The sequence below is a fragment of the Astyanax mexicanus genome, chromosome 7 (genome assembly GCF_023375975.1).
Source record: "Astyanax mexicanus isolate ESR-SI-001 chromosome 7, AstMex3_surface, whole genome shotgun sequence".
NCBI lineage: Eukaryota > Metazoa > Chordata > Actinopteri > Characiformes > Acestrorhamphidae > Astyanax > Astyanax mexicanus.
In genome coordinates this window covers 10,128,670-10,250,565 of record NC_064414.1, presented here as the reverse complement: position 1 = coordinate 10,250,565, position 121,896 = coordinate 10,128,670, and the positions used below count along the sequence as shown (strand labels likewise).

At 37.1% G+C, this 121,896-nt stretch overlaps 3 protein-coding genes and 1 long non-coding RNA gene across 8 annotated transcripts; 3 read left to right on the top strand and 1 right to left on the bottom strand.

Annotated features, from left to right (window-relative positions):
- The first annotated feature begins 371 nt into the window (after window positions 1–371).
- lgmn (legumain) lies at window positions 372–22,779 on the top strand. Of its 2 annotated transcripts, none has more exons than XM_022685031.2 (14): window positions 372–454; window positions 3,801–3,965; window positions 6,457–6,554; window positions 9,262–9,343; window positions 9,453–9,535; window positions 10,770–10,845; window positions 13,639–13,701; window positions 14,748–14,814; window positions 18,257–18,375; window positions 18,806–18,895; window positions 20,115–20,324; window positions 20,453–20,623; window positions 20,718–20,785; window positions 21,460–22,779. In XM_022685031.2, exons 2-14 carry the CDS (start codon window positions 3,828–3,830, stop codon window positions 21,500–21,502), a joined length of 1,308 nt encoding a protein of 435 aa, XP_022540752.2. In that variant the 5' UTR covers window positions 372–454; window positions 3,801–3,827; the 3' UTR covers window positions 21,503–22,779. The 2 variants fall into 2 exon arrangements, with proteins under 2 accessions (XP_022540752.2, XP_049337036.1); XM_049481079.1 differs by having other exon boundaries at window positions 397–468.
- Window positions 21,685–27,339, bottom strand: LOC103046148 (syncoilin). Its single transcript, XM_049481082.1, has 4 exons — window positions 27,100–27,339; window positions 25,212–25,419; window positions 23,509–23,633; window positions 21,685–23,305 (listed from the first exon to the last, which is right to left on the bottom strand). The coding sequence occupies exons 1-4, from the start codon at window positions 27,330–27,332 to the stop codon at window positions 23,251–23,253; spliced, it is 621 nt and encodes a 206-aa protein (XP_049337039.1). The 5' UTR covers window positions 27,333–27,339; the 3' UTR covers window positions 21,685–23,250.
- A 2,662-nt stretch (window positions 27,340–30,001) lies between these two features.
- si:dkey-157l19.2 (uncharacterized protein KIAA1522 homolog) lies at window positions 30,002–89,820 on the top strand. Of its 4 annotated transcripts, XM_049481070.1 has the most exons (9): window positions 30,002–30,220; window positions 54,254–54,502; window positions 80,011–80,142; window positions 80,261–80,304; window positions 81,426–81,567; window positions 81,671–81,781; window positions 81,889–84,416; window positions 84,450–85,801; window positions 87,252–89,820. In XM_049481070.1, exons 2-8 carry the CDS (start codon window positions 54,265–54,267, stop codon window positions 85,797–85,799), a joined length of 4,545 nt encoding a protein of 1,514 aa, XP_049337027.1. In that variant the 5' UTR covers window positions 30,002–30,220; window positions 54,254–54,264; the 3' UTR covers window positions 85,800–85,801; window positions 87,252–89,820. The 4 variants fall into 4 exon arrangements, with proteins under 4 accessions (XP_049337027.1, XP_049337026.1, XP_049337025.1 ...); XM_049481069.1 differs by having other exon boundaries at window positions 54,257–54,502; window positions 81,889–85,801; XM_049481068.1 differs by having other exon boundaries at window positions 81,889–85,801.
- A 27,240-nt stretch (window positions 89,821–117,060) lies between these two features.
- LOC125802899 (uncharacterized) lies at window positions 117,061–120,752 on the top strand. The gene is made up of 2 exons (XR_007439931.1): window positions 117,061–117,184; window positions 119,476–120,752. It is a non-coding gene; the product is annotated as an uncharacterized LOC125802899 (long non-coding RNA).
- Window positions 120,753–121,896: the final 1,144 nt, after the last annotated feature.

The window sequence follows — 121,896 nt, the reverse complement described above, 5'->3', positions numbered from 1 at the left end:
TCATGTCCTTTGTTTTAGAATGTGATGTTCAATGTTCAACATGCCCATACAGGTGTAGTCTGGTGTCCATATACTTCTGGCCATGTGGTGTATTTAACAGTTCTGTAACTTTCCTTTTTCCAGTTTCCTGAGTATGAAAACTCGATATATTGTATTTATACTGTGGGATGAAGCTGCTGGTCTGTGTTGAATGCGGTAATAATAATAAAACACTACAGTTTATTTCGCTGCTTTAGCGAAAACACAGGCACATGATCAGCCGGTCATGTGATTCTTTCCCCTGCTCCCTCACAAGAGATGTGCTGATTGGTTGTGGGGCTGCCCTGGTCCGCCCATAAGCTGGAGTCGGGCGCTGATTGGACACGGTGCGTGTTGCACCGCCCCTTTAGGTCTGTATTAAAACACAACGGTGTGTTTTCGCCTGGTGCAATTCCACGAGACGACCAGCGTACAGGTAGGAAAATAACGGTAAAGAGTTATTATTAACTGTATGTATATTTAAATACAGCAGATTACCCGCGTGCTATAATTATTATAGGTTCTATATACATATATTTCTGTGTTTATGTTTTGTGCTTATGCTTATGTGTTATGTTACCGGTGTGTTCCATTGAACACACAGCAGCTCCAGTTTCCAGCAGCCCTGCCCTCATTTTAGCAACCATTAAACGTCTTGATTATTTTACGTTTAATTGACTCTAAATGTAACTAGCTAAAGTAACGTTATACGTTTGTAACGTATAATAGCTAGTTATTTTTCATGTCAACTGAGTTAACCTACGTTTACTTAGCTAGGTTAGCTAAGTTTGTCAGCTAGCTACCCTAGCTGGATGCAGGCTAAACGTTCGCCAGACAATAACAGCAGTGTTGTTTAGCTAACGTTAGCTAGGTTACGAATTGAACTGAAAAAGGCCATAAATTGCAACTGTTTTATTTAGCTGATACATAAAATACTTTAAACAATGATTAACATTCATTACAGTATAAAAACACATTATTTACAGTCGTCCTGGCGTCGTGACTGGGCTTGGTCTCCTTTATCTGGAGGTGGTCTCTCCTCTGTTTTACTGAGATACCTAACTAACTTAGCTAACTAACTAAAGCTCTGGTTCAGTATGTGTTGGCTGATTTTTTTTTTTTAAATAGTGTAACATAAACAAGAGAATCAGTATTAAAGCAAAACACTAAACCAACAAATAAACAATAAGCAACACAACTATTCAATCAATTCTATTCAAGTCAGACTTTTTAAGGTGTAGGAAACATTATAATAGTTCTATTATGGTGTGCTGTGTGTTGTGTAAATGCTGCAGTTTACTACAGACAATGGCTTTAGAAATTGTCATTTTTGTATCCATTTTTAAAGCTCAGTTTATTTCCATTGCTACAGATCAGCTTTAAATTGTTAACCAATGACTCGTTTCCTAAACAGCATAATATAGTTAAGGACTTGAGAAACACATAAGAAAAGATAAGGGTAGAGAAAGAAAGAAAAAAACAAACAAACATAAAAACCCCCTTAACCCCCTTGCTATACTCCATCGATCTTGAACTTCTGCCTCTTTATTTAATAAACATATTATATAAGCACATTCCTTTGTTCAAAGAAAAGAGAAAATGTAAAAGGTGCATAAAAAAATGTAAATGACAAATGTAAATCATGGCATAATATTAGACATTAAAATAGTTTCCAAACTGGGTAGTTATTAGCTAACTATTCCACAGAATCTATATTGCCTATTTAATTCAAGCAGGTAGCCACATACTATAACATCTCCCACTACAGCCAGCGAAATTTTATTGATGATAATCTTTTTCTAAAATCAAAAACTGCATAATGTTATTTACACAATTTTTAAAAGTAGGAGGATTTTTCTCTTTCCACTTAAGTGATATAAGCTGTATTGCCACTAATGTGGCAGAAGCCACCAACTTTGAGCCAGATTTCCCCAGATAAACGTTTTAAGGATCAATGCAAATATTGCTGCTATATGCTAGATTGCTGAAGGCTAGATTGGCTGCTCAGACACTCCTGAATAAAGTCAAAGACAGAATTTTAAATATACATTTATAATGCATTTAAACCATTCTGTTTAAAGTTAAGTTCAGTGGATTTTGTACAATTTCAGGTTATTTAATTGTGTAACTACAAAATTAGCTAGAGAATCAGTAATAAAGCAAAACACTAAACTAACAAACAAAAAGCAACTGAACTATCTATCCTAGCTAACACGAAACAAGCCCTGACTAAGGGTTCATAATAGTCTCTAGTTTCATGAAGTCACAGATGGGCCTTCAATACCCCAAATTATTGTTTAAAGCTATAGTTAATACATCAACGATGAGCTTCACACTGCTTTACAGCCCTTTTCTTTTACTAATCAAACATATCACCTATATTATAGTTTTACAACTCATTAATTACAGTAATCTTCATATATTAATGTCCATTTCCTGCATTGCTAGATCCTAAACCAGATTTTCCAGTCTGTTGTTGTATTTCTGAACCCGAGCTTGCCAACTTGTTTATAATGATCACACCCTTCATTCATGTGGTTTAATGTAGTTTTAACACAGTCAAAGTGTCACTGCATAAGTGGCAAAAATAGTCTGTTTTGAATGTATTACTTTTGTTTAATCAGGAGAATAGCTCCACCCACTGAGGTTACACTGTATTACCGAAAGTATTTGTTTGTCTCTCAAAATCAATGATCTCAGGTCCCAAACACTTCCAAGGCCACATGTGTATAAAACCAAACAGCTAGGTTTGCAGACTTGCTTCTACAAACATTAGTGAAACAATGGGCCGTGATTTCCAGCGTGGTGCCGTGATAGGATGCAGTATCTGTGCAATATGTCCAGTCGTGAAATTTCGTCACTACTAATATTCCATAGCCAACTGTCGGTGATATTATAGCAAAGTGGAAGCAAATAGTGCGCAGAAGTCACCAATTCTTTTTTTAGAGTCAATCACTACAGAGAAACTTCATGTGGCTTCAGATTAGTTCAAGAGCAGTAGAGCATAGAGAGCTTTATGGAATGGAGAGTTCTCATGGTCGAGCAGCTCCACCCAAGCCTCGCATCAGCAAACAAAATGCAGGCAAGTGTGTACTTTTGGCAATACAGTGTATGAGTGTTTCAGTGTTTAAACTGAGAGTCTGGCTCCAGTCATAGAGAACATATCTGTATATAGAGAACATAAATATACATATATCAATATTAAAACACAAAGGGAGAAGAAGTTTGTTGAGGTTGTGACATAATAAATTATGTTTATTTTTGTTTTTGTGCTTTTGACCACACAAATAATAAATAAAATAGGAATAAAATGGGTACATATGGAATGTGGCCCTTTAATATTCAGCTTGTATTTTTTATGAATAATATAGCTGCACCATAGCAAGTATATGCCATCTAGTGATATCTAGTCTAGTTTAGGTTTGGCTGCAGGTTGTGGATGAATGTAGCCAATACAGCCAGTAACAGTTGGTTTAATCCTAAAATATATAAGCTTTATTTATTATGGTAACAACCCTCTTCGCTGTCAGTGTCGTAATCATCACTGACCCACTACTGCATCCACTCTGCTCTGTGTTTTTCCAGCACCATATAAACTGTGGGTTATTGACCAGCCCTTGCTATCAACTAGCAGGAGCATCTGTTGAACTCCAGTTGAAAGCACAATACATAAAACAGGCAGTAAACAGGCAGTAAATGGCTATAAATAAATATGTATAAATATTGTATATGTTTGCATATGCTTATTGAATTGTTTGTGTTTTGCACTCTGTCTGCTTCAGTTCTCAGGGAAGGTGTAGTCTGTAGAGATGGAGTGGCGCTCAGTAGCAGTGTTGGCGCTGTGTGTGGTGTGTGTGATTGGATTCCCTGCAGAACTGACAGAGGAAGGGAAGAACTGGGCCGTGATCGTGGCCGGATCCAATGGATGGTACAACTACCGGCACCAGGTCAGGACCAGATACCTCACCAATATTAGTAGTAACATAGCATCACATAATATCAATATAATTAATTATACATTATCAGTCAAACGTTTTAAAATGACTTTATTACTGCACTTCATTTTTTCTCTTCACTGCTGAAACTGAGACTTAGAGTCTAATGTTAAGCGGAGCTTAAAGGTGTTGTTGCCATGTGGGTCAGCCAGACCACATCCTATAGCAGTTTTCTCCAGTTTCTAAGAGTCTTTAGAAGGTGTAGGAAACAGTATTCACTGCTCTCTGGCTTCATCTGTATTTTTTTCTAAGAAAAATGTGTATACTTTTAGTAGTTACAGAGTTCTGTGTATCTGTAATTTTCTAGTTATTATGATGAAAGTGTGAATGTGCTGTGTGTAAGTGTGTAAATTCTGCAGTAAACTGTGCAGTAACACAATCTGTTCCAGCACTACTTTACTACAGACAAAGACTTTGTACATTGACATTTTTTAATCAATTTTAAAAGCCCAGTTTATTCCCTTTGCTATATACCAGCTGTAAATTGATACCCAATGATTTGTTTCCTTAAAAGCACCCCCCTCTTTACAGTATATATTTTTAATATCCTTTTTTATGCTTATTTTAGTGTATTATTTAAGTTCAGTGGATTTCGTACCATGTCAGGTTATTTACTGGACCTAAAGAGCTTAAATGGCAAAAACAACTGGAAAAATTAATGTGTTCTAAAACCTTTCACTGACAGTGGATAACATCAACATATTAGTATAATCAATATTTTACTACAGTTTTTTCCGATCCTGCGACGTGATTAGAGGTATTCTATAAGTGCCGTTATCAGCCGGTAATGCACTGTAATCTAAGCTCTCCATGTGTTACTTCGCCACATACAGGTAACCTAGCAACCATGCAGCGTTTACAAGCCAAACAGCGCAGCTACAAGCAGAGGAGCAATGGAACTATTAACTATTAACCCACGTAGTGTTTATAACCAAACAGACTGTATTTTCTCAACCTCTTTGACGCAAAAATCTTTTTAAAAACGTTGATAATGGAACTGTGGTATAATCGCAATAATACACTTGAGGTTCATGCTATAACGTGTAATATTGGCACTAATTAGCATTTTTTATTTTTTATTCACATTTTATTGCACTCCCTCTCGTGTATTATTGCTTAAATATGTCAAGATAATCCATAAACATCATTAACTGAAATATGCCATTAATATCTTAATTTGCAAACTGTCACTCATCAATTATATCCCACCAATAATGGTTTCTGTCATTTAACAACACATAACTAAAATACATCAGGCTTAAGGTAACTAATATATAACTAATAGCTAGAGTTAACAGTGTTTATTTTTAAGTGTGTCTGAACTGAAACAGAAAATATGTGGAAAGTTCAAACTCCACTGCCTTAGATTCAGTCTTTTGCTGTGATCTTAATCTGATTCTTTACATTTTTGCTGTTTTGATCATTGTTTTTTTTCTGCTACAGAAAATGCAATATATTATCAAAAGTATCTACTCACCCACCCAAATCATTGAGCTCAGGTTCCAGTCACTTCCATGACCACAGGTGCATAAAACCAAGCAGTAATATAAAGTAATGCAGACTGCTTCTACTAACACTAGTGAAAAAATGGGGCACTCTCAGGAGCTCAGTGAATTCCAGCGTGATACTGTGATATGATGCAGCACCTGTACAATAAGTCCAGTTTTGAAAATTTATCACTACCAAATATTCCGCAGCCAACTGTCAGTGATATTATAACACCGTGAAAGCGAATAGGAACGACAGTAATTTACTCTGTCAGTGTAAAATTGTGGTCATTGAATGCTAAGGAGCATAGTGCACAGAGGAACTAACTTTCTGCAGAGTCACTACATCACTACACACCTCCAAACTTCATGTGGCTTCAGATCAGCTCAAGAACAGTAGAGTGTAGAGAGATTCATGTAAAGGGTTTCCATGGCTGAGTAGCTCCATCAAAGCCTCACATCTCCAAACACATTGCAGGCAACTGGATATTTTTTGCAATACAGTGAACATCAAATGGAAATGTAATTACCTGTCCTTTTACATAAATCTTGTTTAGATTGGGTAAGAGCCTTTAAGAGCCAAGTGTTTAAATAGGAAAAAGCAGTTTGGAGCAGTCAAGGCATTCTGCGCATTACTGACGCCACAGCTCTTATCAAAGCGGAATGTTTAAACACTGGGAGTGACCTCTGTGAACAGAGTACAGTTAGAACAGTGACTTTAACTGAGTCTGACCTCACAAACAATATTAATGTATTATTACTGTACGTTTTAGTTCATGTGCACTCTGTTAGTTACATGTAATATATTGATTTAGTGTTTATCATACTGTATATACAGTCCCTTAAGAGACTTATTTTATTCTTTAGTCAACATTAGTGCTTTTTTGTACATCCACTGAGTGGTATGACCTGTATTAAACTCATGTTTTGTTTTTTGTTTTTTTGGTTGTTTTTAGGCTGATGCTTGTCACGCATATCAAATTCTTCATAAGAATGGAATCCCTGATGAGCAGATTGTGGTGATGATGTATGATGACCTCGCTCAAAATGAGGAGTGAGTACAGTAACTTAAGCTACACCCCCCCCCCCCCAAATACACAGACACACTATGCTCACATTTAATTAACAGTACTAACAACAGAATTTTTTAATTCATTATTAATTGAAACCATCTAAGACATTATTAAGCATTACTAAATGAAAGGATCTCAGTGAATTATTATTTCAGAGTATTTACTTTAGTTTGTAAAGCATTAGAAAGTTGTAATGCTGAAAAATATTTTTGTAGTATCAGTTATTTATTAGTTGAGACATTACTTAACAATTTAGTAATGTTTTGTACTGTGATAAGTACCCAAAATGGCTCAAAAGTGTTACCCATAATCATAATGGGCAGTGCTAGCCACAATGGGAATATTATCTAAAACAATTAGCAATTATTGTTCCCTCCAAGCGTGTTGAGCTTTAGTTTTATTGTGTTTTTAACAGAATGAAAAGATATCTTGCAGCTGCATGTGTATCTAAGGAAGATTGTTCAGATGGCATTTTATGAACATGCAGTTTCAGATAGTGAAGAGATGTAGGGTAACTATGTTGGGAAATAAGGGAAAATCATCCAGAAAATCTTCAGGAATTTTTACTTATTTGTTATTTATGTTTCTCACTGACAGACAAACAAATGTGTACACGCACACACACACATAAAACCACACACACACATACTCTCTCTGCAGCTGAGCAGCAGAAGTCACAAGGGTTTAATTTAAGCTCCTCAGACCTGCTGTAGTGCCAGGCTGAGTGGACCTCAGTGCTTTTACAAACAAATTAAGCACCCAGAGAAACTGGTATAACATCATTCATAAAGCTGTGCCCTTACTTTATCATGAGTTTTATTTGCTTAGCCACATCTCTGTAGTAACAGAAAGATCTCTGTAATGGTTGAGGAAGCATAAAATAATAACATTCAGTTACACACAAAACCCCGTATTCATGTATTATTCATAACGTAGTAACTTCTGAATGATTTAGTAACAGTTTAGCACATTTTGTGCAGTTCCGCAGGGTTCAGTTTAAGGGTTTGTGAAACTAATGCTAGTTTTGGTGTTAGTGTTATAAGTTATGAGTTGTGAGGGTTCCCACTGGTCCTTAAAAAGTCTTAAAATGTCTTGATAATTAAGGTCTTAAATTTACTGTAAATTTGCCGTAGGTATTCATTTTTTAGATGGTGTGTTTAACACCAGTGGGAAGGCACATACTAACATAACTAGCAGCAAGTTACTGGGGAGAGAACTTAGGTTAGCGTAGCGCTAGCTAACATTAGCGGAGAGCTAGCTAACGTTAATGGGAGAGAACTAAGGTTAGCAGAGTTAACATTAGCGGCGAGCTAGCTAACATACTAACATTAGCGGCGAGTTAGCCTACATTACTGGAAAGAGAACTAAAGTTAGCTGAGTTAACATTAGCGGTGAGCTAGCTAACATTCTAACGTTAATGGCGAGTTAGCCTACATTACTGGGGAGAGAACTAAGGTTAGCAGAGTTAACATCAGAGACGAGCTAGCTAAAGTTGCCGGGGAGATAACTAAGGTTAGCTTAGAGCTAGCTAGCATTAGCAGAAAGCTAGCTAACATTAACGGGGAAAACTAAGGTTAGCGGAGTTAACATTAGTGATGAGCTAGCTAACATACTAGCGTTACCGGTGAGTTAGATACGTTACCGAGGACCATACTGGGGTTAGTGGAGCTAGCTAACATGAGTGGTGAGCTAGCAAACCTGCTAACATTCTGCATCACAATGGAACAAAATTGATAAAGAAAATTAATAATAAATGGTAAATGTTAATAATAAATTATTATTTACTTAAGAAGTTATGACTACACTTTTGGGCCCTAAATTATATTTATTGAGGTCTTAAAAAGGTCTTAAAATGCATTAAATTTGCCTTTTAAAATGAGGCAAAAACTCTGAAAACAGTAAAGTTCTGGCCTACCCACTGGATATAAGCTTTAAGGTTTAGAGGGATAAATTACACAGAATGAGGTCTTGAGGTTCTTTCCATAAGAAGTGTTGTTTGTAACTGTTTATGCTGTGTTATCATGCTCCTCTTCGACCTGTCTGTGTGTGTGATGTCAGACTGTGTTTTCCTTGCTCTGATTTTCTGTAAAGACCTGGTTAAAGAGGTCAGTCTGGAGGCGTAACGTTAGATCTGCATGCTCTTTTATTGTTTTACAAGAAGCAGCCTGAGTTTATATGATCTATGTCTGCTCATCTGAGCGTTGTGTGTGAGTCATGTTGTTAATAATTAAGCTGAGATTCAGAGCTGCATTTTTTTCTAATTGCTCTTATTGCTGCTGTTCCTACACGTCTAAATATGTTACACCAGAGGTTCTTTGCATTTTATACTGGGTGACCTCCTTTCTAGGATTCAAAATACTTTGCACAAAGCACGTCAGTGAGGAATAATTGACAGACAGTGTGGATCTGAGGTGATTTTATTGTAATGTTTGTTGTCTATCACTACAGACATTAATCACTGCAGCTGAAGTTTCACTTTCAAATGATGGAAAACATCACACTAAAACGTCAACTCGTTCTGAGGCTGAAAACTTATAGCCATTTCACATACTCGCTCACATTTAATACTGATTGATCCTGTAAGGTTGGGGTTGAATGTAGTTGTAATATGATTTTAGTTACAGTTATTATTTTTATGTGAATGAATGGTCCTCATAAGAAACTAAAACCAACATGTGTGTGTTTCAGGAACCCTACTCCAGGAATTGTCATCAACAGGCCGAACGGGACAGATGTTTATAAGGGGGTGGTAAAGGACTACACTGGTGATGTAAGTCTTACTGCAGTAATAATTATAAGAATCACTCCAGCATATTTACAATGTATGGGATCACTTTATCTAAAGTAACACAGTGTTTCCTGGTGTTTTGCTGATGTAGGGCGTGACCCCCCAGAACTTCCTGGCTGTGCTGAAGGGCGATGCGGCCAGTGTGAAAGGAGGATCTGGAAAAGTGCTGAAAAGGCAAGTAAAAGTACTGCATCTTTCGAAGAATCAGTTCTTACAGGTTGTTAGCTTATATACTGGTCACATCTACCAGAACATAAATACACACATTATGGGCTATTACTTAGGGCTGAACAATAAATATATATATTTTTTATTTATTGAAATCGTAATTTGAATTAGCCAATAGCTTGCAAGTGTGTATGTAAAGAATTAGCTTGCTCTTCCGGAGACGCGGTGCAGCGTTGCAGCACGTGTGCCATGACGGCACTGTGTTTGTAGTCTGTAGAGTGCTGGGGATTGTAGTCTTTGGGCTCATAGTCACTCCCATGCTCAGCAGGAATGACGGGAGGCACAGAATGGAAATGTTTTCTGTAAAAAAAAAAAAAAAAAAAAGTTTTTAATTTTATTTGATAGATATGTTAACCACTAATGCAGGTTTTGGGTTTACTTGATTAAAAATAATCATATTTACTGTATTTACTTTTAATAATTTGTTTGCGGTTTATCTGCATGCACAAAAATGCTGCACTTTAGATTTTTTGGTGTTTTTTTGTTGTTACATTACTTTATATGCTTATATTGTTACATTACTCATGTTGTTTATGTTGATCAATTGTAGATGTTGATGGATGATTTTCTTTTGTTTCTGGTGTGTGAAACAGCTATATTTATACTTTATAAAGCTTTAATATATAATTTACTACAGTAGTATATTCTTATTTTTTTTTTTCATGTTGTCACATTGCCAAGAATATCGCTCACATAAGAATACCCAGAAACCTAGTCCATTTAAGACCATATTGCCCATACTTATAATTTTGTTCCCCCAGTTTAGTCAGCATATCTACACACTGTACTCTAGTTCACTGTATGCAAATCACACATTAACTGAAGCTCCTTGTACTGAACATTTAAACTGGTACTGTTTTCTCTTCATGCTTTGCTGATGATGCTCGTTTTATTATTACACACAAACAGTCATACTATGATCTTGGAAAGACTTACTTACATATTTACTATAGTTTTAGTTGTTTGGTAGTACTGTATAAGTCTGTTTTGGTATAATAAATTAAATTTGAATGGAATTGAATTGTAAAATTAAACAGGAAATCTTATATGTTGCTTTGCAGCTCTAGAGTTTCCAGTAAACCCTTTCTGTCTGTCTGTTTTCTTTGTTGTGTTTTTCTTTGATGTGACTGAACTTGTTTCTTCATCTTGTTTTCCTCTCCTTTCTCTTCCTGTTTGGCAGCGGCCCGAACGATCATGTGTTCGTGTACTTCACTGATCACGGCGCTCCTGGACTCCTGGCCTTCCCTGATGATGATGTAAGCACTTTTCTCTTCCTGAGGGTCCATTCATTTGTGTACTGTTTGTAAAATATTCTATTTATTTATTTTCAGAATTTTATTAAACAGGTCACATACACAGTCATGCACAGGATAGCTGCTGGCTCATATTGTATATAAACTGTATATAATATAGACCAGGAATTAAAAATATATAAATTAATATAAATAAACTCTATACACACAATAAGAAAAATTAAATGCACTATATGATGAAATATTTCTGGAAATTAGCTAATTGTGGTGTATTAATTGTTTGTTTAAACTCTCCAAAAATTATTTTAATTAATTAAAGGAGCATTCCCTGAGATTTTTAGTTTTTTATTGAATTTAGAAGTATTTCTGATTTGGAAGGCAACAAAGTTCTCTAATTAGTGGTATCGGTGTCCTTGCACAACAATCCCTGTATCGTGAAATATATTCATTTTAAAAACCGAGTGGTCTGGTAGGTTTATTGGATTTGAATGCTTTCTACATTTTGACAGTATTTTATACAACAACAAAACAATATACTCAAAAAAAGAATTTCACACAAAAATTGTTTGCATTAACCTGCATTAAAAATACTCTTCCTAATGCTTTCTGCAATTACACATTCTCACCAGAGAGGTCTCTAAATCCCCAAATCCTCTTAACTGACGGACTGATGCTTTAAGTTAAAAATAATACAATAATGGGCTGCTAGTCAGTCAGCTGCTTGCTTTTGTGCAGTGTGTGCACCTGCTGTACAAATACTGGTCGTTATTAGTTTGTCTAAATCAGTTTTTATGATGCAGACTTTCTGACCCACAGGAGACTATTATAATTATATAATATAAGTATCACCGAACCCTTGTGTGAAGCGTTTTTGAAATAAAGCACTCTGTAGTTGTTCAGAGCTCATTTGTGGTGCAGAAAAGCTGGAAGTGGAAACAGTTCTACAGTGAGTCAGACTGAAGTTTCCTCCACAGGTTCTGCACCTCTGTGGCTGAAACAATTTGCATTCTGTTAAAAATATGAAGCATAGTGACATCAGCTAATATGAATGAGGAAATGGGATTTTTCCACATAGTAAGAAGCTTTTTTTTTAAAGCCAAGAAATAGTTTGAATTGTAAATGCATTATTTGCACTGTAAAAAAATAGAATGTAAAATCACAATAAATAACTAGTATAAATAACACAGCATCACCAACCACAGGATTACTATCATGTAGCTGTGATCAGAGGTATTGCAATACAGCAAGCTCCTGTAACATGAAAATTAAAATACTCCCATTATGCAAATGAATTCAGCAGGAAATATGTACTTTTTAAGGGGAATTACACAAAACACCAAGAACACAAGACATCTAGAAAACTCAAAACATTAATCAACTGTTTTGGTATGATTTACAGTGAAATGGTGTTCAGGAGGGTCTGTGATCCGAGTTTTAAAGTTCAGTAAATGTTTTTACCCAATCAGCAGGATGAAATTCACAGTAAAATGCTGAATACAGTATTTTACTTAATTATTAATGAAAATTGTAAAATCCTGATTTTTTTTACAGTCTGAATATCAGTTATCAGTTAATTAGTGTTATTTTAGCTTTTTATGAACTTTATATTAGTGTCTTTATTACAGTCACTGTTGTGCAAAAGTCTTTTAATCAACAAAATAACAAATTTAACAGAGATAAGCCTTCTTAACTTTCAGTGGACATCAGGGCATGCACAAACACACTGCACAACCACATTCCCACGCAGCTACACTAGCCCTCATTTCCTCAGTTAAAGCTTCCTCGTGTTTGATGACTAAGCTCCTTTTATTTGAATCACCACATTAATGCATTCACATTTTAAAAACATCAAGACTTCCCTTAGATCATATTATAATATATAAAAGGCTGTATTCTGCCAGACACAGCACATACTACACCAACAAAAATACAGAGACACACCAGCTTTTACATTTACATTTTTATTTTAATCATAACTAATCACAGAATATCATTGTGATTATTAATTTTTTTTTTAACGAGAGTGATTCCACTAATATAAATACAATGTAATAAATGTTTTCAGTCTAACATGTATTCTTTTATTTACATTTAAATGCTCATTATTGAAAGCTTAGTCGTATAAAGAGGAAAAGGTGCAATTAATAGCAATTTAATTACAGAATTCTGTCATGTCCTTGCCCTGTTCCCTGTCTGTAATGTTTTACTGATTTTAATCTATGCACACTAATATTATATAATAGAAATATATGTGTATCATGTCTACTGTATTTTTTATGTGCACTATATGGTGTGTGTGTGTGTGTGTGTGTGTGTGTGTGTGTGTGTACACAGCGTATATAAATCATAACTTAAAGATCATATATTTATATTTATTTATTCCAGTGTGATTAAATAAAGCATACATTAATATATGAAGATTATTTATTATGTGTGAGTTAGTGTATGTTTTAAGGTATTAAAGGTTTTAAGGAAATTATTTGTATTCATCTTTAGCAAAAACCAAGACAGATATTAATATAATGTTAAAAGTTTAAACCCCGTCATATACAGTAAGTATAAAACAAAAAATCCCAGCTGGTGATATTATGGCTGTACCAGCTTTAGGGACCTTTATGAGTCAGGTGACTGAAACTCACAGGATCTGAGTCAGCGAGTGATTGTCAGTGTCGTGTGATTTAGTAAATGATGAACTTACTCACTCCTGACTAAATGGGGATGTGTTGATCTTTCACTTCTTCATTTGCTGTTTTTTAAATAGGTCTCAGCACAAATTCTACTTTCTTCTCTCCTCAGCTTATGGTCAACGACCTGATGGACGCCATTCAGTACATGCACAAGAACCAGAAGTACAAGAAGGTGCAGTTTTTTTTTGTTTCTTTCTTTTTATATACACTATTACTACCACAAACCTTCTCACACAGCAACTGTTCTGTGGTTGGACATTTAGAGTCTTATTAATATACATTCACTCTAATGAGAGACTGTAGCCCCACCTATATGTTTATTACAATACCTACCTTTAGACTGTAATTATTGTACACTGCCTGGCCAGAAAAAAAAGTCGCCACTTGGATTTTACAAGGTAAATGATCTGGAGTTGCTGCAGTTGGTCTGCAGGTTTAGGTTCAGCAACAGTATGTGCTAAAAGAATGAGGTCAGCTGACTACCTGAACATACTGAATATAGACCAGGTTATTCCATCAATGGATTTTATTTTTCCCTGATGACACGGCCATATTCCAAGAGGACAATACCAGGATTCATGGGGCTGGAATTGTGAAAGAGTTTAGGGTTCAGGGAGCATGAGATCATCATTTTCACACATGCATTGGCCACCAGACCTTAACCTCATTGAGAATATTTGCAATGTTCTGGAGAAGGCTTTGAGCAGTGGTCAGACTCTTCCATCATCAATGCTGCTGCAAGATCTTGGTGAAAAATTAATGCAACACAGGATTTAAATAAATCTTGTGACATTGCTGAAGCTTATTGAAACAATGCCACAGTGAGTGCATGGTCAATCAAAGCTAAAGGTGGTCCAACCAAATATTAGTGTGTGACCTTTTTTATTCACTCTAATAAGAGACTGTAGCTCCTCCTCATCAGTGTATATCACAATACCTACATTTAGAGTGTTATTAGTATGTATTCACCCTAATGGGAGACTGTAGCTCCCCCTACTCAGTGTATATTACAATACCTACATTTGGGGGCACATTTGGTAGACACTGGTGGGCAGAGCCTGGATGAATTAGTAATACATTACATCATTTTAGTCAGTGGGGACAAAATTTCTACAGTATGTAATTTCCTGTTCATCTCCAGAATTGTGTTAGTACAAAAATAACATTACAGCTATTACAGCAGCAGACGTTTTGCATTACTGTAATCTGCTGTTACAGATGGTGTTCTACATTGAGGCGTGTGAGTCTGGCTCTATGATGAAGCCCCTGCCTGTGGACATTGATGGTGAGTTTTCCCCTCTGTTTATGAAAATGTCACAAAACACACAAACATGTTTACTTTTGTAAGAAGTACTGGTAACACTTTACAGTAAGGGTGCATTAATTAACATTCCTTAGGATATTATTAATCATTAAAGTGTTTTAACTAATTTCTCATCTGATTATTATTTCCAGCATTCTTAAGCATTCAATTTGTAGTGCTTAATAATGTCACAACTAGTGTCAATTAGGGGTGTGCCATATCATATTGTACACGATAATATCGCCAGAAGTTTTTAATATCGTGAACGATATTTTACCCTGAAATATCGTGCCATATCACCCACCCCTAATTATCACATCAGGGTGCTACTTTTTTGCTGTTTTTAGCAAAAGAAAAATTCCCACTGTTCTTATTTCCCATAATATATCTACTAGAAAAAGATTCTGTCCAGTATCATTAAGTTTTTTTATTTAATACTGGATATATGGAGATATGTAGAGCGCATTATTAGTGCCATGACATTCTGGATCATTGACTTCTGTTACAAATCTGATACATTTCTTGTATTTTTTAATATCTCAGTTATGGGTGTGCCATATCAAATCGTATGCAGTAAGAAAATGTAATATTCATTTTGGTGCAGTAGTGTATTCTTGAAATAATTTTTTAAATACAGTATTTCGTCATATTGTCAATAGTATCGTTATCGCGATAATACCATGAAATATCGTGATATTATTTTAGGGCCATATCGCCCACCCCTAGTGTCAATTAATATTTAGTTTCAATATTACTTAACCGTTTAACAATAGAGGTGGGGTTTACAGGGCATCTTACGTTATGATAGTAACACAATACATTGCCGACGATAACAGAATCAGAATATGATATTCTCTGATATCACGGCATCTGCGTTACTGAAGAGGATAAAATACTTAAAAATAACCCAATACCAGGAAATTAAATAAAGAATTGAATTGAATAAACAGTATTCATCACCACAGGTTTACCCCATTTATTTGATTAGCGCCACCATGTGGAGTAATGAAGGAGTAACTTTTTAGTAAGTCATATTGGGGCGAGTCTTAGTTTAGAGTTTAGAGTGCAGATAATTCAATAAAAATATTAATATTTAATTCCACATATCAATAATGTATTGCAAATAAAAACAATATCAACATTTCTTCCATCCAATATTTAACTATGTTTATTACGGTCATAAATACTGTTATTTGTGACCCTTATTGTGAAGTGTTACTGAAAGACTGATAGCTGCTGAAAGAGCGTACAGCCATAAAGGAGCATAATGATTTTTTTTTAGGCCCTGATCTTTCGCTGTGGCGTGTCTTGTTTTTGTGTGTTTAATGCTGATGGTTCACTTTTCCTGCTTATTGCGGTAAGGTCAGCATCTCTGGGCACAATACCAAAAAGAGAGAGAGTCAAATTCATGTCCTGCTGACACACACGTGCACACACACTTACAAGCACACACACACACAGACTATGTGAACAAATGAGTTAGGATTTTTATTTTATTTTACATTATGTAGTGTGTCCCCTTTGCAGTTCTAACAGCAGGTGTGGAGCTCTGCAGTTATTGATCAGTTATTGGTATCAGTGTTGGTTGGACACTTTTCTGCACTATGCTCCTCAGCACTCAGTGACCCCGCTTTCACTGTTTAAAGTTCACAGTTGTGTTTATCACAGTGTCCATGGTACATTAGGAACATAGTATGCAATACTTGTAGGTCATTTCTATTCTGTTGTATCTCCCAGCACAAATCTGGTCTCATTTGGTACAAACCAGACAAGCCTATTCTGATTAAACACAGCCTGTGAGAGAACAGTGGAACAGTACGTACAGAACAATAGGAACTGAAAGGCGCTGATCATTGAGCAACAGCTTCATAAATGTCAGAATTATTTGGGAATGTTGAAATCTTCATACATTACACCAGATCTAACTCATGCGTAAGAATGTGTTCTATTATAGTATAGCCAGTTATGAAACTGTAGGCCTTATAACTCTTAAAAAAAAAACTCTGGAAGTCATTGTTTTTTTTTAATAAAATGGATAGCATAATCATTAAATCATAATTGTATTTATATAAATTTTACATCCTGTAATTTTAATTTTCTTATGTTGCATTTCAGGAATGAATACATCATAATTCATAGTTCAGTACTGAGCCATATGTAAAATAATGCAATATTTATTGAGTGTTTAACTCAATAAATAGCCAGGATTTTTGTCAGTTTTATGCATGACATTACACCCCTAAATCTTGAGGATTCCTATTCAAGCATTACGTAAAAAAAAGCTTTCGTGTTTGATAAGGAACATTACTGAGAAGTGTAGTTGTAATAGAAAATATATTAAAAAAAATATTTAAGTAAATCTGCTAATGTCAAAATATAGTGAATAAAATAAAAAATTTGGCTCTTTTCTGAACTTAATTTAAAATCAGTATTTTCCTGAATACAAATCAAACAGTTCATGTCCTCTAAACCTTTAGTTTGTTATGTTTGTCTATTTTTTAGATCTATTTTCAAACCTGCAGAATTTGGATTTGATTCCTGTTACTGATCTGGAATCATTAAGTGAAGTAAAGAGTGAACAGGCATAGTCTCCAAGTGTCCTGTAGGAGATTTCAAAGCCCTCCAATATTCAGGATGTAAATAAGTTATTTTACTGCAGAAAAACAGGGTTTTGTATCACCTACACCTGTAGCCTGTATACAGGACAAGACATTTTAAGGGTCTTTTTGTATATTCAAATTGCAATATATCTTCTAAAACCAAAGGCTTTAACATTATGTCTGTCCACCCTTTACAGTTTCAACTTTTTGTAAATGGTTTTAAGGTTTAGGAGTGTGTTTATGGGACGTTTTTCACTGTTCTTGCAGAAGCGCATTTGTGAGGTCAGGCATGGATGTTGGACAAGAAGGCCTGACTGACAGTCTCTTCACTAATTCAAAGATGTTCTATCAGGTTGAGATCAGGACTTGCTCATCCGTGTCTATATGGACCTTGCTTTATGCTCTGGTCATGTTGGAACAGGAAAGGGCCGTCCCCAAATTGTTCCCACAAAGTTGGAAGCATGAAATTGTCCTGAATCTCTTTGGTATACTAAAGCATTAAGAAACTTGGGGGCAGGGCCCAATACCATAATCCCCCCTCCACCAAACTTTACATTTGGCACAATACAATCAGACAAGTTATCCTGGCAACCGCCAAACTCAAAGATTATTTGATGTTTGATGATTATTTGGTGGCATCTCTAATGAGAACAGTTTTTAAAAATACAAGAAAAAAATTCCTTTTGTACTAGGCAGCAAAAAAGTATGATCCTTAAAATTGTTTGACATTGTGTATGATATTATACACCCAGCGATGTGACAATAAAATAATATATTGTGCAGACCTAATGTGTATGTAACATTATCTCCTCTGTAATTCTCAGTTTATGCCACGACTGCTGCAAACCCTCACGAGTCCTCTTACGCCTGTTACTATGATGAGAAGAGAGACACCTATCTGGGAGACTGGTACAGTGTTAACTGGATGGAGGATTCTGATGTGGTGAGAATTTACCCCAGAAAAGACATTTTAGAGTCTGATTGGTGTATATTTATTTGTTTAGACAATCCAGAGATACAAGCTAATGTATATTATATGTTACAGTAGTTCAGCAGGCCTGCAAAGGTAGTTTAGTGCATGTTAATAGATAAGTGTGTTGTACACTGTCTATTAGTACAGCTTATTATCAGTTCATCATAGTGAAACATTCATAGTGCCATTAGCTACATTAGCTTGTAGCTCCAGTGTTAAGTAAAATAAGCTCAGCTAATTGGCTGCATTTAGAGAACATAAGGAGACAAATTATTATTATTATTATTTTTTTTACAAGCCATTGCTATATTTGTTTTCGTACATTCTGTTATGTATTTGATCAACAGTGTTCTCTGACCTCTTGACTCTCTGTGTTTGTGTTTTTGTTTGTGTCCTATAGGAGGATCTGACTAAAGAGACGCTGGCTAAGCAGTTCAAAATCGTTAAAAATCACACCAGCACCAGCCACGTCATGCAGTATGGAAACAAGGTAAAACATACTTATCTGTTAGAGTTTTTTGCTGATGTGGATCATTGTTCGCAATGTTTATTTTTTAATGGAGTTTCATTCTTAAATAATAGGCTTATGATTCGTCCATGAGTCTTCCAGATTTTGTTTATTCAAACAACTATGAATTAGAGGGCTCTGAGTGGTCCAGTAGACTAAGGTGCTTCCACTATGATCAGTAGATTGTTGGCTTTAATCCTGGTCATGCAGCTTGCCATTAGCTGCCAGAGCCCTGAAAGAGCACAGTTGGCCTTGCTTTCTCTGGGTGGGTAGATGGCGCTCTCTCCCTACATCACTCCAAAAGGTGATGTCGATCAGCACAAGGCGGCATATGTGAACTGATGTATCAGAACCGAGTCGCTGTTCTTTCCCCCGAGTGCGCTGTAATGCTACTCCGCAATGCTGCATCAGCCGCAGTTCAAAAAAGAGGCATCACTAGTGATAGGGGAGTGCAGCTGAGTGAGCGGAATAATCGGCATAGCTAATTTGGGGAGAAAAACAGGATAAAAAAACACAACAACAGAATTGTAAAAAAAATGTAATAAAAGTAAATAAAAATTGAATGCTCTACTTACTAAAAACATGTGAGCTTAAAGTCAGCCTTGGGCTCTTGACAGTTTATGGGGCGGGCCGGGGCGGGCTCGAACAGGGGTAGGGTCGGACGTATTTTTTTGGGCCCGGTCTAATCTCTATTATAAACACAATGAATAGAACAAAGGCTGCAATGGTGTGCAAATTTAATTACAGTATAATAATACATAATATAATACAGTATAATAATAGCATTTATGCATATTTATTTACAGCATTCTGTCAAAACGTTTAAACTGGTGCAGTATGTAATATTCCCTGAGGTTATGAGCTCCAGGACAGGCAATACCAGGGACATCAGACGAGAAAAGGATGCTTGTGTGTATTTTAGGACACAACCGAAAAAAGAATATACCTTCACACACAGCTCGGATCTCTGTTGCCATTATTAATAAACTTGTTCTAAATATTGTATTAGAATTAAAATACACCACACTAATACGTTTATAAAAAAACGGAAGATAAATGTTTATACAAAAATGTGAATGCAAATATAATAACTGTACTGTGCACATACTTTTTAGGTTTCATTTATTGTTTACTTTATGTTTGAATTTTAATTCAGCTTGATATTTGTTTGTGTGTGTGTGTGTTTGTGTGTGTGTGTTAGACTCTGGCTCATATGAAGGTGATCGAGTTCCAGGGTAACGCTCTGGGCGGAGCTCCAGTTGCTGCACCCATGTCATTGCCCCCGATTAAGGAGCACAGTCTTACACCCAGCCCAGATGTCTATCTGTCCGTCCTGAAGAGGAAGCTCATGAAAACCAACGACATCAACCTCGCCAGGGGATATGCAATGGAGATCAACGCCCACCTGAAGGTCCGGGAGATTTCCACTAAAGCTTTTTAGCTTTAGGGTGAATAAAGATGATTTAGACATGCAGTTTAAAATAAATGAGCACCAAACATGATTTGATTGTGCTTGTGTGTGTGTGTGCGCGTTTGCAGGTGCGTAAGCTGCTGGCAGACACCATGCGTCAGCTGGTTGGGAGAGTGGTGGAGGATGAGCAGGAGCTCCAGAACATTTTGGACGAGCGCCAGGAGGTCACCCAACATGAGTGTTACAGAGACGCCCTCACACACTTCAAAACACACTGCTTTAACTGGCACAACCAGCAGGTACACACACAAACCTACACACACATTCTCAACATCCTGGTTTAAGACCATTTTGTGAAATTGTACTGAATCTGAACGTGTGTGTGTGTTAAAGTATGAGTACGCTCTGAGGCATCTCTACGTGTTGGTCAATCTGTGTGAGAGAGGATACCCAGCGCAGAGGTAATAACACTCACAATCACAATATCACTCCATCCCCCATCACTCTATAAACTTATTATCCTATCACTCCATCCCCCTATCACTACATTAACTCATCACACTATCACTCTATCCCCTATCACTCTATAAACGTATTACCCTATCACTCAATCACCCTATCACTCCTAAATCCATTACACTATCACTCTATTACCCCATCACTGCTAAACCCACAACTCCATTGCTCCATAAAATGATTACACTATCACTCTATTATTCTATCACTCCTAAACCCATGACCCTATCACTCCTAAACCCATGACCCTATCACTCCATAAACTTATCACACTATCACTCCAGTACCCTATCACTGTTAAACCCATTACCCCATCACTCCATTACCCCATCACTGTTAAACCCATTACCCCATCACTCCATTACCCCATCACTCCATTACCCCATCACTGCTAAACCCATTACACTATCACGCCATGAGTTTATCAGTCCATAAGCCTATAACACATCACCCTTAAACCCCTTACACTATCACCCCTTTATTCTCACTCAATCATTATATTTGTGGAATATCCATAAGGTAGAAAAACACTGTATTCCTTTATAACTCCTGCCACTCAATCGCTGCTTCACTCTTCTTTTTTTTGGTTTAATAAATATCTTTCTTTCTCCTTTTTTAGGATTTTGGCAGCTGTGGATAATGTGTGCTACTTCCGACAGTAAAGGCTTCCACACACACACACACACACACACACACACACACACACACACACATTCTCTGAGTGGAGCTGGCCACTGTGACCTCGTCTGGTGGACTCTTACTGGATGATTTTGCTTTTTGCACAAAGGAATCTGATCTGAGAATTTATGTCTACTCACAATCACACTCTTCACACTATTTTCACTTTTTGATTTTTTTTTTATTGAGCCGTTTGTTTTAAGGAGAATTGGAGAATTGCACTATTTTAAAATGATGTTTTTGTTCTTTTACTTTGAAATGTGACTGTTTTGCTGCTTTGCAATTTTTAAATTGACAAATTAGTGGGTTAAACATTCAGTGACCTTAAAAACTGACCAGATACTGACAAAAAAATGACATTAGACGCTAAAGTAGCTGTTGGAGAATTAGGCCTGCTGGGTTAGTCATACTGACCCACTGCACACTTTTAACCAATTTCATTTAATCTGCTGCCTGATGCTGATTTTAGTCACTTTACTGCTCACAAAAAAAAAGAGTTTAGTAGTGACACCTAGTGGCTCCTAGCAACTCTGCCGCTCTGCATACAGTACAGTCTGTATGTGTCCGATTCAGATGTGTAGAGCTGTTCTACATTAATACACTGTTTTACATGATGAACTGTGCTGAACATGTAACTGAGGTGAAACACCACACATGTGAATCAGTTGAATTCAGAATGCAGAATTTTTATTTCAGGCTTATTTTAGTGCATAAGGACGAGATGTTTTATCTTCCTAGCTTTTCTAAATTAAGTGACCTTACGAGGCTCCAGGCTGAGGAGGAAATGTAGCGGCTGTGGGGTTTTATTGTTTTACTTGTTTTAAATCTCTTATTGGATCGCGGCTTTGTTTCTGTGGATGTGTGGAGCTCCGTTTTGGTCACTTTTGGGTCAAACTTTGTTCATGACAAATGTAAACTGACACTGCAGAAGCCAGAAATTTGCCTTTATTAATAGTAAGTGTTCTACTGAATCAGCAGGGTAATGTGATGGAAACAGTCTAAACCTTCAGCTGATGTATGCATGTTAGAGCTGTAGTTTATAACTGCAGTGTATTACACTTAAACTGCTGTGTGTTAAAAAGAACTTCATAAGTGATATTAGTCATTATTCAGTATATGCTACACACTATGTCTCGGGCCTGTTCAGAGTGAGTGCAGTGAGTGAGTAACAGGAACAACAGGCCCTAAACCAAAGCAGACTGGTGATGTTCTACTGTCTGTTTAGCTGTGAGACTGATTAAAGAGTTATGTCTGAAAATAACTGTCTGAATTTATGTGAGTTTTTTTTTTTTATTGTGTGATCAGTATAATTCAAAGGCATTAAAAGTATTTACATTCATTACTCTGTTAGTAGAAGTATAGATAGGTTTAAAAAAACTTCTTTAGAAGTTGAAGTATTAACTCAAGCTTTTTACCTTTTAAGTAAAAGTGTAAAGGTACTAGTTTCAAAACTACTTAAAGTATAAAAGTAAAAGTTATGTAGGAGAAAAAAGCCTGTAGTGCACTACCCCCTCCCCAAAACACATTTTACTAAAAGCCTTAAAGACTATAATGTTATATTAAAATGTTAATGTCGAAAAAATTTGGGATGCACATTGCTCTATAGCGCCACCATCACTATATAGCCAACTGTGGTCATTGAATTGTTGAATTATTGACAAATAAATTAATTACCATTCATTAAAATGCTGCGACTCTAGAAGTGTTGTGTGTGCACTGATACTGAAGCAACTCAGTCATTTTCTTCATCTGGTGTGTCTGATCCATCACTGTATCCTAAACACCTCCTGTAAAACACATACATACATTTATTACATAGTGTGTAACAGCACATACAGTTTTCACAGTCTTACACACACACACACACACACACATTTATAAACACTGGAGTTTGTGTGATCCCTCAATGCAACCCCACAAACTGTGTAAAGTTCATGAACCTAAGCCTGAGGGTGTGTGTGTGTGTGTGTGTGTGTTTGTGTACACGCACCTGTACACACTGCTCTGTGCAGTAAGGCAGTGGTTGAGTTCGCCCAGTTGTCTGTTGGTGTTAATCTGAATCTGCAGCTCCGTCTGCAGCTCTCTTACACACTCTTCTAACAAAGACACCGTCTCCTGAGGAAGAGTGCATTTATCACCATCACTTAAAATCACTATCATAACAATGTACCAATCATCTTCAACACAGTAAATAACAAAACACATTACATCATTACTACTGCCATCATCACAGTAAATAACACAAATACATCATTATCATTAAATCATTACTACTGCCACCATCACACTTCAGTTACCATCCCTCATCAGCACAATTTCAATTATTATCACAGTACATAATTACTACCTCTATTATAACAAATACCATCAATATCACTATATGCATAAGTATCACTACTACAACCATCACAGTATATAACACAATTACATCACTATCATTAAATCATTGCTGCTGACACCACCGAATTTGTATTTGCAAGTCTTATCAGAACAGTTACGATTAGTATCATGCATTACTACTCCCACTAAATGATCCACACTTACAATCAATTAATTACAATCAATCATTTTTAACAATTACATCATAACCACCACCACCATTAAATTTTTTACAATACTCATTATCACAATTTCCACAGCTAGCATCGGTATTACATCAATACCACTTCCACATCACAATTATTATCATCAGCCTTACATCACATATTATCATCAGCATTACATTCGTAAATTTCCTTCGGGATAAATAAAGTATCTATCTATCTATCTATCTATCTATCTATCTATCTATCCATCCATCCATCCATCCATCCATCCATCCATCCATCCATCCATCCATCCATCCATCCATCCATCCATCCATCCATCCATCCATCCATCCATCCATCCATCCATCCATCCATCCATCCATCCATCCATCCATCCATCCATCCACTGTCAACATCAGATACCATTACAATCACTATTACTTCATCACCATTTTTTTATCCCGTTTTTAATCCATTTTTTTCCCCCATTAGCTATGCCAATTATCCCACCCACCCAGCTACTCAGCTGTATATCCCCTTATAACAAGTGATGCCCCAACACCAGTCAGCCAATGCTTCTTTTCGAACTGAGTTACCGAGTAGCATTACAGTGCGCTTGGAGGCTCACAGACGCCTTATTCTGATGGACGTCACCCTTGGAGTGATGTGGGGAGAGAGCGATATCTACCCACCCAGAGAGAACAAGGCCAGTTGGGCTCTCCCAGGGCTCCAGCAGCTGATGGCAAGCTGCATAACTGGGATTCAAATCAGCCTAATCCTAGTGGCAGCACCTTAGTCCATGGACCACTCAGATCACCATTTTTAAACAAATATTACATCTGACTACAATCACAATTAGCATCTCAATCACCACCATTATTATTATTACAGCACTATCACTGCTTTTAAATTAACCAAAACTAGCATAATTATTATGAATATTACCACCATTACCACATAACAACTATCACATTATAATTATCAGCGCCATCATAATAACAATCCATATCATTAGTTACTTTTACCACCAATATATTTATTATATCGTCACCATTACCTCATATTATTATTCTGCTATTATTTTGACAATCGCCAGGAATATTACCATCATATCATCAGAATAATCATTACTATCATCACCATCTCTCTCTCTCTCTCTGCTGACCTGGTGCTGTGCTGCTCTCCCTCTCCTCTCCTGCTCCATGAGGTCGATCCTCTGTTGAAGTTGTTCACTCTCCAGCTTCATTCTCCTGCTCTCCTCTCTCAGAGGCTCCACATGTTTCTTCAGGTCCTGCCCCAGCTCCCGGCTCTTCCTCAGAGTGTCCTCACTCGCCTGCTTCCTCCTCAGCAGGGCCAGCAGCCGCGGCTCGTACCTGCAGCACAGCACCAACCACCCTGACCTCGTTCAGACTGAACTTTACTGACTTACAGGAACATTTATCTGTTCACATGGACAATTCAACACAGACACGAACAGTCACCATCATTACCACCCAATGTGCTCTCCACTGAGGGTGGAAATGCCTTTTGTGACATGAAAATAACATTAGGGCTGGACAACAATTTGACACTGACATTTATTGCCCCAGAAAATATTTTAATATCAATAATATAATTTAAAACCACATTTCCATGGATTTTAATATCACGGAAATCACGAGCGCATTACTGAGTAACGTACAGACAATATACACATATCATATCAAACAACAATTAATTCAGCTCGGAAACGGTTAGCATCTAAGCCTCCTGTTATGTTAGCGGATGTTAGCTAGCATTGAGCGGAAACCTGCATGCCGGTATTCTGAGCCCAGTAACAAAGAACTTGAGTAAACTATAAACATAATGAACATAACATATCTAACAGGAGAACCCAAAGGCGTAGGAGCGGGTTTGATATTGGTGGGGACACATCTCCTAGTATGAATTAAGGCCCATCCTATAGTGTCTTAGAACAACATTTGTGGAATTACTTTTAATCACAAATGAACCATTTTTTTCTGTACTTCTGTTTATTATTATTTAAATCCAACTAAAGGTGACTTTACAACCTAAACATGTTCCTCCACATGTATATATTTCATCAGTAAATCCATTCCTCAATAAAGTATGCAAAACATGAATTATTGAAAAAAAAAAGAAGTCATATATGTTTCCTAAGGGGCCTACACTGTTAATACTCTTTCTGTGGTATCATTTTTTGCGGGGGGACAAAAGTACGGTGGCCGAGAAAGCCCAGCGCAGTGCAAATTGAAAAGCGCTGCAAAAGCACAAAACACATCCATCAAAATTACAACACAGGCGCAGCAAATAGAAAAACGCGCTGCAAAAAGAAAAACGCGCTGCAAATACAACCACAACACAACGGAAGTGAGTCACAACACAACAGAATTTTCCCGGGGGACCTTAAAAGACAGGAGGAAAAGGTGAACAAAACACAATGAAAACTGAGCACAGGGGAAACACAGGGAAACTGGGCAAGGATGTGACAAGATCATATTACTTTCACAAACTATTACAAACTTTTTTTAATTAGGACTTTGCTTAGTATACTTTTGATTAAAACGTGGTAATATGTTTAAAAATCTAAAATCTAAAGCATTTTAATCAGGGCTGGTATATTTTATAATTACAGAGGAACGTATTTCAGCTATTCATATATAAAATACGGTTTTACAGTGTAGTTACTCTTTAAGACACATCTGAGCAGACTAGAATCTCCTGAAAATAACCTCTGCCATGTGTGGCTATATCCTATAAACGTTCTGCAATTTTAGACTTAATAAAGCTACATCAAACTACATAACAAATTGGTCTAGGGTTTTAAGAGTTACACAGTATACAGCACAAAGGGCAGAACACCACAGCATTTTGTAGGCTGGCAGTGCCAGTGTGTGATGGTGTACACCGCACCTTTTATATCGCTTATATCGATTTCAGAATTATATTGCATGGGCCGAATTAAATAATATATTGAGATATACATTTTGGTCATATCGTCCAGCACTAATTAGCGTCTACGTCCTTTTTCTGCATGTAATCCTAATTCTCACCACTTGTCTAGACTCTTCATGCTGGCCCGGGTGTAGTGCGAGAGGTCAGCTGAGGCCCGGCGGCAGTGGGAGAGGTCACTGGCGGCTCGTGGGCGGTGCTGACCCTGCAGACGCTGCCTGAGGGCGGTCAGCCTGCTCTGCTGCTCCTCACGCATCTGCGCTAACTCCTGCAGCCGCTGCAGCACCTCACACTGCAGCTCCTCCTGCACACACACACACATACACACACACATACATACACACACATACACACATTGAGTAAAAGTTCAAATAAGAAGAGGTGTTTCCATGTTAGAATTAAAAACATCATATCTACCCTGTGCTCTAATCACTGGCCACTTTATTAGAAACACCCATCCCTACCCTGTGCTTCCAATTATTGGGGCCACTTTATTAGAAACATCTTCCCTACCCTCTGCTTGCACTAACTGCTCCATATTCTGCTCCACAAGTCATAATATGGGTGTCAGTCTGTAAACTAGAGAAGCTCTTACTCTCTCTTAGCTCTTAGGAGACTCTGGGCAGCAGGAATGTTCACACCAGATGTAGCAATGGTTGAATTTTTAATTCTAAATGAATCAGAGTGAATACAATTATTCTCTACCCACCTCAACTCTTTAAATCCACAGATTCTTCCAGAACCTCCACCTTCAGCTGAAACCTTCCAAACAGAGTAAGAGTCTTCTGATCTCAGTCGGTCCAGTGGAACACAATCTCGCTGTGCCTGGATTTTCTGTTTCTGTTTATAAATAATCACACTGACTGGGGGATGGGGGGGTCAAGATGAGCACACACACATACACACACATGCACACACACACACACACACACATACACACAGTTAGTTTGCTTTCTCATATTCTGTTTAAACTTGGTGTGTGTGTGTGTGTCTGTGTAAAGGGGGGGGTGCTTGGTTATATTAAGGATCTCCATTATATTTAGCTTGATGATGGCCAGTGTCTGTGGAAATCCTGATCCTGATTCCATTAACTGGCCACTTTATTACAAACACCTATCTATCACACTGTAAGCCTGGTTTTGAGGAAACCGGATGCATTAAAACATGTTTACTAAGAAATTTGAGCTAATTAAACATACAATTTATTGTACATTAATTAATTATTATTATTTTTTTGTTTTTGTTTTTTTCAACTAACTAAAGTATAGAAATTAGTTGGAATAAAATGCTGCAGAGTAAACAGTAAAGCACTGAGTTTGCAGTTCAGAAAATGATGCTCGCTCTACAACATAAAGGCAAGGCAGCAAATAATAATATGTGACCTGCATACTGCTACCACTGCTACCACACTGCTATCTACACTGTGCCTCTGCTTAATGGGCACTTTATTGAAATCCTATACCATCCTCTTTTACTCAGTGGCCACTTCATTAGAAACAGGTTCATTATTAGAATAATGTGTTTTTTGGCCCTCTAAATGTTTAACAATTATTTTATTTATTATTTTTCTTTGACAATATATCATATTTACAGGATTTCAGAGTACAAAAAAAATTATTAGCTAAATCACTTTAGTTTTAATAAAAACTTGTTTGAGCTAGAGTTGCAGATATGGTAAATTGATCATGATTACCTGCTTTGTTTCATACTTATAATTGCTGAAAATGTAGCATATAGGTGGGGGTTTCCAAGATGCAAAGGTGGAAAGGGTGCTTTATATTTTTTAATGAAAACAGATAAATTAATCATTAAAGTGCATGGGGAAAAAAAATGTTATTTAACCACTTCACAGAATCATACAATTTAACAAACAGAACAGCAGACATGACTAAACAGTATTAAAATGTAGAAAAAGTAGGATTCCTCAATATTATAATAATAATATGTTTGTCTGGTACTGTATATATTTACAGTACCAGTCAAACGTTATTAATTATTTTAAATGTTCTACATTGTAAATTAATACTTAAATCATTCAAACTATGAACAAATTTAATTGAAACTATGAAATTATTTTGTAAATAAAAACGTTTATTAAAAGATTTTCTCAGTCAGCTTTATGAGGGAGAGTCAGTTGAAATAGCTTTCAGTTAACAGCTGTGCTGAGTTATCAAGAGTTAATTACTTGAATTTCTTTCCTCTTAATGTGTTTTAGAGCATCAGTTGTAAAGCTGTGAAGAGGTAGAGTTGGTATACAATGAATAGCTCCATTTGAGTAATGTTCTAATCCATATTATGGCAAGAACTACTTAACTAAGTAGAGAAAAAATTACAAAGAAATGAGGGTCAGTTAATCCTCAACTGCAGTTGCAAAAACCATCAAACATGTCATGATGAAACTGGCTCTCATCAGGGCTGCCCCAGGGAAAGAAGAGCAAGATACTAGCTTCAGAAACCGCAGGTTAAAAGCACCCAGATAAGAGCACCTAAATGCTTCAAAGAGTATTTTGGTTTTACTACATTACATTACATAACAATGTAGAAAAAAATGAGAAGGGTTGACTGTTTAGACTGGTACTGTGCAAAAAAAAAAAAAAAAAAAAAAAAAAATATATATATATATATATATATATATATATATATATACACACACACACAAAAGTACCTTACTCTCTCTGTAATCTCTGTAGTCTATAATGTACCTTTGGGTGCAAAGTGGAAGTTTACACGTTCTGCTTGTACCCCCTATTGATCCTCTTTAGCTATTGATCAAGTAATTAAAGAGCTGATCACACTCGTTCTCTCTTAGTAGTTTTTGATCAGTGATCAGTGTGTGCTTTTAAAGGTGATCAATGAGATTAATTGATTAGCTTCTGAGTAGATTAACACGGAGATGATGTTTGAAAGCATTTGTGACACTAGGTGGAGCCAGAGAGCATCGGCTTTTAATTGACTGGACCCTCCCATCTGTTCCCACCTGGTGGAGCATCAGGTAACAGAGTGGAGTTGAGGAGCTTAGTGTGAGTGAGCGCTCAGTGCATATGTGTGTGTGATAGAGGGTGTGTGTGAGTGTGTGTGTGTCAGGATGTGAGAGAGCTCACTGTGGGCGCTGAACTCAGAACTCAGAACGTGTGGAAGTGTGGAAATGGCTCACCTGCAGTTTCCCAGAGGAGAGTAGGACTGGGACTGGACAGAGCAGAACTTCCACAGAGATACGGAACGGTAAGAACGCCACTTTAACTGGGATTATTCCAGATACAGACTTAAGACTTCTGCTTATGAACTTTGGTGGAGTTGTGTGTGTGTGTTTGTGTTGTGTTCTCCCTGAGGCTGTAAACTCTTCTTTTAGTTTCAGTCATTCCAAACTAGTTTTAGTTTCAGTCCATCAAAACCAGCTATTCCTGCAGTTTGGAAAACAATCCAAACCAGCTTTCCTGTCCACCCACAGGAACTCCAGGTGCTCTGTTCTTTCTCAGATCTCTGCTGGCTCTGTTTTTACACATTTAAAGAGGGTCTACTGTGTGTTGGGTTTGTTGGTGGTCTGCTCTTGATGAAGCTATTTTGTTGGAATCTGTGTTTTCCACTGATGATGATGATGATGGATAAACTTGGTAGAAAGTGTGTAGTTCAGAAAAGTAGAACTTTTCTTGCTTAAATTAGATTGTGTTTAGATTGTGTTTGTGTTTAATCTGGATTGTTTTCACAAAAGTATCTCAGTACAAGTCTGATTTATAAAGAGTGGAACAAGCAGCAGAACACTGTCTACAGTACAGAAGATCATAAGACTAGAATAGCTCAGTAATTTGATTTAATTCAGTTCTGTTTAGAACTGTTCATTTAGCTTCTGTTAGATAGTAAAACTCAGAATTCAGTTCACTCCAGTTTACTTCACTCTAGGTAATTGCTTTAATGCATTGCTTCATTTCATTGCTTCAGTTCTGCTAAGCTAATTTACTTCCAAAATGATGTTCCATTTGATTCGGCTTTGCTTTATTTGATTGGGTTCAATTAAGTTAAGTGCAACTCAAATAAAAAAATTTAGTGTCAGATCAGATCAGTTTTAATAGATTCAGCTTAGTTTAATTCGATACTGCTTAATCTTGTTAGATTCAATTCAAGTGCGTTTGTTCTTCATTATTTAGTTTAGTCTATTTGTATTCTCTTTAATTCAGTTCATGTCCGGTCCAGTTATGTTCCATTCAGTTTTGTTTGTTTTTTTTGTTTTGGTCAAATTCAGTTCAGATAAGTTTAGTTTTCTTTGATTCAGTTCAGTTCAGTTCAGTTGACATCATTCATGCAAATTTAGTTTAGTTGTACTTGATTTCGTTTAGTTCCATTCAGTTTACTGTGCTTCAGTTCAGTTTAGTTCAAAAGTGTTCAATTCCTTAATTTTTAGTTTGGATCAGTTCCGGTCAGCTTGTGTGAATCAAATAAATTTAGTTCAGTTCATGTAAAATATTTCCTTTAATTTAGATCAATATCACTAGATTCAGTTTGATACTGCTTAATTTTGTCAGTTAATTTCAGTTTTATTTGTTTCATTTTAGCTTAATTCTACTTTTTAGTTAAATTCTGTTCACTTACATTTTTTATGCCGGTCAGTTTCAGTTATGTTCCATTTAGTCCCCTTGACATCTGTTTGATTCGAATCAGTTTATTTGAGTTCATATCAGTCTGTGCACTGGTGGAATGCATCTATATTGCCGAACCTCTGTGTTACAAAGTTCTGAAATATAAAAGAACGACTGAAATCTGAATTTTAATCGATTTTAATAGATGCTGTGTAAATATGACATGTCTGCAGTGTTTCAGGTGTTGAACAGTGAGGTGAGATTTCAGGTTGAGTTCTGGGAGAACTCCAGACTGGTATGTTTGCGGAGTGTGTCAGGCTGGTCTGGCCTGAGGGGGATTGTACATTAACCTGAGTGAATAGTTCAAGAATGGGACCCCCCTCCTCCTCCCCCTCTTGTTTAGGAGACTGTCAATCAGTTCTGGACTTTAACCTGCTATTGGAAACCTGTGGAGAACTTCCAGATATCCTAAAGAGGAAAACCAAATGTACAGGGTGTCCCGGTGCTGAGGGAACACAGCCCTCACTGCAGGGAGATAATTTGGTACAATTTTTATTTTTTGCTTGTGCCTGTTTGTGTGTTGAGGCTTTTCAACCATGTGGATCATGGAAGAGAAGACATTAACTCACAGTAAATAAAGAGAGATTGCACAACTGTTTCAGTAAGAAGGTTGAAACTGTTTGTAATTGGTTGTGTGTGTGTGAGAGAGAGAGAAAGAGTGTGGGTGTATATCCGGGCAGCAGAGGAAGAACGAGAGGGATTGTGAGTGTATTGTTGTGTAAGGGTGTGTCTGTACCCGTCTGTCTGCCGTGCTTGGGCTTGTTTCCGTGGAGATTCCAGGTGAGTTGCGCAATGTACAGGTGTGTGTGTGTGTGGAGTCACCCCCGGAGCTGGGTAGGGGTGTGTGTGCCACTGCTTGCCTGCAGCTCTTAGTGCAAGCCTTATCCTTCACTTAGTTTTAAGCTATTCACTAATCTAATCCCCCCTTAGTTTTCACATTCTGAAAAACTTTTTTGATATTACACTAGAGCTATAAGGCTAATGTAGCTTATAAGTTATGGAAGCTCATACCCCACTGATTAGCACTGGAGCCATAAATTTAATGTCGGAAACGTGATGGAAGTATAAATATTACCAATTGCCATCTAATGTGGCTAACATGCAAATGAAAAATTATTTCTAACAGGTGACAAAATCTCATACCCACCAATCAGCACTGGAGTTATGAGGCTAACTTAGCTTATGTAGCAACAGGACATACTTTACTGATTAGGACTGATCCACAAATCTAATGTTGATAATATGTAATGGAAGCTTATTGCTAACTGTCAGTGGCTGCTTATGCCCTATCAATTAGCATGGGAGCTACCAGGCTAATGGAAGCATATAACCCAACAATTATCACTGGAGCTACCAGGCTAATGTAGCTAGCATGTAATAGAAGCATATATTTAACCAATTAGCACTGGTGCTATCATGCTATTGTAGCTAACATAATAGAAGCATATACTTAACCAATTATAACTGGAGCTACCAGGCTATTGTAGCTAACATGTAATAGAAGCATATACCAAACCAATTTTCACTGGAGCTACCAGGCTATTGTAGATAACATGTAATAGAAGCATATACCTAAACAATTATCACTGTAGCTACCAGGCTATTGTAGCTAACATGTAATAGAAGCATATACTTAACCAATTATCACTGGAGCTACCAGGCTATTGTAGCTAACATGTAATAGAAGCATATACTTAACCAATTATCACTGGAGCTACCAGGCTATTGTAGCTAACATGTAATAGAAGCATATACTTAACCAATTATCACTGGAGCTACCAGGCTAATGTTGCTATTGTAACAGAAGCATATAACCCACCAGTTAGCACTAGAGATATAAATGTAATGTAAATAATGTGCAATAGGAAAAAAATAGTACTGGAGCTAAACATCAATGTAGCTAACAAGTAGTAGATGCATACCAGTTAGCACCGGAGCTATATAAGTATATAAGCTCATACCCCACCAAGTAGCAATTAAGCCAAAAATCTAATGTAGGAAACGTGATGCAGACATAAATAGTACCGATTATCACTGATCTATACCTTATGTTAGCACTGGAGCTAATATACTTAATATAAACTTAATATAGTGAACATGTAATGGAAGCACATATCCCACCAATATTCACTGGAGTCCAGTGAGTCCAATGAGTCCAATGTAGCTAACAATTAAGGAAAGATTTTATCTCAATTAACCCTGAATCAGTCAGGCAATTACATCTGACATGTAAAAGAGGCGTGTAACCAGCAAATTAGCATTGGAGCAATCAGGCTAATGTAGCTAACATGTAATAGAAGCAAATAACAAATAAATTAGCACTGAATCAGTCAGACTAATGCAGCTAACATGTAATTGAAGCATGTAACAAACAAATTAGCATTGGAGCTATCAGGCTAATGTAGCTAACATGTAATAAAAGCTTTTACCTCACGTAGCACTGAATCAGTCAGGCTAATGTAGCTAACATGTAATACAATCATATAACCAGCAAATTAGCATTGGAGCAATCAGGCTAACATGCAATAAAATCACATCTAATGCAAGTATATGTAGCTAACATGTTATGAAAGCATATTTAGCTAACATATACTGAAAGCATATATAGCTAACATGTAATAAAAGCATATGTAGCTAACATGTAATAAAAGCATATGTAGCAAACATGTAATTAAAGTATATTTAGCTAACATAATAGAAGCATATGGCCAACAAATTAGCACTGGGGCAATCAGGCTAATCAAGCCAACTAACATGTAATGTGAACATATACCCTATCAAATAGTGTAGTGCAAACTGCAGTTTTAAATCATACATCAATGATTGCATTCCATTTGAACTGGGAAGGCAGAATTTACTGGTTTGGTGTAGGTCATAATTCCTATATGGAAAGTCGGGAGAGACTTACCAACCCCTAGTTCATAATCCAGGATGCCTGCACCCATATCAATAGTGGTAGCATAACATAACGTAGCAGTAGTGTTATAGATTACTGTTTAATATCTATTTGAGTGTCATTAAAACAATCATACACACAGTAGTGTCCAACCTCTATCTGTGGACATGATTCTATGGTGTTTAGATGCACAGAATACTGTGTAATGCGTTGTTATCAACTTATATTGCTAGCAAGGCTAATCTGGGGCAGTGCTAATAACGATAGCTGGATAGTTATTTAACTGGAACACAGCAAAGTCATGTGTGACCTCATTCCCAGCTCCAACGTCCAACATCCAAGGTAAATAGAATGCAGCATATTACCTATTTATATAACTAATTCACACACTAACCAAAAGCTGACATGCTAGTCAAAAACAGAGGCGTACAATATACTGCATTAAAATATGTTGTTGTATGTATTGTTACAACCCTGAAAAGAAGTTTTTTTTTCCAAACATAAGGATGTTAGCACATCTACAAACATGTAAGCAGCCATTCCAAAGCCTACCTTCCCCCACTTACACACCTACTCCCCACACCCATATTTGTCAACAATCAATCGTTTTATCCTAGTTAATCAACTAAATGTAATAGTATTTTGACAGACCACTGCCATAATTAAACTTTCAGAGACACAAGCAGATAGTATAATTCTAGTTCCAGTTCAAACCTGCCAGAAAACAGCAGCTGTGTTTGAATCCGGAGGGACTGAGTTGCTTTTTCTGCTAAAGGAATGTTTTCCCCTCCAGGTCCATGCAGACCGCCACAGACTGCCCATCAGCTCCAAAAACTTATATTTCAGAATTTCAATGTTTGTGTAAGTAAAGATGTGGCATTAAATAATATTTATAAAAACATCCCAATTAGACTGAGAGTGTATTTAATAACTTAATAATAGGCCTACTGAATTGGCATGACCTTTAGAGTAGAGATTCATCAAAATGAGAATTTTAGGCCAAAACTGAATATCAAACACATTTTTTGGAGGTTTTACTCATTTTGTCACTTTTTCACCACTGAGTTAATAAAATAGCATAAATGTCTAACAAAGGGGCGCCGAGTGGTCCAGCGGTCTAAAGCGCTGCCACTATGAGCAGGAGGTCGCCGGTTCGAACCCCAGCTCATGCAGCTTTGCCATCAAGCTGCCGGCGTCAGAGGGAGCAAAATTGGCCCTGCTCCCTCTGGGTGGGTAGATGGCGCTCTCTCCCCACATCACTCCTACGGGGATGTCTGCAGCACGGGGCGTCTGTGAGCTGATGTACTGGAGCCGAGCCGCTGCGCTTTCCTCCAAGCGCGCTGGCTGCTCGGTAATGCTGCATCAGCAGCAGCTCGAAAAGAAGCGGTGGCTGACTTCACATGTATCGGAGGAAGCATGTGCTAGTCTTCACCCTCCTGGTGTGTTGAGGTATCACTAGTGATAGGGGGAGTCCTAATGAATGGGTTGGGTAATTGGCCGTGTAAATTGGGGAGAAAATGGGAAAAAATTAGAAATAAAATTATAAAATAAATGTCTAACAAAAGACTTAAACCTTTTAATATCCTTACAGACACTTTTTTTTTACCTCAGAAGTGCACTTTTAATCATGAATTCACTTTAGCGGTGCTACTCCAGTCAAAAATATACCTTGTCATTGTTTTTCAATATGGTAAATGTTTGTGAAATTTACACACAGAAAGACAGTTGTACTTTAACAGTAACAGTAAACAGACAGATGCTAAGGCTAGCTTAGCTTACGTTACTATCCTAGTCCTGTACGGCTTTTATGCTCAGGTGAAAAATGCTAGTGTGAAATGCATAAGTGATGTTGAACATTTTTTATTACATTTTGTCAGCAGAGAGTAAATGAACTTGAACCTGCCGTTTGTCGGCTCCCTGTTGGCTTTGCCCCTCACTCTCTGCTCCTAGCATTGCTAATATATTTTGGCAAAGCTACTTTAGAATAATAGATTTATGAAATCACTCCAGTGAAGAATACATTTATAACACCTCGATTGCACGTTTGTTGAGACACTGTGGGTCAAATCTATTCAAGGATGGGATGGGAAGGGGGCTTATTACTTTGTCAACCTGAGATTTAATTCCTAATAAGCGTGTGGTGTAAGTTCTTTCCCCTGACAGCCATCTCCTGCTTAGGAAAGTTAAAAGATCACAAGCCCTCGGGGTGATTGATTAGTGCCACCGAGTGACAAGCTGTGTTTATCAGCTGCTCCAGACAAGCAGGATGAGCTAATCGTCTGACTCTGCAGCCCCTTCACAGCCTTTCAGCTTCTGACTGAAACCAGGACTGGTGGTGCAGCAGCACAGCTAATGGCTCATTAATCAAAAATGTGATTGACCTGTGCAGCTACTCTTATTCTACTCTAACTTTAGTTTGTTTAGCAACATTAATCATGAGAAATACAACCCTGTTGTCGACATTGATTTTTTTTGCAGTCAATATGAACCCAAGATATTTAATGTTCTATATTCTAACTGTTATTTACTTGAATATAAATTCATTCCTGCACTTTAGGTCTGCAACAGGTTCTAAAAATATTGGAACAAGGGCCATTAAGGGCTATTATTGAGGTGATTATAATGAGATTCCAATGTCAGGACCCAGCCTCAATTCCAGAGAATAGGATATAGATTCTGATTCTGATTTATTTCAACCTCAGACTTTCTCAATCCCAAAGACTGATCCCAATCACAAGAGTAATCCTAAACCCAAACAGTGATCCCAATACCAGTGGGTGATTCTAATCCCAGAGTATGAAACCATATCCTAAGCCCAATCTCAACTCCATAGTTTGATTCTGATACCAGAACCCTATATATAAGTCCTAATTCTAGAGACTTGTCTCAGTTCCTTTTCCCTGCAGGCATGTAATCAGTATTAGGTGTTATCCTACTATCCTATTAGTTATCCTGATGTAAAATGTTTTGTCATCTGATCATGACCAACATCATGACCAACATTCAACCTGAAATTTACATCTATGGATGTTGGTGGCCAGATGGGTTCATATTAAAGACTGACACAGATTTCAGAACCCATTATATAAATTCCTAGACACTGGTCTTAATTTCAAATGTCAATCCTAAAACCTAGTCCCAGCAATTATAGGGACTTCAGAAACCAATCCAAATTCCCAATCCACAGAAATCACAGAAACCAAAGTAATGTCTCAAGATAGAGATTAGTCTCAATCATCAATCCCAGATTTTTAATCCACCTCCAGTGACTATAGGGCAGTTTCCCGGAAAGGGAGTCTTAGACTTAGATTACTATTTCTTTTCAATTAGAAATCTCAATTCAAAATGCTGTGTAGCCCGAGACTAGTCTTAATCTCTGTCAGGGAAACTGACCCTATGAGTTTTAGTAACAGTTTCCAGAATCCAGATTCCAGAAATTGCAGATAAGGCGGTTACAACATTGCAGTGAAAAAGAAAACAACTGCAGCTAGCTATCTATGCTTGCATTTGTCCACTTGTTTTGGCTTGTTTTTCAAGAGGCTATATTGACAGCATGCCATTAAACAATTTTTGCAATAATGGTCTTTTTGAGGGAACCATTGGAAATCCACTCTAATATTCACATGTAGTGATTTTGGGTTAGCTTGGTCTATTTTACAGTGTGAGGGTTTTCTGCAGTCTCTGAATTCTTGTAGGGATAATTTGTGGAAGAGCATTCCCTTGGGGTCCTATATCATAGTTTGGGACATACAGTCATAGGACTTCTGGAGAGAGGGAAGAGGAGGTGGAGAGGAGGAGGAGGAGGGATAAATGAGGGGAATTGCTGAATTATAATGTGTCTCTCTGGAATGCAGCTTCTGTCCTCAGAGGGCAAGCTGCTGCATGGCCACAGAGCACACACTCTATACTGGATGTGGATGGCAGGTAAACGGTAACCTATGCAGAGATTTAAATTGCGTTTCCAGCTCACCTTTGGCCCACATTTGATTTGAGAGCTTTTGTCAATAAAACATCTGTTTATTAAGACCTGTTGTCCTCACTGACTTTTGTAACAAATTGATTATTGTGTTTATCTCACCATTGGATCATTGGAATGCTGTAAACAAGCCAAACTGTTCTGTTGTTGTGTGTATAATGAGTATGTTTAACGTTTAGTGGAAAATAGGGATCATATTTCATAATCCTTAGAGTTTGCAGCAGGGTAACACCTTTACTCCCCAGGGTTTTTTTTTTTTGCTTAGATTACTAACACTTAACAACTGGGGGGTTCCTCTCACACTCAAGAGAAACATCAGTGTATTTCCAGCCTGAAATGTTTCAAACAAGCTTTTGTTTTCATCAAAAACGTCTGGTATGTACAATTTCATAGTAATGTCCTTGCCTTTGTAGAGTGTCAATGTTGTGCCAAAAATCTCTATTTTTGTTGTTTTTGCCTTATTGGCATCGAATCTGGTAGTTGTTTTTACATTGTGTCAGAATTGTGTGTGAAACACTCCAAAATTGCTTATCAATATCTTTTTACACATACTTTTTTATCACAATCAAATATTTTCCCCTTTAGATATATTTCAGAGAGGGTTTGTGTATGAAAGTACTCATCTCTTTTCCATTTTTCTTTGAAAGCATTCAGAAAAAAATAGAAACGCCTCTTAAAAAGCAGTTTAGCCATCAATGCTTTCCCTCTTTAGCCAGTATGTTGTGTGGAATGAGAGCTTTTATGCATTTTGGTCACTAAACATTTCCACACACAGAGCTGTTCTTTGTCCCATTCTGTGTGAATTGCTTAATTACCAAAATTATAGATGGTGCCGATCCATAAAAATTCCACAGAAGTCAGTCAAGCTGAGAGGCTTAAAGACAAACAAACTCCAGATCACTTGGGTTTTGCCAGGTTCAAACAGAAGTCTATCCCTGAGGTGTTTCTCAGGGCCTAGTCCCGGGCCCATTACTGTTTTGTTTTGTAATGAAGTGTAATGCGTGTGGTGTTACAGGACAAGGGGTTTCTTCCAGTGCTCAGTTTTGTAACTTTATCTGCAGCATGTTCTCTGACATAAAGAGGAGGCTGAAGATTGTGAGACTTCATTAGACGAGTGAATATGACTCTCTTTGTGTTGGAGAAGTTGGATCGGCTACAGTATAAAAAGGAAAAATGCAAACACGCTATGACTCATAGCTGTTATACAAGAGTTTACATTCACATGCCTCTCTGGAAGCTCGGATTTCCAGCGTGCTGGAACGTCAGGGCGGATTGGGAGCGTGTTTACTTTCTCAATTTACATTTCACTGTGAAACAAGGTGAGAAGGCATTGCAAAACAATTAAGTCATGTAATTTTAAATGCAAAATAGACATATTTAACTGTAAAACAGAATTAGAGCTTATAGCAAGTGTCTGTTTCATGTCCTTTAAAATGTAAAGTGTGTGTGTGCTTATCAGTAAAATGACTTCACTTGTATTTCCTTCAAAACCAGAGTCTGAATAGATCTGTTGTGGAGATAACCTGAGAGATGGAAAACACTGCCTCTCACGCTCACTTTAAAAACTATATTAACAAACAATTTTATTACATTTACATATTACAGTATTTAGCAGGCACCCTTATCCAGAGTGACTTACAAAAGCTCATATTTGTTTACTAGAGCCTAGAATAAAAAAATAAAAATTGTGCAAAAAAAAGTTAGTTTAGAAACTCTTCAGTTTTTGTTTGAAGACAGTAAGTGACTCTGCTCTTCTGGCACCCAGTGGTACCTGATGCTTCCAGAAGCTGAGCCGTACTGATCTGGTTTTGACCATTAGCATTAAGTATAAAGGAGCTGATCTGTTTTTGGCTTTATAGCCCAGTGGAGGGAACTCCACAAGGCCCTGTAGTGATAAGTAACACATTTTATGGTACTGCTGCTCTGATTATGCCTCAAAATATTAGCTTTTATGTGTGAATGCTTGTGATAAACATTAAAAGAACATTTAACAAAAATCATATAAAATCCCTATAACTGGACTTAAATGCTTTCATGAATTTCTTCCTGAACATAGTGTAGACCGTAGTGCCACCGTTGCACAGACAACTATTTTAGTTATCAGGTAATCTACTGATTATATCTTCACTTAAACAGTAATCAGAATAATCAGTGTTTTTCTTTTCAAGGCAAACCCTTACAATGACAAACCCTGCCAGCTTGATTTCATAGCTTCAAGAGATCTTTAATTCAGCATTTAAAGGGCCATATTAGCACATTTTACTGATTGGCACAATTTAACATACAGTGGGTCTGGCAATTGTTCTTTATATCATAATTTTATGATAAACGGACCAATGGAAATGAATAAAAATGACAAAATAAAATCCTTTTACAATTGACCTCCATTAAATTGGGTTCATGGGGTTATTTCCCAGATGTGGATTAAGCCAAGAATTTTGAATGGAGATTTTTACATTGAACAGAAAATAATATAGTCTGCAATCAATGTATCTCCAAAACTTCCATTAACTTTCAATAAAAGTAAATTTACAATTATTTCAAGTAATTTAAGAGCATTTCTATGTGTCAGTTCATCATAAACTGATGGGATTTTTACAAAGGGAACAACTGCCATTCACATTAGGTCAAAAAGTGAAAAACAGCAGATATGGAGATAAAAGTTTTAGCTTGACACCAGTGATTTACTATGTATGTAACATTTAATAAATCCCAGGGTAAAACCAATATGAACATTTACTGAAAGAGCCTTTGACCTCTTAGTTTTCTGAGAAGGCTAGACAAGGTTAAGCAACACTGTTTACCTGCACAGTTCAAAAAACGAGATCTACTGTAAATTTACATAATGTTCCTCAGGGTTTGATCCTAGAACCACTGCAGTTACTGTTTTAGAAACTTGTTAACCTGCTCTAGTGATTTTACCTCTTTCTAATGAGTGACACACCAGGAATGTTAGTGAGAGAAAGTTAAAAACAGCTTTATAATGACCTGTGGACATCCTGAATTATCAGCCAAATTGTAAACTGACCCTTGCTGTCTCACTGACTGCAGATATTGATTTAAACCCGTGTTATCACTGTTAACTGGCCTTGATGGTCTGTCGTAATTTACTGTTTACAGAGCCTGTAAATGTATTAGTGGTTTTAGCTATATTCTGAGCAATACTGATTTTTTTTTTATATGTTGAATATAGATAAAATATGGATAATCTCTCTCTGTACCTTACATTTGTTTTATATTTTGCATTTTATCATCATTATTATTAAACGTTTCAGTGATAAAAGGGAAAAATTTTATCAATTGACAGCCCTAATTTAAACACTTAAACACAACAGTTCTTAACCAGTATTGAAACACTGTCTCTGTGTCTTTTAGCTTTCTGTGTAGTCATACTAAGTGAATGGTGTTTAAAATAGTTAAGAAAATAATGCAGTGTTTTGCTCATATCAGATACTAAATATTTATAAATAAATGTGCACACAGTGCAAAGCACCAGTTTTTTCCCGTTGATTGGAAAAAAGCACACATTCGAATACTAAATAAAAAATGGCTTGACCAGTTCAGATCTAGTTCCATTTATTCAAATCACACCACTCCAGGGCTGTTTCAGACACTTTGTTCAACAAATTAGCTTCTTGAAAGAAGCTTGAAAGTGTTTCTGAATGATCCTATAGAGGAGGCTCTTTTGATTATGTAACGCAGGGTTTCCTGTCCATCAGCCACTATCATTATGGCTGTACTGCAGGGATTTTTCAAAATATATAATGTATTTTAAGTAATTCTTTATGTGACTTCAAAGAAAAGTACAAAATGACAGTTTTAGTCTTTCAACACAAGAATAACATAAATAGTTCTGATGGAATCTGTCAGTAGGTGGATATATTAGGCTTTGAGTGAACAGTCAGTTCTAAAAGTTAATGTTTTGAAGCTAGAAAACAGACAAGCATTAGAAGCTGAGACATTTTGATGAGAGCCAGAGTGTGATGATGAAATGACCAGGTCAGAACATCTCCAAAACGTCCCGCAGGTCTTTTGCTGTGTTTTCAGTATGCAGTGGTATGAATCTACAGGAAATGCTCCAAGAATAGGGCCAACAATGAACCCCCGCTGGCTGAGTTATGGGTGTCCAAGGCTCATAAATGGCCAGAGGGCCTACCCCACAACTTACAAGATGTTTGGCTGTCAATGTCTTGGTGCCACATACCACAGGACATCAAAGGTCTTGTGAAGTTCATGCCGTAATGGGTGAGAGCTGTTATGGTCGCATGAGGGTGATCTTTGTATGGGCCTCATTGGTGATATTGTTAGCAGTGTTAGCCTAGCATGTCTCATTGTAAACCCTCCTCTGGATTAAATGAGGTCCAGGACAGTTTCTGGGCTCATTTGTGAGAGGGGCTCACTTTTGCTGGTTTGTTTTCACTCACAAGAACTATTTCTGAACTCTGGATCGCCTGCACAGTTTGTGTAATTTTCAGCCTGCAGTTTCGCAAAAGCTTTTGCCTTTTACCTTTTTTTTTTTTTATTGGATACAAACACTCAAGCAGTGAGGAACAGATCTTACTTTTGGGATGCTTAGCAATTCACTGTGCAGGAGCTCCTTCAAACCAGCAGCTGTTCTGTTTCGAGAAGATATTTCTCCATGCAGGCCAGTGCGAGACTAGTGTTTTATCACCGTGCTGTCATTAGCCGCACTCACTCCACGAAGCTGAGCTTATTACAGTCCCCTCGCTCCAGTCCCATCACCCCAGCTAACATCTTTTGGTTAGTTGAATGTTTTCTGAATGCTGTTATTAAATTGTCACTTTTAACATTTCCATACCTCTGATAAAAAAACAATATTATGTCACATATTTTCAGAACCCTTGTTTCTGGAACAATATTTCTGTAACGTTACAGGTTAATCTTCCTGGAACTTAACATTATTTAATGTTCTCTTTTAAATATATGGGACAATGTGGGTTTATTAGGAGATACTGATCGTAAGGGAGGGAACGTATTAATTGAACTAGTCACAAGACCCCACACGCAGCACTGGGAGCAGATAGATTCCTTACCTACAGTAGTCCACACCAGGTTTTTATGTGGTTTCTGTTTCTCCAGGCTATCAAAAATGAAACAAAATACAATCTAGACAAACAGATTTGGGGTGGCAGTCTGTGCCCAGCAGTCTAATTCTGTTTTAGGCTGTAAAAGAGTAGAAGTATGATTATAACAGCTGGAGATGATAACAACAATACTGTCTTGTGTTTTGTGATCACATTTTGTGATCTGCAGTCAAGTTCACTAACTGTCTTCACCCTGAAAAGTGTGTGTGCATGTGAGTGTGTTGCGTGGTTACCCTCACTCGGTCAGATTAGTTGATAAGCTGTTAGACTAGCTGGAGACTGTATAATGGGCTTTGTGTGTGGAGTGTAAGTGTGTGTTTGACTTAATGTGGGTGGGCGTTCTGGTGTGTTATTTGTGCAACAACAGCAGTCATTTGAAAAAGTGCCGTTTAAGGTGCTTCAATTACCAGGCAGGCAGGACTGTAATTTACATACACACCGCTGACCTGAAGTGTGTGTGTGTGTGTGTGTGTGTGTTTAGTTTCTTGAAGTCTTTGAGGGAACTTTCATGCCCTCCTCAAAAAAATAAACAGTTATATTACACTATACTACAATGTCCAAATGTTTGAGGACGCCTTTTCAACCCAGCTCCTGAAAACACATTTTTATATATTGATTTTTTTGTATTATACTAAAATTGGATGTTATGTAAAGCATTCAGCTAAGTTTAAATATGAAATTGAAAGCAGAAATTTGATAAAACACTCCTCAAACATTACCAGCACTCTTCACTCCCCTCTCTGAGAACTGTGTGGGCGTGGTCGTAATATTCAAATTAATGTGTGTGACTGACATTTGTTTACATTAACATGGCAATGAAGAAGCATAACTTGGTCAATAATTGGATAGCTTGTTAGTTAGCTCACTAAGATGGTTTGCTAAGCCAGTTTCGGTTGTTCAGACTCGAAGAGAGGGTGGAGCCATGACTCACTTTTAGCTCCGCCCATTCTGCATCCATAGAAGAGTAATAGTAGTGAAATACAGCAGAGATGTGTTAGACTTTGGAAAGATATTCATAAGAAACACTTTGTACATGTACACACCAGAGGACCAGAGGAGCCAAATTAACAAATTAGAAAAAAAACCTCTTTGAGTTGCATCCATTGCTGACACATATGTGCAAATGCACACACACACAGACTGTCTAGATCCTGTACAGAAGTATTCAGTGTCCACATACTTTTGAACATGTATTGTCCTGTAGAAGGCAAAGGTCAGATGCCTTCTATTGTTTTACATCCTGTTTCTCTGCAGTATCTGTCAAGTATAGTTGATTATCAGAGACGATCACTTCAACATGTTTTTCTGACCCTATAAAAAAAACTGTCAAACTAAAAGCACACTCACCAACAGAAGTCAATGGACAGTGGATTTAAATGGATGAACCAGTATGATTCATCCCAGTCTTTATCTGCTGCATCTGTAGTGTAATTACCGCAGCCTGTAATTTCAGTAGGTTCCCTGAACTGACAAAAGAACAGAAAACCCAAAAACTGTAAACGCAGTACTGGATGAATTACATGGATTAATGGATAGAAATGGAAAGTTTTTAGATACAGTATGTGTTGATGTTTATTATACAGTAAATATACAGTCAAATGACTACGTTATTTGTGGTCTGGGGCCCTGAAGCTTGGGTGGGCCATGTGATGGGCTGCATGTTGGATCATGATCCACTCCGTCAGCAGTGCATTAAAGTATAGATAGGGCTGGACAGTTTGGCCAAGATTTGTTTAACTATATATTTTATAATTTTTGGTCGACATGATATGATTCAGATATTGATATAAACAATGTTAAAGCAACCACTTTTGGTGTACATAATCGCGCATTTATGTATACAGTAGTGGTTGGGACAATATATTGTTATCATGGTTTATATTGTATCGATATGTGGTTAAAGTTATTGCACATGGTGGCACTAATCAAATGAATAAGATAAACATGTGGTGAAGAATATTGGTTGTTAAATTTTGTGAAACTGACACCAATAAATACATAATTCCTGGTATTAACTTATTTAGGAGAATTTTATCTTCTTCAGGAATCAAAGAAATGTGATATCATCATTCTCATGGACAGCATATTGTGATATCATATCGTGAGATGCCCTGTGTATCACACCCTAGTAGCCAGGGTATGGAAACATATTGTGTTCTGCTCATTCTGTCTGATAAATGCTAGTCAGTGACAGATGCTGTAAATGATATATATTGAAATATCCTAAATAGGTTTAAAATCACAATAATATCACAATTATTGAAACGTCCAGGCTTAAGTACAGAGACATGTATGTTTTATAAACATACTTTGTGCTTCATTCTGTTAGAGTGACTTCCAACATTAACACTTCTTCTTACAAACAAACCCATACAGTAACACACTGTGTTTAAATTGAACTGTAATAAACAGAGTTGCAGGACAGAGATGCAGAAGGTCAACATACAATGGACAGACGCGTCACGATGTTAAACACGAGGTAGAGCAGGACTGCATCAGACTGGGTCTCGATATGTGTTATCATGATGAATTGCATCACGGTGCTTTTGTGTGAATGTGTGATAGGGTACAGTCAATACTGCAACACTGAACACAGAGCAATTATAGAGAACTTGTAACCAACAACAAGTTTAAAATATGAAAGATTAGCTGCCAACGCACCCCCTATTATTCAGATTAGTCACGGTTCAGCTTTGACTTAAAAAAAAAACTTTGTTAAAAAAAAGATTTGTTACGCACACACTAATAAAAGTAAGTAAGGCTGTACCTTATATTGAGGTACAAAAAATTACCTTTCAGTGAAAGTACTTTTTTGTACTCGTGGTTTTTGTGCCATATGGTTAAAAAACTTGATAATCCAAAATTGTCTGGCTTTCAAATAAAAAATGTGCAATTTAAATATATATTGTTTATTAGTACAGGGATGCAGAATACTAAATGTACCCCTTGGCTGATTAAATGGTACAAATCTGACTCTGTAAAGACCAATATTGTACCTTTGAGGGTACAATTATAAAGAGTGTACCTTTGAGTACAAAAAAGTACTCATATCGTACCTCTGTTTTTTAGAGTGCAGATTCGTCGGTTCCAGTGGATTCACAAAGTTAGCGTAGTTGTCCAAGTCTACGCTCTGTCACCATCAAAAGGGTCACAAGGTCTATCGCTAGTGAAGCCATAGTCATCTGTCAGTTTCTGACCTCTCAGGATGGCCCTCTGTCTCACCCATCACTTAGCATGAACGATGCTAGCCAGTGCAGGCATCTTTTGGCTGATTTAACAGAATTGGCAGTTTGTGTTCTCCAGCTTCACATCTTAGAGAAAAACTATGCTACACTTCTCCTTCCTAGCACTGGTATCATCATGTATTCATGAAGGACCATCCTACCCAGAAATAAAGTCGGGGCTTAAGGTGATAAACATCAGATGAGTTACTGAAACAGAAATATGTTAATCAAGGAAATCAATAAATCTATTGATAATGTTGATAATGAAACATCTTCCCCTCCTCATGCATTCCCCTGTGCTCTGTGGTCACATTCAGTAAGCCACCCATCAAAACACACTCATGCCCTCTTTAGAAGGTGAAAAGTTTTAAGGTTTAAAAGTCAGAGGAGTGATATGAGAAGTGTGAGCGTGTTCTCAGGAGGCCGCAGGCTCCAGGCTGTGTGCTGTAAAGAGTGCAGTAGGACTGGAGGGTGAAATCTAATCTGAACCCTGGCGTGGCGGCTGCTTCTGGCGCCCCTCTGTTTGTTTGGTGCGTATCTGTGGCGACAGAGTGAGTCAGCCACGGGCTGTGATTGGTCAGAGTGACTCTAAATCGTCCGACTGCAACCAAACAGCTTCCCTTCAGATGAGCGACGGTGGGAAAAAGCCTTGTGGATAATTTTTAGTGAATGAACAAACAGCTGATTCTAAAACAGCAACACGCACTCGGTCAGAAATGAAGAAAGCATTTGCACTAATAAACACACTCCAGTCCACCACCACTATGGGTGCAGAGAGACAGGCTACAGTGCTTGCCTGTTGACATCATGCTATTACTGCCATTTAGCACTGACGCTATGAAGCTAATGTAGCCAACAACATTAGTTGTTACATTAGTTGTTACATTAGAGTTACATATAATATATATATAAAATTAAAGTACAATAAATGTTTCTGCATCAAATCTATGCTGCAGACTTAGGGTACTCTACGCATAGCCATGTAGCCTAACCCTGTGTTCACACTGACTTGTGTTGCCCACATTTGTCTCTTGTGGCATGTTAGAGGCTGTTCACGCTTGTCTTGTATTTGTGCAAAAAGGCATTTATATAAAACGGAAAAATCTAAATCAGCAGTAAGCCTCTGTGCCATCTATAGAACCACACTGTTGGGGATATAAATAAAGTACGGTACTGAACCTTGGACCCCTGTGTCTTTGATTGGTTCGAAGAATTTGTTCGACCAGTTGGTGTAGAACTTCTCTTCACTGTGTCATATTTAATTTGCATAAATTTCATTTGTCGCTTGCCGCCTGTTGCCAAATTTCTGCTATAAATTGCACCCTCCCATAGGAAATGAATGCTAGCCTGTTGCTCTGTTGCATGCTATTGTGAATACAAGGTTAATCACAGCCCAGGGTCATCACTAGAGATTCATAAATAGGGGGGCTATGCTTTGGCTAAAGGGTTCCTCCTACAATTATAAAAAGTCCACATTATGAATATTAAAACCACACTGTTATTTAGATAAATTGTCCCATAGTAACACATTTCTATTTGATATAGATATTATATGACTTATTCTTCCACTAAGAAGACATTCAAGCAAAACTTAGAAGAAATATTTATCTATTTATTTTTTTATTAATGTTCTCAATTTAAAATGTTTTTATTTTTGCACAAAGAAATAATGACAAAGTCCACTACATCAAGGTTAGTCTTGACTTTGACTTGACTTTTTGTCTTTCCTCCCTTTTTCTGCCTTTAGTACCCCAATAACCCTAACCTTAGTAACATGAATATTAGTAGTAGAGAAACACATTGCATCGATATTTTCATTAAGAGCTGAAATGAATGCCACAAAAAAAAATCTGGTTTTAGTATAAAAATGCCAAAAACATAGCCTAAAAGCAGAGGTGTCAAATAACAAAGTACAAATACTTCATTACCTTACTTGAGTAGAAACGTTGGTAGTCATAGTCACGTTACTCCTATTTCATTTCATCCTGTTTTCATTCCAGCTTCTCATCATTCCAATAAAACCCCTATCCAGATTAATATTTCCATCCAGATAGAGTTATTTTTAATTTGGTTGGATGAGACGTGTAAACATATATATGGTTTATACTGTGATCATCACACCTGCACACGTCACGCCCACACTCCAGCAAAAACATAGCATGTATGTGTATGTATGTACGTAGTATGAAGATGATACGTGCAGAGACTCAAGAGAACTCGAGACAAACGTACAACTAAGCTTCTTTAATATATTTGTATTTTACTAAAATACATTCATTTTCAGTGGTCATATATGCAGCTAAAACAGGGAGCCTATTACTTCCCAATTGTTTAACACTAACCATTTAATAGAACATTAACATTATGGCTTTTAGAAAAATGTGTATTGGGGAGGGGGGGGTAGATCACTATAGGATCCTGTGGAGTGGCCTAAGCTTTTGTTCTTAATGGCATTTTTCCTCCTACATTACTTTTACTTTTATATTTTAAGTAGTTTTTACTTAAAGAGTAAAAAGCTTAAGATACTTCAACTTCTACAGAAGTATTTTAAACCCTAGTATCTACACTTCTGCCTAAGTAATGAATGTAAATACTTTTCACACCTTTGCATGAAACACATGCTTATTCAGTTTCTACTGAATTAACAAAATTTGCTGTTTTTATTAACAAAATGTTGTCATTTTGTTCTAGAGTAGTTAAGTCCTACAGACATGTAGCTTAGTTACTCCAGACACCAGACATGACTTGGCTGAGTGACTGGTAAACTGTAAATAATGTTTTCTGACTAATGGAAAATGGTGCTTTGGAGGAGGAACCGTATAAATATGCATGAAGCACTGGGGTCACTGGGACCTGGACTGGGAATCATCAGGTCATTATTATTGTGTTCTGAGCAGCTGCACATCCTTTAGGAAAGCTGTTGTTGACTGTTTTCTGGTGGGAAAGTGGACAGTTCTTCAAAACGATCAGCCTCTGTATGACTGGTGTGGGAGCTGGAGCGGAGGTTGAAAACTTCCTCTGTGGAAAAGCACATCCAGATGTTTGAGCGCAACCATTTTTTAGCTTCAGCAGGCTGTGTCGGCTTTGTGTGCTGCTGTAGTGTAATGAGTATTGTGCTTAAAACTTAAAATAAAAATTTAAAAATATTATTATCAAGACCTCAAATGGTCTGGGAGGTCCAAATAACTTTCACATCATTCTGTACTTCCAGAGGAAATCAAGAAGGGTATTACACTCATCGTGCAATTTATAATGAACAATACACTGTAATCATAGAGAGGTAGAGTCTTCCCTTTGTTGTCAAAACAGCCTCAATTTATTGGGTCAGAGATTCCACAAGATGTTGGAAACATTCCTTTGAGATTGCGTTCTGTGTTGATGTGATTGCATCACATTATCCCGCATTTAATGTAGATGTTTCTTTCTAAATCTCCTGTTCCATCACATCCCAAATGTTTTCTACTTGATTCAGATCCATTGGCTGGGAAACACCAGCACTGAACTTATTGTCATGTTCAATAAACCAGTTTAAGGTTTGAGGCAGGCTGGTTTTAATTCACTGCTGGTGCCAAAGTTTCCCATGTGTGAATCATATGAATAATGCAGAGCACTGTAGAGGAATCCTATGCTTACTGTAGTGTGTTACAGTCAGAATCAGTGTGTAGATCATTAGAGAGAATTAGAGATCGCCCCCTGTGCTTCCTGTAGTGTATTACAGTCTGTGAACATGAGTGTGCATGTAGTTATTTCATAATGTGAAAAAATACATAATGTGAAGTTCAGACACTTCATAGCCTGTTTGCAGTCAAGGAAACCCAGAACTTTGCACTAAAGTGTGTGTGTGTGAGAGAGGGAGAGAGAGAGAGTTTAACAGTTACTGTGATGTAGCACTGCAATCTCAAATTTGGGTTATTTAGGAAAGTGACATCTTTGACAGCTTTAAATACTGTGTGTGTGTGTGTGTGTGTGTGTGTGTGTGTGTGTGTGTGTGTGTGTGTGTGTGTGTGTGTGTGTGTGTGTGTGTGTGTGTGTGTGTTGTGTTGTGTAACAGTGTGTTAGAGCCTTTAATCTTGTTCTAGCTCTGTACCTTTCCACACCCTTTCCCCAAACAATACTCTCACACTCGAGAGTCGTTCACACACTTCTCTTTTTTCTCTTTTCTTTGCTTCTCCTCTCTTCTCTCCACTTTTATGTTCTCCTCATTTCTTCTCTTCTAACTTCTCTTCTCATATTTTGCTTCTCATCTCTTGTTGCCTTTTCTCTTTTCTTTTTTATTTTATTTTATTTATTTATTTCATCAATTATTTTCTCCCCAATTTACACGGCCAATTACCCAACCCACTCATTAGGACCCCTATCACTAGTGATTGTCCAACACCAGGAGGGTGAAGACTAGCACATGCCTCCTCTGATACATGTGAAGTCAGCCACCGCCTCTTTCCAACTGCTGCTGATGCAGCATTGTCGAGTAGCATTACAGTGCATCTACCCACCCAAAGAGAACAAGGTCAATTGTGCTCTCTTAGGGCTTCGGCAGCTGATGGCAAGCTACATGAACAGGATTCAAACCGGCGATCTCCTGATCATAGTGGCAGCGCTTAGCCCGCCTTTTCTCTTTTCTCTCTTAATCCTATTTCTCCCTTCTCTATTCTTTTTTTTCCATTTAATTTTTTCCATCTTATCTCATCAGTTCTCTTCTCTTCCTTTTTTCTCCCCTCTTCTCATATTTCTCTTCTTATCTCACATGTTTGCTTCTCATCTCTTCCTATCTATTTTTGTCTCCGAATTTTCCTTGTCTCTCCCCTTGTCTCTTATTTTTCTCTTCTCTTCTTGTATTTTTCTTTTCCTCACTTCACCTTTTGTCTCTGCACTCTTCTATTCTCATCTTATCTCTTCTCCATTCTTTCCTTTTCTTGTTTACCTCTCCTCCTTGTCATCTAATTTCCCTTCTAAACTTTTCTTTCTCCACACGTCTTATTTCCTGTTTTATTTTCTTCTTCTCTCCATTCCTTCGCTCTTTTCTCTTCTTTCACTTTTTCTCACATTGACTCTGCCCTCACAGTGTTTTCTGTTTCACTCCATGTTATCTCAACCCCCCCCCCCCCCCCCCCCGTGCTCTGCTGTACTGCAGTAGGAGGTGAAATGGGGGAGGAAAGCAGAGATAGTGGTGTAGAGAGTATAAATGTGCTCCGACTGGTTTGTTTTAATTTGATTAATCGTATGCATAAGTCAATTTACCAAGGTGTTCTGATGCCTGTTGATTCTGTGTGTGTGTGTGTGTGTGTGTGTGTGTGTGAGGGTGGAGTTGTGTGATTTATGACTGTGTGCTCAGGAATGAAGGGAGAGGCTGCCTGCTGCACACTGAGCAAGTTTAGTCGGCATGCAGCGTTCGGCTTTTCTCTGAAAAATCAAACATGATGAATAAAGTCCAGGAAGAGCCAATCAAAGGCAGTTAAACTTTACTACAGTGTAACTTGGTTTTAAACACACTAAACAGCACAACTTCCCTTTCAAACGCTGGGTACTATGAGGCTAATAGTTTGAGGCTAATGTAATGCTAGCTAACCTGAAACAGAATGCTAGCCCAATTAGCAGGTTGCTGATGTATTTGTGTTTAGTAATCTTTAGTAGACTTGCTTATGTGGTGGGCAAAGCCACACATGCTGGACAACACCTGGGCCAAACAAGTAGATTTTGGTCTCATTAGACCATATGACATGGTTTCAGTAATCCAATGTTTTTGGATAATCAATATTCAACTGTTTGCAGGCGCAGAGTTGATGCGGTTTGTGGTGCATGGTCTGAGGTGGTGTATGACCTCACACTTTTTCTCCCACAATGCTGGCAGCACTTATGTCTATTTTGTTTAAAGCCATCCTCTGGATATTACGCTGAACATGTGGACTTCTTTGGCCTGTTCTGAGGGAACCTGTCCTGGAAAAGTGCTGTATGACCTTGGCCGTTGTGCTGTATCTCAGTTTCAGGGTGTTAGCAATCTTCTTGTAGCCTAGGCCATCTTTGTGGATAGCAGCAATTCTGTTTATCACATCCCCAGAGAGTTTTCTTGTCATAAGGTGCTATGTTGAATGTCGAATGGCAAGTATGAGTGAATTGTACCCAAAACACCAAATTTAACACATTCACACCTGAGACCTTGTAAAACTGTAAAACTAATAAGTTACATGAAACTAGGCACATAATTTTGCTATTTTCACTTAGAGGTGTACATACTTTTGTTGCCCGCAGTTTTGACATTAATCATTGTGTGTTTAGTAATTTTAAGGGCACAGCAAATTTACACTGTTATACAATATATACACTGACCACTTTACATTGTGTCAAAGTGTCATATCTTCAGTGTTGTCCCATGAAAAGATATAACATACAGCTCTGGAAAAAAATAAGAGACCACTTAAAAATTATGAGTTTCTTGATTTTACCCAATTAGAAACCTCTGGAATATAATGAAGAGAAAGATGGATAATCACAAGCCATTAAACCAAGCTGAACTGCTTTAATTTTTGCACCAGGAGTGGCATAAAGTTATCCAAAAGCAGTGTGTAAGACTGGTGGAGAAGAACATGCCAAGACGCATGAAACCAGCGTTAAAAACAAGGGTTACTTCACCATATTGATTTTTATGAATATAAACTTGTTTTATTTGCATTATTTGAGGTCTGAAAGTTTGTTTTTTTCAGCTATTTTTCATTTTCTGCAAATGCATGCTCTGAATGACAAACTTTTTGTTTGGAATTTGAGAGAAATGTTGTCTGTAGTTTATAGAATAAAACAACAATGTTCATTATACTCAAACATAAACCTATAAATAGCAAAATCAAAGAAACTGATTCAGGAACTGAAGTGGTCTCCTATTTTTTTCCAGAGCTGTATTTACAAAAAATATGAGGGTTGTACTCATTTTTGTGACATACCGTAAGTTAGTCTATCCACATTGTTGGTGACCTCATCCAAATTTGTTTATCAGATTATTTGCAAATGCAGCCGCAAGCTAGTTAGCACGTTGGTTTCATGCACATGTTGTACCTTACTTACTTGTGGCACAGTGATTAGCTTGCTAGCTAAGTCAGTTTATGACAGCTAGCTGCAGTATTTAGCTCTGTCAGCACACTTTAGTCCATGTTTCTGGATAACAGTGAGTCATACATAGTGAGAAACCCTATAGTCAAGTCTATTGGAGATTCCTATTAGAGGTGGGTGTTTAAGTTAAACCTGTAATTAGCACCATGCCTGGATGCTACACTTCCATAATGAGTTAGCTGCATTAGCTTCATAGATTCAGTGCTAAAGTGGAGACGCAAACTTTAGTTACTGAACACATCTTGGCTGATGGGAATAAAGCAGAAATTGTGTCATTTTTGGGGGGTCAAGGCCTTGTTAATTACGTACATTTTCTCTTCACCAGCAGGGGGCGTGATGTCCAGCAGTCGTGAGTCTGTGGGGGATTTGATCCCCCAGGATCTGCTGGAGGTGTTCTCCAAGGAGCACCAGGGCAGGAAGGGTAAAAGGAACCGGAGGCGGGGCTCCATCAGCCGAGCCTTTAGCTGGTTAAAAGGCCGCCGCAAGAAAACCCTTCGAGCCAACAAGGAGATGCACATAGACCTGCTTGCACCTGGAACACCTGTGCCCATCCCACTGCTTACACATAACACAGGTAATATCACCTATCCTTGTATCTATATCATTTCCTTTACCTAACACAGGTAACAACAGCTATATCTGTATCCATACCATTTACTACCCCTAACACAGTTACCAACTCGATACCTGCACCTATACTATTGCCTTAACCTAACACAGGTAACAACTAGGGGTGTTACGAGACACTAATACCACGAGACGAGACGAGACACGATATTGGGTTCACGATAACGAGACGAGACGAGATTTAAAAATAAAATTTTAAAGAAATTTGGATAAAATCATATATCTCAAACTTAACAGACTGGTTTCTCTCACACATTTATTCTATAAGGAATAGAAATAAGAATAAAAAATAAAAATACAACTTTTCTAGGTCTTATATAGTGCAAACAATAAGTGCAAACCACAACCAGTCATATTAAGACTATGGTTTGTGTTTTTTTTCTCCTAAATCTCTTGTAATTTAACTCTGCATAACCATAACCAGTCATATTAAGACTATGCTTGAAGTGCAAACAGAGACATTTTTTTAATACAGTACAGAGCTAAGGGATTAGTACAACTGCCTATGAAACATCTAACACAGATAGCAACACTGGTTCTTATAGCAACTTCAACAATGAACAGAGGTAGCAGTGTATATACCTGCATCTACTGTACACCATTGGGTACACGTAACACGGGTAACAACACCTGTCCTTATACCAACTCCTACATCTAACACAGGTAGCAATACCTGTACCTGAATCTGCTGTATACCACTAGGTACACATAACACAAGTAACAACAGCGGGCCTTATACCACCTCCAACACCTTATATACTCCTACATCTAACACAGGTAGCAATACCTATACCTGCATCTACTGTGCAACATTGGGTACACCTAACACAGGTAACAACAGCGGTCCTTATACCAACTCCTACATCTAAAATGGGGAAACAACACCTGTCCTTACGCCACTTCCTAAACCAAACACAGGTTACAACACCTATACCTGTATCTACATCACTGCCAACCCCGAACACAGGTTAACAACACTTACAGCTGCACCTCTACCATTGTGTACTGCTAACACTTTTAGCAGTACTTGTTCCTGCACATATACCGGTGGATACACTTAACATGGGTAACAACATCTATACCTGAACCTGTACCACTGCCTACCCCTAACACAGGTACAACACCTATACCTATATCTTTACAACTGGGTCCACCTAACACAGGTAACAACACCACTACCACTTCCTTTATCTTACTATGCCTATATCACTTCTTACCCCTAACACAGTGACAATCACCAATACCTGCACCTATAACAGTCTACACTTTGACACAGGTAACAGCTATACTGTTGTTGTCTGTTTATCATATCCAACACCTAACACATCCTACACCTAAGACCTAAGACTGTACCTACAGACTGTGCCTACACCAGTCACAGGTAACGCTTGTCCTCATTCCACTGCCTCATACCACTACACCTGTAGCTCTGATCAGCCACCAAACAGAGTTAACACTTTCATTTTTAAGGTGGAATGCAGGTTTCATTCCGAGAGTTTGGAGGAGCTCCAGAATGTTTGAGGCCCGAAGGGAACGCTGGTTTCTGTTTGTTTTAACGCCCAGACAACAGACTGTTCTGTTCCATGATTTCCCACAATGTCCTGCGGTTTGTGTTTACTCTCTGTGAGTGTGCCATCTGAGGAACATGAGGGGGAGGAGGGGGTCCTATTGAAGTTTTATTATCATGACCATATCAGGTGTAACTCTGCTACATCATGAAGAGGAAACTGCACCAAATCTTCAGAATTCTCTGCATAACTCTGCATAATTCAGAGTGAAGTTTGGTGTGAATTGGTGCTTCAGTATAGAGGAACGACAGTGATGGTGAATTAAATCGTGTGTTGGTTGCCATTAATACAATGCAGATATACAGTACCAGTCAAAAGTTTGGACACACCCCACATTCAGTGTTTTTTCATAATTTAAAAAATATTGCATTGTAGATTAATGCTACAAAAGTCATCCAAACTATGAAGAGAAAGATCTTCTATTTTAGATTCTTCAAAGTAGCACCTCTTGCTTAGATGACAGCTTTGCACATCTTGGATGCATTTTCTCAGTCAGCTTTATGAGGTAGCGTCACTTGGAATGATTTTCAGTTAACAGCTGTGCTGAACTTATCAAGAGTTAATTACTTGAATTTCTTGCCTCTTAATGTGTTTGAGAGCATCAGTTGTAAAGTTGTGAAGAGGTAGAGTTACAGGTATACAGTGAATAACCCTATTTGAGTAATGTTTTTTAATCCATATTATGGTAAGAATTAGAACTTTAAGAAATGAAGGAAAGTCAATCTGAATTATTTCAAGAACTTTATAAATATATCCATCAAAAACGTTATGATGAAACTGGCTCTCATCAGGACTGCCTCAGGAAAGAAATAGCAAGAGTCACCTCAAGTTAAGAAGAAAGCACAAGTAACAGCTCCCCAGTGAAGATCACCTAAATTTGACTTTATTCCTTATGTATTCCTTCATAGCTCAGTATTAATTGACAATGTAGGGAAAAAATGTCCAAACTTTTGACTTTACTACTGTAGCAATTCTAGGCATATAGTCTTCTGAGTTTTAAATGGTGTGTGTGTGTGAGAGAGAAATTTTAAAAATGATAATAGCAATGGACTAAACTTACATGTGTGCAACATTTTATTTACTATACAAACCCAACATTGAACATACATTAAACACCCAGCATGCATCCCTGCACCATTTTCATTATTTGCAAATAAAAAAGACATTTTAGTCCCAAGCTCATCTTTAAACTATGGTAGAATAGTTCCAATTACCACCAGTTCTGAGTAGGTAAGTTTCTCTAGGATGGTGCATTTCACACCAAACTCCTTGATATACACACACAATAGAATAGAATAATGTAACTAACTGTATTTATGTGGAAATGATGTGTGAAGCTTTAATCAGGATCAGTGTGTTTTTATCAGATGACGGAACTCTTAAAGGCTCTTGTAAAGGAGCCACACCTTAAAGTTTCTCATGTGTTGCTTCATGCAGGAGCTGCACACAACCCTTACACACTCCCACGCCCAGGCTTACACACACATACACACTTACAAGCATACACACACACACGAGTGGCACCGGTGTCTTTAATCAGTATGTTGTAATCCTAGCAATGAAACAAACACCTCTTAGCTCAGCTTACCTTTTGTGTGTGCGTGTGTGAGTGTGTGTGTGTGTGTGTGTTGCTGACTTTGATGTTGTGCAGGAGAACACTAACACTCAAGTGTGGGTAAACATGGCATGGCCCTCCTCAGGCTCCGCCCACATACACATAAGCTGCGTTCCAAAGTCTAGGTACGGCAGGTCCTTGTAGAACTGTCCTATGAAAAGTGAGTTACATTTTATTTGCTCTAACAGACTAAAATTTGTATTATATTTTTTTATTTTGTTTTAGTTGTGTATTTTTCTACTGCCATAATGTTATCAGTGTATCTATTTTTTGCCTGCTAGCATGTTTTAAAAGTGTTTTTTCTTTAACAGAATTTTTTCCTAATTTCCCTTGGCACTTTTGAAGCTCCATAGTTGACTAACATGGCACTGACTGTTAACTGACAGGTGCTTTCCCTGTTAGCACCACATTAAGCTTCCTCCACTCACAGAGATATAAGCAAGCTGATATTTTAACCAGCATAAACTGCCTATAACCAGTTTCAATGCATGCAAATCCTCTGTCCCAAAAATGAATGCAAAAGAGCATTAATCTTGTCCTGTGTGCTATTTTTATTGCCCCCCCCTAGGGTGGGACTATGTTAGTCTGGAGCCCTGATAGAGGCTTTATAATACATTCATAATTAATTATATAAGTATATAAGTATATAAGTACATTAATTTAGTTTATCTACTAAGTTTTAAGTATATATAATATTCAACACTCATGCATGTTACATTAGTGTTACAAGTATCTACATCATGGTTTATAAACACATTATTTAGTGCTTATGAATGTGTTATAAAGCACCTGTGTATGTACCTTTTAAATAGTGTTAGTGTTACCAAAAACTTGTAGTTTCCTTAGTTGTCTGCTGGTCACACATATGGAACGGTCTAACGAGGCCTCTTGATGACATTGCAGCATTAAACTCAAGTACTTTAAATTTTTTCTCAGAAATAATAAAAAATATATACCGTATATAATTTAAAACCTTAAAACAAACTCTGCCACAGAGGCTTTGTTTTCCAACATTTTTGCCCAATTTTCGAGGTGCTGTTTTTCGTACTTGTAAAGTTTATGCTAGGTAACCGAGGACCACAAAAGATACATCAGCTGCGTCCTTCTAAATCGCTAAATTTATTGGCTGTTTAATGCTGCACTTTGGCATAGCCTAGCAGGCGAGAAATGCAGCGCACCTCGGCTACAGTTTGCGCTGTGGTGCATGGATATAGCGTGTTAAAGGGGGAATCTGGCAACAAATTAATAGAATATGATTAATCTTTGATACAGGATTCAGTTGATTAGCTGATCCATATAGATCTGGAAAAAATTAAAAGACCACTTCAGATTCTGAATGAGTTCCTGTGATTTTGCTATTTATAGGTATATGTTTAAGTAACATAAACATTGAGGTTTTATTCTATAAATTACAGACAATATTTCTTCCAAATTCCAAATAAAAATATTGTCATGTAGAGCCTTAATTTGCAAAAATGAGAATACCATAAATAACATAAAAGACGCAGATCGATATTTGGTGGAATATGCCTGGTTTTTAATCACAGTTTTTATGCATGTTGTCCTCCACCAGTCTTACACACTGCTTTTGGATAACTTTATGTCACTCCTGGTGACAAAATTCAAGCAGTTCAGTTTGGTTTGATGGCTTGTGATCATCCATCCTTCTCTTGATTATATTCCAGGGGTTTTTAATTTGGTAAAATCAAGAAAAAACATCATTATTAGGTTGTCTCTTTTTTTCCAGAGCTATCTGATGTGTTGCAGGCTTACACTGCTAACTAATGCTGGACTGGACTCATCTCCATAAATACACTTACAAATTATGTGGTTTAGAGCACAGTGTGACTTACTCTAATCTACTGAAACAAACACACAACTCCACAGAGCTGAACAGCAGTGTAACCAGACACACTTTCACCTCAGCAAAGTGTGTAAAAGTAGAAAAGCACTGTTAATTGTGGTGATTTGAGGATGATAATGGTGCTCTAGCTTTAGATTAAATGTGTAAGTAAGGTAACACAGTACATTAGTGTACACAAACACACACATCCTTCACTGTCCTTGAGGTGGAAAGTGTGACGCTGTATCCTGCAGTGCTGAACTGCTTCCTTTAGGAAGTGCTGCTGCTGAGTGAACAAAGACCTGGCCTGAATTCAGCTGAACATGTTTACAACATAAAGCAAAATTCACTTACTTTATAACTTCATAGCCAACCTGCAGGATTTGGTTTAGATTGTTTCATGATATACTGTTTAAATAACTTGTACACATATGAATAGCCCTTCCAGAAATATAATATATGTACATATATGGGTCATATATTAAATATGTCATATATGAAATAAGTAAAAACGTATATTGTACATATCGAGTATTGTGCAAAAGTTTTAGACACCTGTGGGATTTTCAGTAAAGAAAAAGCTTTTTATCTGTGTAGTAAGTGTTTATTAGCTCATTAAAACACTAACATTACAATAAATACAAACAGCAATTTTACAAAAAGCAGAGCTTTTACAGCCCTGTTTTCCTTAAAAGTAGAAAAGTTATTTCTCGTTTTTGGCATATCAAAAACTCTTTTGGTAAATTGGTAAATTTGGTAAATCTGGTGAGCTGCTGACGGAACTGAACATATACATATGCTGGCTGAGGGCATCCAAGACAAATCTGGAACTACACTTCTTTGTGTACTTCTTTAGCTTGGCTCACAGGATTTTTATACATTTATATGTTATACTGTATGTATGTTTATTTGCATCTGTTCAAATCATATGTGGTGCTTTTTTAAGGTAAAAACACTCAAATTACTGAGAAAAATAGATTTGTGTAATTTGCTTTGGTGCCTAAAACTTTTGCACAGTACTGTATGTGGAATATATATGAAACCTATTCCAAAATGAAACAATTTAATACACTGACATATACATCAGGCTCGTACAATATGTATGGCCATGTTTGTGAAATACATATTTTGAAACATATATCTCATATATGTCTTACCCATAAAAATATGTTTGGTTATGAACGTAAAAGCATTTTTGACATATACGTCACATTTGAATTTTCACTGATAAACATTCTTCTCTCCAAAAAGCCTTCTTTAAATATGTCATGTATGTGTACATGCAGCATATATACAAAGAGAGCTTCATGAAGATCATCATGTTTCTTAAAAGTGTAAAGGCACTTTTATTGGCTTATCTCATTTACAAAGCTTAAACGCTTCAGGAGTCTCCTAGTTGTCCAGTGGACTAAAGCACTGCCTCTATGATCTGAGGAACGCTGGTTTAAATCCCGGTCATGCTGCTTGCCTTTAGCAACCGGAGTCTGAAAGAAAGCACAATTGGCCATGCTCTCTCTAGGTGAGTAGATGGCGCTCTCTCCCCTTATTACTTTTAATATAATGTTTTTCAGCACAGGCCTCTGTGAGCTGATGTATCAGAGCTGGGTCGCTGCGCTTTCCTCCGAGCATGCTGTGCTGCTACCAAGCGATGCTTTTTCTTTTAGGACCAGTAACTACTTTATGTAGACACTTTGTTCAAACTTGAACTTAGGTCTTGTAAATTGCCCTAATAGAAACCATCTTATCAATTTGTCAGTCTATCTGTCGATTTATCTGTATTTCTGTCTGTCTATCTGTTTGTTTGACAGTCTAGTCTACTGTATATGAAATGTCTGTATTATTTAGTAAGTAACTAAAAGTAGTAGTAGTAATAATATTGTTATTTTACATATAGGTACCATACAGCTTTGGAAAAATTAAGAGACCACTTCAAGTTCTGAATCAGTTTCTCTGATTTTGCTATTTCTTTGATTTTGCCATTTATTTGCAATAAAATGAGAAATGGCTGAAATAACAAAGATACAAAGCTTTCAGACCTCAAACAATGCAAAGAAAACAAGTTCATATTAATAAAGTTTTAAGAGTTTAGAAATCAATATTTGGTGGAATAACCCTGGTTTTTAATCACAGTTTGTATGCATCCTGGCATTTTCTCCTCCACCAGTCTTACACACTGCTTTTGGATAATGCCATGCTTGTGTATATCCATCTTTATCTTAATTATATTCCAAAGGTTTTCGATTTGGTATCCAGTACTATCCAGTACTTTTTGGATGAGTTAGAGTGTTGGAGATGAGATAGGGTGATCATGCAGCATCCTGACCTCTCTCATGGGGTTGAATGCAATCAAATCCTCTCAGCAATGCTCGGAAATCTAGTAGAAAGCCTTATCTGAACTGTAAAGACAGTTACTCCAACAAAAGCAGCATAAGCTCTATTTTAATGCTCTTGATTTTATGGGAAACCATGAAAAAGTAGGTGTCCCAATACTTTCGTCCATAACTTTGGGGTATATTACATATAGTACATACCTATATACCTAATTTCTTTACATATAACAGTGTATAAATTCATGAATGAGAGTACAAGAATCAGGGATGCATTCTTCCTTCCATGTCCAAGACCTCCCCAGGGATTCCGGTCATTCCTGAGCCCCTTAAGTGACTGTAGCTGTTATATGTATGAATGAGAGTGTGTGTGTGTGTGACTTTCATTTATGTGTTTGTACAGTGTGTGTGTGTGTGTGTATGTGTGCGTACATGCATGTCTTATTATGCATTGTTGTGCTAGTGTGGGATTTTCCTGCTGCACATTCTCACACACAGAGGTGTGTGTTTGTGCGAGAGAAGTCGTGAAACTGGTTCCTCTAAACCAGGACACACACTCTCGCTTCCAGATCCAGCAGTCTGAACTGAAGTTGGTATTGATATCATGACATATCGTACGGTTTTGCCTGTTATTAAATATGTATTCTGTGAAACTGACACCAATAAATCTATAATTCCTGGTATTTGCACATTTAGGAGTATTGTATCCTCTTTAGTAACACAGATGCCATTGAGTATTGTAGAGAATTGACTTGTGATATATTGATAATCACAGAATTAAAGTATTGTGATGTCATCGTTATTGTGGGCAACATATCATGATAATATCATAGTGTGGGATTCCCTGTGATTCCCACCCCTGTTCTAAACACGCACTCTGCTCCTTATTACTAATCTTGCTTTTTCTTAGTATTTTCTGAGTTAATTGTGTTGAGTTTGGGATAATGGAATCTATTATAAATGATAATACTATAATATAACACTAACCAAACACAATTATAGAGTAATACAATCATATTCCCAACCTGTTTATAGGCTCATTGTGCATTTGTACACTAGTGCACTTGTGCAGTTGCACATATATGAAGTGTTCTTGTAGTACAGGCATACACTTTTACTGTTGTGCAGCTGTACGCTTGTGCAGTCGTATACTTTTACAGTAGTGCAGTCAAACACTTGCACAGTAGTGCATTCGTACACTTATGCATTTGTATGCTTCTACAGTAGTGCAGTCGTACACTTGTGCAGTTGTTTCTCCAGTGGTGCAGTTGTACATTTGTGCAGTACTGTAGTGGTACAGTAGTGTAGTTCTGCACAGTGTAGTGCAGTCATACACATCTGTAATAATTTAGGCATACAGCAGTGTAGTGGTAGAGTAGTACAGTCGTACACTTCTACAATAGTGAAATCATACACATATATGCTGTTGTACGCTTTGTCAGTATTGCAGTTGTACACTTCTACAGTGTTGCAGTTGTTCGCTTCTACAGTAATGCATACATAGTCATACATTTGTGCCGTCGTTCCCTACCACAATAGTGCAATTGTACACTTATGCATCATTTACTTCTACAGTAGTGCACTTGTACACTTTTACAATATTGCAATCAAACACTACTACAGTAGTGCAGTTGTACACCTCCACAGTAGGGCAGTCATACACTTGTGCAGTTGTACACTTCTAAATTAGTGCAGTCATACACATCATACACTGACAGTAGTAGTGATGCAGAAGTACAGTAGTGCAGCAGTACAGTTATATAATCCTCTGTGTCTCCCCTGCAGACTCACAGACAGAGTGTTTTTGCACTGGGTGATGGATGGTGGAAGGTAATGGGCTGTGCAGGTAAACGCAGATGAAGAGGTTTGTTTAAGCTGGACTGAGCCCAGGTCCAGGTCGGGCTGCAGTCTCCAGTCTTTGTACTCTACAATAAGATGGTGCTGAATTTCATCAGTTAATATTTTATCCACTGCAGGGCTCAGTGTTCAGTGATCAGTGTTTAGCTCAGGGCTGCAGTGCTTTGCCTGTGGCTGATCATTAGAGTCTATTATATAGGGAAATGAATCTGGTATCATGGTGATTTGGCGCAGGCGTGGCTCAGATAGACGGTCAGGAGGAACAGCCTCTCTGCTGCTCGCTGTGACCTGGGTAACGAAGGTGTTTACTGACCTGCTGTTAAGACTAATATGTGTTTTGACTAATATGAGAAATGTTGGCCAATACCAATATCTGATATTTGTACATATCTGCTGATGGCGATACTTTAATATTTCTAAACTGTAGAAATTAGGATTAAATGTATTCAATTTAGCATTACAGTGGAACAAAACGTTTGTTTTATATAAAGTTTAAATGGTGTAAATCAGTAAAATTTTGACACAGAACACTGACATGCCAAAAGTCATGGAATAGAGGCCTAATAGTGAAAGCAGATGGATGGGACATTCCATTCCAAAGCACTATAATGTCACCTGTATAATAGTAATAAATCATATTTAACCACTTATTTAACCACACAATCAATGTACTCTCATCATAAAAAAAAAACAGGAGTTGAAGTGTCGGATTTCAATGCTATTCGAAAGGAAGATAAAGATTATCAAGAACAATAAATTATAAAAAATGTGGACTGATATGATATGCAATTATTATTGAGCTACAGATACAGAAGTAGTGTGTATTGCATGTGTATGTCCTGTGTAAATCATCAATATGACGTTTTAGAGGTCCATGAAAATGTTCTGTGATAACTTTTCCATGCATTTACACACTTAAGTATTCCTGCAGATTTTTGCAGTTGGGATGGAGTATTGATGCTACGTCCAATGGCATCCCATACATTTTTAATAAGGGCACAATAGACCACTGAAGTCGTGCGTCATTCTGTAGTCCTCGTACGGCTTCCGTGTCTAAGCGTTTTTTCCCTATGAAACCCGCCTCCATCACATTCTGAGGCGATAAATCTGTTCAGAACCCTGTACATTTTATTCTGTGTACATTTTACTCCTGAAAATCACTGGATCCTCTGAATTATGAGATCGTTTAAGAGTTGTAATGAGAAAAATGCTAACTTTAAGCTTATGTTTTCGGCGCAACACCAGCGAACCCGGCCGTAACTATTACGCGTATTAAACACAGCTGAGCCAACTAATGATCTAACTGCCCTCACTGAGGAGAGCTGAGAGTGTCACAGCATAAAATCACTAAAACAGGACAGTGATACTCCAGAACCAGCTGTAACATGTTTTAACATTTACCCTCTTTATTATGCAGTGAACTAAATTGGTGTTTCTGGTTGGTTGTCGCCTCGGTGAGGGCAGGTAGTTAGTTGATTAGTTGATTAGTTAGTTGTTAGTTGATTATTTGGGTCAGGTGTTGTAATTAGTATAAACTAAAGACCGTAATTAAATACTAAACCTGCGGGGAAGCGCTGCTGAACTGAGAGACACTTTCTCTTATTATCTGCCTTTTAAAGCTCTAACACAGACTACACTGCTCAACATCACATTGCTCAACATCACTGAAGGAGTTTTCACCTGTTTAAATGCTTTAAAACGCGATCTGACCCGAGTTCACTGTTGTTATGCAGAATCCAGTCCGGGGTCATTTCCAGCCGCTGTGCTGTGACGTCAGTTAAGCATTAGCTTAAAGTTAGCATTTTTCTGATTACTACCCTTAAACGATCTCGGAATTCAGAGGATCCAGGGATATTTAGGAGGTAAAGGTACACAGAATAAAACGTACAGGGTTCTGAACATATTTATTTACCACAGAATGTGACAGAGGCCAGTTTTTGAAAAGCCCATTCAAATCCCGCATTGACTTGAACCGCTTAGACACGGAACCCGAAAGGGACCCCAAATATGGTCATAAACAACATGGCGCAGACTACAAAATGACGACACGACTTCAGTGGTCTATGGCTGGACATGGCATAGTATCTACAGTATATCTTCAAGGCAAGCTCTGAAAAATGGCAGCAGCATGACGAGCATCGTCCTGTTGAACAGCTTTGCAGTATGACACTTACTTTTAAAGATTTAAAGGTTTACTAATGCTTCTATAGACAGAACTACGTCACTGATTAAACCTGTCTGTGTTCCCTCAGAGTGTGTGAACAGCGTCAGGTTGCTGTAAGGGTCATTAGTGTTTGCCTTCTTGAGTATATCTGACCCTGTCCACACTGCTAACGTCATTTGTGCTGTTCCACTGCGCTGTATTTAGCTTTCTCACCTTTCTGTTTTATTTTCCGTCTTTCTGTCTTTCCCTCCACATCCTCCTTATCTCTCTGCACTAAAGCAAACACCTGGACTCTGTGCAGAGCAGGGGCATGTCTCAACAAAGTGCAGACAGAGTGTGTGTGTGTGCGTGTGTGTGTGTGTGTGTATGTGTGTGCCTTCTTATGCTCTCCATTTTTTAGGCCTTGTGTCCTGAAGCTCATATTGGTGACGTTTCAATGACATAGAGTAATTAGGACTTAGGACTTAAAATTCGTTCACTTGTGCACACCATATATTATTATACATTACATTATATATTATTAAGTTTGCTTGGAAATGCCAACATAGTGTTCTTTGTAATTCTTCGTATTCTTCTGTTTGCTTATTGTTACGATAATATATAAAACTCATCCCATAGCTTTTGAGGTAGATCACAAATATTTGGGGCATTGTAGGACCAAAATTCTTTTAGATTATTTGTGCTTTTTAGTTCAATACATTTTCATACAGTGGATGCTTTTTGGCTCAGATTTTTCTCATAGGAATCCATTCAAAAGTGTCTGTAAAATTTTGTCAAAACGGCTCTACAGGTCACAATGTCTTGGCTAGAACCAAAAAAATTTAGTAGACATGTAGAACCGTTAGAGGAGTTTTAGAAGGTATGCTTTGAAATAGGGCTGCCACGATTAGTCGACTAGTCACGATTATGTCGACTATTAAAATAGTCGACGACTAATTTAATAGTCGATTAGTCGTTTTTTTTTTTTTCTTTGTTTTTCTCTCCAAACTGCTGCGACTGCCTTTCTGTCCTGGACGCACATGCGCAGTAGTGGAAACCGGGGTAGGTAGTGGACGACATCTCAGGACATTATACAGACAGGCTCTGGTTACATGGCTACCCCGCTACAGAACTCAAAAGTGTGGGATCACCAAGAAAATAAAAGTGAAACGCGTGCAATGCAATATCTGCAATGAAGAACTTGCCTTCCTCGGCAGCACAACCGCGATGCACGAGCACCTGAAAAGGAGGCATGTTGTGGCTGATTAAATGACGAAGAAGCTAAATTGCTATTTAGCTGCTAAAATTTGCGTAAACAGAGCGTTAACTTAGTACTTAACTTACTCATCTTGATAGCTTTAAAACAGAGGTCACTAATAGGCGGACCGCGATCCGGATCCGGACCCAGACATTGTCACAAATGCCGTCCCAAACCGATAAACTACAGAGAAGGATATCATTCTGACAGTGGCTTCTGTTTTCAGTGCTTTTCGGTGCAGTAAACTCACAGATCAGTCATGTGTGGTGTAAAATCACCAAACGCTCTCCTCTGCCAATCAGATCTGTGCAGACCGCTGCCCTGTGTACGGTAATGTACACAATATCTGGACAGAGAGGCATTTTTTATTAATATACTTTTTTTTCATAATAGTTCAAACAACCTCACGGTTGAGATGTTTCATAAATGCCAGTGCCTTATCCTTATTTTACACAGTTGTTTACACTTTATTCTAAACAGTAAAATAATTGTCTGTTACAACAAGCTGCATATTTCATTAAAGGTTTAATGAACTATGATTTTAATTGTTTTTATTTTTAGTTAGCATATAGCTGAAATCTAATGTTGGTTGTATAATAGCAGCTGCATTCTATTGTGATAAACTGTGTTTTATATTCAATTAACGTATGATCCGATTAGTCGACTAATCATAAAAAATAATCGGTGATTAGTCAACTATAAAAATAATCGTTTGTGGCAGCCCTACTTTGAAATGATCTGAATAAAGGATTTTATAAATTTGTTCCCAATAGGACGAGATTGCTCACCATTGCTCTCTAGTGATGTCTGTGTATTGAGGATCTACCGAATTAACCAGCTATTGGGCTGAAAACTTTGAAAGTGCACAGGAAGTTTATTAAAAACACTGTTTATACATATTATACATTCAGGTAGTTCTGTAGGTGCTGCCATCTTGAAATTAAGTCATGATACCTCAATGAACATGCATGAACGAATAGGTAGAATAGAAGAACAGATTACATGAATATGAATGAATATTATAGACATATTTTCAGCAACAGCTGGAATTGCATTTCCACTTCATTCATTTTGCAATGTTTCCCTATTCGTTTTATATGTCATGTCCCTTGGAATTCTACCAATGGAGTGTGGAGCTACGTTGAGCTTTGAGGTAATGGTGTAAAAATAGTGATTTCTTTGCATGGACATTCCCCTATCACTAGCATTGTAAGCCGGTTGGAAGCATCGGCTAAAAACATAATATTTCAGAATTCTGGGAGAAAATGGAGGTAGATTATTTGATTAATTTTTTTTTTACTCATTATCATGTTTCACTACAACCCAAATCCATTTTTAAACCGGAGTTCTCCTTTAACAAACATACACTGACTGCAACTCTTCTAAGTGTGGCATTATTATTAAAATGCTGTAAAAATCGGCATTAAATTGCTATAAACTAGAACAACAACTGTTGCTGTTAAAATGTGTAGGTAGAACACAACTACGCTACACTAAAATCTTTTCAAAGTGTGTAAAATAAGTTGTGTAAAAGAAAATGAATCCACACAAAAGTACATTAATGCAAAGAATATAAATATTGATATTTGACACAATGTGTCTAACCTATTGCAAACAAAAACAACACAATATATTGCTGTATCGATATTTTGTCAGAATCCTAATGATGGCGTAGGTTACATATGATTATAATCACCATGGAGCAAAAGCTGACTGCAGATCAGTTATCTGACGGCTGTTCTCTGAGGGCAGTAATGTGTTGGATTTCACAGCTCTCTCACAGTGTGTGTGTGTGTGTGTGTGTGATGTGATAGGGTGTGGCTCTGGTGTTAGGTTTGTGTGTGTGTGTGTGTGTGATTGAGAAAAGCTGCAGTCACTCTCTGTGGCAGTAACTGTGCTCTGTGTGACCTGCAGTAACCTGTGGGCCTGAAAAACAAGACTGGGCCGGCAGGGCAGGTCACAGACTAATCCAGAACCATCACCATTCTGTGTGTGTTTTCAGTTTGTTCTGAATGGATACATGTTGCACAAACTTTTTTTTACATATAAATAGATATGCAAATCAGCTGGCCCCGGAGGGTTAACAAATTTCAATAGTTTTGTATATGTACATATTATCTAATCAATTAAAAATAGACTTATATTTATTTTTATATCATATATATCTTTACATAGAACTACATCTGTTTTAGTTTTATGTTAAAAATATTTTTATATAGAATAATGTATAATTAATATCAATACTTTATTGTAAATCTAACAACTGCAGTTATTTTATTAAAAAAATACAAATATAGTTTATTATAGGTTATTATTATTATTATTATTACACAGTTTAATTTTTATATGTATTTCCACTCACTTTTTTTATATACTTATATAAACTTTTCTATAACTTTTCTTAAAAGTACTAAACTAGTTCAGTTTGAGTGTAGTTAGTTCAATTTATGTTTATTTCAATATTGTATATATAAATTTAGATCTTTTATTTTGTCATTTTTAAAGATTACTTAGAATAAGATTTGAAACTAATTATATCACCTTTTAATACATTTTGTACCTTTTTTATTTTATTTTTGAAAAAAGTTGGAAACATTTAATTTTGTATATATTTATTTTATTTTTATTATGCTTTAAACCCAACAGACTTTTCTGTAAGTATATCTGTTCAGTATAAACAATATAAATGAATATAAATATTTAATTTCAAGTCTTGGAGGTTTATAATTTTATGTTTCAGTGTATCAAATTTTAATAAAATATTTAATATTTTAAATAAATTCATTTTTTATTTAATTAGTTGCATATATGTTTATTTCAGTTTTACAGTTATAAATGTTGATCAATAATTTGTTGTTTTAAAATATTATTTGTATTTATTGATAAATATATCTAAGAATCTATTGAAAACATTTAATGTGGAAAGTTTACTTTTTTTTTTTTAATAAGTTTTGTTAGTAATACATTGTATTACTTTTAATACACACATTAATCCAAGCTGAAGTTTCTGAACTCTTTTGTTTTGGACTCTGGCTGGTCTCTGAGATCACAGTGAGGAGGAACTCTGGTGAGCTCTGCTGCTGTTTGTTACAGTGGGGTGGAATACAGGCCTCACCGTATCAGACTGAGCTCAGGTGTGAACCTGTTTCTGTTTCTGTGTATTAAAGGCTTAAGCAAATGTCAAAATCTCCTGTCCTGTTGTTTTTAAAGGCACCAGCCGGTCTGGACCTGCCTGAAGCTGATTCTGATTCTGGGTCTGCAGGTCAGGTGGTGGTTCTGATGAAGGTGATGGTGAACGGTTTAGAAGTTTGATGTAAAGAGACGTTTACAGAGCTGCACACCACAGTCAGACTGCTGGTTACTCATGCATCACTGTACGTACTGTACACCCTGACGTTGTCCTGTCTGCTTCAGAGCGGATTTAACCTGTGTGTGAGTCACTTACAGACATGTCCACAGCCTGGAGCTCCTGTGCTCCTGTTTCTCAGATCTCCTCAGCTTGTACTAGAACTGTTCTGCTGAAGAGGAACATCCTAATAGGCCTTTTTCTTACGTCACATGCCAGCCGTCAACACTCTGGAGCAGGACGTGATAAATGACTTCTTGATCCGGTCCTCTTTGTTTAACTTCTGAAGTTCTGAAGGTTCTCATTGTTCTAGAGGTTGAGCAACAGGTTTTTATCCCGAATTAAACCCAACATTAAGTCTGACTCTCACTCTGGCTCCTTCATGCCATCTGGTGGAGATAATGGTTTTCTTTTTTTATTTAATTTCCCTTTTATAGTTGCAATGTATACAGCTCTGGAAAAAAAGAAGAGACCACTTAAAAATTATGACTTTCTTTGATTTTACCAAATTGAAAATCTCTAGAATATAATCAAGAGAACGATGGATGATTACAATCCATCAAACCAAGCTGAACTGCTTGAATTTTTGCACCAGGAGTGGCATAAGGTTATCCAAAAGCAGTGTGTAAAACCGGTGGAGGAGAACCAGGGTTATCCACCAAATATTGATTTCTGAAGCTCTGCATCTTTTTTGTTATGTCTAAATGGTCCAAACTCGGCACTGTGAAGTTTTTGCTGGAGAAAAATGAGAATTTCTTTTTAATGATGATTTATTAAACACATGAGAATATTTAACAGCCTTTATGATATTTTTTTATAAAAATAAATACAATTCTACCAACTTCAGCCTCTAGATTGTTCGAGTTCTAACGTCTTTAATATCCTAAAGAAATTTAAAATCACATCAAATATCAACAAATACCAATGAAAACTCTGGAATATAATCAAGAGGAGGATGGATGATCACAAGCCATCAAACCAAGCTGAACTGCTTGAATTTTTGCACCAGGAGTAAAGCAGCATAAAGTTATCCAAAAGCAGTGTGTAAGACTGGTGGAGGAGAACATGCCAAGATGCATGAAAACTGTGATTAATTGTCTAAATGACAATATTTTTATTTGAAGTTGGGGAACATTGTTGTCCGTAGTTTATAGAATAAAACAACAATGTTAATTTTTCTCAAACATAACCCTATAAATAGCAAATCAGAGAAACTGATTCAGAAACTGAAGTGGTCTCTTAATTTTATTCAGAACTGTATATATTTCAATATTAGTAAGCATAGATTTGTTATATGATAAAGCGATCAGGCATATGATAATGACCACCTCCTTGTTTTTAAATGCAATGTTCTTTTTTCAGCTCCACTAATCATACAGGACACTTAGTTCTATAATAATCTGTAGTTCTATGATTACAGACTTTAGTCCTGTATCAGTTCTGCATACATTATTATTATTATTATTATCCTCCTTTCACCCTGCACTTTAATGCTGAGGACTCCACAGAGCTGCTATTATTTGGGTGATGGGTAATTATTCTCAGCACTGAGAATAACCATTTCTTTAAAATAAAGCTGGGTCTGATATACTCATACCAGCATAGCACACTGTAACACCTCATACACCACCAACATGCTAATCAGTATCACTGCAGTACTGAGAATTACACACACCTTAAATAATAATAGCTTCTCTGTGGTGGTCTATTCTGTGGGGTCTTACTTATTGAAGAACAGGGTGAAAGGAGGATAAAATGTATGCAGAGAAACAGATACAGGACTACAGTCTGTAACTATATAACTAAATAGAGGTTTTAATAACAATAACAATTAGTGAAGCTAATAAAAAAGAATATTGGGTGTAGAAACAAAAAGCTGGTCTTAATGTTATGCTAGATCTGTGTATTATTATGTAAACTTGACAAGGTGTGGTCAGATAACACACTCATATATTCACCCTGTCTGGGCTGAGGCTGCAGATTGACACCTTTGTTCTCTTATCACTAAACTCTGCACCTGTTGGTTCCCTCCCATTGCTTACAGAGCACAGACACCTGTGTCCGTTCTGTTTTCATTAAGGCTGCACATTAAAGCATAATAAACAGCAAGAGCTTATTTTATACATTATGATTATTTATGTTCATGATTGGCTCATAGGAAGACTAGATAGTCAGTAGTCTATATTGTAGTCATGTAGGAAATAAAGTAGTTCGTTAAAGCCTGAATATCAACGAACAACACTCCTGACCATTATTATCCATGTTTCACACAGTTTTTCAATGGTTAAATATATATTGCAATATTTAAATAAAATACAGGAATTTATTTAACAGATTTATTATAACAGCTTTTTTAGAAATTACCAAAAGAATGATCCAACAATTTCTAGTTATTGATAACGCACGCTGTTTATTAGTAAAAAAAAGGTGTACTGCTCTGAAAAAAACAAACATGAAACTGCGCAAATCATCACTTTCTAATGAAAAATATGTATCTCCAAAACAGCAACTTTACAGGAGGGACAAAAAACCTTTCTAGCTTTCAGTGGAAGTCAATGTAAAAAGAGTTTATTTCAGGTACTTTTTTAAGAATTTCTGTTGGTCTATTAAATTTTGTCTTAGTGACAAATTGTGTGTTCAACGTATATAGTAATGTAGTAAATTGGAGATACTTGTTTTTCATTGGAAAGCAATGACATTCTTCTTTTGAATAAATATCGAAGAGTTGTAAAATGTGACAAATTTTGCCTTAATACATGATATTGCATGCCCATCAGTGTGACTAATGCACATTCTCACATTGCGATGATGATACTGATATTATTTATTGTGCTGCTCTACTTGGAATTCCAAGAAATTTCAACATCAAATGGATGTTAGGATTAGAATGTTAGAAGTTAGGAATGGAATGTCTAGACATCCAGACTATAAGGGAACACATAATGAATCATCAATAGTAACTTAAAAGTGTTAATCAAACCAAAATACTTCCTGGAGCTTTATCTTGGGTGCTGTTAACTTGCCGTTTCTGAGGCTGGTGACTGTGATAAACTTTAACAGAGGGAACTCTTGCTCTTCCTTTCTTGGGGTGTTCCTGATGAGACGATTTCAAGCGATTTCAGTGTCGCATACACATTTCCAGTTTTGGGATAAAATTACGAGAGTCTTGCTATAGTGGAGTTGCGGTCTTGTAATCTCGATCGTTCAGTGTAAAGTGGTTAGGATTGAAGGTTTAATTCAGTCTTTCAGGCGTCCTGGCGCTCCGATAAAACCAACCATGTTTAATATTATCGAAGTCTTGAAACTTGTCTCACGCAAATAGTGACTAGAATAATGTCAACAGCCAATAGAAGAGCTACGGAAAGCCGCAAGGCAAGCGTGGGAACGTTTGTGGAACTGAACATGGATGACACACCGTCTTTTTTTGTTATTTTTTTTGGCTGTTTTTTTTTCTGAACAAATCTCTACATACACAAAGGCTGCTGTGGCCAAAATGTGCGTGTGTTTCTGCTCCATTGTTAAACAGCTTCTTGTCCTGTTAAACTCCACCAGAAGCATGATGGGAAATAATCTCAGGAAAAATCTAGTTGCAGATTTATTAATAGTGACCCTGCAAGATCCCCAGTTTTTGCTTAATCTTAGCCTGTGACTAAAATATCTGTGAGTAAAAAGTCTGTGACTTGTCTTTAGATTTGAGAGGGTGTCAGACTTTAGTCTATTAATTGTCTTTTCAGAGCCTTTTCGAAGTCATCTAGTGTACAGTTAGCATTAGTTACATCATGCTCACACAAATCCAACATGCTAACATGCTATCTTGTTAGCTCTTAACAATATTGAGACCTCAAACTTTGTTTATGCTCTATAAACCTTGGTTAAAGTTTGCAAGCAAGAAAGAAGAAGAAAGAAAAATCTTGAAACCTGAATTGTGCTGAATTTAGCTTACTTTAGCTCATATTTAAAGTGTATGTGTGTGTGTTGGAGGGGAGGGGTGAAGTGTGTTTTTAATTACAAGGGCAATGGCAGCTTTTCATAAAGGGGGTAAAGCAGGATTTGGGATGGATAGGGGGCATGCACGAGTGAGAGTGGGATTAGCGCAGGGATTAGTGAGTGTGTGAGTGATCATATGAGTAAAAGAGGGGTGCAGTGATTAGTTCCAGCCTCACAGCCTGCTTAGCAACAGACACTGCTGCTAGCAAAACAACAAAAATCAGCAAAACAACAGCAGGCCACAGAAACGTCATCCACGTCACCCACATCATCCGCTAAACAACATTTTCCATGTGGTTCAGGGCTATATAAGCCCACTGGAGGGTCAGGGACAGATTTCTGCTCCGCTGTGAAGTGGAGTTGGGGTGTTTTTGAAGTTTTCTCTGGGTGTGGTTGAGTTTCTGTGCCATGTTAGCACAGTCATGGTGATTTTACTGAGTCCGAATGTGTCCTCCCTGCTTTCTGTCTTTAAAACAAAAGGTAAGCACATGTTTCTGTGCTGTGCTGATTAGCATTAGCTTGTGTTTTGCAGCAACAGAGTTTCCATATCAATGGAAATTACATTTTTTATCAACACTGAGTAGATTTCTTCTCTAGAATGAGGCTATGCTACTGACTTGTGGATTTTTATACATTTTTAATGGCTTGTATTATTGCTGTTTGACGCTTAAAATTGTTTCTGATGGTACTGAAGATGTGTATAGTTGTGAATATTAACCTTTTACTGGCCTATGAGGAATTTGATCCCTAAGAGCTTGCATCTGAAATGACATACCGGTACTGAAACTGAATGTTTTTATAGCTCAGCAACTACAAGCAATGTATTAATAATCTAAGCTTTATGGATAGATGACATTTTGTGGACTTTTGTATTTGTCAGTTTTGTTCTATCTGTTACTATATATAAGCTATACATACTATAACTACTAGTGCATTTAAAAAAATAGAATATCATTAAAAAGTTACTTTATTTCAGTAATTTATATAGATGAATTACACACAGAGTGATCTATTTAGAGCCATCAGTAAATTTTGCATTTCATATTCTAATTTTATGAGACACTGACTTTTGGGTTTTCATTGGTTGTAAGCTATAATCATTAACAATAAAATAAATACATGCTTAAAATATCATTCTGTTTGTAATACATATATATTATGTATAAGTTTGACATTAAAGTAGCTTTTAAATGATATTCAATTTTTTTGATATGCAGTATATATTAACCATTTCTTCCTTTTGTGACAAATTGTGACAGTATGCTTCATTTGAAATTTTACTTCTTCATTTAAAATTTAACTTAAAATTAAAGTATTTAAAATAGTAAAGGAAAAGGTCTAAAGTGTATTGTCTCTGGTCAGTTTTTGGTTTACTACATAACTTGAACTCAAAATCTGTTCTTTACACTGTGTCAAAATTTCTTAATGAATGGACCAATAGAAATTCTCCAATATAATCTTTTTTAAGTTTAAGTTTTAGAAGGATTTATCTCTGCTGTGAAGTTGCATTTTTTGGAGATACATGCTTTTTTTTCATTGGACAGCGACGATATTCAATTGACATACTGTGTGGTTATTCTGTAAAAGGGCTCAGTTGTAGTTGAGACACCACAAAAATGTAACATTTTATTTCTGCCAAAACAGATTTTTTTAATTATAGACTAGACTGAAGACTGAATAACGTTTAATATAACAGTAAGTTTACAGCCAATGGTGCTACAAATTCTATTCTACCGCATATTAATTTCATTTAGTCATTTGGAGATAGTATTTAGGTCTAATAGCATGGTCTCTTAAATGCTGTTCCGTCCCTTATCTTTCTTTCATTTCTTTGCAGTACTCTAACAGTAACAGTAGTAACCCTAGTTCATTATATTTTGTGACTGTATCTGTCATACACAGTAGGCAACTCATTATTAAACTGCATTCATTCATTTCCCAAGCTTACAGCACTTGAACGACTTTATCTGCCTTATCTGGTTAGTGAAACATTGATTAGAATAGACAGCGGTATTTAGTATAGAATAATATTCTATACTAAATACCGCTGTCTATTCTAATTGTCTATTCTAAAGTCATTCAAGTGCTGTTAGCTTTTTACTAAAAACACACTGACTTTAAACTGTCTTGTAATAAAGCCCAATACAGTCCACCAATAGTTAATTCTTGTTGACAGTAGTGTAGGCTGTTTATAATTAGGTGTATAAGAACATATTGGTATCATGTGTTGCAATAATGTATAGAGTTTAAAAAGCATAGAATATGTTAATTATTAGTTTACATTTAAATAGTGTCAGACCAGAGTTTGTTTAGTGTTGTGTTTAATCCCCGCCCACTATATAAAGTCAATATATAGTCCTATTAATAATGTGTGTACAATGTGTTTTTAATTATTTGTATATATATTTTTAAAATATATAAAAAATAGTATAGTGACAAAAAAATGTAGAATTGTGTACGTACAGGCTCTGTGCAGATTTATATTGTGTATGTATTATATTGCTTCTGTTATTTATGCATATTATTTATCCTTGTTGACACCTTTTATAGTCTGGATTGTTTAAATCTACATATTTGAGCTGTTATTGTATGTAAATGAGCAAAAAGAATGGGAACACTTTACAATAAGAGTATAGCAAATAACAGTAATTACAGTTATTTAGTAAATAAACATTGTTAAAAACATTGTTATGAAAGTAATGTCTGAAATAATTTGTAAATTAAGACTAAACTTTGCTAAATTTTAATGCTTAAGATTGTTGTAAATAATTAATTGAGACATTAGTTCCTCAGCTGAGGGCAACAGGAAACATGGGAACACCTGCATGATTAAACAGGATATGATTCTGATGTGGTTAGCAGAATGAGCTAATAGCTTTATTATCCCTGAATCTTTCCTCACTCCAGTAGTGCAGTGATGCAACAACATGGAGAGGGGTGTGTACATGTGTAAGTGCGCACGCATGTGGGTATGTCTATTTTGTGCAGTGATAAAAACTGAATAGCTGAATTGCTGAATAGTACTGTTGCTGAACAGTGACTCTAGACCTTTTAAGGGTTAAAATTGAAGTAAACAAGAATCGAGTGGTTCTGCTAGTCATTCCGGTTGGAGATGTATCAGTTCCATTAGGTTTTTGTGTCACAGATCTCCCAAAATGCCCATCCTTTATGTTCACTGACCTGTTTTAAATCAACAAGTCACAAAAACACGTATACCTCCAGCTACAGATCACTAAGGGGTTAGGCAATGCCAGCTGCATTCCTCCACACTGACACGTTACAGTATCAGATATTAGGTGATGAATTTAGAACGAATGTTCCAGAAGAACAGTCTATCTTCAGCTGAAACACATGAATGAAAATAACTGTAACACAGTAAAACTGTTTATGCAAGTCTGTATTTGCAGCATATTGGAGTTTTATGAGTCATTTCGTTGCACAGAACAAATATAAAATTAAATACGCTATAAAAACCTAAACTGCTAAAAAAAAAACTGCAGATTTTTTCTTCTTTTTTTAAAATTGCTTTTCTTTTATCAATTATACTTATTTTTTCACTCTGTTTCTATCTGTTTATAACATTTTATTCACAAGCAATCACAGCATGTCTACTATAATTTCTTGATAGTAGGGCAGTGATTAAAGCAGCAGATTACTGATTGAAAGGTTGTGGGTTCAATACCATTTAGGGCTGTATAGGGGTGGGACAATGTATTGATATTGCAATACATTAAATAGTTTTGAACGTATCATAGTGTATCGATATGTGGTGACATTTTAATATTTTATTAAAAAATAGCTGCTCTAAACTCAGACTCGCCCCCCACAATTAAACTTACTAAGTTAAAGTTACTGTTTTATTACTCCACATGGTGGCACTAATCAAATGAACAGGGGGAAACCTGCAGTAAAGAATATTGAATGTCAAAATCAGTGAAACTAACACCAATAAATCCATAATTCCTGGTATTTGCTTATTAAGGGAAGTATTGTAGAGAATTGGCTTGTGATATATTGAGTATTGCAGAATCACAGTATAATGATATCATTGTTATTGAGATATGCCCTGTGATGCACAACCCCTAGGCCTGTCTACTGGCAAGATGGTCATACAATACAAATCAGGATACATGGGTTACAATTCAATATTTGTACTTTTTATCAAGTCAGTAAAACCTTATCCAGTGCAATCCATTTTCCAGTTTTTAGTTTTAATTTCTACACCTCACAATTATCAGAATGTAAGGAAAATTTAAATTAAATAAAAAATCTATTAACTTCATGTTCTGATTTGTCTATTTGTCCTAATAGGATGAATAATAAAACATTTGATGTTACAAGATGTAAAAATGTAAAAACCCATTTTATTCTTTACTATAGTAAGTTGAACAATATAATAATGAGGTTTTACACACATTTTTTCTTATAATTTTTGAATTTGACCCTGACCCGGAACTACAGTATCTGATAAAACATCTTAACTACAAGCTGCATCTTTGGCTCCACCTGCTGGTCTGAACCAAAAAACACAGTTTGTTTGTGTCCAAGTTTGCAATAATGAAAGAGGAAGCTGCTCTCTTGTGGTTGTGGGGAATTTTCCCAGTAATGGCAGTTATTATAAATACAGCTATGATGCCTCAAAAAAAGAGAAACATTTGGATACCTAAGTGAACTTTATTTAAAAGTTTGTGCATCCCTGGACAAATTTACACATGGGAAACAATTTTCTGAGTATACAAAAGTGTGTACTTTGTATTTGAGGTTATACTATTTTTGCACAGGCCACATTTAATGATTGCAATCTAATAAACTCAGTAAATAAGCATTAATTTTAGATTACATTATGTAAGTTCAGAAGTCTCTAGACTGTTTGGCTAAGCCTGCTTTCACATGACAAGTAAATATCAGATTTTATGACCAAAACCAAGTTGAGTTTAGGCTTTTTAATGTGACTCTTTTCTGACTTCTGTCTGACCACTGCTTGTTTGTAAGTGACACGGATGCATGTTGGTTGCTTTTAATTTTTAAGAGATTAGAAATCAATATTTGGTGGAATTTAATTTTAATCACAGTTTTCATGCATCTTGGCATGTTCTCCTCCACCAGTCTTACACACTGCTTTTGGATAACTTTATGCCTTATTCTTCTGGTGCAATAATTTCAGCAGTTCAGCTTGGTTTGATGGCTTGTGATCATCCATCTTCCACATGATTATATTCCAGAGGTTTTCAATTTGGTAAAATAAAAAAACTCAATTTTTGGTCTCATTTTTTTTTACAGAGCTGTATATGCAATTTCAACACCAAATACTAAAATTACCTGTATATGAAAATGTCAGATTCAGTGTGTTTTGCTGCTTACACAGCCACACAAACAACACACCTGTGTCATAATGACATAAACACTCACAGCATCATCTATACATGTGCCAAAGTTTTGTACAAGACTGTAGAACTGTCCACAAAAGCATACATTTTTTAAGTAGTTTTTTCTCTTTCTGTCTCTATTCAGCAACAGAAAGCGATGGCCCTGCACGTCCTCAACACGTCCAAATGAACGTGTTTTCTGAGGACTCACGACCAAAGCACATCGAGGATCTGCACACTGAGGCTCAGCAAGGCTTAAAGCAGCTGCAGCATGATGGTACATACATCCTTATCTTCTAAAGATGTTATTCACACAGTCCATATACCTGATAGAATAAATTAAATCAATCTGCATTTAGATTCATTGTGATAACTTATATATATTTTTATTTTAGAAAACAAAAATGGCGTGGACTATCAAGATGACCAGAGTGTTGCTGTAAGTATTTCGAAACATCTTTTATCTTTTGTTATGTAAGCGATGTTTCTGCTGTAAAAATCCAGCTTCAGTGGTTTAAGATGGTAATCATTTAGCTAAAAATACGCAATCTGGTTAAAAAGGAATCTAATTAATGCCTGACCCACACTACAGGATTTTATAAATCTTAACCAGTATTAAAAAAGGTAACTTAAGCAAAAATAATATTTTTTTTTTTACATATTTTTTGTTGTTGTTGGTTATCAAACTCCACACACTACTACTACATACTTAGGGGTGTATTTGTTTTCTATTCAAATGTTCTGATATTAATTCACATAAAGAGATTGATCTTTAAAATAAGCCTATTCTTCATTCGAACTAGAGGAAGTATTAATGTATCTGGAGGAAGAGATAAAAAAAGTATATATTAAAGATATATTAAATATTTACAGAGCATTATAATTTGAATCTAAGGATGACAACAGAGAAATTAAAGGAAAATAGGAGTTGAAAGCAAACTTTACAGTAAGGGTTGACAAATAATCTAGGACTTAAACTAACCAACAGCTCAACATGATGGGAATTTGATTGGAAAACACCCCATTTATTACATCAAAATACAGTAATGGATCAATACATCTGAACTATGGTTGAGGGCTTGTAGAGAGCTGCGTGATTTGACACATATATTTTCACAAAGCTCTTAAATTTTTGAAAGAGTGTTATGAAGGAGATTGAACCGATCTTGGATGTTAAGCGTACTTTAGATCCAGCACTTTTTATTTTGGGTAACTCAAAGATAATATGATTGGGAGGAAATGTGACCTATTTACAGAGAATTTTAAAAGCTGGCTTAAGCATCAGCCCACAATAACACAGTGGAAATAGAGGGGAAAAGTACAGCAATTAGAATTACAATTACAATTAGGACTGTCTTTATTTTTTTAAAGATGGTCACCATTAATATAAGCATTGCCAGACCTCTGGCTATCTACTGTTTCTTAATGTATGAGTATGTACCTCGTTTTTGGGAAGCATTTAAATGTATGTATTTACTACTGATAAGTCATCTCACATGCAATGTTTGTTGTTTGCCATTGTTAATGTACTATTTGTATATATGTCCCTTCTCCCTGCAGTCCAGTATGACGGTTCGCACTGATGATGACGTGAGCTTCAGTGAGCTGGGGGTGTCTGAGTCTGAGAGCACCGCTGCTGATACCATCTCAACGCGTTCCACCATCTCCTATCAGTCGTCACGCTCTGGTATCACACGCCAAGGTATAGTCTTGCGTATGAGAATCATTGTTTCTAAGTAATTCAATCTTGTTATCAATAACTTAAAATTTACTCTTCTCCTATGTATGTTTTCACCTGTTTGTAGCCTCAACCTTCAGGCCACTGACCCAGGATAGGAAGGAAGGCAAGAGCAAGTCTAAGGCAAGGCACAGAAGTACAGTCCCAGGAATACCACGACATGTGCAGAGAGAATTGGGTACATTTTATTACAAATTTGTACATTTTTTTTAAATGATGAGGAAACCCTTAAACTCCCTAATTTAGGTCCATTAACATACCCTGTTTTTTTTTTTCATTCTGAAGGGCTTGACCGAGCTGCATGGACCGCATCCCAGTTCACTGATGCTCAACTGACTAATGGAGGTGTAATCATATCAACAGTCATTCCCACTCTGGATAGCATATCCATGTCCTCAGAACAAGGAGCCCAAATGTGGCTTCGTAACACAGAGAACTTGCAGGCTGTCAAGAAGGATGGACCACAGCTCCCCCCAGTGGCTGGACATAAGGATGATCTTTCCCTAATCAAGCATCTTCTTCCCCGGTCTGTTGATCCACAGAGACCCAATTCACTAGCCGTTCCCTGGATGACCACGTCAGGGAGCCAACCACCAAGCCCTGTGATGTACGTCTCCCCACAGGCTACATACCTTTCCAAGATCATTCCTGATGCAATACTGCCTCCCTCAGTGGACGTGGTGGAGCTCAGTCGCAACAGAAGTCGCAGCAGTGTTCGCATGGTGAGCAAAAGCAGCCTGGCATCAGCCAGTCCAGCCTCCACAAGGGCATCTTCCCGGGCATCCTCTCGAATGTCCTCCCGAGCACCTTCTCGGTTGTCTTCCCGCGCTGCCTCCAGAGCTTCCTCCCGCTACACAGGACCTCTCTCTGACTGCTCTGGCTGGAGCCGTTCGGGATCGTCTGAGACGCTGGTCTCAGACTCTTCCACCATTTCCAGCAGTAGCACTCCTCATGTGGCCAGCAGGTCGAGCCAGGAAGAGGATACAGACGAATGTCCCAAAGAAAGCATCAAGCATCAAAATGCCCAGAATGCAAAAATCCTGTCTAAACCTGCTAAAGTAAATGGTGAATCTACCACGTCTTTCAACCGCAACCTATCGGTAACGAAAAAGAGCAAGAAGCCGCCACCTCCCCCGAGTCGTTCATACTCACTGCACAAGCACCTCCGTGCTAACCCTTACAGTGGTACCCCAACTGTTCCATCTAATAGTTCTGTCCACCCAGATAGAACAGATGGTCATAGAGAGATGCTAGCAGAACTAGAGAGGAGGAAGAACCTTCAAATATCTGCAGCCAAGACATTGCATTTACACACCAATGGTGGGAGTCACATTCCTAAGGATTCTCCAGCAGCTCTTAAGAGTGCAATTGCTAATGGTGTTTCATCGCCAGCTGTGATTGCTCTCATCAGACTCTTTGAGATTCCGTCTCCTCCTGGAGTTCTTGCTCCTCCACCACCTCCCCCAGAGACATGGGCGCACAACCAGCGCACCTTTGAGCTACTGTGTGGTCCTGGACCTGTCAACTTTGAGCGATGGGCACAAAAGAAAGGCCTAAAAATTGAACCACCAGTCAAGAAAGCTCCAGTAAAAATACCAGACATTGTCAGCGCACCAACAGTACCTGGGTCAACAGAAATCAATAATAAAGTTGTGCCCACAGGAAGTCCTTCAACAAACAGGGCAAAGGAAAACAGTTTATCACCAAGCAAGAAAGGACTAACTCAAAGTCACGTAGCCACTGCTTCAGACATGCCAACTACAAAGAAGCCTGTTGATGCTCATCCTCCTCATGGTAAGGATCTATCTGTATCCAGGCTTACCAAGATCTATCCGTCCTCTTCTCCTTCTCCTCCCCCTGATCATCTACCTCCCCTGCCCCCTGTTAACACAGTCCAGCCCGCAACAGAGGATGTCTCTGCCTCAAAAGTTCAGTCTAAAACAACTTTTGATGAGATCATATGTCCCCCTCCACATCCATTGTTCCCGCCACCCCCACCTCCAATAAATGTTGCCCCTCTACGTCCTTCTGTCGGGCAGGAAGAAATGGACTTCCCTCCTCCTCCTCCGCCATTTTCTCCAAAGACTTTACAAAATATGCCTTCATTATCTCAAAACACCCAGCCTCCTCCAACAGAGGGAGCTGAACCTTCATCAACACAGAAAATCCCACCTCTTCCTCCTCCAGCTCCTCCTCAGGCTTCATTTCAGGCTCCCCCACCTCCTTCTCAGGCTCCCCCACCTCCTCCTCAGGCTCCTCCAGCTCCTCCTCAGGCTTCATTTCAGGCTCCCCCACCTCCTTCTCAGGCTCCTCCACCTCCTCCTCAGGCTCCCCCACCTCCTCCACAGGCAACCCCACTTCCTCCTAAGGCTCCTCCCCAGGCTCCTACTTATACTTTACAGGCTCCCCCACCTCCTCCTCAGGCTCTCCCACCTCCTCCACAGGCAACCCCACCTCCCCCTACGGCTCCTCCCCAGGCTCCCCCACCTCCTCCTCAGGCTCCCCCACCTCCTCCACAGGCAACCCCACCTCCCCCTAAGGCTCCTCCCCAGGCTCCCACTCCTCCACAGGCTCCCCCACCTCCTCCACAGGCAACCCCACCTCCCCCTAAGGCTCCTCCTCAGGCACCCACTCCTCCACCACAGCCTACCCCATCTCCTCCACAGGCTCCCCCACCTCATCCGCAGCTTACCCCACCTCCTCCTAAGGCTCCTCCCCAGGCTCCCACTCCTCCACAGGCTCCCCCACCTCCTCCACAGGCAACCGCACCTCCCCCTAAGGCTCCTCCCCAGGCTCCCACTCCTCCTCCACAGGCTACCCCACCTCCTTCCAACGCTCCTCCACAGACTGCCCCACCTCCTCCCAAGGCTCCTCCACAGGCTCCCATACCTGCTCTACAGGAAGTATCTTCCACACATGCTCAGAAACCTCTGCCACAGCAGGTTAATGTTCCTCCTCCACCTCCATTACCCACAGATCTCAAAAAAGAGGTCAAAGCATTTACAACTGGCAAACAGGAGAAACTGCATCCTCCCAAGACCACCAACTCTGTTGTTACCAAGGAAGAAACCACTACCCCTATGGTCACACAGTCTTTGTTGCAGATGGTCAGACTCAGGTCAACCAAGTCCAACTTGAGCCAGACTGAAACTCCACCTGGACTAAACAAACCTAAACAACAGAACGCAGCAGTCAATAATGAGCCACCTCAAAAGCCAATCAGAAGATCTCTCATTATGACCGCTCCCCCTCCTGAGCTTGCTTCTCTCTCTAATGAGAATCCAAAAGATTCCACACAACCCTCTAACATTATACCAGAAAATCAAGGGACTTCTCCAGCCAAACCCAAAGCTGAACCAAAGATTGAGTCCAAAAACACTGTCCAAGATGCGGCACCTGTACCACTTGAACCAGCAGATACTGTCAAACCTAATGTGGAGACCAGCCCAACTGACCAAAAAGCTGCTGAAGCAATCACCCAAGAACCCTCCACCAAAGAAGAACCTGGATCAAAGCCTGTACATGAAATCCAAACTACAGCCTCTGAACCATCAACTGAGCTAACCACTGCTAAATCAAAGGAACTGCCAGTCACAAATGGCGTAAAAATAAGTGTTGATCAGAATGAAACCCCAAAAGAACCCAGCAAAACAGAAGATAAACCAAGCAGCACATTGACAAAGTTAGAGATCACTAAAACGGCAACACCAGTGGTCTCTCCCAAAGTTTCTCCTACTCGAAAGCAGCCCCCAGCTAGCCTTCCAGCTTCTTCCATGCGCCTCCAGGAGGCCATTCGTCTGAAGACTGCTGCCATGTCTTCCAAAGACAGCCAAGCTAAGCGCTTCAGCCTACATTCCCCTCCACCATCAGCAGGGTACAGCAGTGCCCTCCCCTCACCTTCATCTACCGCTAACTTCATCTTCTCCAAGAGCACAAAGAAGGTCGTCCTCGAAACACCCTCTTCTCCAGAGGCTCAAGCTGGTTTAAGGAAGACTCTGGTATCTGAGTTGGCGTCCGTTTCTCAAACAAATAAATCAAGTGACTCTCAGAACAGAACTGCCAAAGTTCCCCCACCTACTGCTAAGAAACCTAGTATGAGGGGTGAGAACACTGCCCATAACCCCACACAGACTGATGCTAATGCTGAAACTGAGAGCGTGCAAACTGCTGGTCAGAAAGCACTGCCAGAGAATTAAGGGTAAGACCTCTAGACCTTTTAATTTCTTTAAAAATGTGGCATGTTTACCAGATCATGTCTATAATTTATCCAAAAAAAAGGACCGTTGAAGTTTAAACAGTTAAACAATAGAGAGACAGTTAAACAATAGAGAGAGAATTTTCACAAATTCAGATTTAACTGGTATTCAGTGTTGGAGTTATTTGAGAGAGTTGAACATTCCAGTGTTAACTCAAACAAACCAATATAGTGCCCAACTTACTTTGATTAAACTTTGCCAACTTGTTTACATCTCTGCTTGGAGACCATTCCCCAATTACAGACTAAAAATACTGTATAATCTACTTAATTTTCCTATTTGTTCCTGGCATCATTTATTTGCATAATGGATGTGTTCCCACAACCTAACCCACCATCAGTGTGTAGTCTTGCTTTACAGAGCTACATTCCCTTGGGAATTCAGTAAAATCATATATATATACCTTTTCTGTTCTGCAGAAAAGTGAGAACTGCATTAACCCTGCAGTAACACTGTGCAGGATTAAAATTAACATAAAGTATCCAGGGGAAGCAGGGATGTATCCAGATTTATCCAGTATTAATCCTTGTGTGATGTTCGGGTCTGTGGGACCCGTTTTCATTTTTCATCAAATGATACTAAAAATATATTTTTTCTAACTCAAACTCATTGGCATTGGCTCATTTTTTGTGAAAAACATATATCAAAACACATTTTTGATAAACACACACTGTACACCCCCCCCCCCCCCCACACACACACATTTATATTACATACAGTATGTTTGGCCAAGGGCTAATAAACATTGCTTCATTTGTAAATTTGAAACTAAACAAATTTTCTACTCATATCTTGAGTTTAATTCATTTTCTTTTACATTTTATTAAAAACTAATTAAAAAAGACTAGCACTTTTTAAAAGAAATGTAACATAAGAAAGGTAAAGGGCAAATATTAACCATGTAAGCTGTTTAAATTGCTTGCAATTTAGGTGAAGCAAGCATGTGTAAAGCATTTTAATGTAAAATTGCTTAATTTTGCTGAATTAAATACAAGTAACAAAGTAAACGAGTAACAAAAATATGAACACCACACAAGGGTTAAGATCCAAAAACACAAGCTAACCTTCCCTGAAAAAGCAAATGTTAGTCATTTTTATAGACTAATCTTTTAAAATTTATTTATTAACTCTTTCCTATGGTAGATAACAATTTAGTGTTGATTTAACTCCAAGAATGTGGAGCAGTAAAAGAGTTGAAATAAACTCTGTGGAAGTTAATTCAACACTTTTCTCTGTGTAGTTACTGCAAAGTTTAAATGTATAGCATTACAGAATTTAAATGTCAAAATCAGCCGTGGTTATAAGGTTTTAATTGTCACCGTTTGTTTACAACTTTTTAATAAAAAATATAACGTCTGACACTGTAATTTATTATTTCTTTTGTCTTTCTAGATGTTACGTAGAGGATGAACAATGCAGCCACTGGCACACTGCATCTACAAACTTCAATACAGTCCCCCAAGAACTGAGCAGTTGGAGCCCCGACATGGAGCTGTACTTAACTGGGCAAAAAGAGGGGTGACAAAACAAAGCTTTCAGAGAAGAGACAGCTGTGGAAGTTGAACGTGAAAGAAAGAAAGAAAGAGAAAGAAAGAAAGAAAGAAAGAAAGAAAGAAAGAAAGAAAGAAAGAAAGAAAGAAAGAGAAAGAAAATCAGACTGAAAGACAAAAGGACTCATAGGAATGGTGAACACTAAATGAGAGCGGGATAAAGTGATAGATGGAGAAAGGAAAGTGCATTTTGATGGAATGACAAGTTGAATAATGTGCAGAGGACTGCAGAGGATAATGTAATCTGAGGATAACGGAGTTTTTGAGTTTTTGCAGAAAGGTGTTTCTGACCTATTAAGAGGATTTTCTTTGTTTATGTAAATAATCTTAAATTGCTTGTACAGCTCTAAAACTACTGCCCAGAACAAATGTTTAAATAGGTCTATTGAATAGACCTTCCTTTATATGCATTTATGTTTGATTTTAATATATGACATTTCTTTGTGCACTATCATCCTGCAATTGGGGTATCTTTGATTTAAAGCAAATTTCTCATATCTGATTTTTTTTTATTATTATTATGTTTGTATTAACTTATTGTTTCAAAAGATATGGAGGCCTGTTCCCCAGGTAGATGAAAAAAAGAAGTGCTTATTTTTCCCCCTTCTCTGTTTCTAGCAACAGTATTCAATATAAATCATTTTGGAAAAATTGAATTATTCCCTGCTAAACAAATCCATGGCATAAGCAGGCTAATTAAGCAGTTTAGCTCTTGCTTGGACTTGATATGTATAAAATGTCAGCATACCAGCTCAGTCAAATTAATAGGAAATTTTTTTGAAAACTCACACACATACATACATGCAGTAACACTCAAAGGTTTGGACATACCTTAAATTTAAGGTATTTAAAATGTTTTGCATTATAGAGTAACATTAAAGTCATCCATACTATAAAGAAAAACGTGGAATTGTTTAGTAAAAAATATTAAACAAACCAGAATATGTTTTATTTTTTACATTCTTCAAAGTAGGCATGTCTTACTAATACCTTGACATTTTTTTCAGTTAGCTTCATGAGGTAGTCACCTGAAATGACTTTCAGTTAACAGCTGTGCTGAACTTTTGTGCAACTTAATGTGTTTTAGAGCATCAGTTGTAAAGTTGTGAAGAGGTAGAGTTGGTATAGAGTGAATAGCTCTATTTGAGTAATGTTTTAATCCATATTATAGCGAGAACTACTCAAATAAGCAAAGAAAAGGACATATGTAGGCCAAATATTATGATGAAACTGGCTCTAATCAGGACTGCCCCAGGAAATAAAGAACAAGAGTAAGTTCTGTTACACTGAATAGAATCAGAGTTATCAGCCTCAGAAACCACAAGTTAACAGCACCCCAGATAAGAGCACCGAAATGCTTCAGTACTTTGGTTTGATTCTTTATAGTCTGGATGACTTCATTTACTATACTATACTATACTATACTATACTATACTATACTATACTATACTATAATATAATATAATATAATATAATATAATATAATATAATATAATATCAACAATATATCATCCATTAAAAAACTCTTAAATGTCAGGCCTGCCCATCATGCTGGTTGACCACCTAAACCACCAAACTTAAAAAAAACAGTAAGAAAAGCTATTCAAGTATTTATTAGTTTGTCCTTGTAAAAAAATGTCACAGTTATGATTCAGATTGAAAATATTTGTTCAGTCAGTCAGCTGTTTACCTTATTTGTCGTTTATTTGATACTAATCCAGAGCTGCTGTGAACAGACCAGCTAAACCATCAAACTTAAACAAATAAAAACTACATTAAAATATGCTGGTCAACAGCGAAGCAATTTTTTTCAATAGGGTTTGAGATATTTGTTCAAAGAATTATTAATATGATTATTTATCAAATTTAAGTTAAAAAAAATTAAATGCTGTATAAAATTGCATATTAATTAAAACATTGGCACAGTTTTCTCCTGTATCCATCAGGAACGGGTTTCCATACGAAAAGAGAACTCTAATGTCAGTGATGTTAAAGCTGTTTTTGTTCTGTAAAGTCTTTATCCAAAGTATTTTGGGAAATTTGCTTTCTTGCTCTTGTTGATTTTTTTTTTTATATATCATACAGTACAGGTTCAGTAATACGTTTGTATTTCTGTGTTTGAGAGATTTGTGCTTAGCTGTACAGTGTGTTGGTTAAACCAAAATAATCAGTTTAATTGTACAGATGATAAATCCTGTCTTAATGAGGTGAATAAGCTCAGAATCAGAGAAGAACTTTAACCTGTTGAGTTTTTTCTTTGTTAATTAAAATGTCTGTCCTGTTTAATTTGCACCTTACAATCACCACTCCATCATAACATGCACACTGGATTATAACCTCTGCTTCAAACTACTGTATTAAACCACATTCCTGACTGTTATTCAACATTAAACATGTACATACAGACCACAGCTCTGCATAGTTCTTCCTCTTATTTACAAAGACTTTGATTCTTGGATCCTATTAAGAAGCTTTAAGTATTACTGCAGAAAAAATATCTAAATCTGAATTCCTAATGAAGAGAAGATTTCCTCATTAAACTGCTGTATTGTGCACTGCTCACTCTATCTGTGCATAAGCGTGACTTAAATCCGCACTCAATAGACTATTTTTTGTTCTTTTTTATTAAAGATTTAAAGACTCCTTCTTATGCACATACCCTGTCTATTTTAGTACTACTAGTTTCAGATATTGTCATTTGTCTGTAAAAATAAATGGCGTAGTACAGAATTATAATCAATTTATCTGTGCATTTGAATTGAAGTTCTTAGTGTATTAATCATGTAGTTTGGACTTATAATAGTTTATATTCCTTTCAGTAATTTGTCTTAGTGAGCAAAAGTAAACTCTAATTTGGAAATTAGAAAAAGCGAATGAATGGCATTGTTACATCATATGCATTGTTTGCATACTATTTTACAAACTTTATTAAATAATGGAATCTCTGGGGAAACATATTTGGCTCATATTCAAAGTAAAAGTGATTCTTTTTTTATATTTTAGAATGAATCATTTTCATTTTCAACTAAAAGGTAAAAGTGTCTTTCTTTTTGTTCCCTAGCTGTATTTGATGACTTTATTAAGACAACAGCAATCAAAAACTGTTCTGAGTTAGAGGGATGAGACGGTTTGGTGAACTGGTCATTAACATGTCAGAAAGGAAGAGATTGTATTTTATAGTATATTAAATTAAGAGGCTCACAAACAGCTGATGTTACGAGAGAAATAGCCTGCATTCTAAACCACACACAACTTCATAAACTACACTGATGAAAGCATTTCTAATGGTGGGGCACAAGTGAAAACATTTTGTTAGGTGTGAAGCCATACTATATATATATACAGTCATATGAAAAAGTTTGGGCACCCCTATTAATCTTAATCATTTTTAGTTCTAAATATTTGGGTGTTTGCAACAGCCATTTCAGTTTGATATATCTAATAACTGATGGAAACAGTAATATTTCGGGATTGAAATGAGGTTTATTGTACTAACAGAAAATGTGCAATATGCATTAAACCAAAATTTGACCGGTGCAAAAGTATGAGCACCCTTATCATTTTATTGATTTGAATACATCATCATTGAATGGCATCAGAAAGGCAGAGAAGAAGAAGAGTGAGAACAGTCAAGGACCACAGACCACCTCCAAAGAGCTGCAGCATCATCTTGCTGCAGATGGTGTCACCAAGGGCGTAGGAGCGGGCTTGATATTGGGGGGGACACATTTGCCAACATGAACCCAAGCCCACCCTATAGTTTCCTAGAACATTTGGGGAAATTTAATTAAAATTAAATTATTATTATAAGGTGATTTTACAACCTAAACATGTTACTCCAATTTACTAATAACGTTACTCCACCTTACAGTTACTAATGTTAGAAAAAATTATTCATGCAATGTCTGAATTATATACGTATGAAAAAAATGATCAGTTATAACCTAATATTTAAAATAATATAACAGATTTGTTTATTATTATTATTATTATTATTATGTATTGGCATGTCAATTCTGTTGTATATTTACATTTTCTCCTGTTTTTTTTTTTTTTTTGTAATGAGAGCTTTTTTCAAGATGGTGTCCTTTTATGTAAAAGAATGTAACTTTCCATAGAGATTTTTATAAACCTCAGAACATGTGGTCTTACTGTGAACTACAAATGAACAGAAGTCACGATACAGCAGTGTTTCTCAACCCTGTTCTTACATATTCTACTGCATATTAACACTGTTCTGCATGTTCTAAAGCTTTCTCTGATTTAAAGGCATTTAATAAAGTAAGTGGTGGTTTGATGTGTTTAATACATTGCTGGATAAATTTAGGCTCCATAGGGAGTTAAGGGGTTTAAACAGGTAAACTCAGTAAATGACTGTTTATTAGCTGATCAGCTGGATCAGGTGGAAAACACTATTTTATGGCAGTGATCGGGGTTAAGAAACTGCTTTAACCTACAAACATAAAGTACTGTACTAAATTCTAGCTATCCACTACATCTGGCTTCTAGATAACTAGTTAGCTAAATTTAATTTTCGTTCATTATAGCTCACAGTAAGTCTTGTAATCCTAAATTGGAAAACACAGTTTGAAAATGAAATAGTGATTAGCTATATAGTTTATTTTTTCTTTAACCTTGACTCCCAATCTAGGTAATTCTAAAGTTAAACTCACTAACACAGCTGCAGTTTATTAATCACAGTGAGTTTTGTGTTTTGATTCAGAGACGTGTATTTTTAACCAGCTATCAGAAACATATCATCACAGTTTACGTGGTTAACCTACCGTCCCCTTTCTGTTAGAAAAATCTCCGTATATCCATATCTGTTTTAAAATCAGCTGAAGCTGCTGCAGCCCGATCCCGCTGCTAAATCTCACAGCGAGGGGGCGGGGCTTCCCCAACAGCACACTGCCTCTAATCCGCGTGCCGCAAAACCAGCAAGCTGATTGGCTGTTTCTACTGAGAGGCGGGACTTAATACCTGAACCGGCTCCGTGATTGGTCCGGTCTGTCTCCTCATTAACAGTACAGCTGATCTGAGCGAAACAATATCATTTTTGGGGGGGACAAATCCACCTGTTTCTAATATTGGGTGGGACATGTCCCACCCATCCCCCCCGGTTCCTACGCCTATGGGTGTCACTGTGCATCGGTCAACAATACAGCGCACTTTACACAAGGAGAAGCTGTATGGGAGAGAAGCCATTTCTGCAAGAAGCCATTTCTGCAAGCACGCCACAAACAGAGTCGCCTGAGGTGTGCAAAAGCACAAAAGCACACCTCAGGCGACTCTGTTTGTGGCGTGATATATATAATGTTTGGAAATGTTACGTAAAACAAACTTAATTTATTGAGTTCAAAAATTGTGGGTTTACAGTGCATGAATGTTCTTGGAATTTTATCTGCGTATTTATTTGCATAATGGGCGTGCCCCCACTACAAACTCACTATTAGTACACTATTGTACAGTCTTGCCCACCAGGGATACTTTCTCCTGGGTATACAGTTTTGTTTTGTGTAATGGGTAATTGTTTGGCTTTAGTGTTGTAATCTATAAGAGCAAGTTTTTTTTCTGTTTCTCTCTCTAAGGTAGGTTTTTATACTGGTTGAGAGCTGTTATTAAGTAACTTAGAGGTGTATAATGTGGATGTAATAGAGGTAAAAGTACCCTGCAACAGCAGTCACTAAGACATGTTATGAGATTTTCTTTGTCTGGATGGCACATCATAATTTATTGTATGAAAGATTACCCTAGAGGGCGCAGTGTTTTTACCCCATGTGAAGGTCACGTAATAGGGCACATTGTTTTGTTTTTCCCATAGTAAAGGGTCTTGTGGTACAAAGCAGTTTAACTGTAAGCCTGGATATGTTACATTTAATTAAATAATTTGAAGTAATTCTAATTTTATTATTATGCCTAATTTATGAATGCAGTTACTTTATGTTTTTGGGTATATCAACTGTTTTTACACCATAATTCTACTTATTTTATGGTAAGACGAATATACCACATACAAGAGATAATCCTTACAACACAGAATAAGGAGCTCAGATAACAATGCTTGCGCTTACAGCCTACAACAAAAAGATCAAGCAATAACCCTAATACATACATTTATCTAAAGTAGCCTGAGATTAATCAGTACACACTGAGGGGGAGTGTCAGAAACTGAGAGACACACCCAGTATACGCAAAGTGGTAAATAGAAACAGACTAAACACAACTATTATCAAGTTGATTCAACTCTGAAAGTTCTTTGTTTCAATGTTTATGTGGCCTCAACTTCTCACCTAAAATTGTAAACACTGACATTCCAGCACAACCTGTTACCTACATCTGATAGAGAGACTGGACTAAAGTTCACTGTGCACAAGAAAGGTAATGCTGCAGACTGGAGACATAAAGTAGTAGTGCTCAGCCTGGTTATTCTTTAGACAGAAGGTTATCCTTCGTTTTACACCCTCCCGCTGAGTGCCGTAAGACCTAGTCACTTGTATTGTTAAGCTAACGGGTCAGAACCAGCCAGGAACATTGTGGCATGGCATCAAGAGCTACAGCAGTGTACAGTTTCATGATCCAGCTCACTTGTGATCTATAGTTCTGCCAACCGGTCCAAGAACCCCTGTACTGTGGCTGTTTGCCATTTTCTTGGGCTTTTGCTGACTTGAGCAAGTGGAATGACCTTAATGGGCAGGTTTTTTTCTAGCAGCCAATGACTGACTAGTCCCCACCAACCCGTAAAAACAGGGTCAAAAATGTACAAATATTCTCAAACTGAAAGCAAGACCGAGAGAAGCGTAACTGTGAAAAAAAAAAATACTCAAAGAGAAAAAGGATTTCTGATGAAGGTAAAACACAAAACAGAAACTTAAACTCTACTCGATATTAAATATTCTGTTTACAAACCTGATTTTAAAATTCTTGCTATCAATAATAGACCGCTTGTTTTCAAATTTAAATTTCTTGGTTATGGATAATACTTTTGATTCTCAAAAGAAAAAAAGACTGATTTTTATTTAAAAAAGAAGCTTTTTAACAATGTTGTGGTTGAGTTGATTCTTTTCTTAGATACAATTTCCCCAGCCTTAGAAGCCTACCTAGCCTACAAATAGCCTAAATATGGAAAAATGTGATATGGAAAAAAAATCTTATCACAATCTAGTTTTCCATATTAGCCGATATCGATATGTATCATGATATAAATCAAATCACTTTCTGTTACACTTAAAGGTTTCTTTTTACTCATAAGTGACAGAATAAGGGAGTTATGGCCAAGCTTACTAGCAGGCTCAGAGCCTTGTGGACAGACACTAGGATGTTCACACTTGCCAGGTGGGTACAAGGTGCTCAGACAGCTTTTAAATTAATTTTACATTACATTACATTACATTACATTACATTTGGCAGACGCTTTTGTCCAAAGCGACTTACAATAGTCAAGTACAATGTAAAATAAGTTTAAAGGTAAAACATCTTTGGATAGGGATAAAAGGAGGTCAAAGGGGAATAATAGGATAGAGGAGTGAAGGAGAGGAACAAGGAAATGAGGTTAGAAGTAGTTAGTGTGTTAGAGGTGTTAAGAGAGTAAGTGCTCTTTGAAGAGCTCTGTCTTCAGGAGTTTCTTAAAGATAGTGAGAGATTCTCCTGATCTGGTAGTGGAAGGTAGTTTGTTCCACCATTGGGGAACTCTGTATGAGAACAGTCTGGATTGCTTTGTGTGAATGTTTGGCAAAGCGAGGCGACCTTCATTGGAGGAGCGCAGCGGTCGGGAGGTAGCGTAAGCCTTCAGGAGTTTTTTTTCTGTTTCTCTCTCTAAGGTAGGTTTTTATACTGGTTGAGAGCTGTTATTAAGTAACTTAGAGGTGTATAATGTGGATGTAATAGAGGTAAAAGTACCCTGCAACAGCAGTCACTAAGACATGTTATGAGATTTTCTTTGTCTGGATGGCACATCATAATTTATTGTATGAAAGATTACCCTAGAGGGCGCAGTGTTTTTACCCCATGTGAAGGTCACGTAATAGGGCACATTGTTTTGTTTTTCCCATAGTAAAGGGTCTTGTGGTACAAAGCAGTTTAACTGTAAGCCTGGATATGTTACATTTAATTAAATAATTTGAAGTAATTCTAATTTTATTATTATGCCTAATTTATGAATGCAGTTACTTTATGTTTTTGGGTATATCAACTGTTTTTACACCATAATTCTACTTATTTTATGGTAAGACGAATATACCACATACAAGAGATAATCCTTACAACACAGAATAAGGAGCTCAGATAACAATGCTTGCGCTTACAGCCTACAACAAAAAGATCAAGCAATAACCCTAATACATACATTTATCTAAAGTAGCCTGAGATTAATCAGTACACACTGAGGGGGAGTGTCAGAAACTGAGAGACACACCCAGTATACGCAAAGTGGTAAATAGAAACAGACTAAACACAACTATTATCAAGTTGATTCAACTCTGAAAGTTCTTTGTTTCAATGTTCATGTGGCCTCAACTTCTCACCTAAAATTGTAAACACTGACATTCCAGCACAACCTGTTACCTACATCTGATAGAGAGACTGGACTAAAGTTCACTGTGCACAAGAAAGGTAATGCTGCAGACTGGAGACATAAAGTAGTAGTGCTCAGCCTGGTTATTCTTTAGACAGAAGGTTATCCTTCGTTTTACACCCTCCCGCTGAGTGCCGTAAGACCTAGTCACTTGTATTGTTAAGCTAACGGGTCAGAACCAGCCAGGAACATTGTGGCATGGCATCAAGAGCTACAGCAGTGTACAGTTTCATGATCCAGCTCACTTGTGATCTATAGTTCTGCCAACCGGTCCAAGAACCCCTGTACTGTGGCTGTTTGCCATTTTCTTGGGCTTTTGCTGACTTGAGCAAGTGGAATGACCTTAATGGGCAGGTTTTTTTCTAGCAGCCAATGACTGACTAGTCCCCACCAACCCGTAAAAACAGGGTCAAAAATGTACAAATATTCTCAAACTGAAAGCAAGACCGAGAGAAGCGTAACTGTGAAAAAAAAAAATACTCAAAGAGAAAAAGGATTTCTGATGAAGGTAAAACACAAAACAGAAACTTAAACTCTACTCGATATTAAATATTCTGTTTACAAACCTGATTTTAAAATTCTTGCTATCAATAATAGACCGCTTGTTTTCAAATTTAAATTTCTTGGTTATGGATAATACTTTTGATTCTCAAAAGAAAAAAAGACTGATTTTTATTTAAAAAAGAAGCTTTTTAACAATGTTGTGGTTGAGTTGATTCTTTTCTTAGATACAATTTCCCCAGCCTTAGAAGCCTACCTAGCCTACAAATAGCCTAAATATGGAAAAATGTGATATGGAAAAAAAATCTTATCACAATCTAGTTTTCCATATTAGCCGATATCGATATGTATCATGATATAAATCAAATCACTTTCTGTTACACTTAAAGGTTTCTTTTTACTCATAAGTGACAGAATAAGGGAGTTATGGCCAAGCTTACTAGCAGGCTCAGAGCCTTGTGGACAGACACTAGGATGTTCACACTTGCCAGGTGGGTACAAGGTGCTCAGACAGCTTTTAAATTAATTTTACATTACATTACATTACATTACATTACATTTGGCAGACGCTTTTGTCCAAAGCGACTTACAATAGTCAAGTACAATGTAAAATAAGTTTAAAGGTAAAACATCTTTGGATAGGGATAAAAGGAGGTCAAAGGGGAATAATAGGATAGAGGAGTGAAGGAGAGGAACAAGGAAATGAGGTTAGAAGTAGTTAGTGTGTTAGAGGTGTTAAGAGAGTAAGTGCTCTTTGAAGAGCTCTGTCTTCAGGAGTTTATTAAAGATAGTGAGAGATTCTCCTGATCTGGTAGTGGAAGGTAGTTTGTTCCACCATTGGGGAACTCTGTATGAGAACAGTCTGGATTGCTTTGTGTGAATGTTTGGCAAAGCGAGGCGACGTTCATTGGAGGAGCGCAGCGGCCGGGAGGTAGCGTAAGCCTTCAGGAGCGAGTGCAGGTAGGAAGGAGCCTGTTCTGTCATCACCTTGTAGGCGATAGTAAGAGCTTTGAATTTGATGCGAGCATCAACTGGTAGCCAATGGAGCTCAATGAGCAGCGGGGTGACATGTGCCCGTTTTGGCTGGAAGTTAATTTAAGTTAAGTTAAGTTAAGTTAAGTTAAGTTAAGCTTTAAGTTAATTTTAAAAAGTCATTATACATCCACACAGGTCCAGAACTGCCCCACATGTATGGCCCTTAAAAAAAGTACAAGGGGACAAATATATAAACTATAATATAAAAAATTCAGACCCTGTACATTATTGGATTGTTTAATCCTTATATTGCTGCATATATTATGACCTTGTGTTGTTGCATTTGCATTGATGAAAAATGTATGAGAATTTTTCAGTAACATCAAAACCAAAGCTATTTATAGAGCTGTTTTTAAAACAGATGTCACAATCTTTTTTCCACAGGTTGGACAGGTTTGGCAGCTTATCTGAAAGTTGTCCCAATCTGTAAAATAGTTTCAGGGTCTAGTATATCACGCCCAACTCTATTGGGCTATACTATAAAAGTATAAAGCATAAAGATGAGCAATAACAGTGGAATGTACTTGTCAATGTACTTTTATTACATATTACTAGCAGGCTCAGAGCCTTGTGGACAGACACTAGGATGTTCACACTTGCCAGGTGGGTACAAGGTGCTCAGACAGCTTTTAAATTAATTTTAAGTTAATTTTAAAAAGTCATTATACATCCACACAGGTCCAGAACTGCCCCACATGTATGGCCCTTAAAAAAAGTACAAGGGGACAAATATATAAACTATAATATAAAAAATTCAGACCCTGTACATTATTGGATTGTTTAAATTAAATTGCAATAGCACTTGGATTTTTTATAAAATTATATTTAATCAAAGGATTATTCCCCTCCCTGATTGCAGGCAACTACATAAAGCAAAATACAAGAGTATATCACAGTGTTCCTTTTGACAGGCTAGTCTTTGTCTTTTGACTAAAATCTATAATAGTTTTAGTTACATTTTAGTCTATCGGATATTATTAGTTTTAGTCAAGTTTTAGCCGATGAAAACAGTTTTACTGTTTTTCCATTTTCTATTTGTTGTTATTTTGAGATTTTTTTACTGCTAATGTTTATTAAAATAATAGCCTTTAAGTTTTGCTAGCATTATGTCAACAATATTTTAAAGCAAGTGAACTGTAATGGAGGTGGGACGAATAAAGTCAAGTTTACACACACTTCTACTGCAGTACAGATTTATACTTACATTACTTGGCTTTCATTAGACTAGACTTACATTACTTAACAAGTGTATTTAAATCTCATCCAGTTCAGTAACAGCAATGTTTAGCTTCGTTCAAATACAGCTAGACAGATTATATAATCTTCTGTATTTAGTAAAATATCCAGCACAACAGACTCTCTATCTGTTAAAAACTAAAAACACAAAGTAATCACTGGATAAACAGAGACACAGTGTTTTCTAACAGAAACAGGTGGTACTTGGCTGAGCAGGCAGTTCAGTGCGCTGCCTGATCACGTGCTGCGAAGCGCTACTTAAACGGGAAATAAAAAATGAAGTTTATCGAATCCTATGTCCCGGCTTATCATAGCTATCGAGGAAAACGTATATCGCGATAAATGTCGATATAGGTTTATCGCCCAGCACTAGCCTAAACTAGCCTATAATAATAATAATAATAATAATAATAATAATAATAATAATAATAATAATAAATATAGCCGCAAGCGGCGATTTACGGGGTTCGAGCGTTACAGGCAAAGAGACCCCTGGAGGCCAGTTAGGCTTAAAACATGTTGCCGGTTGACCGGCATCGCCAAACTGGATGAGGATGACCAGCATGACCGTGAAGTCCAAGCTAGATTACCAGCATGACTAATCTGGATGACAAACTTGTTGACCATATTGACCAAGCTGGAAGACCATAATGACCAAACTGGATGACCAGCATGGCAAAGGTGGTTGGCCAGTATGACCAAGCTGGAAGACCACCATTACTATGAGGACAAAGCTGAATGACCAGCAGGACCATAATGACCAATGTGAATGGCCAGCATGACCAAGCTGGATGGCCAGCATAACCAAGCTGGGTGACCAGCGTGACCATAAAGACCATAATGGCAATGCTAGATGAGTGGTGTGAGTAAACTAGTTGAAAAGCTTTGATAAATTGAGCTGTAGTGTTCATCAGGTTTTATGTGGTGTCTTACTGCACTCTAGTGCGCATTTGGTGAAACAAATTCAGTTCTTAAATTGAAAAAACACAAGGCATAAAAAGGGCATATAAATAACCCATATATAGTATATAAGTTTTGACCTGATTAACATTCCGCCTGTTAAAAGCTTGCTGGAATGTGATTGGCTAATAGTGACCACAAAAGTGTCCATACCAAATTTTCATTTGGTGTACCATTAGTGCATGGGCCATAGATGATAATTGGCTAGGATGACCTTGATAGCTTGTATGGTTCTAGAGAAACAGCTATCGAGCATTGGCCCCGCCCCCTGGGAGTGTATGTCTACTTAAACTGACAGGGTATCTGAGAATCATGTAATGATCAAAGGACTGAAGTGGTATTAGTGTCAGGTTAAGCATTCAAAAGTTATAAGTGTTAAAGACATTTTACTGCACCATGGTAGAACTCATTTGCATATGGCGGCCATATTGTTTATAAATGTAAAGGTTTTTTTAATAATTATTGAGGAGTAAGCTCTGCTGAACTGTTTGACACCAAACATGTCATGATTGGTCAAGGATCCAAGGACAAGATCTCAAAAGTAGGTTTTGCATATTATGCAAATTTAAAAAAAAATTAAGTGTGTGGAGCATAAACAAGAATGACCCAGGTGGCTGACCATCATGAACAAGAAGGATAAATATGTTCAATTAAGCAAGACAAGCAAGATTGAATAAGTTCAGCAGAGCTTTAATTTGAATAATTCAAATGTAACTGTTTCACCAAATGACCACCAGAGCGCAGCAAGAGACCACATATAACCTGCTGGAAATCTATCACTCTATAAGTAAGACAGAACATTCCCTATCAGTGTGTTTCTATTTATTAAAAAGAGAAGAAAAGTCCAATTGGGCTCCAAATTGGTACTCATGATCAACTGGTCTGTATATACATGTATGTAAATTTGTGTGTTGATAGGGTCAAATGTTCCTTACTTCTGACCATTTAGGTTTGAAAAAAGTGATAATACAGGCTTATGGCCTACAAAATGGCTGTTGCTCTTTGGCCATATTAGAGGCAAAAAATATCTGATTTGGCTCAAAATTTGCAATCATGATCACAATATCAGTCTATATATGTATGTCAATTTCTGTGTCAATAGGGTCAAAGGTTCCTGACTTCTGTCCATTTAGATTTGAAAAAAGCGATAATACAGGCTTGAGGCCTACAAAATCGCTGTAGTTTTCCAGCCGTTGTAGAGGCAAAACATGTCCGATTTGGCTGAAAATTTGCAATCAAGATCAGATTATCAGTCTATATATGTGTATAAATTTGTGTGTTGATAGGGTGAAAGGTTCATGTCTTCTGTCCATTTAGGTTGGAAAATAGCGATAAATGGAATAAATTGAAAATAGTTATTTTTTCACTGTAGAGCCTACTGAAGACTTATTTGGCTCATACATGGCACATGTGCTTCAAATGTCATTGTTAATTAGTAGCTTCAACAGTTTTGGCATGTTTTAAACTTTGACAGAGTTTTGGCCAAATAACTCTGAAAAGGCTTTCACGTACATGTTTGATCAAGGTGTTGGGGCCATAAAAAGTTAAAATTCTAACATTTTTTTGATAATTATTTACCTACACGGTCTCAAGATTGTGAAAAGACCAAAATTGATTTAATTGGTTGAATATCCAGGGACTAGTTCAAAAAGTGCAATTTTTACTCTACTGGCCACTGATGCAAAAGAATACATTTTTGGTAAAGACATGTAATTACAAAGTTGTAAAGGTTACAGCAAAGCATAAAACTCAAAAAGAATAACAAGCCTAGGCCACTTGTACCTTTAGATATAACTGATTTTCTGCTATAGCGCCCCCTAGAGGCCAATCAACGCCATATTTTAATGGATGATAGAAGGCCCTCATATACATGTACAATATAAGTATCGTCCTGATTGGTGATTGTTTAGCCTGTCAAAAGCTTGCTGTAATCTGATTGGCTAATAGCGACCACAAAAATTCACACATCAAAATATCCTTCAGTAGTCCATTAGGACATAGGCCACAGAGGATACATGCCAAACGAGAGCTTGATAGCTTGTACGGTTCCTGAGAAACAGATTTTTAGCTTTGGCTCCGCCCCCTGGGGGCGTATGTCTACACAGATTGACGGGCTACCTCAGAATCATGTTGGCATCAAAGTTGTAAAGTGGCATTAGTGTAGGTTTAAGCATTCAAAAGTTACAGCTGTTAGAGTAAATTTGGGTGTGCCACGGTAAGATTAATTTGCATATGGCGGCCATATTGTTTACAAATTTCACAATTTTTTCGATAATTATTGAGGTTGGGACTCTGCTGAGTTGTTTGACACCAAATATGACAGGATTGGTCAATGACCCTAGGACAAGTTCTCAAAAGTAGGTTTTGCATATTCTGCTAAATAGCAAAAAATCTAAGTGGGCGGAGCTTAGTGGTTCTATTGACCTTTTTGATTTGCCATTAACCAAGGAATCATATAATGCAAGAATTTTTGCTCTAGCTATCAGGGCGTAGGAGTTACGAGGCCAAACACGTTGACCTTCCCCATAGCGCCCCCTTGAGGCCGATCGGGCTCATCTTTTGAATCTGAGTAGCGGTGAGAAGTACTACCATATGACCAAGTCTCAGCCCTGTAGGCCTTACGGTTTCTTCTGCCCAATCACTTCTATGGCAGAAAAAGAATAAGAACTATAATAATAATAAATATAGCCGCAAGCGGCGATTTACGGGGTTCGAGCGTTACAGGCAAAGACGCCCCTGGAGGCCAGTTAGGCTTAAAACATGTTGCTGGTTGACCGGCATCACCAAACTGGATGACCAGCATGGCAAAGGTGGTTGGCCAGTATGACCAAGCTGGAAGACCACCATTACTATGAGGACAAAGCTGAATGACCAGCAGGACCATAATGACCAATGTGAATGGCCAGCATGACCAAGCTGGATGGCCAGCATAACCAAGCTGGGTGACCAGCGTGACCATAAAGACCATAATGGCAATGCTAGATGAGTGGTGTGAGTAAACTAGTTGAAAAGCATTGATAAATTGAGCTGTAGTGTTCATCAGGTTTTATGTGGTGTCTTACTGCACTCTAGTGCGCATTTGGTGAAACAAATTCAGTTCTTAAATTGAAAAAACACAAGGCATAAAAAGGGCATATAAATAACCCGTATATAGTATATAAGTTTTGACCTGATTAACATTCCGCCTGTTAAAAGCTTGCTGGAATGTGATTGGCTAATAGTGACCACAAAAGTGTCCATATCAAATTTTCATTTGGTGTACCATTAGTGCATGGGCCATAGATGATAATTGGCTAGGATGACCTTGATAGCTTGTATGGTTCTAGAGAAACAGCTATCGAGCATTGGCCCCGCCCCCTGGGGGGGTGTATGTCTACTTAAACTGACAGGGTATCTGAGAATCATGTAATCATCAAAGGACTGAAGTGGTATTAGTGTCAGGTTAAGCATTCAAAAGTTATAAGTGTTAAAGACATTTTACTGCACCATGGTAGAACTCATTTGCATATGGCGGCCATATTGTTTATAAATGTAAAGATTTTTTTAATAATTATTGAGGAGTAAGCTCTGCTGAACTGTTTGACACCAAACATGTCATGATTGGTCAAGGATCCAAGGACAAGATCTCAAAAGTAGGTTTTGCATATTATGCAAATTAAAAAAAAAATTAAGTGGGTGGAGCATAAACAAGAATGACCCAGGCGGCTGACTAGCATGAACAAGAAGGATAAATATGTTCAATTAAGCAAGACAAGCAAGATTGAATAAGTTCAGCAGAGCTTTAATTTAGAATAATTCACCTGTAGCTGTTTCACCAAACGACCACCAGAGCGCAGCAAGAGACCACATATAACCTGCTGGAAATCTATCACTCTATCAGAAAGACAGAACATTCCCTATCAGTGTGTTTCTATTTATTAAAAAGAGAAGAAAAGTCCGATTGGGCTCCAAATTGGTACTCATGATCAAGTGGTCTGTATATACATGTATGTAAATTTGTGTGTTGATAGGGTCAAAGGTTCCTGACTTCTGACCATTTAGGTTTGAAAAAAGTGATAATACAGGCTTATGGCCTACAAAATGGTTGTTGCTCTTTGGCCATATTAGAGGCAAAAAATATCTGATTTGGCTCAAAATTTGCAATCAGGATCACAATATCAGTCTATATATGTATGTCAATTTCTGTGTCAATAGGGTCAAAGGTTCCTGACTTCTGTCCATTTAGATTTGAAAAAAGCGATAATACAGGCTTGAGGCCTACAAAATCGCTGTAGTTTTCCAGCCGTTGTAGAGGCAAAACATGTCTGATTTGGCTGAAAATTTGCAATCAAGATCAGATTATCAGTCTATATATGTGTATAAATTTGTGTGTTGATAGGGTGAAAGGTTCCTGTCTTCTGTCCATTTAGGTTGGAAAATAGCGATAAATAGAATAAATTGAAAATAGTTATTTTTTCACTGTAGAGCCTACTGAAGACTTATTTGGCTCATACTTGGCAGATGTACTTCAAATGTCATTGTTAATTAGTAGCTTCAACAGTTTTGGCATGTTTTAAACTTTGACAGAGTTTTGGCCAAATAACTCTGAAAAGGCTTTCACGTACATGTTTGATCAAGGTTTATGGGCCTCAAATAGTTAAAATGTCAAGATTTTTTTGATAATTATTTACCTACAGGGTCTCAAGATTGCATCAAGACCAAATTTGTTTTGATTGATTAAGGACTTAAAGACAAGTTCGAAAAGAGCAATTTTTACTCTTTTGGCCACTGATGAAAATCTTTGCATTTTTGGTAAACATATGTAATTACAAAGTTGTAAAGGCTACAGAAAAGTATACAACTAAAAAAGAATAACAAGCCTAGGCCACTTGTACCTTTAGATATAACTGATTTTCTGCTATAGCGCCCCCTTGAGGCCAATCAACGCCATATTTTAATGGATGATAGAAGGCCCTGAGATACATGTAGGGTATAAGTATCGTCCTGATTGGTCATTGTTTAGCATGTCAAAAGCTTGCTGGAATCTGATTGGCTAATAACGATCGCAAAAATTTGCATATCACATTTTCCTTCTGTAAAACATTAGGACATAGGCCATAGATGATACATGTCAAAGGAGAGCTTCATAGCTTGTACGGTTCCTGAGAAACAGATTTTTAGCTTTGGCTCCGCCCCCTGGGGGCGTATGTCTACACAGATTGACGGGCTACCTCAGAATCATGTTGGCATCAAAGTTGTCAAGTGGCATTAGTGTAGGTTTAAGCATTCAAAAGTTACAGCTGTTAGAGTAAATTTGGGTGTGCCACGGTAAGATTAATTTGCATATGGCGGCCATATTGTTTACAAATTTCACAATTTTTTCGATAATTATTGAGGTTGGGACTCTGCTGAGTTGTTTGACACCAAAAATGACAGGATTGGTCAATGACCCTAGGACAAGTTCTCAAAAGTAGGTTTTGCATATTATGCTAAATAGCAAAAAATCTAAGTGGGCGGAGCTTAGTGGTTCTATTGACCTTTTTGATTTGCCATTAACCAAGGAATCATATAATGCAAGAATTTTTACTCTAGCTATCAGGGCGTGGGAGTTACGTGGCCTAACGCGTTGACCTTCGCCATAGCGCCCCCTTGAGGCCGATCGGGCTCATCTTTTGAATCTGAGTAGCGGTGAGAAGTACTACCATATGACCAAGTCTCAGCCCTGTAGGCCTTACGGTTTCTTCTGCCCAATCACTTCTATGGCAGAAAAAGAATAAGAATAATAATAATAATAAATATAGCCGCAAGCGGCGATTTACGGGGTTCGAGCGTTACAGGCAAAGAGACCCCTGGAGGCCAGTTAGGCTTAAAACATGTTGCCGGTTGACCGGCATCGCCAAACTGGATGAGGATGACCAGCATGACCGTGAAGATTACCAGCATGACTAATCTGGATGACAAACTTGTTGACCATATTGACCAAGCTGGAAGACCATAATGACCAAAATGGATGACCAGCATGGCAAAGGTGGTTGGCCAGTATGACCAAGCTGGAAGACCACCATTACTATGAGGACAAAGCTGAATGACCAGCAGGACCATAATGACCAATGTGAATGGCCAGCATGACCAAGCTGGATGGCCAGCATAACCAAGCTGGGTGACCAGCGTGACCATAAAGACCATAATGGCAATGCTAGATGAGTGGTGTGAGTAAACTAGTTGAAAAGCATTGATAAATTGGGCTGTAGTGTTCATCAGGTTTTATGTGGTGTCTTACTGCACTCTAGTGGGCTTTTGGTGAAACAAATTCAGTTCTTAAATTGAAAAAACACAAGGCATAAAAAGGGCATATAAATAACCCGTATATAGTTTATAAGTTTTGACCTGATTAACATTCCGCCTGTTAAAAGCTTGCTGGAATGTGATTGGCTAATAGTGACCACAAAAGTGTCCATATCAAATTTTCATTTGGTGTACCATTAGTGCATGGGCCATAGATGATAATTGGCTAGGATGACCTTGATAGCTTGTATGGTTCTAGAGAAACAGCTATCGAGCATTGGCCCCACCCCCTGGGGGTGTATGTCTACTTAAACTGACAGGGTATCTGAGAATCATGTAATGATCAAAGGACTGAAGTGGTATTAGTGTCAGGTTAAGCATTCAAAAGTTATAAGTGTTAAAGACATTTTACTGCACCATGGTAGAACTCATTTGCATATGGCGGCCATATTTTTTATAAATGTAAAGATTTTTTAAATAATTATTGAGGAGTAAGCTCTGCTGAACTGTTTGACACCAAACATGTCATGATTGGTCAAGGATCCAAGGACAAGATCTCAAAAGTAGGTTTTGCATATTATGCAAATTTAAAAAAAAATTAAGTGGGTGGAGCATAAACAAGAATGACCCAGGCGGCTGAACATCATGAACAAGAAGGATAAATATGTTCAATTAAGAAAGACAAGCAAGATTGAATAAGTTCAGCAGAGCTTTAATTTAGAATAATTCACCTGTAGCTGTTTCACCAAATGACCACCAGAGCGCAGCAAGAGACCACATATAACCTGCTGGAAATCTATCACTCTATAAGTAAGACAGAACATTCCCTATCAGTGTGTTTCTATTTATTAAAAAGAGAAGAAAAGTCCCATTGGGCTCCAAATTGGTACTCATGATCAAGTGGTCTGTATATACATGTATGTAAATTTGTGTGTTGATAGGGTCAAAGGTTCCTGACTTCTGACCATTTAGGTTTGAAAAAAGTGATAATACAGGCTTATGGCCTACAAAATGGCTGTTGCTCTTTGGCCATATTAGAGGCAAAAAATATCTGATTTGGCTCAAAATTTGCAATCAGGATCACAATATCAGTCTATATATGTATGTCAATTTGTGTGTCAATAGGGTCAAAGGTTCCTGACTTCTGTCCATTTAGATTTGAAAAAAGCGATAATACAGGCTTGAGGCCTACAAAATCGCTGTAGTTTTCCAGCCGTTGTAGAGGCAAAACATGTCCGATTTGGCTGAAAATTTGCAGTCAAGATCAGATTATCAGTCTATATATGTGTATAAATTTGTGTGTTGATAGGGTGAAAGGTTCCTGTCTTCTGTCCATTTAGGTTGGAAAATAGCGATAAATAGAATAAATTGAAAATAGTTATTTTTTCACTGTAGAGCCTACTGAAGACATATTTGGCTCATACTTGGCACATGTACTTCAAATGTCATTGTTAATTAGTAGCTTCAACAGTTTTGGCATGTTTTAAACTTTGACAGAGTTTTGGCCAAATAACTCTGAAAAGGCTTTCACGTACATGTTTGATCAAGGTTTATGGGCCTCAAATAGTTAAAATGTCAAGATTTTTTTGATAATTATTTACCTACAGGGTCTCAAGATTGCATCAAGACCAAATTTGTTTTGATTGATTAAGGACTTAAAGACAAGTTCGAAAAGAGCAATTTTTACTCTTTTGGCCACTGATGAAAATCTTTGCATTTTTGGTAAACACATGTAATTACAAAGTTGTAAAGGCTACAGCAAAGTATACAACTAAAAAAGAATAACAAGCCTAGGCCACTTGTACCTTTAGATATAACTGATTTTCTGCTATAGCGCCCCCTTGAGGACAATCAACGCCATATTTTAATGGATGATAGAAGGCCCTGAGATACATGTAGGGTATAAGTATCGTCCTGATTGGTCATTGTTTAGCCTGTCAAAAGCTTGCTGGAATCTGATTGGCTAATAACGATCGCAAAAATTTGCATATCAAATTTTCCTTCGGTAAAACATTAGGACATAGGCCATAGATGATACATGCCAAAGGAGAGCTTCATAGCTTGTACGCTTCCTGAGAAACAGATTTTTACCTTTGGCTCCGCCCCCTGGGGGCGTATGTCTACACAGATTGACGGGCTACCTCAGAATCATGTTGGCATCAAAGTTGTAAAGTGGCATTAGTGTAGGTTTAAGCATTCAAAAGTTACAGCTGTTAGAGTAAATTTGGGTGTGCCACGGTAGGATTAATTTGCATATGGCGGCCATATTGTTTAAAAATTTCTCAATTTTTTCGATAATTATTGAGGTTGGGACTCTGCTGAGTTGTTTGACACCAAATATGACAGGATTGGTCAATGACCCTAGGACAAGTTCTCAAAAGTAGGTTTTGCATATTATGCTAAATAGCAAAAAATCTAAGTGGGCGGAGCTTAGTGGTTCTATTGACCTTTTTGATTTGCCATTAACCAAGGAATCATATAATGCAAGAATTTTTGATCTAGCTATCAGGGCGTAGTAGTTACGAGGCCAAATGCGTTGACCTTCGCCATAGCGCCCCCTTGAGGCCGATCGGGCTCATCTTTTGAATCTGAGTAGCGGTGAGAAGTACTACCATATGACCAAGTCTCAGCCCTGTAGGCCTTACGGTTTCTTCTGCCCAATCACTTCTATGGCAGAAAAAGAATAAGAACTATAATAATAATAATAATAATAATAATAATAATAATCAGAACAATTACAATAGGGTTTCTAGCACTACGTGCTCGAACCCCTAATAATCAGAACAATTACAATAGGGTTTCTAGCACTACGTGCTCGAACCCCTAATAATAATAATAATCAGAACAATTACAATAGGGTTTCTAGCACTACGTGCTCGAACCCCTAATAATAGTTGATATAATCTATGATATAACAGAACTTTATCCTCTAACCAATGAATTAATTGAGGCTTGAACCCCCTTTATGTGGTAGGTGAACCCAAAATGCAATGATCACTGAAGCCGAGACCTCGTTTCATAGACATAAAAATCCTGCCTCATTTTTCATCAGCATGATTTTTATGGTACCAACAAAAGCCTTGAAATGGGGCTTCATCTGGCACGCCAATTTTTGCTTGATACAGGCTCTGAGGCATTGCTTTATGTCACATCACTACAAAATAGATGCAGTCAAACTATTGTCTTTTATTGTGAAACAACAACACAAACTAATGTTGCCTGAGTTAGCAAGAGTTAAACATATTTAAAATACGTTGGATGGGATTATGGTGTTAAAGGCAGAGCTAAAATCTAATCAACAAACAGTTTTCTGATGTATTTGCTTGTTCCCTTGAGGTGGTTAAGTGCGGAGTACATTACTTATAGGGACAGATTTGTACCCTGACTGTCTGTACCATAAAGAAACTATATTGTACCCTAGGAAAGTGCATTTTTTTCTGGCATCATTTATTTGCATTATGTGCAAGTACCACTAGACCCTCACTCACCATCAGTGTATCTGTATTTTAATTGGTCGCTCTGTATGACTACCAATTTCTTATTCTAGAAAGTTTAACTATGTTTTTGTTTTTTATTAAAGTAAAATGGACCTGCTTCTCTTCAAACAGCCTATTTTCTCATCATGTAGGTCAGTTACTCTAGAACAGAGCTCCAGCATTGCAGTTCTCATCCAGCATGAAGTCACATTTAGTAGTAAAGCATATAGTGACTTGCTTTTATGGCCTACAACATTGTGGCCAGGTAGGTACAGACCAGGGGTGGGTTTCCCGAAAGCTTCGTAACGCTAAGAACTTCGTTAACTCATACTTAAGATTGATCGTTAATTAAAGAGTGTTTCCCAAAACCGTGCGTAACTAAAGTACTACGTAAACTCGCTCGCAGATTAACAAGTAACCTGACCCAGTCGTTAATCAGAAAGAACTACTTAAAGGGCTTTTTGCTTGCAGTTCAGTTCCTTAAACACCAGGGACCGCCAATTTTAAAGAATATTATTTTCATGGTTGAATCAATTATATTATATTATATTATATTATATTATATTATATTATATTATATTATATTATATTATTTTATAACGCCAACTTTGTATGTGGCTTGTAGTCTAACTGGGCATATTGGAATTGATCAATCAAACCCACGAATAAATCATTAAAATCCAGATTAACGATGTTCGAGTTCTTGACATTACTGATGCAAGTAATGCAATCAATGAATTCCTGCAGATGATGCTCACGATCTAAGCTGCAAAGAGTCTAAGTGCGTGGATTCTGTAATCAGGCTGTTACTGTGGAATACACGCACCTACACACAATTCCCACCATCCCGGGAATTACAGCACCACACTATATATTCCCATGCTATTGGGGAAATTCCTGCTATTGTAGGTCCGGTGCACGGTTTGCCCGTGGTGTCTCCACCTACACGTACTATAAAGGGTATCAGTGAATGTGCAGATTATATTTAACATTATTTCATAATCAGGTGCTTCTAACCCACATTATTGCTGTTCATCTGGGGTGAATCAACTCGCAAAAATATAAGTACCAGTCAAAAGTTTTTTCTTAATTTTTTTTATTTAATTGATTTTCTACATTGTAGATTAATATTAAAATCATAAAAACTATTAATTGACGAATATGGAATTATCTAGTAAACAAAAAGGTGCATGGCCTTCACAATCCCCTGACCTAAATCCAACTGATTTAGGGTGGGCTGGAGCTTCAGGAAAGAAAAGGAAAAGCAGTAACCATTGTTTAGCACCTTCAGGAACTCCTTCCTTCAAGATGCTGAGAAAACTATTTCAGGTGACTCTTCCTCATGAAGACACTGAGATTAAAATACCAAGAGGCTGCAGATCTGTCCTCAAAGAGACATGTGGAATGTGGAATCTAAAGTATAAAACATATTCTGGTTGGTTTTAAATGTATATATATATATACATGAACATACGTATATTTTTACTTTGTGAAGCTCTTTGGGAAGAACTGTCTCATTCTTTACTTCGTTCATTGGTTTATTCGTTATTTGCTAAGATTGGTAGTTTTCGGGAAACCCACCCCAGTACTATGCTGAATTAAACATACCTTAAAAGTACAGTTACTGATGGGGTACAGTTTTGTTCTTTGAAGTACAGAATTCGTACTGTCTTGTACCTTTATTTCTAAGAGTGAAGCTGCCAAACCTATCCAGCATGTAAAAACATGAAGACATCTATGTGACTTTTATTGTGTAACAGATTTATATCTTCTTATCTAAACACTCACTTGTTCTGTTGTTCACGCTTATATTATGACCTTATGTTGTTGCATTTGCATTGATGAAAAATGTATGAGATTTTTTTTTCAGTAACATCATAACCAAAGCTATTTATAGAGCTGTTTTTAAAACAGATGTCACAATCTTTTTTCCACAGGTTGGACAGGTTTGGCAGCTTATCTGAAAGTTGTCCCAATCTGTTAAATAGTTTCAGGGTCTAGTATATCACGCCCAACTCTATTGATACTATAAAAGTTAACGCATAAAGATGAGCAATAACAGTGGAATGTACTTGTCAATGTACTTTTATTACATATAGACAATATACAGCCATGTGAAAAAATAAGTACACTATTTCATGAAGAAATATGGACACATTATTTAATCTTGCAAATACACTGTAAAAATGTTTCATTGAGTTAATAAACATAACACAAAATAACTGAGTAAGCAACTGAATGGAGAATTCTGAGAAAAAAAGCACTGTTATCTAATTTTCAGCGATAAAGTATACTTCAGAAAAGCCACTAAATATTATTAAACATTGTGCATCTTATGATCTAAAAAAAAAATAAGAAGATAGTATAAGTTCACCCAATATCTTGAATAAATATTACTAAACAGCTTAACAGCTGAGACACATAATAAGATTATTTTTTACTTAACACAAAAGTACATCTTTCCTGTTGGCTCACAGCATAATGTATTTGCATAATGGGTGTGTCCACGCAACCCTTATTCACTATCAGTGTGTAGTCTTGTCCACCAGGGCTACCTATTCTGCTAAGTTTTTGTTCTAGTCCATAAGAGCAAGTCACCATTTACTTTACTGCACAGTTAGAATTTGTGCTGGATCAGCCAGATGAAAGGAAAAGTTAGTAAAACTAAGAGACTAGTAAGAAAGATCTTACTTGCATATGTAACATGTTCCTAATTTCTCTGTTAAACGTTGATTTAATACCCAAAGGGAAGGTAGGCCTGGTCTACAAGACTACATTTTATGTGTGATGTACTTAGAAATGTTAATCAAACTACCTTGTTTTTGTGGTTTTTCTGTTCAATCCAACTAATATTTTCCATATTTATAATATGGAGTAGTGAGTGCAAATTGCTACCCCATTTTTTTAAATATTATTTTTACAGTCTAGTTTATATAGATCTTCAGGTAATGCAATTGTGTTATGAATATTTTTTAAACAACACAAATAAAATATATGCTAAATAAATAAAGATGTCCTGCTGATGAAAAGGTTTGGACACCCTGTGCAGTAAAAGCTGGTATTAGCCTCTTAGCTTAAGTAACCTCAGTTACACATTTCACATAATCCTCCCCCAGTGTCTGACATTGATCCCTTTGTTGTAAGCTATTAGTGCAAGCATTGTTACCTGAGCTGCTCGTTCTGTGTTGGTTGAATGTCATTTTGTTTGTCTGGCCATAAAATAAGTAGAATTATGGTCTAAATCCAGTTGACATAAAATGAACCGTCAACTAAATGAACTATTTAAGTGAACTCAACATATCCAGGCTAACAGGGCAGTTAATCTGCTTTGCAGTATCAACATTGATACAGCATTACAGTAACTGTGTCTGTAGATAAACGCAGAGAACAGGTACATATGTGCATGAACGAGACTAAATAAACATAGTTCTATTAGTGTATAAAAATAAATTCTCAAACGTTCCAGTATAAACACAGTAACATGCATCAGCACTGAGACACTTTACTGTGTTTTACAGATGAGCTGGTATGTTTTAGATCATGAGCAAATTCTGTATTTCTTGAAACCTTTCATCTTATTAATATAGTTTGTCTTCAGTCCAGAGTCAGTCCATAGACTTCTTCTTTGCGAATTACAGCATAGCTGTCCTATTCTTCTTGCTAATAGTGGTTTTCTATGGGAGGTAAATCCTGCCAAATATGAAACTGAAATAAAAAAATGAAAAGCTTCACATAATTGCATAATATCAAAATGTCAAAATCGAAATGCAATGGTAACATTTGTATTTATTTTTCCTTGCAATAGGCTACATGTCTGACAGAATTAAAATGAAAACACAAAATGGAAAAATCAATAGCAAAGTGACAGTTTGTTTTGGCATAGACAGCGCTTTAATTCAAAATAAAAAGGCAAACGCAAAGAAAGATTAGCACTACCTTCTGGTAATTTTCTTTTCATTTTTTTCTACTTTTTCATTATCAACCTAACCAGCATGCAAATACATGTTAATTTACAGTAACCCCCCTCTTAAAACAAACTTAACTCTGGTTTATCACACCTGAGTGCAATTTCTCTAGCCACACCCAGGCCTAATTGCTGCCCCACCTGTCCTCAATCAAGAAATCATTTAAATAGGACCTGTCTTACATATAAAAGTAGACCAAAAGATACTCAAAGGAGGACAGGGGCTCACTGACATTGAGAGTGTACAGGGCCCAGAATTTGCTGCTACGCCCCTGCGCCTTCACTGACAAAAAGAAAACAGGAATTCTGACTGTTTTCTTATGACAGTAAAGTATCAGGAAAGAAAAAAATAATAAAAGACAGACTGAGGCATGAGGGTGAGCAGCATTCCACACCATCTGCATTTAGAAATACACCGAAAACCCACACAGCTGTCAGTCAGTGCTGACAATTTTTTTTGTTAAAAAATGCGACGACCGACAAATCTAGCAAGTTTTAGCAGTGTTATTGGAGACCTTTGGACACTCTGAAATGAAAACTCGCTCTTCATTTACTGTCCCCCCCCTATACTATAGGTTTACACTAGGGAAGTACGGTTTGAAAAGGCAGCTCTGATATTGAGAGGACTCTGGGGCTTCAACGTAGTGAAGCTGCCCAAGCACAGAATCACCAAGTCTAAGGTAAGAGTTTAGCAGCGTTAGTTTAGCTGAAAAAAATGTTATCAGTGGCGCAGGGAGGGGGGAGGGGGGAGGGTGGCACATGGCATTCATTCATATTAGAGACCACATCTAGACATTTTAAAATGAATTAAAAAAAATGATCAAATGAGATCTTTAAAGATCTTGTTCTCGTGTATCCAATATACATGTTTCAAATGATATTACTGTATCATTTTGAAGTAAGTGGAAACCAAAAAATGTCTATGCGTTTTGCAAAAAACAGATTTTGGAGTCCTATAAAAACAAAAAATCGAATCTAATGCAATCCTTAGAGACCATATACCATATTATTAATAGTATAAGTATCAAGAGATTTAACTGTATCATTTTGGAGTAACTGGATACCAAACTTACGAAAATGTCTATTCGGTTGTGCATAAACCAGATTTTGTAGTTCTATAAAATCTAATTGTTATTCAATGATAACAAAGAAGTCATTCCATACTATTAATAGTATAAGTATCAAGTATAAGTATGAAATTCTTTAACGACAAATTATATAGAATAAGTGACATAAGTATCAAGTAATATTACTGTATCATTTTGGAAGTAATGGGATGTCAAGGTTTTAATGGTGTAATTTTATCACTCTTTGATTTGATGGTTTTATAGAACTCTAAAATCTTAAATTTTTAAAATTATTATGTTGATAATATAATTTGGGAAGCACTAGGCTCCCTGTTTCAGCTGCATATATGACCATTGCAAATTAATGTATTTTAGTAGAATGTAAATATATTAAAGACGCTTAGTTGTTCTCTTAAATCTCTGCTGCAGTGTGGGGGGCGTGACGTCTGCAGGTAAGATGACTTTTTTAGGATTATGTTACAACTAATCTAGCAATCTATAAACATCTTTTAAATAACCCTTCAAGCTATGATGTAGATTTTATTCAAAAGCAGTGGGTAATACTGGTGGAGGTGTGTAAAACTGTGATTGAAAAACAGGGATATTCCACCAAATATTGATTTTTGAACTCTTAAACTGAAGTGGTTTCTTAATTTTGTTCCAGAGCTGTATACATACACTGCTAAAAAAAAATAATAAAGGCAACACTTAAACATTACATTGTAACTTCAACTCAACCACACTTCTGTGAACATGGAACAATGGAACAGACTACAGTTAGAAATGAGAGGCAATTAGCAAGAAAAGCCCTATGAAAGAGTGGTTCTGCAGGTGAAGACCACAGACTTTTTCTCTGTTCTCATCCTTTCTGGCTGATGTTTTGCCTTTTGTCAGTTCTCTCACCATAGAGGAAGAATGAGTCGGTGTCTACAACCCACAGAAGTTGCTCAGGTAGTGCAGCTCAGGATGGCACAGCAATGCGAGCTGTGGCAAGAAGGTTTGCAGTGTCTGTCAAAAGTGAGACAGGAGACAGGAATGTACACCAGGCTGTAGGAGGGCAACAACCCAGCAGCAGGAACTGCTACCTCCTCCTTTGTGCAAGGAGGAACAGGAGAAGCAGTGCAAGAGCCCTGTAAAATGACCTCCAGCAGGCCACTAATATCCATGTTTCTACTCAAACTGTCCAGCATGACCGGTTTGGCAGTGGGTCAGTAATGGTGTGGGGAGGCATTTCTTTGGAGGGCAGTACTCCATGTGCTCGCCAGAGGTACCCTGACTGCTGTTAGGTACTGGGATGAGATCCTCAGACCCACTGTGAGACCATATGCTGGTTCAGTGGGCCCTGGGTTCCTTCTGATGCAGGACAAGGCTATACCTCATGTGGCTGAAGTGTGTCAGCAGCTCTACTGTCCCCCACTGCTCATGTTTCAGTCCATCCTGCACTCTGACTGTAAATCAGACTCATTGTATAAAAATACACTACACTACTACTGACACATGCTCTCTGTGTGTAATAGGGAGAAGCTGTAGATGTTAAGTTACACTTCTTCAGTACAGTTTTTGATCAGAGTGTAAGAATAAAACATTATTAATTTAGTTCTTCTTTTAGTTTTTATTTCCTTTTTATTTGTTTCATTATTTTGTATTATTATTATTATTATTATTATTATTATTATTATTATTATTATTATTATTAATAATTTTGTATTATTGCTTTTTAGCTTATTTTGATTTTCTTTTATATTACTATTATTTTTATTATTATTATTGCTTTTATTTTTTGTTTCATTTATTTATTTGTATTTTTATTGTATTATGTAAAAGTTAGTTTTAGCTAATTTTAAATCTTTTTTGTTGTATTATTCTTATTTTCTTTTGATCTTAATTTTTTATAAATTAAAATGATATATTTTTATTTTATTCTAATTCTATTTTTTATGGTTTATCTATTTTTATATTTTATTTACTGTTATTTTAAAATAATTAAATTTAGCTATTATTTTCTCTGGCATGTCAATCCCTGTTTCTGTAAAGCTCGAGTACAATGAAAATGAGGGTTGCCCTCAATGTACATCCGAGTCAAAATAAAGGTTGATTGATTGATTACTAACCCCATGAGAGCTGAACAGAAAATGCTCAGCATTATATTAACATTTACACAGGTAATAGTAACTTGTGCTCCCTGAAACACAATTAAAGCCTAATTAATCAATATGTAATCACCCATTTAGTAAATTATCCAATGGAAAGCTCTTACCTTTGATTAGTTGAATCCAGGTGGTGACCTTTTGGTCGGCCTGGTTGTGAAAAAAATCTCTCAAACAGAGGTGTGATTTATATTCTCCCTAAAAATGTAATTAGTGCCATAGAGATTTAATAATCGATTTAGTTTAACATTAAATAAGTAAAAAAAAAACATAAAATAAAGAATATTCTGATACATGAAAATAATCCCGTGATGTATATTTATGATGTCATAAAATAAAATCAGTCAGTCAATTGGTTCCTGTCATGTGAATGTCCCCCGCCCACTACGTTTAAGTAGATTGAGTGCTCACGCTCCCAGCTGCTGCCAGTGAAGGCGTGAACACGGTGTGTGTGAGTTCAGTGAGAGTGTGTGAGTCTACCAGAACTTCAGTCGTGATATGGTGGATACAGTAAAGGTTCCAGCCTCCTGCTGCTTCTTCTGAAGTTTCTTCTACAGTAAGTTAGAGTTTATAGTTTATTTATGATTTCAGTCGGAACCTTATCGATTATTGAGGAATTGTTGTTCTTACTCTGGAGCCTAATTCATCGGGAGAATTGGGTGCCAAATGTGTTATGCAAAAAAAAACTATATATATATATATATATATATATATATATATATACAGGGTCATCTCAAAAAATTAGAATATCTTTAAAAGGTTACTTATTTCAGTAATTCAGTTAAAAATGTGAAACTCATATTTTATATAGATGTATTACACACAGAGTGATCTATTTTAAGTGTTTATTTTATTATTGAAGATTATGGCTTACAGACAATGAAACCCAAAAATCAGTGTATCAGACATTAGAATATTATACAAGACCAATTGGTACTTTCTGCAGTGTGGGCAGTGTGCCAAGTCCTGCTGGAAAATGAAATCTGCATCTCCATAAAAGTTGTCAGCAGAGGGAAGCATGAAGTGCTGTAAGATTTTGTGTGAAAACTCTGCACTGACTTTGGACTTGATAAAACACAGTGGATCAACAACAGCAGATGACATGTCTCTCCCAACCATCACTGATCATCAGTAAATTTTACATTTCATTTGTAAATCAAGGGAGCAGAGTCTGGAGGAAGAGTGGAGAGACACACAGTCCAAACCGCTCGAGGTCTAGTGTGAAGTTTTTTCACTGTGTTTTATTATCAAGTCTAAAGTCAGTGCAGTGTTTTCCCACAAAATCTTACAGCAACTCATGCCTCCCTCTGCTGACAACTTTTATTTGGACGAGTTAAAACAAGCAAATGGTACCCGTTCGATGCAATGGACCTGTTTGCTTCTGAGTTTTGGCGGGGCTTAGAAGAAGCTTATTGGTCACCTGATTTTAGACAGACGGGTACCCTGAACCTTAAACGAGGAGATTAACGGGAAGGTGTTCTTCTAAGCCCCACCCGACCTGTGAAAACTGTGCCAAACTCAAAAGCAAAAAAATTAAGCAGCAAAATTACAGAAAGTCCACAAAAATACAAAATGAAAGCAAAAACTGGCAAAATCCAAAGTTAAATAATAGTAATCAAGTATATTTAAATATTTATTTGCTATTTTTTCTTTTCTGAATTTGCAACATCCTCTTTTGCTGTTGATTCATAGAATTGTAATTGTGGACTTTGTGTTAAAATATTGGCACAACATTCACTCCATACTAATTGTTTTAGTAATATGTATATAATAATAATAACAACAACAGAAAAGCATTTATAGTAAAGGTATCATCAGAAACATGCCACACGTTTTTATAGTATAGCAGTTCTGTGAGTTTAAGGGGTTATTCAATTTGAAGCTGTGGAGTAACCACTTGAAGTGCTTTCAGGAACCTTCAAAAAAGCTTAATGTTTTTTCAAAGAACATTTACTTCTTAAAAAAATAATAAATAAAGAATATTATTCTTTATTTATTTTCTACATTGTAAAATAATATAAAGGACATGCAAACAAATAAGAGGGACTATGAAATTACTATGAAATTTCTGGTGTATATTTGTTGATTAGATCTAGATACATTGTTGATTAGACCAGCTTTATTTAGCTGTGAAACTAGTTTCTGGTTCATTTTCAGTCTCTACACGAGAAGCACGAGTCTCTGCTTCTCCAGGCAGGCTGTGCACGCGGCTACCGTAAAACACTGTTTAGACGCGCACTTTACTTTCAGTGCAGATTGCTTGACGGCGATCGTTTGTAAAGTACGGACCCTGATTAAAAACTAAAACATTCACAGAGCTAAAGAGCATTTAGTTGTTGGATATGAAGATTGACACCCATTAAAGGTAAGAGTTTAGATAAAAAATATTGACTGAGTGTAAAGATGCAAATCACCTTTAAAGTTTTAGTGCGAACAGCTAGTTCCCCGAGTAACCCCGAGTGTGGTGTGCAGTTATGGCACAGTTATTTTGAAAAAGTAATCCAATTACTGAAAACTGATTACCCCATTGTTGTTCTTGTCATAAAAGGGTTAATGTACACAAAAATAAGTTGCTTATATTCAGTGAAATCTGAAAAAAAAAACTGTAAACAACTGAACGCTGTAGAAAAAATGAGTTTAGACTGACAGCTCATCACAGAGAATTAGCTTGAGCCTCACTGTAAAAAAACATGTTAGACGGACATATCTGTTTTTTTGTTTATTTTCCACTGGAGCCCTCAACTCACTAATCATGGTCTTGAGAAAGAAATGAGCTGATTGGATGGCATCTTATTTTATTCCTGCATTGACATTTTAACATATTTAACATGTGTTTTTTATGCACAGCCTTCTTTGGACTCCTGGAATGCAAGAGCTGTCACTTCACCAGCTGCACTAGACCACAATTCTTTTACCAAGCAAAACAAAGCATTCTTGAAAGCAGGCTAAAAGACATTCAAGCCTTTTAAACTGAACAAGACAAGAAGGAGCAGCATCAAAAGTACAGAGAAGAATCCAGATGATCCGGCATCTACTGTTCATGATGGTTAATTTTGAGTCAGCCAAGGCCAGTTTGAGCCAAGTAGAAGCTCCTGTTGGACACAAACCTGAGGACACAGCAAACAATCACGAGGCTCCTAAAAAACTCTCCAGAAGAGAATCTCTGGATCTGCCTATTAACTTTGAGTCACAGTCTTCTGCAGACTCTATCATGAGCACCCAACCTTCTAATGTAACACAAGAGAATCAGGAGGCAACTGCAGCATCACCCCACCTACCCACACCCCTCCAAACTCCAGCTAAAGACCTGCCTTTTACCTGAAACGCATATACAGTTTAGGCACTGCAGTGGGTTTTCCAGGGTGCCTGGAGGATGAATGTTGAACCATGTCTGAGAAGATTATAAGAGACTCCACCCACACAAGCACAGGGTGTCCTCACTGCTGCTGAATGGCAGGCTGATGATCAGATCAATAGATGCTGATAATTCCCCAGTTCTATCAGTCTGTGGTTGCAAGATGTTTTTATGTTTTGGTGAGCGAGGGAGCATTAAATAGAGTTTTGTGCTGGCCCATCCTACAAGCTAGACTTGAGAGTTAAGGTGTGAAATTGTTGTTCTACGTACCGTGAGCTGTGTTGGTAGCTGTTCTAGTCTCATCTGAGAGGAATTTATTGGAAAGGTTCTATCTATTTATCTATTTATCTGTGCCTTCTTAAAACGTATTACTGAACTGCACATTTATCCCTGTATTCATAGTTTTAGTTTATAGTTTTGTGTATAATAAGGGGTTTTACTATGTGAATTCTAACTGTGTCTGTAAGATGATGTGTGGCTTTTGTGTATTTTTATTAGAAAATCTATCAATATTTATCTGAAATGGATTGAAAAAAGTCTGACGAGTTTGTGCCACTAGGTGGAGCCAGTTCTCTATTACATAGCCAGTGAGTTGGAAGATTAAGAAGGTTGTTTCTAATAAAGTGGCCAGTGGGTTTAAGCACAATGTAAGAGGTACAGTAATAGAACAAAAGTTTGGTTTGGACACACCTCTTCTTATTCAATGTTTTCTTGTTTTTTATATATATTTTTTTTACATTGTAAATTTACATTAAAGTCATTAAAGCTATACCTCAACTTATGTGGAATTATTCTGTAAACAAAAAGTGTTAAAGTTTTAAACAAACCAGAATATGTTTTATACTTTAGATTCTTCTGAAGTAGCCACATAACCATGTAGTCTCATCTCAGTGTCTTCATGAGGTAGAGTCACCTGGAACAGTTTTCTCAGCATCTAGACACTAGAGGGCGTTGGAAATCCTGTGGTACATAACATTTCACAGTACAGTACAGTATAGTAGAGTACACGTGCTGGAAAAACCAACAGGAAATTCAGACTCATGCTGATCACTGAGTAAAATACCTGCAGGAACAGACAGACAAAGAATCAGGAAAGAATAACCAAAAATAATAAAAGAAAAGAAAACACAGAGACAAGAGGAAGCTGGTAATTAAGTGTGAGCAGCATTACAAAGTTTTTTCAGTATAAAATACACTGGTTCAGTTTTTCTACTGCTTTAGATCCTTTAGTTTGTCCCTGTAAAGAAACGTTAACCTATTGGCACCAGAGATGCACCGATGTGGGAATTATGGGCCGATGCTGATACTCAATATTATACTTATATACGTATATATCTGCCTATGCAATTGCTGATATACACATGCATAGCTTAAGAAAGACTAGAACCTCTGGTATACCTTACTCACTTTAAAAATAATAAGAATAAAATAAATTAGCTTAAAACTATGGATTTTAAAGTAGTGGTCCTTTTCCAGCATACGATGTGCCAGCAAGTACTGGTTTAAATTATTGTCCATATCTGCCTATGCCAAGGATTCTAAAAAAAAAAAAAAAAAAAAATAATTGGCACCATGCCTAATGCCAGGCAGGGAACCCCAGCATTGGGTTGTGGAGCAGTGCAACTGTGTTCTCTGGTATAATAAATGGAGCTCTATCCAATAATTAATTTTAGGATGTCTCAGGGATGCGGTGGGGTGGAGACCATCCAGCATCCTGACCTCATTAACGCACTCATTGCTGAATGCAATCAAATCCTCACAGCAGTGTCCAATACCTAGAGACAGTTACTCCAACATAAGCAGTATAAACTCATTTTAATTCAATTTAAGAAGAAACAATGAATGAGCAAATGTCCCTTTTGTATTTCAGATAGTGTTTACTATTTGTTTCCCTGTTGGTTGACAGTAATTTC

Excerpts from the sequence above, each read along its gene's own strand:
- LOC103046148 (XM_049481082.1), bottom strand. The coding sequence starts at position 27,332 with ATGTGTGTGTGTATGTGTGTGTGTGTGCAGGAGGAGCTGCAGTGTGAG. Across the intron at positions 25,420-27,099 it reads ATGAAGAGTCTAGACAAGTG|GTACGAGCCGCGGCTGCTGG; the intron begins GTGAGAATTAGG and ends GCTGTGCTGCAG. Across the intron at positions 23,634-25,211 it reads GGAGAGCAGCACAGCACCAG|GAGACGGTGTCTTTGTTAGA; the intron begins GTCAGCAGAGAG and ends ACTCTTCCTCAG.
- lgmn (XM_022685031.2), top strand. The coding sequence starts at position 3,828 with ATGGAGTGGCGCTCAGTAGCAGTGTTGGCGCTGTGTGTGGTGTGTGTG. Across the intron at positions 14,815-18,256 it reads CCTGCCTGTGGACATTGATG|TTTATGCCACGACTGCTGCA; the intron begins GTGAGTTTTCCC and ends TGTAATTCTCAG. Across the intron at positions 20,786-21,459 it reads AGAGGATACCCAGCGCAGAG|GATTTTGGCAGCTGTGGATA; the intron begins GTAATAACACTC and ends CTCCTTTTTTAG.
- si:dkey-157l19.2 (XM_049481069.1), top strand. The coding sequence starts at position 54,265 with ATGTCCAGCAGTCGTGAGTCTGTGGGGGATTTGATCCCCCAGGATCTG. Across the intron at positions 80,143-80,260 it reads AAAGCAGCTGCAGCATGATG|AAAACAAAAATGGCGTGGAC; the intron begins GTACATACATCC and ends TTTTTATTTTAG. Across the intron at positions 81,568-81,670 it reads CTCTGGTATCACACGCCAAG|CCTCAACCTTCAGGCCACTG; the intron begins GTATAGTCTTGC and ends ACCTGTTTGTAG.